At 40.7% G+C, this 126024-nt stretch overlaps 1 protein-coding gene across 2 annotated transcripts; it reads left to right on the top strand.

Annotated features, from left to right (window-relative positions):
- Positions 1-4437: 4437 nt before the first annotated feature.
- On the top strand, positions 4438-77993 carry PRRX1 (paired related homeobox 1). 2 transcript variants are annotated; one of them, XM_021682643.2, is made up of 5 exons: positions 4438-4680; positions 60140-60315; positions 64731-64912; positions 68671-68742; positions 74629-74708. In XM_021682643.2, exons 1-4 carry the CDS (start codon positions 4440-4442, stop codon positions 68723-68725), a joined length of 654 nt encoding a protein of 217 aa, XP_021538318.1. In that variant the 5' UTR covers positions 4438-4439; the 3' UTR covers positions 68726-68742; positions 74629-74708. The 2 variants fall into 2 exon arrangements, with proteins under 2 accessions (XP_021538318.1, XP_021538317.1); XM_021682642.2 differs by lacking the exon at positions 68671-68742 and having other exon boundaries at positions 74629-77993.
- Positions 77994-126024: the final 48031 nt, after the last annotated feature.

Here is a 126024-nt window from a genome sequence, read left to right as displayed (position 1 = left end):
CAGGGGGGAGAGGCCTGGCGCCTGGACAGCAAGGAGAGGCCAGGCCACGACCTTGGGCACTCTGAGAAGGCCTTTTCTGCCCGCCTCTGTGTGCCCGAAATAGAGCACGGGCGCTGATTCTGAGGGTCCCAGAGAGCCTTCTCCCGCCTGGCCAGCTAGCCCGCACAAACCCATTCTTTTCACTGTTTACTGAGTGAACGGGGCTCTCCATTCGATCTTGAATCTCCCTGTGGGGTTATCCCGATGGCTTTTAATTACAATCCAGCAAATCCAGAATCTCAGCAAATTACAAATGTTGTGTAAACACAATCAGGGTGTGGATCCAACCCACTAGTAATTGTTAATAGAAACAAAAAGGAAAAGAAAAAAAATAACCTAAAAAAGTCTAAAAAGGCAAAAAAAAAAAATTCTGCAGGGCCTATGCCTTGGGGATTTGCTTTCTTGGGGGCCCTCCCAGCGCATCCTCCAGCCCACCCTGCCGCCGCGACTCCCCGCGGTGATTCTGGCTGAGGCTGGGGGACTCTGGGACTTGGCCGCTGCAGCGGAGGCCTACGGGGTGCCTGCCTGGCGGAGTGCTAAAGAGCCCTGCGAGCCTGCCTTCCGCTGTCCCGCGGCCTCCGCAGGATTCCAGAAAAAGGGCTCCGGATCGGGGAAAGGGGGTCCTGCCGCCTGCCTCCAGACCCTGTCCCAACACTGGCGTCTCCCTTTTCCCGGACGCCCTCTTAGTTTGACCCTGAGTTCCACTTTCTGGGCTTGGAAGACATTCTGCCCGCCCCTCCCTCCCCAGGGTCCTCAAAGGCCACCCCAACCGCTGGAGCTGGACTCCCAGCCTCGGGCCTCTAGAGCGGCGGCAGGAGGTGCGCTGCTGGGGCTGAACTAGCCCCACACAGTCAGAGGTATTTGAACTCTCAGTCCCGGAGACATTTTGGGGAAGTGTGCATAGAAAATTTTATATAATTTAATCTATATACACACATATACATATTTGGTCGACAAATGTTAAGCAAATGTGTCCGATGTTTTTGTTGAAGCCGTTAGCATCCTAGTTAATATTGGTAGGACTGGTTGATATTATTACAGGAATGACAAGTGGATAATGTTAAGGGAGCGCCTGATCCCTCCCGAGAACACGGCGGAATATAAGTGGAGACGTCCGACTGTGTTTCCGAGGAGGGCCCATCTCTGATCTCTCTTCCCTGTCGCTACCTCCTGGTCCCTAACCAGACTGACTGACGGCATGCCGGGGACAAGGCAGCTTTCTCCCAAGGGCGATCTTCTTCGACTGATTGAGATCGCTGGGTCTCCAGGGGAAGAAGCATGTCCAGGGGGTGTCCGAAGCCCCTGACCTCTTACCCAGACCTTTGTCACAAAGGGCAGTTCGGTCAGTGTCGGGACAAAAAGAAACGTTAAATTCAACGGTAAATGAGGGTAGAGAAGCAGGAAGAGGCTAGGGCCTGGTCCAGGACTGAGCAGGCTCCGGGAGATTGGAGGAGGCTGACCCGGCTGCGGGGACAAACCCAGCGGTGCCTCGCTCGGCGTGCGGGGAAAGGAGGGCCCCTCGGCCTTCTCACCCCAGCTCATCCAGCAGGACGCCTGGGGAAGACCTCTCTGTGCGATTAAGTGACGTCCATTGGAGCGAGCGGGTGGCACTGCCACGTGTGGCGCTCAGCTGAGGCTCGCGGAGGCTGCGGTGTTGGAAATCCCCCCGGAAGGCATCTGCCTCAGCGCTCGCACTCGGTGCGGGCCCACCCGGGTGCGCGGCCGCCTCCCACCAGCATCCCGCTAGCCCTGCCGCGCGGCTCGCACCCGCCCAGACGCGGACAGATGTTTACTGCTTAGAGCCCGGGCCGCTGGGGAGACGGAGCGACGGGCGCGGCGCACGGCTCGGCGCTGGCGGGGCTTTGGGCTCCCGGTCGGGGGTGCGAGCGGGCAGGAGGGGAGGGCGAGGGGATGGAAATGGGGGTGGGGGGAGTGGGTGGACTAATGATGAAAAAGTCTCCTCCATCCCGGCTCCTTAATTAAATGCATGGAAAGAACCGAGGCGAGCACATCTGGTTTCAATCTGCAGCCCTTTGATGGCATCAAATGTTCTTTTCCCAGATCAGGGCTGGGAGTTCTGGGCTAACTATGGCCGTTTGGAGCCCAGAAACCATTTACACACACTCGGACCCTTTCTCTCCAGTCGAGCCTCTTGGCTATAGAAGGGAAAAAGGGGGGAAAAGTCTAGTAATCAAGCCAATGGGAAAGTATGTATGTGTGTGTATATATGTTTGAAGAACATAAAATGCCACAAATAAGCACTTAATATTTTACTTACTCGTCATATAGTAACTCATTTCTAATGAGACTATTAAAGCTGTTACCAAATTCCAACAGGTCATGAAAAAATCCCTCAGCACCTCTCTGTTCCTTGTCAAGTTAGGGCTCAGCAGACGGACGGCAGAGCATTATCCGTAGACTTGGGGGTTCCTCTATCCCTCCCTGTCCTTCCTCCTACGCCCCCTCCCCAGCCCTCCCAGGCACCCGGGTAGGACCGTGAACTGCGCAGGACCCTAGCCCGGCCCCTCGCTCCAGGAATGCCCCTGCCTCCTTCTCATCTGGGCAACGCGACCCTCCCGGCTTAGCGTTGTCGCCTAGGGAAGCGACCTTGGCCGCACGGAAGAGGTTACGAAATTGGCCAGAGTGGGGGGAGGAGGGAGCAATTATGCTACAGTCCTAGAGTCCTTTCCTCCAGCTAAATAAATATGTAAATTTCCTACTGCCCTGGCCCCGGGATTCCTAGCGGCGCGAGAGGCTCAAATCGATTCGGCGCCTTCTAGATCTCCCTTAACCTGCCTTTGGTTCGCGGAAGAGCGTGGGAGAGCCTCCCATTATTATCGCTCCTGTTATTTTATTACATTATTTAATAGGCTGTCTCTACGGAGCCAAACATAGCCTTAATTTGCTTGCTCTCTCCTTCGTTCTCTCTCAGACACTCCCCACCCCCCCCCCCCCAAAACTGTTAGAACTGCAGGAAACGCTGAAAAAAAAAAAGGCAGAGAGAGAAGAAAATTTGATTGAGATAGTTGTGGATTTTTTCCAACAAGTTTCCCCGCAGCTGTTATCAAAACATGCAAATGAGATTTTCCAACAGGATCTTAAACAAATCTGGAGGAGTTAATGCCCAAGCAATATAATCAGCCCGTTTGAAGTGACTGTGGGTTTCAGTTTGTCTTTTCTCCCCGTGATACTATTGCAGGGGAATGATAATTAGACCTTTACTTAAAAAATCCAAAGGGGCTCTCTCGCTTTCTCTTCCCTCCCTTTTCGCTCCCTCCTCCCTCTCTCGCTCCCTCCCTCTCTCTTTCTCTCTGGCTCAGATGTTGGCAAAGGGGGTTTTCTTAATCAGACTGTTTTTTGGTCCGAGGGAAAGGAGGAAGAAGGAGATTGTGATGGAGAAAGGGGGTCTGTAAAACGTCAGGCACCGCACAAAGGCTTTGCCACGTAATTACAGGCTCCTATTAAGTGGAGATCTGCCCTCCCAGGGGTCTCCAATTTTCTTGTATTCCCTACAAAGCCTCCTCTGCATGCCAGTTTGTGCCTTTTGAAGTGCCAGAGAGCTTCTTGATCCAACTGAGAAGGAAAAAGGAGCTCAGCAAGAAGAGGGGGAGAGCGAGAAGGGAAAGGGGGGAACCCCACCACCACCCTCCTTCGGACTCTTGAAGCCCTTTTTTTTCCTTCTTACGAAAAGTAAAGTGAGAATCCTGCTCTCCAATACATCTGCAAGACATCACCCTCTCCTCCTGAAACTTTAGTCACTCCTGAGAATCCACAGGAGTGCAGAGAGGGGGAACACGTTTTCTTGAAGATGTTTTAAAGCTGGAACAAGCCTTCTTCTGTTGGTGCTTGAACTCTTGCCTGGGAATAACTTTTTTAACCTTGAAAAAAAAAACCCACTTTGATTCTTCTCTCCCACCCCTTCTTCTCTCTTCTTCTGTTTGCCTAACTCCCCCGCCCTGCTGGCCTCCCCTTTCCTTTCTCCCCCTTATTATTATTTTTAGTGTGTGCTTGTGGACGCTTTTGGAGAGCTGGAAGGAATTTTTTTTTTTTTTTTTTTTTTGCTCCTGACTTGAACATAGGGTGACTTTTTCATTTTATTTTTTGGTGTGGATTATATCCTTGGACCGCGCCGGACTTGGCCTCAGGAAAGCAACGGAGGCTTTCGAAGGCTGTTGGTGCAAAACGCTCTGCTCTGCAGAAGGGGGTCCCCCGCCCTCTTTCCAATTTTTTTTGTCCTTCCCCTCCTTCTCTCTCTCTCTCTCTCTCTCTCCCCCCCCTCTCTCTCTCTCCCCTCCCCCCTCTCTCTTCCCCACTCGGCTCCTCTCCCCCCCTCGCGCCCACAGCGTTTGGTGTTGATTCGAGCGGGAAGAGGGGGGTGGGTGGGATCGGAGGGGGAGACCATGACCTCCAGCTACGGGCACGTTCTGGAGCGGCAACCGGCGCTGGGCGGCCGCTTGGACAGCCCAGGCAACCTCGACACCCTGCAGGCGAAAAAGAACTTCTCCGTCAGTCACCTGCTAGACCTGGAGGAAGCCGGGGACATGGTGGCGGCGCAGGCGGACGAGAGCGTGGGCGAGGCCGGCCGAAGCCTACTGGAGTCGCCGGGACTCACCAGCGGCAGCGACACCCCACAGCAGGACAGTGAGTGAGGGACGAATGCCCGCGGGAGTGTGTGTCCGGGACCGGGGGCCAGGGTACCCGCTGGGCGCCTGGAGCCCGCCCGGACCAGGGGAGAAAGTCGGGGGCCAGGAGAGGTGGTGGCAGTGGCCGGAGGAAGGGCCAGTCACAGACAGGGAGGAAAGGATGATGAAAGGAGGGATCTGCCCGGGCGGGCAGAGCCCGGGCGGGCGCTGCAGGGGAGGCCCCGAGGCCCTGAAATCGGGGTTGGGGACTCTGTCCTCCGCGGACTCTCGCCGAAGCCGACTGGGCTGCCCCTCAGTCCCCGGCGAGCACGGCTGTCAGGTCTTCCTGCATGAGGGACAACCGGGCTGGCAGGGAAAAGGTCGCAGAGGGTGTAAAGTCGGGGAGCCTTCCGTGTTTGGGAAGGCAGCGGATTAAAAATGCCGAATTGGGTCGGGAGGGCTTCTCCCGCGTCGCGAGTGTGGGTTCGGGGGCAGGCGGGCGTAGAGGCGGAGGGCACCGCGCACAGTAGCCAGACCCGCGCGACTCCCGCGGCACACCGAGCGCGGGCTCCGAAGGCCGGGGCTTGCGGGAGGGGCCGCGGTGGAGCGTCCAGCCCCAGCAGCCAAGCTGCTCTCTGTCTTCTGCTGTTGCCGCCCTCCACCTGCAGATGGGTTTGAGACCCCCGGCAGAATCAAAGGCCTGTGCCTCGGGAAGACGCGGGCGAAGCAAAGGGAGTGTCCTTTGGGGTGAAACCCGAGCTCCCGCCCCGCTCCGTCCCGCACAAGAGAGATGCGCGGGGGAAGTGCGGGCTCCAATGCCGAGCCTGGTGTCACATTCGACGAGCTCTCCCTATTGGCCCTCAGACCTCCGGAAAAGTCCATGCAGTCTCCCTTTCCCATCCTTCCCGACTGATATCGCGCCCCCATGGAAATCTCCCCTGGCGTTATTAACCGTACCTTAAAAGGTGACTCCCAAGTGTATCCATACGTTCTGGAGTCTGTAACAGACCTGTCACCGGAATCATCCCAGGTGACATGGGGCTTGATATTTTCTCCTTGAGATTTCAAGAGTCTGAACTTGGCTGGAAGTTTTTAAAACGAGGCAAATTCTTTTCCATTTCATTATTTGTAGACTGTTATTTTGTTCAAATTTGGAACCTCTGGAAACAGGAGACCCCGCCGGCATGCCATCATTTGAAAAAAAAAAAAATTGCCAATATCAGACTCTCAGGAAATAGATAGACAAAGCAAACAGGACCCAGAAACAGCTGGATGCAAGACCCTGGCAAAGCCGTGGGAACCCAGCATGCCTCAATGAAACAGGCGGCAAGGAGAGCCCCTCTCTCTGGCAGGCCACCTGCCCCTTGCCCAGTTTCCTGGGTCCAGACCTAGAATCCCCTCAGGGTGTTTTTGTTTTTGTTTTTGTTTTTGTTTTTAGCCAAAATCGACCTGGGGTCAATCCACCCTAGGTATTCCCAGAGGCAGAAGGCGATGGGGAATTTAGACTGAGAGTAATCTGCCCTGGTCTGTCACTAGAGAAAGGCGGCCAGTTCTGAGGAATGAAGACCTGGTGTCCCCAAGTCCCAGGTAATGGCTGGGCACAGACGCAGAGGCTTCCTTGTTGAAGATATTGGTGCTTGGGGGGGGGGGGGGGGGGCGTTGTTCATACTGCAGCATGAGTTAATTGTTTGCGTAGACACTTTGAACTCCAGGAAAGTGCACAGCAAAATAACATGATTGCTTTTAAACATTTTACTAGGGAAAATTTAAATATGTAAAGCATAGGGAGAATAGCGTTCGGAATCTCCAAGTGCCTAGCACCCAGCTTCACTGATTTCTGCACCTTCTGCTGGTCTTGTTTCGCCATGGTTAATTATTAATTGCAACATTTATCACTGTTCGGAAAACTGGAGGCTGCACCCACAACAGAAAACAGGGTCGTGAAGAAACTGCTGCGTAAAGGACCAGGGTGGGGCGGGAGAGACCAGCCAGTGTTGCTTTACCCCTAAAACAAGCAGAGGGATGTGAAAAGCAGGCCCAAGGCCGGTGGCCACAGCAAGCCCCGGCGGCCAGTGCCGCCCCATGGGCACAGCATACTACAGGGCTGGAGGGACGCCGACCGTTCCTGCCCTTTGGCTCCAAGGAGACGCCACCAGAAGGGAGCTCGGGGTTCGTGGTGGCCTTTTAGTGCGAATGGAAGGAGACTGGACTATGGAGGCCGGCTGAGAAGCACCCTCGAAGCTGAGGCGGAGGTGGCCCACAGTGGCGGGGAGGCGGCCCAGGGTTGACTCCTGTGAGACCCAGGCCTGGTGTGGCTGAGGTTGCACAGTGCACGTGGTGTCCGCCCTGGTGCTCAAGGACAAAAAAAGGGCAGCGGGTGAAGTTGGGGACCGTGTGTCCCGAGGGAAGGGGATGAAATCTCCGGGTACCTGCCCGCTGCATTCTGGAGCACACACATCTCCAAGTTGCAAGGAGTAAGGAGGCCTAGTGGGGAGTGGGCCCAGAAAGGAAATTAAGGTAGAATACCAGCCAGGAAGAGGATGCTTAAGGAAGGATGGTCGACAGTTCAGAAGGAGGTAGCAGAAATGCAAACTGAGGTGATGGGGACAGAGTGACCGACACTTGGGTTTCTGAAAGTAGCAGAGAAACACGCTAGGCCTTGCTTTCTTGAGATGGCTGGGGCCTATTCTAACAAATAGTTGTTGCTTTTAGAAGCAATGTTCCCTAAACCTCCTCACTCATCTCTGAGATGACAATAGGAAGGACTGGTAAGTGGGGCGATAGTGTCCAGGAGGACCCTTGTCCTTAGTCCTCGGGCCCCCATCAAGGGTTGCGGAGGGAGCTGTTTTGAGCTACTTGAGTGAGGACCGGTGGGCCCTGCTAGGCTTCCAGTCTGCAGTGGACCGTGAGGCTCAGACTATGAATCGGAGAGGGGAGGAGAGGAGAGAAGAGGAGTTTTCCGGCATCAGGACTAACGCGGAGCTCGGAGCCTGAAAGGGGCACCAAGAATCAGGTGCCCCTTGCAGCCTGCTGGGAGTCTACCCCAGAGGGGAAAACCATAATCTCCTTTGGAAGAGATGGGAAACACATAAAAGACATGGTTTACTCTTCCAGCTATATGGAAACATGTCCTCCCTAAATTTTCTTTTCAGCTGAAATTAATAAAACAGGTTCCATCTACACTAATCCTGCAAATTTTCCAATTACCACCTGGGCTGACCTTAGCATGGTCGAAAGCGAGAGCTTCTTGCTAATCTCCCTCACTCCTCATCACAATTCTGTTTCCCCTTTGGCTGATGTTCGTTCACTTTGCTCTCTGTAGAATGATCCCTTTTCCCTTTTACTGATTTTCCCAGCCCAGTAAATGTCTCAGACTTCTGGGTTCAGATGCCTTAAGTGTTTAAAAGAAATGGTTCTTTAACAGTTAGGAATCCGGTGGCTAATGGGGGAGTGTGGAGTGTGAAGGGGGGGTAGAACAGGGTAAGCCAGGGAGAGGAAAGAGGAACAGGTCATAAAAATAGGCAGACCTACTCCTAGGAGGACAGTGCATCCCGCTGTCATTTCTCAATCTGAACTTCAGCAAACTCTTAAAAAAAAAAAAAAAAACGCCTGCCTTCCACGTTCCCAACCTCTAAATTAGTGAAACCAGATTGTCCTAATAAGACCTTTTGTTGGAAACACATGTAGTCATAAAAAGGTAGACGGAAAGTCAGTTAGACACGCGTGCACACACGCACACACTCCCAAGCCGGTACTAAGTGTGCACCGGGGCGCAGCTGGGCCCCGGGGCCTCGGCGGGTTGCAAATGCAGAACAGTGGCGCGGGAAATCGATTTGTCACAAAGGGAGAGGTGTAAACGCGGTGCGATGGAATTGCCCGCCCAATCCTCCCTCCACACTCTTCTGGCCCAGCTCCGCCAACTCCCCCACCCCCACCACCACCCCAGAGGTAAGCCCGGGGGAGCGGGAACATTCTCTAGGGTGCTCCCTAGTTGGAATACACCTCAGAATATCAATTTCCCTGGAGCTTCAGCTTTTGTAACACCTAGGGCGCCAGGAATTTCTGCAGCACAACCTTGGGGCCCCAGAGTCGGTGCTGGTACTCTGAATTTGGGCCTCAATTATCTTGATTCAAAGGGGAGCCAACGAAATATATCATTTTAAGGGTAGCCTGGAAGTTTTTTCTCTTTATAGGAGGCAGTGAAATCCAGGATCAAGGTAGGTCACTGAGTCCCCATGGTCGCATGTCAAGTTCAGAGAAGAGGTGGTAAATCTTGTTTATCTTACAGGCAGGGGCAGGGCGCTGGATGGCCTCCTCTTCATATTTTGGAAAAAATGGACTGTCTGGTGACTCCCACCCTCCTGGGGTAGAAGGGCAGCTTGGAGTGTGAAGGTCAGGGATCTGGGTCCGTATTAGTCGCAGGCCCCAGGCAGCCAATACTCTCTGGGGCTCCAGATCGCCCAGCTCTAGAGGACGTGAGCCCCTGCCTCCGCCCACCCCCCTTCATTTCTCGGACGGAGCCCTTTCCGAGACTCGGGAGCGCCCTGCCGTACCTTAGGTGTCATGTAGCCGTGCATTTTGGCACAGCGGCTTTAACAGTTCCCCACATGCTTAGGTCAGAACATAGGAGCATCAGGCGGGCAGCCGTGGATCACACGGAGCCCGGCAGTTCCTTCCTCTTCCCAGGGGCGTCATTTTAGATTTTACAGCAGGAGTGAATAAATCATCTCCAAACCAACAAGATGTCACACACACACCCTTCCCCTGCGAAAAAACTCCAGCAGCTTCAGAACCAAGGATACCTTCCTACTCCTCTGGCTCCGATTCGCTCTGATCCGAGTTTTGAATGGCCCTCCCCGCCGGCAGCCACCTCCGAGGCCCTTTTTCACTTTTAAATGGTTATCTGTAGATTTTCAACTAGAGGTCCATTTGACTTTTATTTTAAAAGATGTGTTTCTTTTACAATTCCTCTCCTATAATACCCTGTTTACCTGCCCCCTCCTTCAGCAGGGCGCGCCAAAGGAGCAGGCCACTAGCTCCAGGAGAACTCTGCTCCCTCACAGGGGCGCCAGGGGACTCAGGGACAGGGGTGTTGCAAGTCTGTGCTCGCCTCGTGTGCACGGCGATCCCCGCGTGTCTCCTGTTCCTGGTGGGGTCAGCTTTCAACGGTTCTGAGAAAATCTATTTTTTATTCTTTGAGAGATGGAGTTAGAAGAAGCCATAGGAATCACTTTTTTTTTTTTAATTGGGGGAGTAGTATTTATAGAGAAGGAGATAAAGCTTGCGTTTTTCTTTTTCTTTTTTTTTTTTTCTTTTTTTTTTGGCAAGGGGTGGAAGAGTTTCTTGGGGAAGAGCTCTACCCCGAAGAAAAAGTAAAACTTGGGTGCTCAGCATCCTTTATTCAAACCAATTCGTAAGGTGAATCAAGAGGATTCTTGGAGTGTTCCTCTGAGCTAGAGATTAGATATTTACAGGAAATACTGGGATAAGGGGCTAACTTCCCGTGTCCACTCGGTGTCCAAACATTTACAGAACTACCTGTGAGTCCACGCCATTGTAATCTGATTAGGTGCTCTGCTTCGAATTCTGTTTTAATTTGATGCAGGGCCCAGTACCACCCCCATAGGTTTGGTGTCCTTTAACTTTCTTTTCAACAATACAAAGAGGATGTCTATGTCGACAGCATTAATTTTAATCCACAAGAATTTGGATTCTTGTAAATTCAAATAGCTTGATGAGCAGGCTAACAACACTCATTAAAAACGATCTCAAATAGAAAAACATTAATGGACAAACTGCCACAACCTCCTTTTCTCTAAATGCTGTTTCTTATTAAGTCAATAAATGCGGAGATACATTGCCAAGATATCTGAGGAGACAGTCTTTGGTGTTTGGGGGTTAGCGGGTTTGTTTTCCACCTGTAGAACTTTTTGAGTAAGATGTCTCCACCCTGGTCCTAATATTAGAAGATTCTTGGCGTGGTCATTTGTCTAATTTAGTGAGGCAGCCTTACAGAAGGAGCTGTACAGAAAATTGTGAATTATCGATTTTAGATTTAGACTTTACAAAAATCACTACATTTCACTTGTCCTGGAGCCACTTTTCTTGAAAAAAAAAATCTGGGAAGACGAGTACAAGGACAGTAGTCACTTTAAGGGCAAGGTGGGGAACAAAAACACAAACAGTGGTTGGGGAGGAAATTTTATGAGAGAAAATAAAGAAAACTTGTCAGAACAAATCAATCGCACACACAACTTCTCAGAAGAGTCCAAGGACAATCAGAATCTTAAGGATTCTGCTGCTCCTGCAAGTTCTCAGATATAGGAATAAAGTCATGACCAGAATTCAGTCCTCAGGTAATGGATATCCCAGCCCCTTTGCTGCACCATGGAATGAGAGAGCTCTAATTCCCAAGAACTTTGAGGCTTATTTTTGCTACTACTGATTTCCCCAGACTTAGCTTCAAATGAGGAATGAATTTGAAAAATGTGTATTAATTCGAATCCCCAAGATTCGAGTTATTATAAAGAACAAGGACAGGTCCTCTGGTTCCTATTTTGTCTGCTTGGAGCTATTTGCAAGCGTTTGGAAATGGTCTTCAGGGGCGGGCAAGGAGAGACTATACCGAAACTTCTGTGCAGAAATAGAGATCGCACTCGGTCTGAATAGCAGGCTCTCATGGAATCTCACCATTTTTAGGGGGTGGAGGAGGGAGGGAGTAGGGAAGAGTTAATACAGAAATTCAGTGAAGAAGAAAATTTTAACTTTTAAAGCAGAACTCGACAGTATCTTAGATTTTAATGTCCTCCATCCCGACTGGAACAAAGATGCAAACACCCCTTCCCCACCTCAGCCCTTGTCCTCCCAGATCCAAGGGCATTGAGGTGCAACTCTGGGCAGGGTGGAATGTACCCGCGAGCTTTGCCAGACGTGCCTCTGCTTGCCTTCTCCTACCGAAAGGGGGCGTATTCCTCCTAGGCCTGGGAGGGACCTACCCTGCCTTCAGAAAACTTGGGACTCTGTCAGGAGAGCGACACGCTGGAAGACCCTTCTATACAAGTAGCAAAAGATAGGAAATATCCATGTCATGAAGACACTCCAGGGACTGCATAAATATATGCTAGACACGCATTTTAACAGAAACATGGAATTAGCTTGCAGGCTTGCTTTTGAAATGAGGGTGCTCAGGATTCCAGGGCGAGCAGGAATGGGGAGGGGCGCTCACCCTGTACTCCCTAGTGGGACTAGATTACCCTGGGTCAGTGGGTGCTAGGGATGGTGCCTGGGAAGGAGAGCGTTTGTCTCTGTGGAGGTGGGCGAGACATTTCTGCATGTAAACTCCGGGTGCTTGAAGAAGGAGGGGTAGATTGGAGAGCTAGAGTGCAGCATGTTAGGAACGGCTGCAGACACCCACCCTCATCGGACCCCAATCTTCACATAGGGCAGACCCTGGCCATCCTAGAGGTAGGCCCTGGGCTTAGGGATACCCTCTTTCCTTCAAAGGAAGGACAATAGCTACCCCAAGTCTTGTGTGGGCTAAGACAGTGGCTTCCACTCATCCTCCCTTTTTTGGGCAAGAGTTTCAAGTGATTTACAGGACATATGAGGAAAATTCTTAACCCCCTTCTGTAAATCTTGGGATTTTCTACTTCTCTCCCTACCACACCCTGAATTTGGAGGTCAACAAGGCAAGGCAACAGTGGGAGCAACAAACTGGCAGAATGAATACTTTGTCTTCTTCGTAGAGTTGGTGGTTAATACATACCTTCCAAGATCATCTGAGCTTGGGTGTTCACTAGAAACAGAAGTGCCAGGCCAGAGCTGCAAGGGAAATTGCATTCCCACAAACGTTTGTCTGAGAGCAAGAACATTCACCCCATTCACTTAATTTCTCATCATCAGTCATGTCATTATATTTTAAAGGACCTCACAGTGCTGGAAGGTGGTGTAGTTATAAATAAGCATAAAAACAGATGGGCGCTCTCCCAGTACTCTAAATATATATGGGGAGGCCAAATCTTTTCAAAGAAGATTCGGATATATAACTTAAAGGCCAAGGGGCCCGACTCAATCAGAATTTGAGCCAGGATATGCTAAGTTTAATCAGCTTGACTATGAGGCAAAGTGAAAGGCCTAGCCAGCACTTTGGATATATATAGAGACAACCCCATTTGCTCAAGTTTCCATTGTGTTTATCCACACAAATTCATGCTAGTGTGCAAAGGGCTTGGAGGATTTGGCCTGGGCCTGGAGGAATCAGTGTCCAGCCTCCTGCCTTTGTCAACCATCCTTGTCTTCTCTGCATGCCCTGTGCCCCGACTGGCTGTCCCAGAGATGTGTGCTGCCGAGAAAACTGGTGCCTAGAGGTCATGGACGCCTCCTAAATGCTGTTTTCTAGAATCCTCAGAAAAGGAGACAGCCGTTGAGCTCAATGATATATAACACAACCAAGCATTTTCATGTATTTTTCTTCTCTGATAATTCGTTTTATAATAGCCCACTTAAGAGACTTCTTGGGAGTAGAGGTTTGGGGAGCTGGTTACTGTTCTGTTTCTTTTTCAGGTAACTCATGAATACATATAAGTTGAAAGTTCCAATGGAAATAGGTATTGAATCTAATGCTTTATACCTGGGCATTAACTTACTGTCATTAATCCAGAGTGGGAGGTAACACTCAGGAGTTACGTACATTGTGACTTTCTTTTCATTTTCTGCCAGGTCTACTTCCCTAAATACTGGTGTGGATCACAGTAGTCCTATACCACTGGGATAGCTGTTAAACTGTTGCCTTGGCTCAGTGAATGCTTAAGTGATAGAATCACCTCCCCATCTTTAGTGGATCCCCTTTCAAATCCAGCAGAAGCGCTGGGTCCCCTCCGCTCCCCTTCCCACTTTATACCATTTGCCTAGGAGATCTCCTCCAGGCTCACCATTTCAGCAACCATCTGCATACTGAAGATTCCCAGGTTTCGGCTTCACAGCAGAACTTCAGGTCCATATGTGCAGCTACCGATGCAACATTTCCATGTGAACGTGACAGAAGTGCTTCAGACTCAAAAACAAAACATGGCACTGATGAGCTCCCTTTCCCCAATCTGATCCGCTTACAGCTTTTCCTGTTTTTCTGTATCACAACATGGGGATGCAAAACTCCGAAATTTCAGACTCATCCTGACTCCTTCCTTTCTACCTCTGTCCAGTCCATGTCCAAATCTCAACAAGTTTACCTTCTAAAATCACCTGAATCCATCTCCTCTTAAAAATCTGTGATATTTTACCTGCACTGTGTACCAGCCTCCTAACTAACTGGGTCTCCCTGAATCCATGTTTGTCCTCCTATCTGTAGGTGGTGCACAGCGTGGATATAATAGATACTCAAGGAAAATTTGCTGAATGAATAGAAGGCATGCTAGTGCATTCTTTTACAAACACATTTTTTAAAAATCATGGCTCTCTTCTTTAGGACTCACAATTGCTTTTTATTCTTTAAAAAAAATTTTTTTTAATTCAACTTAATTAACATATACTATATTATTAGTTTCGGAGGTAGAATTTAATGATTCATCAGTTGCACAACACCCAATGCTCATTTCATCAAATGCCCTTATTAATGCCCATCACCCAGTTACCCTATCCCCCTACGCACCTCCCCTCCAGCAGCCCTCCGTTTGTTCCCTAGAGTTAACAGTCTCTCATGATTTGCCTCCCTCTCAGGACCAAATTATTTGTCCTGTTTTGTTTTGTTTTGTTTTTAATCACCTTTTATAGTCTATATTTCCATTCATGTCCCAGCAACCTGCCATTCACACAGAGAACAGAACTGTTCCCCTACTTTTCCCTAGTATGCTAGTTAGGCTAGGACATTTCCCCATGTCCTCTAGTCCCCTTTCTGCTTCTCTGACTTCTCATAGGAAATTTCGTGCTCTGTACCTCTTTTTTGCCAACCCACCCATGCTACCTTTCAAGGTTCTGCTGCTTGTTCAGCTTCATTTTAGACCAAGAAAACCCCTTCCCTCGATGCTTTTACTATAGAAATAATCAGCGCTTTTACAAGTATTGCTTAATTATTTTCTAAATATATTATGGTTGTTAATATAACCTTGAGGATTTTCTTAAGATTAGAGATTTTGGGGGGAGGGAGTAGGGGAGAGGCATATTCCACAGTGTATATAGTAAAGCTGCAGTAAGCAAATTAAATAGATCTTCTTCTTCTTCTTTTTATTTTTTTGTATAGTGTGGTTCTGCTGTTTTTGCAATTTCTAGCTGCGAGTAATTTTTTTTTTTAAATATAAGCATAATGCCAAAGTGCAATACATGCTCATTTTAGAAAATGTATTATTTTACATTAAAAAGTTTAAATGGGAAAGTAAAGTCACCCATATTTCACTACCCCGAAATAGACGCAGTTTGTAGTTTGGTGTTAAAATATTTCCTTTTTATTTTTTACACAATTTTTATATTAACATTCTCCATTACCAATTTTTCTTAAATCAATGGAGGAATTTTCCATCCCATTTTCAAAGGTAGAGTTTCACCCCAAATTAAGAAAATACACAAACATGTAGCCCACTTGCTCTTATCAGAAAAATTAAACAAACACACAAACAACAAATAACACCTCCCCAAGGATTGTGGGAGCTGTGACGTCACGGCCGTTTCCCAGAGTTCTCGGGTTCCGGTGGGTCCACTCCCAGCAGTAAAGACCTTCAGAGTAAACAGTTTCTTTTTCTTTTCTGCTTGTTCTAGCTGGGAACCTTCCCTAGACATGAGCACATGTCTCCTTTTGAAATTGGAAAAGCCTGCATAATACTTAAAGGACATTCCGGGACCACAGTTGGAGAGCTACTGCTCCAAAAATTAGTTTTAGTAAGGAAGAGCTCCATAAAACTGTTAAGGAGAAAATGTCTTAAGGGACTGTACATTTTCTGTTATTGTAGATCTCTGGCTCTTGACTTTTCGTTTTATAAGTTTTTTTTTTTTTCAATGTTTTAAAACTCATACAATGCTTTTGTAAAAAAAGGAGGAGGAAAAAGACATTTATTTCTCTGTACCTTGTAAGATGATGATCAGGTAGACTAGTGACAGCACACAGTAGTGTATTTTGATAGGAGAAGCAGTTACAAAAATAAAAAAAAATAATGCATTTATCCATATACGAAAGGCTACAGTGCCACAGCCCTTATTTAAAGTGATAATTGCAGAGAAAATATAAATTGTTATTATGAAGTGTATTTAAAAATCGTTCCCAGGCAAGTTGATGTTAAAATATTTGCCTGATGAATGCAAATATTTTCTTTAGGGAAAGTATTATCAAGTGATGTAAAATTGTGTGGAACAAAATTTTTAAATTATGAATTCAATATATCTTAGTAATTGATCTCCCTCTCATGGGAAAGGGGGAACAGAGAGAGTAATCATGATTTTCAAGGATTAAAAAAACACACTTGCCCAATAAAAGTTTCTGCAGTTCCCTGCATTGCCTATTTCTGAGGATTCTGAGGGAAGAAAGGAGAACCACCCAGAGAGCTCTTTGCCTATAACCAGATGTGCTGTTCAGCAGCTCTACTCAAGTTTGAGGGAAGACCACAGGATGAATCCTCAACACATTTAAGAAATAAAATGTAATTTAGTTCATTAATCATGAAACTGAAATCTGCAGTTTTGCTACACATATTTCAAAGGCTGAATCCCTTCTGACAAGAGAAACAGAACATAATATCACTGCACACTTGACTGTTATGAGTCTGTTCTTAGTTTCCCTCCGGGAAGAAGAGATTTTTCTGGCCGTGATCATTTTTACTCAGAATATATGGAGTACTATTTAAATTTATGCCTTTCTTATCCCCCTTTACCCCAACATTCTCCTTCCTCAGGGTGGTAAGAATATCTTTTTTTCGGCTCTGTTTTGGATTTTTTTGGTTTGGAGAATCAGGGCTACCTTGAACAGCTAGGAAATTCCAGCTGTATCTGGACAAGCCTTAAAGTCAATCATTTTAACTGAATTACTATATATACTCAGACTGCTGGAGGATTTAATTCTTTTCCCTGATTACTTGTATAAATTAATGTCTTACTTTGTCTTAAAGAATTAATAACATTAATAATATGAGTAATAAAGTGACATAAAATATTAAACTGCTTCACAAACTCCAAGAACATAGACCAATGCCATTATGTTTTATAAAACCAGTTCTAAGAAGTAGGTTGGGGTAGCATAATTATTTTCATTTTACAGAGAAGAAAACTGGCTTGGAAAGTTTTAGGGAGCTACTGTTAAATGACTTGAATATTTCCTTCCTGATCCCTTTTTGTTTATTTATTTTTTCATTCTATCCCATCATCTTTGATGTCAACCAAATTCTTGTGGATGCATTATAGTCTAGTGATACAATGCTGAGTTAGGAATAGGGAGACCAGCATGTCACTTCACAGCACATTACCATGCTGCACAAATCTCTTTTATTTCCTTTGGCTCACAGTCTTTGTTATAAAGTGGGCATGTAACTGCTATACCTGTCTTCCTCATGGGAATGCAGCAGACCAAAAAGGTACTGCATTTGCAAACATACTTGAGGAATAAAGGGCCAAATTTATTATTATACCATAGGAATCAAGTGGAGACTTTTCTAAATTATGTGATCAAGCAAAAATTTAAAGCTAAGAATGTGTTTCCATAAATTTATCCTCAGCCGTCAAAAAGTAAGAATCTTTAATTTAGATTTAAGGGCATCAGGGTTTCAAAGCATTTTACTTTGTATTTAGAGAATTTTGTTCTAACTTATGATTCTACAATTTCCTTACTGGTTGACTTTAGATAAATCTCTGGGTCTCGATTTCCTCACCTAAAAACCTGACACGTTAATAGCTATTACACAGGTTTGTTGCTTGGAATAATGAGATAACATGAACAAAGACTCCAACACCCTACTTCCCTGTTCCATTGAAAGCATGCAAGTAAATGTTTGCTCTTTTCCTCTCCCATTTCCATAACATCTCTGACAAATGTCACTTACTCCAGGCTCGGATATATATTCAATGTGGTTTCCCAGTCGATGTTGGAGGCCATTTTAATGTCACTAAAACTAGGAATATTCCCATACTCTAAAAGTCACGCTCTTACAGCATGTCACTTACCAAGTGACTAAGTAGACAGATGTTTTTGATCTACAGTCAGGAACTGACGCCTTATGATTTCTAGTGACGCGCAGAAGTCACACAAGGAGTGCCTGGCAGAGCTGGGAGTCTGGCTCAGAAGTTCCCGACTGTGGTCCCCTCCTTCAGGCCACCCTTCTCCTCGTTAGCATGAACCAGTAATCTGAATCTCCTTCAACTCTGAGATGGCACCAACCTTTCCTATTTCCACTTGCTTCATGCATCACCGCGACCGTGCTGTGACTGAAGAAGACAAATGCCCTTCTCCAATTTTGACACTGAATTTAATGGAGAATATATGACATAAGCTTAGGACATCAGATGTCAAGACTTCTTATCCCAGACCTCACCCAGCCACTAAGTTTCCCGGAGACCACCATGTTGCATTTTCTCTGTAGTGTAATGTCTCTGACATTGCACCGGCTTACCGCTCCTCTGAGACTTCTTTGGGGTTTAATTTTTTAGACATGAATAATACTTGCCCTGCTAGCTGTGATCATACATAAAGTTGCCATTCTTGTGCCAACTTGGGTTTCCTAGCCAGTTGAAGAAGATAAACATTCTGTTCCCCAGTTTGGTATGTGACCTGCTTTCATATGTATTGCTTTGAAATTTGATAAACCTAGAAGACATACAGACTGCATTTCTATAACATAAAGCATGCAAGACTCTTTATTTTGTTCCCAAGCAATTGATGATTTCTTTGGTAACAGATGAGCATCACCTGTGGTACATGTGGAGAAAATGGGTCACTGTGGGTGAGGCGATTGGATGAGTTTGTTGCATGACTTCTGTGTGGGTCTAGAGAAGTAATTTACCATGTGTTTTATGCAAAGAGAAGCAAAACATCTAAGCATGCTCAGTGGGTATTAGTTGGATATTAGGAACACCGACCTGTCAGCAATGCCAGTTCTGACATATGGAAAAGTATGTATGTGTTTGCTAAAAATGCTGTGTGTGCTTTACAGGATTATGTAGTCTCTAACTGGGGTGTGGAGAGCTGGATTACCGTTCTCCTTCAGAGAGCATAGAATCCTTCGTCATGTAGGAAAACTTGTCTTTGGTCCTTGTTTATTCATTTCCTCCTTCTATGTGTCCCCTATGTGCAGTTCATTTCTAACGACTTAGAGGCAAGAGATAAAGAGAAATAACAGATCATCTGATTTTTTCTCTACTGTGCTTACAGTCGAATCCTGTAGATCTTAAAAGTGTGATGCCTGGTTTGTCTTCATCAGAATGAACTGAAATGTCTTGAAATGCAGATTCCAGGACCCCATCCATACCCAGGGAAACGGAATCCCCCAAACACGTGCATTTTTATCCCAGATGATTTTCATATACCATCAAGTTCGCAAATGTAGTTGTAGACTGCGTTCTTTCATAGTGATTGGCATCGAATGATGTATTTTTGTGTGCCGTCCCCTGTGTCCTGTGTGGTCCATTGTTATTAAACTCTCCCCTTATAAGCGTTGGTTTTATCTCTTCAGCCAGGTGTATAAAGTTTTGAAGACAGGGGCAGACAGGCAGATATTTTATACTTCAGAGCACTGATGGTGCTTTTCATATTGTAAATGACTTAATAAGCAGTTATTGAGTAAAGAATGCATGAAGCATTCTAGGTTCCTGGCACTGTTTTAAGTGCTTCACATGAAAAAAAAAAAAAAGGAAAAGACATTCAAGGTGATTACTAAAGGTTGTAAAAATCCTAACTATGACTAATTTTAGGTGATTGTTTTCTTAGCTCTTATTCTGGAAGAAAAAACATGTGCCAAACAGGGCAGTCTATCACACAGATACTATTATTTGCAATTTAACTTCAGTTTTAAGTATGTTTTTAGATGAAAAGTATGCCACGTTTAGGAAGTTATAATTCAGTATTTTGTATTTCTTTTTTTTTTAAAGTCCTTCCTTCCTGTCTATGGTTGATAAAGTACAGTTTTTCTATTTATGCAATTTTGCTTACTTATTTTATACACAGTCTGAAAAGGCCAGGTTTTTTGTGTTTTTTTTTTTTTTGCCAGCATATAGAATTTTATTAAAAACCATTCAATGAGTAGGATGGATCTCGGTGTTTTCTAAACAAAACCCTGAAGCATGAGTTTATGAGGTTCTGCATAACTTCATCAACTCATACTCTAGAGGAAAAACGTTGGGTGTCACATGGTAACTGAATAGACTATTCATCAGCATGCAGGAGGCACCCCTGAGGGCCTGCAGAAACTCTTGGGTGGAATTTTCAGATGGATAAGGTCCTGAATTACCAAGTGGAAGCCAAGGCCAGACTCCACCTTGGGTTGCATCAGTTATAGACCAGCGGTTCTAAACATTAGCACACATCAGAATCACCTGGAGGGTTGTGAAAACACAGATTGCTGGACTCCACTCCTAGAATTTTAATTCAGGAGCCTTTGGGTGGGGCCACCAAGTTTTGATTTACCGTCGTTTTCAAATACTGGCTGTGAGAAGGTTTTATTTGAAATTTCAGTGTAACTTTTCTAACTTTGCCATGTTTGAAGACAAATTTATCCCATTAATGGGGTACTAGGCTTGGCACATACTCAAGTTACATCTGAAATATCTCCTTTTAAGGTATGCTCCAAGGCTTTTGTCCTAAATGGATTTTCTGTTAAATATTAAGCTTTTTTCCTAATGAAGTATATGTAATTCATAGATTGTTGTCCAAAGAGTGTGTGCAGGGGGAAGGGAGGAAGGATAGAAATAGCCTCTTAAGTGACAGGCCATTTAACTCATTAAACATCATTTGGAAAAGCAGGGCTAATGGACTTTAGAAAGCTCAGAGGAAGAGAACAAGAATGGAGGGCCCTTGCAGAGATGAGAAGGGCCAAAAACCAAGGGGAAAGGCTTTTCTGGAGCCGTCTCCGCAGCAGAGACCACTGCTGAGTAACAGGCCTCGAAGCCCATCTGGGATCCTTTGGTGACATGAACTTTGCTCTAGTGGTTTATGACATCACTGGAACCCCCTTGGTGGAATTACAACTTCATAATTCACAGTTAGCTGTTGTTTATTTTATATTTAATCATTTGTGGAGCACACTGGCAGCATACCCAGGGGAACTGTGTGGTTATGCTCCTGCAAATCTTCTTGTTGCATAATTAAGTACGTCAGAAGTAATTCACCAAGTGTCATAACATCCCGTATTTCAGACTTGCAGATGCTGGCCTTGGTTGTGATTGTCCTGAAAGTTATCCCATCTGACTCACCTTCTCAATGAGTTTTCCTTTTGGAGGAAAAGTTACCACAGACAGCTGGGCTTCCGGGTTTAAATGCAGTTTTCTGAGTAGCAAGCACAATGCTTCCATAGAAAGACAATCCCCTATGTGATATTGATTTCTATAATATAACTGTAAAATGTGGTTTTATTTCTATTATCCCATAAGGATATAAAATGAATCAATCAAATAACAAAGAAGGCTTCTGGCTTAGCCTAGGGAATGGGGATTAGGCCCTGTATTTCTTGGTGTTTGGCCCTTGGCTGCTCAGAAATGACCCCACTTATCTAGTGCCTTTGAGTCTTTCAGGGAGAGAAGGGAGAAAGGGAAGGAAATTAAAACTTCCTCAATCTTTCCTAAAGGAAAGAAATGAAGATTTATTGAGCACCCAACATGACCAGGTCATGTGCTGGGTGATTTATACTACTTACGTTGTTTGAATTCTCACAGGAATGTTGAGTGGTAAATATTGTCACCCTCCAATCTACAAATAGGGCTTTGAGACTCTGAGGAGGCTTAGCAACTTGCCTGAAGCCTCAAAATTGGTCTTGATGAAACCAGCACTTGTCCTGATGCCTCGGGTACTGCGTATTCCATGATCCTCTCATTTACTTCCACTGGCTAGAAAATTGGAAGGAGACGGTTGAGCTGAGTGGCTTTTCTGCCGCATTTATTCAGTGGGACACAGAACTCTAGTAAATGTAGTCCTGGACTGTGTATTGGGATTGCAAAAGAAAAAATGCAAATAATCCATCAGGAAATGATATCTTTGTAAAGAAAATGCCCTGATGGCACTGGATACTTAAGTGACAGTTGAGCAGCAAAATGGAGGTTAATTATGGGGCTCAGTGAACTTGAATGAAAGAGTGAATCAGAAGATAGTGTTAGAGAAGAAACTAGGTGAGCCAGAGAGCTTTTCTGAAGGTGAAGAATTGATTTTGATCATGGTTCTGACCTTGAACACCCCAACAAGACCCTCTAAACTATAACCTTATGAGACTGGAAGAACAGCAATGTTTTTTGGACAAGTCTGTTGAAGATTAAATCAGGTATATGTGGATCTTCCTTACCTTACCTCACAGGTGGTACAAAGCTTCTCAATTGCATCAGTTCTGATACTGGATAAGAATATTGAAAAAAAAAAAAAGATCCAAAATTTCTGCTTAAATTCCCTCCCTCTATGGGAAGAAGTTGTGTGTGTGTGTGTGTGTGTGTGTGTGTGTTTGTTTTTTAAGTTAAGAATAGGATTTTATTTGAGAGATTCAGACAGTCTGATTTGGTTGTTTGGGGCTGGATATTCATTTTCCAAATGCAATGTCATAAGGGGTTATTAGGTTCCCTGAGAGCCTCCAAAAGGCTGGTAAATGTATGAGACAGATGAACTATAGTGATGATGGAGGCAGAGTGTTGCTTCTGGAAGAAAGTGACTTAGTGGCTCAATGGTAAGAAGGAATGGGATGTCTTGGCCTCTTTATTGGTGTAGGACCAGTGCTGGGCAAAACTGAGAAGTAGATGAATTTAATCTCATTAAACTGAGAAGTAGATGAATTTAATCTCTGCACGCAGCCTTCTGCAACACCCACCCCTGGCCACCAGTGTCTGAATTTGGTGTTGATCCTGTGTGCTCTCATGTAACACTGTACAGCTTCTTTAAGAATGCCACTGAGGTCTGGGTGCCTGTCACCCTACTCACCCCTCTTCTCTAGAGTTCCCAGTAAAAAAGGAGGGTAAACACACAGAGCAATAGATGAGTGGGAAATAAGGTGCTGAATTGTCATCATTTGGGCAAACAGGCGATAAGCCCTGGGCACTCCAAGTCCCCATTTTCTGGGATTTGCTGATAAAACAAAGTTGGAGACTTAGGTTTAAATCTGTAATGATGGGGCGCCTGGGTGGCTCAGTTGGTTAAGCGACTGCCTTCGGCTCAGGTCATGATCCTGGAGTCCCTGGATCGAGTCCCTGGATCGAGTCCCTGGATCGAGCTCCCTGCTCGGCAGGGAGCCTGCTTCTGCTTCTGACCCTCCCCCCTCTCATGTGCTCTCTCTCTCTCATTCTCTGTCTCAAATTAAAAAAAAATCTTTAAATCTGTAATGATTGCAGATTACAGATTACTCTTTCTTTCTCTCACTCACTTTCTCATACATTCAGCAAATTTGCCTCGAGTACTTGCTGTGCGCCAGTCATTATTCTAGGCTCTGGGGATTCAACAGTGAAAAACACCACTTGCTTTTTCTCATCCACCTTACTTTCTCCTGAGAAAGAAAGGCAATAAACAAGTAAATAAACAAACAACTAGATAAATAATGCAATTATAAATAATGATAAGTCCTATAAAGGAAATAAACCAGGCTTATTTGAGCAGGGATAGGAATGAAACGAAGGCTCTAACTATGTGGAGATCAGAGTAAAGACTGTTGGAGCATTTTATCTACCAGGTAAAATCAGGCAGCAGAAGTGGACACGTACAAAGGCCAGTAGGCATGAACAAACCTGGGAACAGAATGAAGGACAGTGGGGCTGGAGGATAGCAAGTGACGGGAGCTTGTCGGTGAGGTCAGAGAGCTATGCAGAGGTCAGGTGATAGGGACCTTGTAGATCATAGTGAGGAGTTGGGTTTACAGCCTAAGAATGGTGGCAGTGGAAAGCCATGCGAGGGATTTAAACCGGGGAGTTTTGTGATCTGACTCATGTAGTGAAAAGAACAATCTACTATATTGAGAATGTATGTAGATTGGAAGAGAAAGGAGATGTGGCTAAAAGGTTCTTGCAATGGGCCCGGTGAGGGATTATGGTGTTTTGAATGGCTTTATGGGTGAGGCGCTGAGCAGTGGTGGTGGGCGCCCATCTGGGCTCGCTAGAGGGGACCAGGAGGCTGATGAGCCAGTTAGCTTTGTACATGCAACGGGCCTTGCCTGGTGGACTCACCCAGGGCACTTACTTTTCTTAGCCTCGTCTTTTCTACGTTTCTGTACCCAGGTTTTCTCTCAAACCTGTAAGCCTTTCCATGGTGGGCTCCCTGGAAGCAGTTGACAAAGGGGAGGGAGTGGTTGGGTGCAGTAGGGTGTGAAATGGGAGCAATTTTTTCTTGAGTTTGTTATTTGAAAAGTTAGAGCCTGTAATTCAGGTACTGCCTATAATTTTCTCAGAAAGGAAGGGTTCTGTTTTAAGTTCTGCAAAAGCAGCCTCTTTGTAATTTAGCAAAACATCAGAAGGTAGGATTGCTAACAACTACAATCCAGAGATGTGAAGGCTTGTGCAGCCGAAGTGCCTCGAGAAGTGATTTGTATTTCCTGGGTCAGAGTTCCTCCCCTTTAGTGCGTCTGCATTAATGCCACCAAAGGTCAGAAATCAGTCAGGTCTTTTCTCCAAACAACAGACAATAATCATAGTTCCGATGAGCTGCAATCAGAGCATGTTACCTACCACCAGTCATTCAGCTAACAAATATTTATTGTATTCAGCACTGTGCCAAGCACTCCGGAGGATGCTAAAGAAGCCTAGGGCATGTGCTCTTGCCAAAAGAGCCAATCATCTAATTGGTGAGGTGAATCTAACCCTGACTGGCACATGGCTCACCTCAGTGTAATTTTAACATGTCCAATCCTGAAATCATCAATCCGGCAAACTGCTCCTCCTCTTTTCCCTATTATTCAAGGGTACCTCAAGCCTTGGGGGGGGGGCGGGCTGCAGAACCAGCTCAAAGTCTCAACAGCAATGCCACCCCCTTCCTGTCTCTTGGTCTATGCGCCTGTTTCTCAGGGCAGACATTTTGTGTCACGGGGGCTGGATGAGATCTTTCCTCATTGTTCCTTACAGATGGAACTTTCTCTGACCCAGAGGAGGAATTTCAAACCTGTAAGAAACCACTAGTTGGAAAACTGTCAGGAGAAATTTTGAACAGATCCATCTTGCTGTTAAAGAAGATTTTGAACCCCAGATAGTTTAAGCATTTTGCAGCTTGTCTCACCCTGAGAGTTGAGAAATGCCTTCTGGCTCATCTTCCTGAGCATTCTGTCTGCCAACGCTTCTCATGCGATTTCAAGTAATTTGGCAAATGACAAGTTATAGCCAGCATAAACTAATAATTATGCAATTGATTAAGCAGACCATGAAGAAAAGTTTAGTATTTGAACGGAAAAACTGGTCTTCATATAAACCGAACCTTGGAACAAGACGATAGGCCCCCGACTTCCACACTAGAACTGAGAGGCCATCGGTTTCTTAATTTCTTCACACAGGGAATTGAGTCAATATTTTTGCTGAGGCTGAAATATTGGCTTTACAACAGGGTTTATTTGAGGTTTTATTAGGCTTATCTCTTCTGAGCTTCCACTAATGTCTTCATAATGTTCTGGGGGAAAAAAAAAAAAAAAGCAGAGAAAATTGACTCAGGATAGACCAGTTTACACACCGGATGTGGCTGAAACCACCAGCCTTGCATACCTCCTGTACCAGAGGACACACAGGACAATGCGAGGTGGGGAAGGCCTGCAGCCTGGGAAGGCCGGTGGGAGTCTGCTCAGGCGTGGGAAGTGCTATCAAAGGGTGATTCAAGTCTGGACGAGCAGCTGAGTAGGGAACAACTCAGCAGCCCTCAAAAGCCTGACTCCCAGCCAGGGGGTTTATGAAGGTAATCTGCAAGACGCATTCAGAGGGAAGATGATTTGGGAATTACAGTACTTTCACTCAGTCTAGGAAGTTTAAAAGATATTTGTTTCAATAGATGAAGAATAAAGAATTTGGAATCAGAAAATCTAGATTTCAGGTCTGCCTTTATTTCTGCCCTTGTGCACTGCTCTTGGCCTCCATGACATGTCTATAAAATGGAACGATAATGTGTGCTTATTTGTGATTATCGTGGAGTTTTGGGGATACAGCATGGAAGGAAGGATGCATGGTTCCAGATCTGATCAATATTACTGTAAACCTCTAGTATAACAAGTGAGTAATACATTGCCAGGGATTCAGAAGGTGGATTTTTCACATCTACCAGGGACACATGCGGAAAGATTTCATGGAAGATGCAGCATTTGAACAGGACTTCAGTGTACTAGAATTTTTTTTTTTTACAAGTCAGAGCATTGTGCGTTAAGAACAACGTAAAAACTAAGCAAGCACATTTGAAATGGACGTGTACCTGTTCAATCCCACAAGAACTGCTCCAAGCAGAAGGGCGAGGCCTCTGAGTTTCCTTGCCAGTAGCTGACATTGCTTCACTCCGTTGTAGTTAAAAATATCGACTCTCCGCCTCCAGGCTGTCAAACTGGCACTTTTCACCAGCATTAAACTCATTTAAAAATGATTTGAAACAACATTACATTAAAAAAAAGAAAAAAAAAAACCTGGTAGATTTTTTAGTTAAGGGTACAAAAAACAAGTTGCTGTTTGTGTCCCAGAGATTTTTTTAAAAACATCGTCTGCTGACGGGAGAATGGCAGCTTGGAAAACATGCTGGCTCAGAGGACCAAAAAAGCCTAAGAGGGTGAAAGTAGGCAACTTGGCATTTCATATCCCAGCTTTTCTTTAAGAGGACCTATGGTGGCTTTGGAGAGGAGGGAAGCAGAAGGGGAAGGAAGAGAAGTGGAGAAAAGAATTTCTCATTCAAATAATCCCATGGTTTTCAGCAAGGTCGAAAGTCTGAGAGTTCGGCGGTGCCTTGGGGAGCAGGACTAAGGAAAATGTGATTTGCCAAGGTCAGCAATTTCTGACACTCATTCAAATTCTAGCCTTAGGGGGGTAGCTGTTTGATGAGAGCCGAGGAAGAGGAGGCATGAATAGATGACATTTAACATCGGTAGGAGACAGGCGGCTGCAGCAGCTTGCGCACTCGATTCCATGGGAGGCATTTCCAGAACAAACAGAGTCACCTCTTAATTGCCTGCATATGGATTTCCCACTTGGTGGATACTTTTTAAAATCTGCCATTGACGTTTCTAAGGCGCACACTCTGGAGTTACTTCATTCTCAGAGAGACTACACTTTGAGAATCCAGGGTCATCTGGAAACTCAACCTAGGTGAAAGTTATTGGAAGTGTATACCTCCTAGGTAAATGAAAGCAAGGAGACCATATAATTTTCCAAGCATAAATATAGGCACCACCTTTTGTTTTGGAGAGTGAACTAGCATTCATCAAGTATCTTGTAAATGGTTATGCCTTGCTTCTTTCCATTAGTTAGAATAATCAAGAACTGATTGGCCACCTCCCCATCTACACCCCAAATCCAAGTCATTTAAGTTCTCCTGCTAATGACAGCCTGTTTTAAGAGTAGCACAAAATTAAACAGAAAGCATGATTTCTATTATATTAAGGGCTTTTTTTTTTTTTTTAAGTTCACCTTGACCATTTGGGGATTGTGTTTCTGTTTTTGTTTTTACAACTCAAGATACTGAGTGAAGAACAGTATCAACACTAAACAGGCAACTTTCAAACCCCATATGTGGAAGCTGGTTCTTAAATAATGAGAAACTTTTGGCATCAAGCATTTCCAGTCCACTGAAGTTGTATTTGGTGAACAAATACATTGGATGTATTGACATTACATGTGGGCTCTTGGTCTACAAATTTCCCTCTGCAGCATCTTACGGGAAATTTCTTGGGATGCTCAGCAGCACCCCATGACTTTGGTGAATTCTTTCTGTCCTTTTCTGAGGGAGCAGCGGGACCCCCGGGCCAAGAACATGGGCTCCGTGGGGAAGCTTATTTCCCTCACTTGCTTGTTCTTTGCAGTTGCTCTGGAGCCTCACTGTCTTTTCTCTGAAAAGAGGATCACACTACAGGGCTGTCGTGAGCATAATGTATTGAACGCGGTTAGCCCTGTCCCTGGCATGTAGCAAATACTTACCGAATGGAAGTTATTTTATAATAAGTATTTGGTTCTTATTTTACAACTGAGCAGACACTGTGGAGTCCTTTATCACTCAGCCATAAAACCTGTGTGGATATTTCCTTGAAATATTCGTAAACATCTGGAAATAATTTAGTCTGAGGACACTTTAGGTAACTAAAGGGACTCATTCTTAAAATGAATATATAGTCTCAGGAGACTCTGGGGTCAAAGAGCAAGTGACCAAATACTTTTACTCAACCCAGAAAGTTTTGTGGTGAGAGAAAGGGGGAAAGAAAGAGGGGGAAAGAGAAGAGGTGGGAGAGAAATAGATTTTGCTTAAACTAAGCATTAAGAATATTTCGAGTGAGAAGCAGCATGGTGTTTACTATATCATATCAAAGTCAAAGCATCTAGGCTATACCTCCGTGTGTTCATTGAGTGACTTCTAAGTCTGTTGTCACACCTCTCTAAAAATTTGTATTGTTATTTTTATTTTACCTATTAACCAAGAGATCTTGGGAAGCAAAACCTAGAACCCCCTACTAACTTTGAACCCAGAGAACAATATCAGACGACTTGAGAAAGCACTAACACTAAGGTACGATGTGGGTCAGGAAAATGTAATGTTACATAGTGTTAATAAACATCTCTGGAAATGGTCTATACTTTTGGCAAAATTAAGGTGTCTGTTTTTTTCCTATTTTTCTGAAAAATTGCTTTTATTTAACCAATCCCTTTGAACAAGCAATTAGATTTTAAATTTGATCTTAACAATAACCAGGTATGTTACAAGGTTTCCAACTTTTAGCCCTTCAAAATTAATTTCAGATTTATGCTTAAGGTTATCTAGTCTTTACAAATTTATTTACCCAGTTAAGTTTTATTTAAAAAAATCTGGGTACCTTTATTTATTTAGCCAAGTAAGGATATTAAATAAACTTCCTACAATTTTCTGTGTATATTATTTTAGAAAAGAAAGGGCATTATAGCACTAACATAACAAAATGACTGTAATCTCAAAATAAAACAAATGGGTGCATTTAACTTAAGAAGAACCCACTATGTCATTCTTACCCCTGCCCCAGCCATTTTATTTTGGAGTCTTGAAAATTTTGTCTTTGTTCTGAGAATTGCTGACTGGGACTCTCTGACTGAGGTATTTTTTGCTTCCTATACTTCACTAATAATTGCTGATTTCACTAATGAAACTCATTTGATGATTTTATGGTGACCCAAGTTCAAGTAAAATTTGTATTATTCTTTAGCTATACATCTTTTGGTTCCTAGTTCCATGACAATCAAATTATCATCAGTGTACATTAACAACCAACTACACAGTTAAAACCAGATAAAAAATAACCTGAGCTAAAATTAGACATTTGAGACATAAATTATTGATTTGAAGTTGTACCGAATCCATCAGGATATATTTTTTCCTAATCCACTGGTGCCCAATTTCATATTCCTCAATTTCTTAGGGGCAGTAAAGGAAACCTTTACTAATTTTCAGTATTTCAAGACACCTAATAATAAAATATGTTTATACTCTCTACAAATAACAACAACAAAAAAAAAACTTTAAGATTTTTTGATTGTATCAATTTGAATTTAGAATGACTCTGTGGATCTGTACAGTTCTTAGAACATAGTAGGGACTCATCAAAGAGCTAAATGAATGCAAGAATGAATGATGATATTCTTGGCTGTCACAGGCTAAATTTTACCTTGGACAATTTTAAATTTACTTAATGCAAATAACAAAATATAGTTTACTTGGTAGAAGAAGTTGTAAAACATGGAATCTATGGGGAGGAGGCAGTCCATGGAGCTGAAAAGATTGAGAGCATTTATATATTTTTGTAAGATATGAGTGGAAATAAGACTGTACTTTGAGGGAGGTTTGTGCACTTACTCTTTATGTTTGTGACCAGAAGTCTATGCCGAGAGGGATATGGGTTTTGTTGTTGTTGTTGTTGTTGTTGTTTTGTTGCTTTAACTTTTAGTATATAGTTCCAGGGTCCTGATATTTATCAGCTTAAAAAAAACATTTTCATTTCTTAGGTATTTTTCTTGCTTTAGGACACCAGGTGGCGATATGGGGTGAAGTGTGGGGAGCTTGGGGCACTGAGATTGGATCATGTCACATGAAAGGGGAAGCATGTGGATAGAGATCTGGAGAGCAGATTGATCAGCGTGTGTTTGAGAGATAGACAAATAGATCAAAAAAGGGAAAACTTTTTAAAGATTTGGTTACTTTTTGGCTGAGAAAGATGAGATTGACATTCATCATCTGTATGAAACACTTTTCTCATGAGATTCCAGACAGTATTCCACTTAGAAAATTCAGGAGCTACCAGAAAGTCTCTAGCTCCTGCTAGTCATTTTTTTTTTCCTTAGTGTTTTGTTATGTATAAGATGCTCCCTCCTCGCTTCCCTTCCATTTGTTCAGTGGGAGAGGACCTACAATGTTCCATGCACAACACTAGAAATATTGGGTCATATAAGGTCTGGTCCCTGACCCCTACAAGCTCATAGTTTAAAAGAAGTAAACATGTAAATCCTAAATCAGCAGTATGTTTTGGGTTCTAGAATGGAGTCAGGATCAGGGCAGGATAAAGAAGGGTTGCAAAGGATGGAGTTGTCATCCAGTGGCCAAGGAAAAACTTCATGGAAAATATGAACTTTGAGCTAGATAGTGAAAGATGAATAGATGTCCATCACTTAGAATAGATCAGAAGAGGGAGATTATTGTAGTAGTCAATTTTGCCACCATGAACAGTTCAAGTGTGTGTGTGTATGAGAAAAGTTGGTTGGGTCTTAGCATTTATTCATAATCATACTTGGCGGGGGGGGGGAGGGGCACCTGGGTGGCTCAGTCGGTTAAGTGTCTCCGTTCGGCTAAGGTCATGATCCCAGGAGCCTGGGATCAAGCCCTAAGTCGGGCTCCCTGTGCCGCGGGAAGCCTGCTTCTCCCTCTCCCTCTGCCCCTCCCCCTGCTTGAGCTCTGTCTCTCTCTAGCATGCTATCTCTCTCTCTTTTTCTCAAATAAATAAATAAAATCATTAAAAAAATAGTCATACTCAAAAGCACAATTAGTAGTTACTATTAGTAGACCAGTTGTTGAATTTGAAAATGGGAGAGAATACCTGTTTGGCAAAACTTGACTTCCCCATCATCCCTCATATATGAGAATTTGTGTGATGAGAGTAATTATAATATAAGCTGAGCTTTAAATATTCAAATGTTTTTATGGGTCAGGATGGATATACATGGGCTACCTAGATTACGTGCCAGAGAGGTCTTAGAAGTATGATTCCAGGAAGAGTACAGATAAAATAAAACTTAGAAAACAGATGGAAATTTCAGAAAACCTAAGAGCCTAGAGAGAGAATAACAAGTTGGTCTGATGCAGGTAGGGCTGTTGGCATCAAAACAAAGGACTGCATGAACTGCTCAGAGGCAGTCCACTAGAAAAGGTTTGATTGCTGGGAGAAGGTTTTGTCTAGGCAGACAAAATGAGTCTAGTGAAGATAATGTGATAAAAAGGTGTTTGCTTGACAAAATTTGGGGATGGATAATAGCACAAATCTGGGTTTTGGGTGCCTATGGAGAAAGTAGGGTAAGCTTTCAAGCGAGAGATGAGTTTTAGTCACCACTCTTTCTTCAGTGCCAATCCACACCTGTAAAATTGTTCTTCAAAAAGTGTTGAATGAATAGTGAAATAAAGCAGGTGGGTTGGGCACCAGCCAGCAAGCAAAGTTTGGGTCAAAATGTTTATCAGCCAACCTAGGAGTGAAATATAAAGTGCTCTCTTTTAGTGACTGCTGATGGATTTAATCAGGTCAAACATATGGATAGTGCATACCCTCCCCAATGTCTATCACACACTGGGGAGGGGATGTGCTGTGGTGAGCCCTGTGAATTGTGCAAGACTGTTGAATCACAGACCTGTACCTCTGAAACAAATAATACATTATATGTTAAAAAAAAAAAGAAGAAGAAGAAGATAGCAGGAAGGGAAGAATGAAGGGGCAGAAATCAGAGGGGGAGATGAACCATGAGAGATGATGGACTCTGAGAAACAAACTGAGGGTTCTAGAGGGGAGGGGAGTGGAGGGATGGGTTAGCCTGGTGATGGGTATTACAGAGGGCACATTCTGCATGGAGCACTGGGTGTTATACGCAAACAATGAGTCATGGAACACTACATCAAAACTAATGATGTAATGTATGGTGATTAACATAACATAATAAAAAAAAACATATGAATAGTGAAAACCAACTTGTTTTTATCGAGTTGCCCCTCAAATGGATTCTGACATCACTGAGAAGAAATTTCCTTCCTTCCTTCCTTCCTCTCATCTTCCCTCTCTCTTTTCTTTTTTTCTTTTTCATGTTTTTGTTTTTATTTCAGGTACATTGAATTATATTTCCCTCAGCTTCCTTCTTTCCCTTTCTTTTTCCCTCTCCTTTCTTCTATTCCTCCCTCACGCCTCCATTTCTCCCTCCCCCTTCCTCCTCTTCCCTCCCCCTCCCTCCCCCTCTTGTCCCTCCCCTGTTTTTGTGTGAGTGACAAGTATAGTATTGAAAATAAATAAAGTAAAGGAGCATAGTGCCAAGAGTTTAATGTAAAGTGGGAAAACTTTAATCCTTGTGCCCTGGGTGGTTCACAGAATTCCAGCAGCAGGCTTCAGGGGACTATGGGACCCTCCGTTGGGGTGGGGGGCACAGTGCCTTATTGTAACACTTAAGCCTGCCTTATCGCAACATTTATTCAAGAAATATTTAATGTACAACTGTGTGCATGGTACTATGTTAAGCACTCTGAGGGGTATAAAGTTCTTTGTTCTTTAGGAAACAAGAGTTGGTTGATGGGTCTAGAATCTGGACTCTACATTAGATATATAAACAAATATATACAATATCAAGTGGAAAGGGAGTATATGAGAGAGGAACAGATTATAGGATATGGTAGTTATCTTTATCTTGGCAGTTCAGAATTGAAGTGAGATCTATTCAGGAAACACAGCTCCAGGAAATACATTTCTATACATTTCCAGGAAAGAATATGTATTTATATTAACAATTGCCCATGATCAGGAAGTCCTTCCAATAACTGACATTAATCCCTGACAATAAGAACTAATTTCTTATTTTTCCATAGTTTTAACACTTTTGATTAAATTATTATTTTGAAAGGTTTAACTCAAGAAAAGAGCCTTAACAACCTCAATAAGTGAGGGTTAGTAAATGTGCTGGAATATCCTTCCTTGATTCACTACTGAACTGTATGTTAGAATGTGGCTAACTCTTTAGAATGTAATTAAAGGATAACCTTGCATTGTTATTGAGTATGACCTTGTATTATAATAAGCATTATAACCTTACATCATTGTTAAGTTGCTGGATTACATGGATTTGATAAAAAAACTAAAACTTTTATTTCAGACCACTAATATTCTCTTATTATTTAATAGTCAGATTTGGCCTAGATGAAGAATCATTTTTTTCAAGATAAGAAATGGTAGTCCACAACAAGTAATGAGGATTGAAATGGGTCCAACAGAGAATCTTTGTGGAACTAAGTGAAAGAAACCCTTAACTCCCACTCCCCCCCCCGCCTCGTGTGCTCTCTCTCTCTCTCTCTCTCTCTCTCTCTCACACGCACACACACCCCTACCTCTCTTACATTTTTCTGCATCTGGGGATTTTGAAATTTTTATATCATCAAGAAGGCTTACCTTCTGCAGAAAGCCCTTGACCCTGAGGTACCTTGGGAAATTTTAGGAGCTGGCCTAATCCTATATATATTCCAGGCAAATTTTGACAGCCTTATTGCTTTTCATCATTAAGTGATTCTGGAACTTTTCCTAAATAGTCGGGCATATTAACACCAGCATCTTGATTCAGTTCCAACCCAACCTTCAATTTATTCCACTTCGGCTAGTCACAGCATTCTTCCCCACTTCTTCTGTGACCTGAGCCATTCCCGGAGACCGATGTGTGTGCTGTTAATGTATGTGGAGTTCTCAGGAGACAGAAGCTACAGAAAAGCCAAATACCATGGTTTTGTTATTATTACTAATCACAGGGCTCTGCCTCAGAGGAATGAAGGTGAGAAGAGATGAATTAGCATTGATAAATGACTTGCAAAATAGAATATGTTGTAGAAAGGTTCTAAATATTACTATAAGGAGTGGAGACAGCATGCAAATGTGATTAAGGAGGTGGGGTCAGAGGGCAAATGCTGGAATATGGGTGCACTTAGGGTCAGTGTGACCGAATTCTGCAATGATGTAATTTCCTGCACATACCAATCTCAGACGCAGGCTTTCAGGAAACAGGATATTTGATACGGCAGTTCTGCCTTACTTATGAAGGGACCAGGAAAGAATAACAGTTGACTTTCTTGCTGGGCTGCGATCCCCTTCATCCCCCATCCCCCACACCCACTAAACTCAACAATTACCATCATAAATAATTTGAACGTTTGTGTTGCTGGGTAAAACTTGCTCAGCCAGACTCTTAAAAGGAAAAGGAATAAGAAGTTTGATAGGATGGATATTATGAGGGAGGATGGGTAATAGGGTTGATGGGTCAATTTATTACTTGCAATTTCTTACAAACTGAATTAAGTTGAGAAACTCAGATCTTGAATTGTACTAATTTCAAGATGAGACAACAGATCAAGGAAAATGTATTCTCTCAGAAATCTGATCTTACTGAAGGCTAGATGTCGTGGCGAAGCTATGCTTCTATATAGTATTAAACCCAGGTGCACTTTTGCCCACAAAGTAAAATAGTTGGGAGCAATAATCCCATCTTATTTACAAATATTTGATTCCTAATTTTCATGTTTTCTGCTTGCGAGGAGTGGGAATAGTATCGTTTACCACACGGAGGTTCCATAAGGCAAATACAGGGGGTTTTTTTTAAGAATTTATTTATTTATTTGTCAGAGAGAGAGGGTAAGCAGGGGGAGAGAGGGCAGAGGGAGAAGCAGGTTCCCCGCCGAACAGGGAGCCCGATGCGGGACTCGATTCCAGGACCCTGGGATCATGACCTGAGCTGAAGGCAGACGCTTAACTGACTGAATCACCCAGGCGTCCCCAAAACACAGTTTTAGTTTTCTAAAGCACTTTTCAGTTTTCTTGGAGGAAGGGTATTACCACGAAGGACTTTATTCCATAAACTTTGGTTTCCATGTGCAGATGGGTCCCAAATCCAAATTTCAGTACCACAAAGTTTCGATTTCTCACTTGGGTTTGTTATAGTAAAGGTCAACGCATGAAACACAGGAGGAAGGTTGGCTCAGTTTTTAAAATGAACTTAGCAAAAAATAGTGACTTGAGAATCTTTGAATTCAAAACTGAAAGAGTTTATAAGCTGTCGAATCAAATCTCTGGGATCTGGAATTCCTTCTCTGGTATTCCTGGCAGACAGAATCAGGCTTGCTTGAAGATCTTCACAGATAAGGAGTACATCATTTCATAGAGCAGCTGTTCTCTTTGTAGGGTGCAAATTATTTTTATAAAGTTTATATGAAAATTTTGTGTATGTATATGCTTGTGTGCATGTATAATACATATGCCCTGTAAGAGGTAGATTTTTTATGTAACTGCATTTTCTCTTTCAAAAGCTAGTCACATGGGCTAAGACGTGTGAACATACTTACAGGGAAAATAAGAAAATTGGAATAGTACTTAAATTCTGGGAAATGTGCCTGTAGTATTTACCAGTGTTTTAAGAAAGCATATTTATGCTTTTAGAAACAAGCACATCTTTTTATTGATTCAGGGACTTCTACTATTTCACAATGAAAGCAGATTATAAATAAAACTTAACTGATTTTCTTTTTTTCCTTTTCCTGTAGTAACCAAATGCTTCAGCCACTGGGGTCTAATGAATAACAGCTGTGCTTCAAGTGTTTCTATAGATAAAAATTAAAGTAGGGTAACATCTAAGGATTTTTGTGGTTGTTGTTGAAGTAATAATGGGTATAGGAATAAAAAGGTAGATAAAGGCATCAGCTCTTCTACTTTATCCTTCAGGCTCTTCATGCAATAAATTAGGAAACTGGCAGAGCCTGAGAATCCATTGCATTGGCAGAGAGGCTGAGGCGCTCTGACCTGGCATGCAGTTGCAAGAACCTGCAATAGAAGGGTCTAGTTCACCCACAGGGATGTCTCTGGAGACCTGGATTTTACAAGATATCTGATATGAGACTGGCTAAACGCATTAACTGCACCAGGTGGACTGGCAGAGCTGAGAAGGGGCCAGAGAGAGTGTCCTTCCAAACCTGTTCTTTGCAGAACGAAGAAACTGAGGTGATTTGCACAAGATCAGCTAGCTAGTTGCAGAACTGGGACTGGAACGTGAGCTCCTGTTCAACCCCCACTATGTCCCACGGATGGCTTCCCATAGCTGCATTATGGTTGTAACCACTCGGAATGAGATGCTATATCAGTATTATACACCTATGCATCCAATCTCTTGCCCCCATCCTCTCCCTTCTTTTAGCAAAACCTTTATGGAACATATTTGATGCTAGTGTCATCTGTCTGTCCATATGCAGTTGGTGGAGGGTGTGAGTGTCCTTGGGTGAAAAGGTCACTTTTTCATGCTGGGAATGTGGACATGCGTGAGAGTCTCAGCCACAGTTGGATGGAGGAGAGTGTTTTCTTTTTCTGAGTCAGGACCAGAAGCTGCCAGTTGTGCCTGAGTTCTTTTCACTTGGACGTACCAGCTCCCAACCAATGATAGTTGCTGTTAGTTCACATCACCTCAGACTCATTTCTCTGGTCAACAAGAAGTCCATAAAACAAACAAACAAAACAAGAAATCCATCAGAGGTATGAACTTGCATCTTTCCCCTCAACTGTCCTGACCCCATCTTCTCTTTTCACTTCTTTTTCTGGGTATACTTTTTTCTTTTTTTCACTCTATTCTCTGGGACTGTCACTGAAACCTCAGTTGAACCCAGCCCAGGCTTAGACTGACTTAGGATGATTTTTCTGGGAACTTTTAGATGTGCAGTGTGGAGAAATAAAACGTAGACATGCTGTCCTCTAGACTTCAGCATAAAAGGCGTTGCACTTTAGTTTGCTCCTTTGGCAATGGTGTGCACGTCCAAAAATCCAGTGCGAAAGAAAAACAGAGAAGATCAACACCTCACACCTGGACCAGTCACTCATTCATGGTCCAAGGTAGGCAGGAGCAGAGGGGAGAGTGACACATGACAAGTCCCAGGGCCATATGGCAGTAAGACAAGCCTGGCATGCTTTTGTCTGTGGCTATTTAGAGACTCTGTGGGTATTAGTCCCACAATGCAGGCATGGTGGTAAATGCATCATTCGCCATGAGCAGCAGTGACATGTCCATATTAGAGAAAAAGAGGCGACCTTGAATCTCAATATCATATCTTAAGCCTTTGGTTGCTTGTCCCCTAGTGTGCCGTTCTCAGAGAGGAATGAACCTCGGTATTGCTAGCTATGAAAAGATAACACCAGGTGCGGCTGGCAGTCCGGAAGGGAGGTGGTTAAGATTTTCCAAGCCATTTGAAATTCTTTATAAGTAGAAATACTTCCCCCAATGACTCTTACGAATCCAATTTTCCGGTTTAAAAGGGGCAAAGAATACATTTTGCCATTTGTGCTAGAGATTACTATCTCTATTTACATGCAAATTACTTTAAAAGCTAGGAAAACCTATAAAATTTTAAATGTCCCACACCAGGGGGCTTAAACTAAGAGTCTTTGTCAAATAAAATGAATTCTCCAAGATGGGCTCTGAGCTACTTTCTTTGCAGCTAAGCACAGCCTCTCTTAGAGGAAGGAAACAGTAAAGTTCTCACAGAGAGAAAACGTTTACCACTCAGTAAAAATCCCTGGGCTTCCCCCGTATGAAAGCTTTAATTTAGCTCAGCCCACTCCTCTACGAGTTAATTTAGAGCACCAATAAAAGGGGATTATTTTGGGGCTGAGAATCTGCCTGGCACATTCTTTGAACCTAATAGAGCTAAATAAAGCTATCCAAACTCTTGTGATTTTTAAAGGAGCTCACCCACAAATGATAACCCTGTGATAGTTTTTATGCACATAGCAGACTAAATGTGGAGGAACATGCTCTAATCTGGAGAGATTAGGAGCTTCATATATGAATAGACCCACTTCTTAAACACACATTAACTGGGAAAGATACAGAATGTGAACATTCAAGTGTGCATGAGCCCTCACAGGCACGCGCGTGTACACACACACACACTGGGCAAATCCACTGGGCAAATCACTTAATCTCTTAGACCCTCGGTTACTTTATTGTAAAATGGGAACAGTTTGTCTCCCATGAAGGGTTATCGTATTGGATATAAACAAGTTTGTACATTCACTTCACCTTACAAGGATAATATTTAATTTCGATTTTTTCCTTGCCTGTAACTTTTCTATTTTTGTATCTATTTTTTCCCGTTTATTTGTCTCTCATAGTAAATGTAAGACAAGCTCATCATACATAATGAGAGTAGACTATAGAAAAGACAATAAGGGGAAAATATCCATTATTGCATTGCTCAGAGGTGAACACTCTTAACATTTTGATTTATTTCCTTCCAGTCTTTTTTTTTTTTTTTTGCCAAATACTGTTTTGTATAGTTAAGAATATAACATATGTGTAACTTGTATTCATATATATGGACACATGTATACATATATGTATATTCACATGTGTTCTTCCATATCATTAAAAAGCCTTTATAAACATAACTTTTCATATCGCATATCCCCCCTCCTCATCTCTATAAACATCGCCAACATCATCATTTATTGAACACTGTACCAAACTGTATATAAGTAGTTTACATATATTATATATTATTTCATTCTCATGAAATATTGATGTTTGTATACGGAGACAAATGTAGCCAATAAAGACGAAATATCGGAGAGAATAATAATATTAATCTGTAAGCCTCTGAGAGAAACTCCAGGACCATTTAAACTAATTTAACTGGCAGCAAGGTGACAGTGACACTGGTAATACCCTCGTACTTTGGAAAGTTAAAGCCAAAGAGGGGTGTATCCACGTGTTTCTTAGGAAGGATCTCTTGCCGGTTAGGGGTTCCTGGGTGGCTCAGTCGGTTAAGTGGTCAGCTCTTAATTTTGGCTCAAGTCATGACCTCGGGGTCCTGGGATTGAGTCCCCTGTCGGGCTCCATGCTCAGCGCAGAGTCTGCCTGAGATGCTCTCTCTCTTTCTCCCTCTGCCCCTACCCCACTCCCACTCTCTCTCTCTCTCTAAAACAAATAAATAAAATATTTTTTTAAAAAAAGATCTCTTGCCACTTATATAAGCACTTGAGAATAATTTTTTCTTTTAATTTTAAAGTCTGGAGAACAAAGCATCTTTTTGTTTTTCTGTTTCTGGGGGATGAAATCATTTAAAGATGGGTTGGTGCCTCAGTGAAATGCAAAAAGTCTTCTTCCAAGGATACATAGGCACCATTCAGTGTTTGGGAGGGTGTTTTAGCATCACAGTAGAGGCCTTTTGCTTATTAAAATCCACTATTTTTCTGACCATTGAGCCTCTAAATGAAGCAGCTGAGAGGAATAACACCATATTATTTCTTTACTTTTCAAAACTCAATCTTGTAATTTCCATTTTTATCAACAGAACACATTCAGAACAGAATTGGAGCAGAGTCGATGCTGACTTGACTTGGCCAACAATTCTTAAGTACTGACTTCCACAACTATCCCAGATTTCTGGGGAAAGCTGGCTGGTCTACCAGCCTCTGCCAAGGTGAAGGGAGAGAGAGTGCTAGAGGTGGGAGAATTAGCCTGCACAGGGGAGCAGTGTGGGCGAGGAAGAGTGGGGGGCGGGGGTCCGTGAAGAAGGGGCTCCTGGCCATTAATTTTCTAATCCTCCCTTCAGAGAGGCCCACTGGCCCCCAAGACTCTTGTTCCCCTGTGAGCGGTGCTGATGGTCTGTAATCTTTTGTCAGAGTAATTGACGGTGAAGTCTGCACTTTTGCAGCTAATGATAAATAGGGCTTTTAAAGGTTGTAATTTCTTGTTTAACCAATGCCAGTTGCAAATACTTTGTGCCGAGGAGTAATTCCTCTCTGCCAAATAAAATACAGTGGAAGTCTGTGGCGTGTTTTCCAGCGTATTGTTAGACACAGCTTCCCTGACAGAGCACTTTCTGTGCAGGAGATAAATGTTCAGGCCGTCTGGCTGCCAATTTCAGTACAGAAAGGACTTTTCTTGTGGAAAAAGCTTTTCTGTTTCCCCGGCAAACATTAATAAGGTTTTGTATTTTTTTTTCACTTTTAATTTTTATTCTTTCACAAAACTCTTTCAGAGAGGTAAATGTTGGGTTCCTTGAAATGAGAAGGATTCTTTGAGTTTTTCAGTGTGTCCCACTCCTTTCTCTGTTCCATTCTGGAGCTCTGGTTTGCACACAGCTCCTCCAGAGAAATGGCAAGGAGGAGACTCAGTTTGCAGACAACTGTAGTAGGAGCAGTGGTACTGAGGAAGAGAATCTCAGGGAGTCTGTCCATCGCAAGACTGAGGGAAAACTATGGTAAAAGGGGCTGGAGAGTGGCAGAGAAGAGAGAAATAAGGGTTCCTGTGGGCTCAAAAGGAGACAGCCTTGCTTAGATTTGAATTGGGATTACTGCCTTTAAAAATGAAACAAAGTGACACAAAAACACGATGAGAAATACCAGTTTGCCTCCAAGTACAAATGGATGCGTTTCTGGGGCTTTCACACATATGTAATTATATTTTAAATGTACCAGTGGAGTTAGCAATTTAAAGATATCCTAAGGCCAATTTTTGTCATATCTGATACTGTGTTTTTGGAAATATTCCTTTTTTTATGAATCAAGTGGCTTCAAGTGAAGCTCCTCAGGATCCTGGGAAGTGCAGCAGGTCTCAGGTGGAAGGTTGGAGGGCAGGAGGTGCTTCCAGCAGAGACAGAGTCTTTGGTGGCTTGTGTTCTGCAGGTTTCTAACATAGAGGGTGCATGGACTTTCAGATAGATATTTAGCCTATTTGGAAAGTCCTTCAGAGCGCTCCCATGCGCTAAAAAGTTATACTTCTTCATGTCTTGAATTTGTACTTTGCATCTTTAGTAATTAGATACATAGATACTTCACAGGTTGAAAGAAAGATGGGCAGGAGAGTTAAAAACAGGCCCAGGTTGGGGAGAGTGGGAGATGACAGACAGAGGTATTATGGTGGAAGTTTAAGACTCAGAGAAGCCTCAGGCATCTTGACCACGAGAAGTAGCAGGATGAGCCACATTATTTGTGCTGACCTTCCAAATCTATAAAGCACTGATGTTTGTCTCGTGCGCAGCCAAAACCAAGCTCCATACAGTTAGCAGGATGCTGTCTGAAAGGCAAAAATATCCCTGTCACCCACTGCCCTGCTGAAAAATCCATTACTGACTCCCTTGCACTAAAAAATGAAGTCCAAAGGCGTGTTGTAAGAGCCCCACCACCACCTGGCCCTGCTTCCCCTACAGCTTTATCTTTCTTCTCTCCTCAGAGCTCCCAAATGCTCAGCTGTGGCAACACGGGAGGGTCAAGATCATATCACTTACCAGCCCTATATTCTTGAGACGTCTACTTCTGTGAACCTCTAAAATTAGGACAATGACATGCTCCTACATGGCACTGTAACAAGGAATGAATGAGTGAAGTGCTTTCATCACTCTGCTCCATCCATTCCAGACTCTCCCCGCTGATCAAAATGTGTATTTTTCCTTCAGAACTCAGTGCAATTACTTCCTCTTTTTCTGTGACTCTTTTCTCATGTGTGAAGATACAGTGGATTCCTCCTTTGTGCCACAACTTTCCAGTCTATGCCTCCATTATTTTAGTTAGTTCATTTAAAAAAATTACTTGTTTATATATCTGTTTTTCTCACTAAACTGTGAGTTCCTCGTGGGGGTGGAGGCCACTGACCTTTCATCCCCACCAGCCAGTAGGGGTGCAGTAAACATACATTACGTTGAACAGAAAGAAAACACCAGGTAGGAAATCTGAATTGATTCATCATTGCAACTTCATTTCAGTTCCAGGGTTTAAAAGCTCCAATAAGCCTTGGGCATGAACTCATTTTAGTTTGTGACCATCTGATCATTCCATCTCTACTCAGGCCAAAAGCTTTGCTTGCTTTGTTCAAGAATTACACATATTTCAGACAGCCCTCCCCATCCCCCCACCCCCCACCACACCCACTCCCCCGCCTATGAAGTTGGCATGTGTGTGAGGTGTGTGTGAGGGAAAAGCAGACTCACATTTCTGCTAACAAATGTAATGTTCATCACAAAAGACTAAAAAGAGAATTACTCAACTTAATTTCCTAATTTCTTAACCAGTTCCTTAGATTGAGGTGCTTGCCCAGGTTCACATCAGAAGATACGAAATTTTGATTTGTTTTCTCATGTTTCCAGTGTTCTATCACAGGAGCACCCTCTGAAGGGTAAACACTCAAAATTTTAAATTTTATTTCGATAGCACTTAAGGCAAAGACAGTATAATATGGTTCTTCCATAAATGGCAATCGTAGAGTGTTTCAAACAACTTGGGGATTCCAGAAAGCTGAGGTTGTGGCAGTTCAGTGATTTATGATGCTGTGTGTAATGGATGGGTACTAGATCTATGCAATTATCTTGTTCCCATTGGCCTTGTGCATAATCGGATTTATGCTCCCACGATTCAGGGAGGGATCTGTAACTAGATGATCAGGAGAAGAATAGAAATAGCTTGCAGGCTGTAACTTCAATTCTCAATGTGTTGCCAAATCAAATGCTTAGAAGTATTTCTCTGAATGAAACACCTCTTCTAAAAATCATATGATTATAACCCAACCATATCAAGAATTTGGTCTCTTTATCTATTTCAATTTCTGGGTTAAAATGATACCCAACACATTCTCTCAAATTCCTATCCACTTTTTAAAAGTTCTTCCACTTTTTAATAGTTTAGGAAGCAGATTTCATAACCTCTGGATCCTTACAGGACCTCTGGTTCTATGAGAGGCAAGCGGAGTGAAGCGTTTCAGAATTGGGCTCCATAGCCAAACTGCCAGAAGTCAAGGAGCCTCAGCTCTGTGCCCTTGGTCAGGCTGCTCATCCTCTCTTGGCCTCAGCCTCTTCATCTGCAGCATGGGGATAATAATAACATGACCTCTTAGGGGAATCAAATATGAAATATTCCACGTAATGCACTTAACAATGGCTCCTGGCAAACAGCAAGTACTCAGTAATTGTTATCAAGGAATGTTTATTAAGTACTTACTTGGAAAACCATATTCATCCAACATTAGATCCTAGAAAGTATGTAAAAGAGGTACAAAATATTGTCTCTGTCTTCACAGACTTTACAATGATAATGCCTTACTTATATGCCTCATATTGTTAGAAAAGTCATCTTATTTGAACCTCACTTACAATCCTTTCAGACATTTCGGACTTTTGTTTCCTTTCACCTTTCAGTAAAAAAAACTGGAGCCTAGGAAGGATGAGGGAGTTTGCTGAAAGATAATGAGCGACAGAGACAGGACTGGCACTTGGAGCTCTGCCTTCTTAGTACCATTTCCAGTACACACCAGGGTCTCCGTTTAGTAGCTCTTGAGACTCAAACACATAGAAAACAAAGAAGGCAATATGACAGTGCACATAAATGTGCTAAACTGTATGAATCAAGCACTTCATGCAATTAGGGTGAAGAAAAGAAAATGATATGATCTGGAGAAGCTGAGAAAAGGAAAAAAAATGTTTTTTAAATTTTAAAGATTTATTTATTTATTTGAGAGAGGGTGAGAGAGAGAGAACATGAATGTGAGGGGCAGAGGGAGAGAGAACCTCAAGCAGACTCTGCGCTGAGTGCAGAGCCCAACATGGGGCTCGATCCCACAACCCTGAGATCACAACCTGAGCCGAAACCAAGAGTCAGATGTCCAACCGACTGAACCACCCAGGCACCCCAAAATTAAAATTTTAATTAAAGGTTAAAAATAAGGTACACATCTACTGATCATTTTTTATTCTGAATGTTACCAGATGTTAATTTCCCCTATATATGAAATTAAATAAATGTTACTTTGCTTAGTTTTGCTAACCACTATTAAATTATTAATATGTTTTTTGTTAAAACTGTATTGTGCTCTTTTCTTTTACTATAAAGAGATTTGAAATATAGGTGAAATAGCATACATGAGGTGTTTTATGATGTTTGGAAGAAAGGCACCATATAAATGCAAACTTTCAGCTCAAAAGTTATGAACACAATTACATTGTCTCTCTCTAATGGAACTCTGTTCTCTCCGACTGCACTGAAAATAGAGTGGGAAACATAGATTTCTAGTTATTTTCCTGAGGTTCAACAATCTCTAGGCTGTGGTTAACTTTTGGCTTGAGACCACAAAAACACACTCCAAATATTCATCATCTCCAAAGGTTATGTAGGGTGCACGAGGTGTAATTGATTCATTGGTCATCGGTCACTGCGGTCTTTGTACAGGACTGTATGTATGCAAACATGCCTTCTCAGCTGTACTGTATTCTTAAAGGAACCTTGAGCGGCAGGAAAGACTTCAGAAAGCCAGTGACATACATCTTCCTGTCTTTTGTTTTAAGCTCCCACAAGGGATGATCTTGGAGAAACTCACCTTTAAGATAGTCTTTGTTGAAACAAATAAAATGGTAAACAGATTTGCATCAACAGATCTTCACCCTGTGTATAATAGACAAACTTTTCTTAAGCCTAAATGTTGGACTTTCTCACTTAGTCTGGGGAATATATTGTTTTTCTGGATGCTCTATTTTTGGAAGAGGCATCAACTTGGAATCTAACTAACAGGCCTAGATTCTGTTGTTACTGGATCCTTTGTAACATTATTTTTCCAGCCTGTCAAAAAACTGCTTTCTAGAGGGACCAATAAAACTTACCTAGTAGCTTTGGTCTGGACTTTGAAACATATATTGCAAATGGTTCCAAAGGCTCACATGTTACTTGGGTCTGAGTGGGATGGTGTCACTTTGTAAGCTCTCAGAGTCTAATGGAAGAGTATCCTTAGGGATTCACCTTTAATGCACTCTCACTCTTTTTTTTTTTTTTTGCCACTTTTCCTCCTCCATGTCTGCATTATGCATCAATTTATGACTGCACTGATGTGGTACTTGGTAGTACCAACCAGCACAACTTGGCAATTGACTTCACTTGGAATGGTACACACTCTGCCTTGCTTTATTTAAATTTTAAACATATGAAATATCTATTTAAAATACTGTGGAGTTTTTTGTTTTTTGTTTTTTGGTTTTTGGTTTTTTTTGCTTGCAGCTGACTCCAGCTGGTACTGATCACATGAGCCATTGTCTGGGAGCTTCTACCTACAAACTGATATGTCAAAGTGAGTTACCAGATAGAATTGGCATGACACTAGGTAATGATGATAGGCAGCAGCAGTGTTAGTGGGCTCTACAGAAAGCCCAAACAAGTAAGATCTTTCACAATGCCACAGGTTTGTCTTTTTCCCTGTGGGCAATTGGGTCTGCTTCTAGTTCTCACGTTTATAGCCCTGTTACAGTTCAACCCAGGATTCTCTGAGCTGAGTCACACATCTACCCATACAGACACCCACACATAGCACATACACACACATGCACACTGACATTTTATGAGAAATATGTCCTCCATCTTTCAGGGTCAAATTATTTTAAAATTCCAGAACTTTGCAAAGCTGTTTTTCATTTTTGCTGCCTTCTCAATTGTTTGCATAACTGCCATATCTGATCATTTTCTTTAAAAATTACTTGAAAGAAAATAAGCATCCATACCATTGAAATAACTCTGATAGCCACAGAAATCATCAGTAACGTTATTTAAAACATCATGAACATTACTCATTTGACTATAGAAATCTGTAACCATGGAATTATATAAACTGTAGTTAATCCATTGTTAAATTAATAGATTATAAAAGTGGAGATAATTAATAAATAAATATGTTGTTATTTACTCTGCAGGAGTATAGATTTATCCATTGGTCAAGTATTTGAAGAGGAATTTGTAAGTTAAAATCAGGAAGAGATGTTTGAAACAGTCTAATGCAGTGCCCCATTTGACAGCAATAGAAATGGAAACCCATTTGGCAAAGTTACCTGTGTTTTTTTTTAAGATTTATTTATTTATTTTAGATAGCGAGAGCATGAGCAGGAGGTGTAGAGGGAGAGGAAGAGAGAATCTCAAGCAGACTCCATGCTGAGTGCAGACCCTGACTTAGGGCTTGACGTGGGGCTTGATCTCAAGATCCTGAGATCATGACCTGAGCTGAAACCAAGAGTCACATGTTTAACAGAATGCTCCACTCAGGCACCCCCGGCAAAGTTACATTCTTTTTTTTAAAAGATTTTATTTAGTCACTTGACAGACAGAGACACAGTGAGAGAGGGAACACAAGCAGGGCGAGTGGGAGAGGGAGAAGCAGGCTTCCCGCTGAGCAGGGAACCCGATGCGGGGCTCGATCCCAGGGCCCTGGGATCATGACCTGAGCCAAAGGCAGATGCTTAACGACTGAGCCACCCATGTGCCCCCAAAGTTACATTCCTAAGATTACATCACTGGGGTAAAAAAAAATTACTTGACTTTTTAGGGACAGAAAGGATGAAAATCCACATTGTCTGACTTCTAATCTGCTGGAGCCCTCCCCCAACCATTATATAAAGTTGTCTTAATGATAAAATTCTATGAAAAAACTTTTTAAAATATTGAATTGTGGAAAATGTGGGAAAGGGTATAAAATCACTATTGTATAAATCTGGTCTGGGGCTATGACAAATTAGAGAAAATCTTTGATATTAAAAAAATGGGCTCTCTCCAGTCAAGAAATCATCTAATATTATTTGGTAACCACGAATCCACAGTGGCCAGCAAAGCTAGAGCCCCTTTGGCCTTGGGAAGAGCTGGGACTGGTTCTGAAACTGAAGTCTCAGGGAAGGAAAATCGTAATCATAATAAGTCAGTCCCGGATTAACAGATCTTACTAAAGGAAGAATTTTACTGATGCTGTCAAAGGAGGTATGATCACTATCCCTAGAAAACCTTAGTATAGATATAACCAAGTGAATAAAGCAAAGGAGCCCAGTAAGGGTCTGCAAAACATGTCTGAATAGCAAAAAAGGAGCAGATTTCCTTGTAAATAACTCCCTCTTTGGACAAACCATAAGAGACTCTTAATCTCAGGAAACAAACTGAGGGTTGTTGGAGAAGAGGGGCGTGGGGGGAATGGGGTGGCTGGGTGATGGACATTGGGGAGGGTACATGCTATGGTGAGCACTGTGAATTGTATAAAACTGATGAATCACAGACCTGTACCCCTGAAACAAATAATACATTATATGTTAATTAAAAAAATAACTCCTTCTTTGGCTAGATAAAAAATTATAAATATGTAATTTAGGATGTTCCCACTTTTGCCTAAATCCACTATCATATATATATATACTTTCCTTTAACCAACTTAAGGCAAATATTTTGTTTATAAAATCTGATTTTCCAAAATCTCTTCTCCCACCTACCCTCCTAATCAGTATATGTTTTATAGGGGTCCCCTGAATTCATAAAATCTTCCTGTTTATCCCTAAGATACTTTATTTTAAAGGTGCTGGCTTTGAAGTAAGTTAAGCAGGTCATTAAACTCTGTGCCATTTGAATTGGAATCCCAGAAGAATAGAGAAGAAGAAGAAAGTTGGCAAAAGAAAGTTCTATCAGTGATTGGGGAATGGCTCTATGGTGGAATGACAGACCAGCCTACCCCTGTTTGTCCTTCCTCTTGCTTCAACATATTGCTCTCAAAGTCTTTTAAGGGAAGTAATTTACAAATTTGAAAAAATCTAAAACTAGGAGACATCTGAAAAAAATAAATAAAAAGACTCATGGAACTGGAAGGAAGAATGCTTGCATTGGCCCTGACGGCACATTGGAAACAGATGCCGAGGAAGAGAACCATTTAGGTGGAAACTTAGAAGCCATTGTTCTTACCCTTGGTTATCCTCCTCTGGTTTTCTTTTTCTTTCTTTTCTTTTCTTTTCTGTTTTTTTGTTTTTTTTTTTTAAAGTAGACTCCAAGTGTAGCATGGAGCCCAATGCTGGGCTTGAACTCACAACCCTGAGATCAGATCCGAGCTGAGCTCAAGAATCAGAAGCTCAGCTGACTGAACCACCCAGGCGCCCCTGATTATCTTTTCTTTCAGTCAACAAAATTTGTTTTTAGGTCTTTCCTCTATCCTGGCTTCTGCCTGTTATGAGTTGAGCTGTACGAATTCTTCCTGCCAACTTTCAGATGATGGGGAGTTGGTAGTGGTGGCCATGACATGAGTCACAGTGACACATAGATTACTCATAGGTTTCCACTCCAGGCAGACAGAATCACTTATTGACAAGGAGTTCTTTAGGGCTGTTCAACAACAGGGGACATGATTCAGTGGAATAAGATTATTCCACATGGATTTTTGAGTGTTTTGCCCAAAACGTTTTTTTTTCCCCCCTCATATGACCTTAGTGCATCAGCTTCCTTAGTAGTTAAAATAGTCACACATCCTTGGAGAGGAAATCACTATATAATTAAGGTTTAGGTGTGGTTGGCAGGCAGTCATGTCACTGTATGCTAGAGAATGAAGTAGCCGGCTTTTGCCCAAGCTCCTTTGCCAGTGAAAAGGAACAGAAAACATAGTGACTAGAAATGACTAATTAGAAGAAAATACAACCTGAAGCTAAACATAATTTTTGGCACATAGAGATGACTGCACCAGGACATGTCTAAAATGGTCAGTGATTCCGTATGTGTCATCATTATCAAAGCCAAACATTTATTGGGTGCTGCTAAGAAGTATGGGGCTCCATTCTACAGGCTTTGCTCACCTGCCTTCGAGGCTTGCCTTCAATTTGGGGAGATAATTACTGATGCAAAGTCTTGCACAGAGAAAGTACATGAAAAGCCTGGATAACACATACTCCTGGAATTTACATGTCTTATAAACAATGCAGAAAACCTTCATTTCAGGAAAATTTCTGTGCCAAGACTTTCCAGAAACTCATCCTGGAAGGGGCTGTCAGGTTTGGTGGCTGAATGTGATTGACCAGGGTGTGCCAAAAAGGCATTTTCTTTTTTCTTTCTTTTTTTTCTTAGATTTTATTTATTTATTTGAGAGAGAGAGAGCATGAGCAGGGGGAGAGGCAGAGGAAGAGGGAGAAGCAGACTCCCCACCAAACAGGGAGCCCGAGATCATGACTGGAGCTGAAGGCAGATGCTTAACTGACTGAGCCACCCAGGCACTCCCCAAAATAGGCATTTCCACCAAGCACCATTAACATATTCATTCTGCATTCCAAGAAAAGTGCCTCAAGTGTGCCAAGAACTAATGCTGGATGCTGGGACACACAGTTAACAAGTCAGAAGATGTTCCTCATGGAGCTCATATTCTAGTGCGATGGTCAGAAGCAATAATCACATTTGGTCAGAAGTGTTGTTAGAAGGCAGATGGTTCAGATGCTGGACGGAAGATCATGAGGGGAAGGCTGCTTCTGGTTGGTGATCAGAGAAGGTCCTTGGAAATCGCTGACAGGTAAACTGAGGCTTGGGGGAGGACAAGGAGCCATCGATATAAAGAGTCAATGGATACAGGTAAGGCCTAGGATGTGTTGTTGGGCAGAACCAAGACTAAAGAAGAACAGAAATGAAAGCAAGGAAAATGTCAGCACTGTCTGTAGCACAACTAGAGTAGGGTGGGCCACAGTGAGGCTGAGAGAGGGATGCTGGACTTCAATAGGGCAGAGAAAGCCTCTGCAGACTGTCTTCTGACCTCCCTCCCAAGCTGCTGTCCCCACCCTCCTCCCTGGCCCATTATTGGCTCTGATGGCTGCCACCCTTACTGGAGTGTCTTTTTTTACTGTCACTTTACTTTTCAAGTATTTGTGACTTCTGTCCCCACACCAGTTATAAAGTTCTTGAAGGCAGACTACACGTCATGTTTCTCTGTATTTCTCAGAGTGCCTACTTGCCCAGCATGCCACACATGCTCAGTAACAATTTGTTCAAATGAATGAATAAGGTGATAGGTCAGGATTGAGTGTGACCATTGTTAGTGATGCCACTTTGGGGAGTAGCCTAAGCTGGTTGATACAGACACTGTTTTCAGCAAGGCTACAGTCAGCTAACCCATGGTTAAGAAGTCAAGGAAAAGAAATAGCAGGTATTCTCATTGCTGTTTGCTAAATTTAAAGTCTTATAGAAACCTTCAGGTTTCCTCTTTCTTTCAACTGTGCTTATAGGTGAACAAATTCTTTTAAATAAAGAGTCACATCGATTCCAGCTTGGAGACTGATCTCTGTAGAGTGCTCTGGGTATGGAGGAACAGGTCAATCACCGGGTCTTTCTCCAGGCATGGGTAATGAGAGTATAGTCCTCATCCAATATATCATCTAGCCAAAGGTGTTCTAAAACAAAGACAAAACAAAACAATGCAAAACCAAAAACACAACAACAACAACAAAAGGACAAGATTCAGACATTGCCTTAAACAGTCAATTATTGAAAGTTTTCCATTGGGCTAGGTACGGAAAATATAAAACAATCCTCAAAACCCACAATGCTGGATTTGGAAGAGATCTTAGTCACCTAGTTCAACTTGTGATTTTGCCAGTAAGGACCCTGAGGCCTAACATCACCGATTTGACCAGTAATCCTGCTGGGTTAGAATCTGAACTTCCTGATCGCCCATCCGAAGCCCTGTCTAAAATTGTTCCGTAATAGAATTTAAAACAAAATAGAAGGAAATGTGTATGCTTAATTGTGACAATTTCAAAAACATGCATTGTTTATATCTTACATTTTACAACCCATTTTACAGACAAGATTGAAATTCAGAGATGTGGCCTATTCCTCCAAAAAATACTAAGCTTTAAATCACTGTTTACATTTTGGCTTTTCTTATTCCTAAAAGAGAATTTTAGGGGTTTCTGAGTGGCTCGGTCTGTTAAGCGTCCGACTCCTGGTTTCGGCTCAGGTCTTGATCTCAGTGTCCTGGGAATGAACCCTGTGTCCGGCTCCACGCTCAGCGGGGAGTCTGCTTGAGATTCTCTCTCTCCCTCTCCCTCTGCCCCCACTCGGGTGCATGCTCTCACTCATTCTCTGAATAAATAAATAAATCTTAAAAAAGAGAGAGAGAATTTTAATTTCCTTTCACTTAAACATCATTTAAAAACCAAGCTTCTTGGGCGCCTGGGTGGCTCAGTTGGTTAAGCGACTGCCTTTGGCTCAGGTCATGATCCTGGAGTCCCTGGATCGAGTCCCGCATCGGGCTCCCTGCTTGGCGGGGAGTCTGCTTCTCCCTCTGACCCTCCCAACCCTCCCCCCTCTCATGTGCTCTCTCTCTCAGTCTCTCTCTCTCAAATAAATGAATAAAATCTTTAAAAAAAATAAAAATAAAAACCAAGCTTCTTATGTTGACCATGTTAGCATATTTCGGGTCTTCACATAGGTCTGATGTCAAAGACAGGAGCAACAGTTGCAAGGGGCTTTATTTTTCTCTTCAGGCCCCTCTTTTACTCTATATGGTGTCATTACAGAATTACCTTGGCTCCATCTCTTATTGCAATGAAAACTGAATTCTCTGTTCCCTGTGGCTTTCTGTGCTGTAGGCTTCTGGCCCTATAGTTAAAACTTAAGATGGAAAAAAAAAAAAGGAGAAAAAAAGGAGAGAAAAAACAACTTGAGATGAAAAAGTTGAGCAAGTGAAAGTCATGCCTCTCTTCTCAGGTATTTAAGTGCCTTCATAATAGCCTCTCAATTGTCTTTTATCCAACAAAGAGTCTTGTTGCATCACTGTTATCCTTCCAAGAGCTGAGCTTCCTCATTAACTATGTGCATCCCTTTCATTGCTCTCTGTTTTCAGTTTTGCTTTTTTAAACCTGATTTTTCCCCCAGATTTTTCTTTAGAACATTAAAGTTTATTACCAAAAAAAAGAAAAAGAATCATTAAAAAATACGACTTAGGGTGGTTACCTCCCATAAAGACACCAATTTCTGCGGCTAATGTCAAGATTGATGTTGTGTCTCTTACAAACTGACAACAGTCTCACTACAAAGGAGAGACACCACCAGCAGAAGGCAGGAGCTTACGGCTCATCTAGAGCTCTGTTTGTAATCCTACTTGAATACCAGTACTTTCATAGGGACCACACACCTGGAATATGGCAAGTTTAGAAAGCTTTTAAAATCTCAGTCAGAACTCACTCTTTTCCCAGAACTTTGCCTTTCTTGGTTTTCTTTTTATCCCTTTGGCATTTACCAAAGTGCTCAGACATTCAGAAAAAAAAAAGTCACTGAATAAATATTGAGTAATGTGACCCAAGATTTGTGTTTTCAGACATGTGGCAACCAAATTAGTCAACCCAAGGCACACAGGCTGGGAAATCATTGAATTTTCATAGCCTGGCTTTAGCCCTTGGCCTTCTTCCTTTTTCATGGTTTTTTTTTTTTTTAATTCATTTCTAGTGAGATTACTTGTTAAAGGTGCCAATGGCTTACCTGTCTTTGAGTCTAGAATCTGCCTGCTTTCTGAATGTTACCCCAAAATCTGAATTGAGAAAAGAAAATTGTCTTGTTAGAAAGCCAGGAGTTGACTAGCAGCAAAAAATGTCCCAAATGGGGCTTTTCAGACAAATGTCTGTGCATGATTTCTATAGTACAATTTTGGATCAACCACCATATCTCAGATCTCGACTTTTAAAGCTTTTGTTCATTTGTCAAGCTTCTTAGATCTCAGTCCTGCAGTCCATCAAACCAACGAAGCCGTATCACATATGTGAGTGGTTTTCTCACTTTCTCTGCAGTTATGCTGTGATAGAAATCTTACTGATTAAATACCAACAAACAGTGAACAGAAGGAAAAAAAGAAACAACAGCAGTGGTTTTGAGCAGTCTGTCTCTGGGGAGAAACCATAACAGCAGTGGTGGTTGTGAAACCCGCCACTTGCCAAATGCCTACTGTGTGCCAGGCTGTATGCCTGCTGTGTGCTCATCACATTGTCAAATGACCATAGGAAGTAGGTCGTCTTACTTCCGTTTTACTGTTTTGCAAACTGAGGCTCAGAGAAGGAAGGTGCCTTACCCAAGGCCACACAGCCAGTAAGCAGCAGGGCCTGTGGGAGAGTGCAGGTCATCCCGTTCGGTTCCCAAGCCAGTTCACTTTCCACTCCCCCCTCCACTGTGCCCATTTCCCAATGGCAGTTTAGTTGGGTCTGATGGGAACATTCTCATTTTCCGGGTTGGGTTTTTTGTTTGTTTGTTTGTTTTTTGACATTTGAAAATGAAACTAGGTAAATAAGGGATTCATCCATAGAGAAATTGGGGGTAGGTTACATATCTGAAGCCAGAATTTTATTTTATTTTTCATCCAAGAGAAGGTATTTGTTCAGCAATTGAACTCCTATAATAATAATTCCAATATATAAATATTCTACATCTGATCCCTAATTTGTATTTATTGAACATTGAATGCAAGCATACACTTTGTACTCCGAGGTTACCGTGGAAAATAGACTCAGAGTCACATGGAAGATGCCAGCATGGGGGAAATTATGCAAATAGAGAGTGAGGGTTCCAGCATGGGACTGCATGAGGAGGCTCGCTTTATATTGGGTCTCCTCAGGGGTTCCAATCAGGAATGCTTTCAGATAAACGTCTTAAGAGAGTTAAAGCAGATAAGGTGATTCAGAGTTTTGACTCTCTGGAATAGTATCTATCCTGGAGAGGTGCAAGGAAATACGTGAGACGAAGATTCCAAAGCAGTGCAGGTCTCATGAGGATACCTCAAACTCTTCGGGGTTCTGTCTTTCCAAGGAGAGTCAGCTATACTGAGAGAGCTCAACATTGAGCTATCTCCACATAAAACCACTGTAGCTTTACATGGAACTACTGACTCAACTTGGGTGTCAAAACTATTACAAATAATATTTCACGCTTTTAAGAGCATTTTATTCTCCAAAGGACGTGTGTCCCCAAAATTACATTTGAGGTGTTCTCATGCTATTTTCTAAGGCTTAAGACTGATACTTGACTAAAAATAAATAGTGTTATTTGCCAAGTTGACAGTAAAGAAATATGCACATCAAGGGCCATTATGTGAAGTTCAAGGTCTAGCAGCTGCAATGTGAGGATGCACCCGCACAGCTGGGCATCAGCGTTGGCAGAGACCTGGTCAGTCTTGAGAGTTGCTGGGATTCAGTGGTGGAGGATCCCAGGTATGCTGTTGAGAAGGTGCAGATGTGCTGCTAAACTTGGCTTTGGTCATTGTGATGTGCTAAGCTCGGTCCACACTGCAACAGTTATCCCAGTTAAATGACCCATGTGCCATTTATCAGAGCACATATTAAAAGGATGCTGTCCTAATTGCAATTGGAGCTTAGTGTAGCCAAAGAAACTCAAATGAATGCCACAGATGTATCTTGCTGCTTTTCATAGGCCTTGCAATAAAAGCTAAACAGTTTTTAGTGGCTTTTGCAATTATACTTCCCTTCAATTTTCCAAAGGTTGCAGGGCCCGAACCACACAAATCCCATTAAAGTAAGTAGTTGTGCAATGTAAGTTCCTTTGAAAACATTCTTCAATGCCCATAAAATGATCAGCGGGCTGCTCTTTAGATCCGCTGGCCTGCCATGTTTTCAACCAAAAGGAAGAAGGCAAGCTTTGATGTGGTGGTTGGTCTCTGCTACTGAAGCTGGCGTTTTATCTTCTTGCATCAGATTTCTTTCCAAATTGATGTGACTCAGGCATACGAAACACATTTTTCTTCAGATTTTATTCCTAAAATATGTTTTTGCTGTACCTTTAAATTATATTTGGCTGACCTATTTGGAATCTCCAAGGCTTCTCCCACCAGATGCAGAGCAGAAGAGGGTCGGGGTCTTTGGGAGTTAACTGAAGCCTGCCTAGCAAGTGCGAGGCCGTAGTGAGCTGGGGTCACTGCGTGCTACCTGGTCTTCCTGTTTAAGGATGGCCCTCCTCACATTGTCTTCTCCACCCACTCTTCAGTGCAGCTTTGGCAGCCAGATGTGGAATCCACAGTGAATTCCAGCCCGGAGCCAAGGACAGAGCTATTGTTCCCTTTAACTTGTATTTGAACGCACACGGGGCATCACACGTAGGACTTGGGCTTTCTTACCTGGAGCAATGTTCATATGTGTTCTCATCCCGATCCATTACAAATGCCATTCTCTTGGGGCGCCTGGGTGGCTCAGTTGGTTAAGCGACTGCCTTCGGCTCAGGTCATGATCCTGGAGTCCCGGGATCGAGTCCCGCATCGGGCTCCCTGCTCGGCGAGGAGCCTGCTTCTCTCTCTGACCCTCCCCCCTCTCATGTACTCTCTCTCATTCTCGCTCTCTCAAATAAATAAATAAAATCTTTAAAAAAAAAACAAAACAAATGCCATTCTCTTTAGCATCTCTTTCTCACCGGTGTTTCTGCTTGTTTAAACCCCTCCTTTATCTTGGAGCTGCTTTTCTACTAAGGAATAAAAATGAAGGACAAATTTCTGCATTTACAAAGGAATCAGAACCACACAGCTTCTCCCATCTCTACATCTGATGACTAACCTATTTGAAAAAGAAACGGTGAAAGTTATTTCCTCCACAGGTAAAGTTATCCAGAAACAAATGATACTGTTAACCTATTTATTTGCTATGGACTGTTAAAAAGAATAATTGGAATTCAGAAATTATTCAGCCCTTTAAAACTTCAGATGAATCACCAAAGTTCTAATTTTCTGGGACTGCTTCTATGCCACAATACTACCATGATTGTTTCAAGATTTTATTGTCATGTAATTTATCAAGAGACCCTAAATCATTTCTACAGGAATATAGGAGTGCTTCGAGGTGACAAAACATTGACACAGATAGAACTGATCCATAATTTTTTTAAAGTATTTGATTACATACTAAAATATATGTAGGGATTAGGAGAATGGAGAGATCAGTATGGATGGAAGTTATCGGCAAAGTCTTACAGGAGGTCAATTTAGGATGCGTCATAGAAAACAGAGATTTTGAACTGTGTCCTAAGAAAGTGAAGGAGTAAATATGGATGTGGAGAGAAGATGGAAGATGGGGTTTGCTACTGTGCAAAAATCACCCTGCACATATTTAATTGATGAAGCAGAGACTTATGGAGGCCATTGAAAAAGGAACTTCAAGAACATCTGGATCAAAGTAGCTATTCCAGATGAGAATGTTTACATTTTTTAATGACTCTTCTGGTAGGAATGACAACATGTGATACACATGGACCCTCTATCTTAGACCCTCTTTATATAAATCATATGGAAAGACCTGCATTTCCCATAAGATTTCCCCAGGGTCATGGTTTTTTATTTGTATCTCAGATGTTTCATACGCATGACTATTGTCATTTGCACTTGAGACTGGAGTGGAATTAAGAGTGTTGGCTTCTCGCTCTGGCTCAGGCACAGCTGGTATTGTGATTTGGGGGCAGTCACTTCATTCTTCGAGGCTTCATTTACCTCATCTATAAAATAAGAGGGTGAAATTAGACAATTTCTCTGGCTTCATTTGGTGCCAATGTTTTATGACTCATGATTCCAAGTGAAAATACACCTGCTCACAAGGCCATTTTGCTGGTTTTTATTAGAAATCGTGGCCATAACTGTATACTTGCAATTTACTCAATCATCCACAACATACATAAAAATACATAATCATTCATAAAATCCATAAACACCTTGGATTAGAAATATTACAATTTTGATAAAAATGCATTCAGTCCTCTGTGGTTATTTTGCAGCTTGGTGACTCCTACCCACTTCAGAATTCCAAAGCATGAGATACTCCCCGACGTCCATCTGGACATCAGTATCCTTGGGCAGCATATGTTAAAACCAACCTTCTCTGTAACTGGTTTTACGGAAAGATGACCCTCCTCCAATGATAAAAACACACTGCTTTCTCTCCCCTCTCTTCAGCCAGCATCCAGAATCTGCTAAAAAGTGCTTATCACGGGCCCTTCCAATGCCCCACATTTGTAAATCTCTGAGATGTTGACGTCTCTTCTCATGCTGCCCAGGAGACTGTGTTGGGTCCCATCTTCTGTGTTCTTGGAGGAAAACAGGGAGCACGCAGTTTGTGGTTATGAGCAAAGACAGCCAAGCCCAGGGGCTGCCACTCAAGCTGTCTCTGTTGCCCGCTCATTGTCTCGTTCCATTATACTTGCACTTAGGAGGACATTTGCCAGATCCAGACTCCTTGGACCCCTGTTATTTGTGTGTCTTTTCTCACCTTCAACATGATCTGGACTGGTGTTTTCCTTTGTTAAAAACAACAAGAACATTCACTGGGAAGCTTTTGCTGGCCTCATTTCAGGTCATCATAGCTATTTATTCTGTGTCATAAACTATAATTCTCCATTTCCCTTACTCCCACGTCAGGGGAGCTGGTGGTTTATGGTGGACAGTCGGTGGAATTTGAGTGAAAGGTGGAAGATTTCAAAGAACTACCAAGAGATTATGTAGCAGGTTATAGGACTAAGAACAAAACATAAAATACTCTTGTTCTTGATCACAGTTTGGCAGTACAAAAAGAAAAGGTTCATAAAACAGCATAAAGGATTTAGAATTTGTGGCTATACCTGAGAAAGACTTTTCTCTCAGGGAAGCAAATGAATCATAGGATTGGCTTAATAAGAGATTTCCTTTATGTGAATAAACATAAAAGCCTAGGATCTGTCTAATTGGTCTCAGTCCTGGGCAGGTATGGAAGCTACAGATTTTTTCCAGAACTCTGTTTAATAGGAGCATGAAATATATGTTGTGGTGCTGTCAAAAAGGCCTAGATGACCTAGAGAGACCTGAAGTACAAGACAGATAAAACTGTAGAAGAAAAGATTTGGGAAAGAGAATGAAAACAACAGGAAAGCCTCCAAATACTTAAATACGAAGAAGAACACAGATGTGAGGCCACTGCTGAGCGCTGTTTGACCCCAGGTGTTTGGATTCCAGTGTGGATGTAATTGTAAAGGAATTTTGCTGATAGGTGAATAGTGGTATAATCAGGATGTTGGCTGGGATATTCCAGGCCTTGATCAATCCCAGAAATCATGATAATTAAATTGGCTCCATTCTCAGGATGCTGCAGACCTGACATTCTTATTGAAAGTGTCACAGCAACTTCTTCAACACAAGGCTCCTGGTGGAGATACCACAAATAGAAAAAAAAAAAAAAAAAAACAGGGAGGTGGTCAACTGTGAACATGACCCTAAAACTGAAAGAATAAGTGTCAGCACCTTCTTAGTGGGAGGAATGGGATTGAGATTGTATGGATTTTTTCAACAAGAACAGTTTTCTAAAGACAAGAAAAGTTGCACATTCAACAAGTGCTTATATATCTGGGTGCTTTATTTTTATTTTCTTTATTCTTTTTTTTAATTTTATTATGTTATGTTAATTACCATACATCGTTAGTTTTTGATGTAGTGTTCCATGATTCATTGTTTGCCTATAACACCCAGTGCTCCATGCTATCTGAGTGCTTTAAATATCCAGAGGAAATGCGCAGTCTCTGTTCTAAGCTTCTGTTCTGGGAAGGCAGCACTCATGACGAAGGGATCTCTGATCAAAACCACTTGGAGGCCTCAGTTGTCAGGCACTGAGAGATCTGGGCCAGGAGCTCCTGGATATAAGCTACACTTTGAATCCACACCCAAATTTAGAACATGCCCTCAATTTGTGATAATAATAATATTACAGCTCAGAGAGGTATCACTTTTCTTTAGGACTTCATGATTCATGCTAGTTGCTTTTTTTCTTTTTAAGTAGACTCCATGTCCTGCCTGGAGCCCAACATGGGGCTTGATCTCAGGAGCCCGAGATCAAGACCTGAGCCAAAATCAGGAGTCGGAGGCTTCACCGACTGAGCCACCCAGGCGCCCCTGGTTGCTTTCTTGAGTGTGTTGTGTGTTTATAGTCAGAGAGGAACAGGAGAGCTCACATGTTGGAAAAAATGGCTGAGAGCTACTCTCTATTGCGTGTGGAGCAAGGGGCCAAACCCCGATTTCCCTCTATCCTCACTCTCATTCCTCCTGTTTTTCTTTGGGCTGAGAGTCTGAGGGGAGGGCCGTTGGAAGTGTAAGTCCAGTTCACCAGGCCAAGCATGTGTCTTGGGCCTCCGCACCTCTGTGCTATAAATCTCTGGGCACCACATGCCTCTGCAGTGGCCAGGCCTCACAGGGATGTCTTGCTGGTGACGGTGGCCCAGCTGGTGTTCTGCTCAGCTTCACACATCCATCATTCCGGCCTGCGCTGATGCGGGTGGCAGGACTGGAGCGAGCTACTCTCTTATTTCCTTGGGCAGGCTGGATGAGCAGCTTGCCAAGATGTCTTTGGGGGAACTGAGAGGAAAACGAGGGGGGGGATCTTGACAGGTGAAACCTTGGGGGTCACGATTCCCCAAAGTTTCTGGGTGAAACTGTTTTAGAGATCTTTCAGTTTGGTTCCCTGTACTTCTGTTCTCATCGGGCGAGTCCCAGGCCAATGCTGGCTTGGGTGGATGGTGTGGGAGCACCATCCCTGATCTAGGCTGAGGCTTTGGAAGCTGGCCTTAGCAAGAGCACAGAGCCTTGAGCAAATGCAGTTAGGAATGACTTGGTGTTTCCAGGAGAACACGTGGTAAAACAGGACTCCCTCTCATCAGTTTGACTAACTCCTGCATTTGTGTTTACGTGGGTATGTTGAGGAGAAGGAACCAGGGAATAGTTGGTTTCCCTGGTTATGAAACTGTACAAATGAACATAATATAACATAAGACAAAGAAGGTCCAAGGCAATCTACTCTTCTTCCCCCATTCTACAAAAGTCCAGAGAACATGGGTAGGAGTAAGATTTTCCTTTAGTCATCTTTGACAAAACAGGCTTCAAGGAGCATGCAAGAAATGTCTCCCTGTCAGTTCAGGTCTGGTCCCAGATTTAGAAGTAGCAGCCAGACCTCAGAACTGCTGGGGGTCCTTGGCCGGTGGACTCAAGAGCACCGATGCCTGTCCTCATCTGCACATTGAATGTGACATTTGGCTCTAACACTAGAGATGGAAGAATGTGAGCAAAGGAAACAATCTCTTACTGTAGATATTCAGCAGAGGAGTGTAAACGGGGACCCAGACGTGACTTTAGCTCCTTAGCATCCATTTCTTCTGCTCCAGATGATCAGCTGAACTCCGAGGAAAAGAAAAAGAGAAAGCAGCGGAGGAACAGGACGACATTCAACAGCAGCCAGCTGCAGGCTCTGGAGCGCGTCTTTGAGCGGACACACTACCCAGACGCCTTCGTGAGAGAGGACCTTGCCCGCCGGGTGAACCTCACCGAGGCCAGAGTGCAGGTAACCAAAGTATTGCTTCAGGGGCACGCGTCGCAGACTGTTCAAAAATGCCAGTCGTTGATTTCCCACAGGAGCTGCTACTAAGAAAGATTACAAAGGGGCAGCATGAGGACAGAATCAGATCCTAACTGTGTTTCTTTGGGCAGCATAGTATTTGTGTTTTTATTTTTAAAGATTTTATTTATTTATTTGTGAGAGAGAGAATGAGCACAGCAGGGGGAGCAGCAGGCAGGGGGAAAAGGACGCAGAGGGAGAAGCAGGCTCCCCGCTGAGCAGGGAGCCCGACGTGGGGCTCCATCCCAGGACCCTGGGATCATGACCCGAGCAGAACCCAGATGCTTAACCGACTGAGCCACCCAGGTGGCCCAGCATGGTATTTTTACAAATCAACTTTAAGCTTTTAGGGGGCAGAATATGCCCTGCTGCGAGCTCACTCCTCATAGCTGCCTGCCCTTGCAGATTCCAGTTACAGACATTGTAATTCTGAGCATTTGACTCTACACCTCCCACCCCAGCTTTCGATTTGAGCTTTAGGGTGGCCAAGGAGATGAATTCTCTGCTCCCTACCTCAGATTTCCTTCCCCAATTTTGGGAGCTCCAAACCTGCAAGAGATTTATTATAAAGACACATGGTTGTGGACACTGGTGGGAGTGTAAATGAGCACAGCAAAGCCCTCGCATTTAAGAACAGAGTTATGAGCATCTTCAAGTGGATGATTTTGTGTTTCTGTGAAGCGATGAAGGGCAAGGGCATGCAGGACAGTGTAGCGAGAGAACAGCACTCCTTTCTAACATTAATGCCGTGACACATCAACTGCAATCCAGACATCTTGAAATAATACAACCTGGGATTAGTAATAATGATGATAATCACCTAATAACTAGCACTACTTGAACCCTTATATGCCAAATGCTGTTCTAAGTCCTTTACATGAACTAATCTGTTTCATCGTCGTACCAGTTCAGTGAGGTGGATAGAATTCTTCACCTTGCAGATGTGGAAACTGAGGCACAGAGAGTTTCCAGTATTTTACCCAGAGTCACAGAGCCAGCAAGCGGCTCAGCTGGGATTTGAATGCAGATACGCAAAGTTCGCAAAGTTCGTGCTTGTAAGCCCTAGAGTAGACTTTGAATGAGTAATTCTCCTGGCTAAGTGCTTCCTCACGGGGTGCCTTGCTCTCTCTGCTGGAAGTAAAGACCCATTGTCTTCCCTAGAGCTGGTGGTGGGCTGCCGTTTTGATAAGGGTGGGTGTGGGTTAGGCCAATCTGTCTTGTTTTCTTGAGGAAATTATTGTTTGTATATTTGTGCTCAGTCTGGACTTGAGGGATTTCTTTCTGCAAGTGACAGATCTCTTGACCGACAGGGAGTTTAGCTAGACCCAAAGGGCATTGAGGTGAGAACTGTGTCCATGCCATGAGGTGCGGTATACTATGAGGGACACTTGTTGAGTTGATGGAGAGGGTCCTGGGGGTCCCTTCAGCCTGATGAGAAAGTTTTCCAGAGTTCTCCCCATAGGGAAGCAGTGACTTCACCTAGAAGGGCTCCCCCCAGGAGAGAACAAGAGGTCAGCAACAAAAGGGAAAATTGCCTAGACCCCTACCCCACGTGGGTTAGGCGAGGCCCTTGGCACTGCTTGGCAACCCCTCACAGCTCAGGTGAGAGTGACCCGCAGGATCTGCAGGGACAAGGCTCAGTTGTGCTGTCTCGATTCTGCCTTCCAAAGCACAACCCTGAGGTTTGCTTTCCCACATCCTCTTCCCCCATGCTGCTAACCACAGCTCTCCAAACAGGCTCTGTATTTCCACTCTTAAATCCCTTCCTCTCCCTTCAAACTCCGCATATCTTCTATGCCCCAGGCTTGGCCTGCTGCAGTGTAATGAGTAATTTTAGACCAACAACCCACAGTACCTTGAAGCACCACTTTGGCATGGTGATCTGAATTGTAAATAAGGACACATGGATGGGACAATGCTAGACATTTTTTTTTTTTAATGTGAAAGAGCAGTTTGTGAGCTGGTCTTTCCCCCCTTACAATAGACAAATGCTTTTTTACACGTTGAAACTATTTTCTCTTCCTCCTTTCTCACCCTACTATGTTCTAATCCCTGTCGGGGCTGTGGACATTTCATATGTGTGTGGACAGAATTCTCCCTCCACCACGTTATTCTTCCTCCATGAAGTTTACCCTTCCCCAGTCTGCACCGTTCCCTTCTGACCCTGGCCTTCTTTATGGCATTTATCACAACACAACACCTATTATATTGAGTTGTATGTGAGCCAACTTCCCCAACTAATTTGTGAACCCTCTTGGATGGAGGCCATATCTTATCATTTTTGCAAAATTCATTTTTTTCCCTCTTTCTTTTTCCTCTTATTTTTCTCCCCCTCAAACATCTATCAAACACCTATTATACTCTTGGAACCATTTCAGTTTGCTGGGGATGAGTAAGACACTGGCCCTCTCCTTAAGGGTGCTGTAGACTGGAGACAGAGAAGATAAATATGCATGCCATACTGTTATGACATAAGATGATTCCCATACTTAAGGAATATATGAGAATTCATGATAGACCAGAGGAAGGAATGATCAAATCTGCCTGGGGAAAAGGGGGCAGAAATACACACATATTAAATACACCCATTCTGTGCCAACTCTCATGACAGCCCTGTGAATATTATTGTCTCCGTATGTTTTGGAGACAAAGGATCAGAGGCACTAAATAACTATTCAATGACAAAATTTCAAAGTAGTGGAACCAGTATTTTGATCCAACTCCATTAGACTTTAAAGTCACATTCTTTCTACTACAACCGCTTACAAAAGAGATGATATTAAAGTCAAATCTTGAAAAAGCAAGTCTTTGGACACCTGGACAAAGAGGGGGAGACTATCACAGACAGAGGGAGCCTTTGGTGTGGGAAATAACTGGATGCATCTGAGAGTCTCAAGCCCAGGGTAGGAACTGCAATGATGGAGGGCCAATGCATGAGGTCCAAGTGATGCAGGATGTGGCCGGGTTGGTGGACCAAGAGCTAATTCCTGAACAGCCTTTGTTCTATGGTAAGAAGTTTTGATTTTATTCTGTGAGCGATGGAGAACCAGTGGATAATATAAAGCAGGGCACTGATAGACCCCTTTGCATTTAAAATGATCAAAGAAATAGTAATGCCAAGGACATGTGAGAAACAAAAGAGCTGGGCGTGTGCGGAGCCAGAAAGTGAGGACCGGATTCTCCTTCCCTGATTTCTGCCTGTCCCTTGCACAGGCACGATACACAGGGCACCAGCCATGTGGTATTTTACACCAATGTTGCTCCCAGAAGCTGTAACACTGTCCCACTCCACACCACACAATGTCTTTCTCCCGTGCCTTGCCCTGTGTTTTCCATAATTGCACCTAAAAGACTTGTTTTGCAGTTTTTCAAATTTACCTGCCTGTCTTCTCTTAATAGACTGTGAGCTGCTTATGAGCAGAGAATTAGTCTCATGTCTCTACTCCCAGCAGTTAGCACAGACTCTGGAACTCGGCAGGGACCCCATAAAGATTTCTTGAACGAGTAAACGATTGAAGGCAATTCCGTGGCACTCTGGAGGACTTGTATGGTCATGAGCCAGCTGTCCTCAAGCACAGAAACTTAGCCATTGATTATCTGAGTGAACTTCAACAGATGACTTAATCTCATCGAACATGTTTCTTCAACTCTGAAATAGAAAAAGTAAAACCTAATGTACAGAATGGGCACGACAAGTAGAAGTAATGTATACATTGTGCTTATGGACATTTCTAGCCCTTAGCAGCACTTGATAAATGTGTTATGAGCTGTAGCGGATGCTGTCGCTAGCTGCTTCTTGCTGTAACTTCCTCCCTCTTCCCCTGGTGCTCCTCGCACCTCCCAAATAAACCACTTGCTTCGTAAATTCTTGCCACAGGCATCGGTGATGAGATGGAGAATTTTCTTTAAATGTCCAATAACTATTTCAAAAGCAGATGATATTTTCACATTTTGGAGAATTTTGAAAAAGACTTTTAAAAATGTCACTGTATCCATGGCAGACATCTAATGAGGTTTTTCTCTTCTCCTTGATTACAAAACAACCGGGATTGTAACCCACATTTTGCTCCCTTGTGGGCTGGTCATGGATCTCATCTCTGGGGGGCATGATGGAAGTCCCTCAGGGTCCTGTTGTAATAGTCTTCTCTGATAACAGGGTAGCTCGCTAACGTGGCCCAACAGGGAAGGACTGTGGCATCTTTGTATTGTTCTGGGAAGAATTCTGTACCCGTCCTGTTTCTTCCTTGGGGAGGCGTTATGTGGTAACATCGACCAGGACGTTATTCGTTATTCGTGTAACCTCTTCTTCTTTGTTTCCCTCTCCCTCCCTGTGTCCCACTCTCCTCCCGACACTCTTCCAGGTGTGGTTTCAGAACCGAAGAGCCAAATTCCGCAGGAATGAGAGAGCCATGCTGGCCAATAAAAACGCTTCCCTCCTCAAATCCTACTCAGGGGACGTGACTGCTGTGGAGCAGCCCATCGTACCTCGTCCTGCTCCACGACCCACCGATTATCTCTCCTGGGGGACAGCCTCTCCGTACAGGTGAATGACTGGCCCAACCCCCCGCCCCTTGCTCCACTTCCACACGTTTCTCAGCGGTCGGTCACGTTTCAGAGCTGCTGGTGTGGCTGGCTGACATTTCTTACTGGGTTAACCTCTTCAGAGACATTCAACTTGCTGACACCCCCAGATTTTCATGGGAGATTACTAGTTGCCCCAGGAGCAGGGTTTGGGGCAGAAGAGAGAGGGACAGGCCATCAGAAATCTTCTCTTGGACTCAGGAACTCTTGCAAAGGTTTCAAAGATGGGGAAGAATCTAAAAGAAAAGATCATTAAGCTATGCCCAGAGTCCCTCTTGCAAACATTCAGGAACAAAACTTGACTCCAATTCCAAATTTAAGATGTGTTTCATTACGCTCAAGTAGAAATTTAACTTGTAAGGCTCCAAGTGTAGGCTCAAAGACAAACTTTATGGTAAAACTGATTTTGAATTAAAAGAAGAAAAGGAAGAAAAGGAAAAGGAAGGGAGGAAGGAAGGAGAGAGAGAGAGAGACAGAGAGGGAAGGAAGGGAAATCCACGACCATTCTGATCACGCTCATGGCCACAGTCCCTTGTTAGCAGGTAGGGATGTCTTATGATCCAAAATACTTCCTGTTCTATTGCAAATTCTTATCTACGTATCTGAAGTTCTTTGGGGGTCAGTTTGTCTGAGTGGGGTTTTTAAAATATTAAAAACAATGTATAATTTACACTAAACTTTTATATTAAAAAGGTGAAAAAATTTCAAGAAGCAAATAACAGAGTACTATTTCAATTTCTTGGAGAGGCTTTTTAAATCTCCATTTATTAGGCTGTTCAGATAATACAGGTTAATGCCCAAGGGAAGTTGAGACCCAAGTGCCTAAAACATCATCATTGTTCCAAAGTGCCTTTCTTTGAACCAACCTAAACCTGAGTACTCTTAGAAACCGGGTCAAGGCTGTGTGCTCTCTGGCCAATTGCCAGAGGAAGTATTCACAAATTCACTTATTATGCTTTTATTTGCCTTTTTATTGTTAAGGTTAATTAACGCTTTAAGTAGAGGTCTTAAACTAGTTATAGGAGATTATTTCCCAGCGAAAGCTGAACTCCTGATATGAAATGCCACATTTGTGAAATGCAAATACTTTTCAAAAGTTGATGGTTTTAATCAAAGCATAAGACCTCACCTAAATGTTCTTTCTGTTCCAAATCAATTCCTTGAAAGAAATGCCATAAATGTATTTGGAATTTTTTTTAATCCCCCGTTGTGAAATTAGTCTGAATTATGTTGGTCTTAGCACTTAGAGACCCCATACCTGGGAAATTGGAAATTTCTTCATCTCTCAGATATAGTAAGCCTTGCTGACTTCAAAAGATTAGCCCTATCTGTATGTCTGATATAAAATTTAGACTCTTTTCCCATAGGACTTACTAAAACACATTTTGAAGACCATTGTGAAATCATATATTCTTTAATATTTTAAATAAGTAAAAGACTGCTTTGTTTCTCTGATAAATATTGATAGCTCACAGACTCATTAAATGGCTTGGGAAATGGATGTGGTTCAAAGCTTGATGTTTCAAGGTCTCTGGTTTGAATTTGGTCACGACCAGGAAGTATTATTCCTTTTCCTGCCTGGGTCCCAGTTAGGAACTTTTCACACCAGCTCTAAACCATCCAGATGGCTGCCATGTAGTCCTTACCAGTGGGAGTCTGAGGGCAGTACACTACCTACCTACCCTACGTGGGTAGGGCTCAAATCCTCCCTAAATTAATATTGGATCAGATTGCCTGCACCTCAACGAAAGGTCAAGCCCTAATGCCTACATCATACATATTTTGTATATGGGCATCTAACTGAAATTATTAACATGCAATTTATGTGTGCCTTTTTTGGAAATGTTCTATTTTATTTTACTAGATACATTTTTTAAAAACATTCGTAATTGCATCATCTTAACATAACTAGTTTGGTTATTTTTGCAGTTAGAGTTCAGTATTTTATATAGTGTAGCCTTAGTGTACATATTTTGTATTCTGCTGTTTTCATTTAAAAATCATATAAACTAGTGCTTTTTACTCATTTCAAGGTATACCTTTATATGATTTTTTTCTCTTAGATACTGAGTTTGTAAAAAAAATTAAAAATCGCATAGAATCTGATTGTTCATATTCTGTATGAAGAATAAATTAATCTCCAGATAGCAGTAGAAGAATGATGGTTTAAAATAGTAATTTAATCAGTATCAATGTTTTTGACCCAATGTTGACTGCAGTGTTCATATTTTGGTTAATTTCTAAAAGCGGCAAAGCTATTCTGTTACTCAGAGATTTTTCTGCTATGTTTAGAACCAAAATACATTATGGTTTCACATTTTGAAGCTTGGTAGGAAACATGTCTTGTTTAGGAAACATAAAAGAGAAACAAGTGATGAAAAGCAAAGGAAATGATAGACCTTTTGTGTTATTAAAAATTAACTGGCTATTTCTGTTGGTACATTTATGTCAAGTTAGTTATCTCACATGTGACATTCATTAAAAGGCATTTCTTTTGGTTAATCCTTGGAACGCTCCTGTGTGCTAGCTCTGTCCTTGCTTTGGTTCCAAAGAAGAAACTGAACACTTGCTCAAGTTTAAGCCTTCAGCCAGCAGAATAAGACCCAGTGCTCGTGATCCCTGTGTCTGTCCAGCATATTAGGCCACATCACCATATTTTCATTCAAATTAAGCCTTACATTACATTGGACATAGTAAAAAGGGTAAGACCAGGAAACTGTGTAAACATGTCCTTTTGATTCAGTGTCTATCTCAGATCAGTGAAGCACGCCTGCGGCCAAGATCCACCTTCTGGGGTGTGTGAGCATCCCCTTGGGATGACTGATGTGGCTTGGTCATGCAATCCAGGGACAGTGAGCAGACAGTTTTGCCAGAGAGGACGCCTTGCTGACTTCCACAACTCTCCCCTGAAAGAGGAGAGGAGGAAACCAAGACTCAAAGCAATTGTTTGCATGTGGTCAGAATTATGGGATGGAATAGAGCCAACACATTTTTTTCTGGGTGTCTTTTATACCCAGAGTGGTGGCTGTATAATTTATCGTCCAAGCTGGGACACTTTTGAGAGTGAAAGGGGAGTGCTATTAATAATGACACCAGAACAACAGGCGTCACAGGAGACATATGGTTCACCCTATCTATAGCACGACATGGCCCCGTCCGTTCCCTTGAGCATGTTACAGATGATGGTGTCAGGCAGGCAACTGAGTCACCAGGAGGCGCAAAGAGTTCTCTAACACAGACAGTACTGTCCTAGCAGGTGTCGTCTTTATCTACCCATAGCCAGCGGAGGGAAGCTTGTTTTGGCACATTTGCCCACTGCTTAGCTCAGAACTGTTTTCCGTAGGCAAAGGAGGGCACGCACAGCACCAGAGGTATTAAGACTAACAAATATTGTGGTGCTTTGCCTCTTGGGGAGCAGCGATCAACCACATCCCAGACTTTTAATGGTTATTCTAGGTTTTAAGTAGTCAAGAAGCCTCTCCCCAGAGACATCCTCTCCTATGGGAGCTAGAGAACGACCTGGATCTGCAGTGCCAGTTCCAGAGGGAGGACTGGGCTTCAAAGAAAACTAGTGACAGGCAAGAGAGCGGCCAGCCGTCCCTGTCCACGGCTCCCCTCCCCATCCTTCTCCTCCTCCCCCATTTGATCGTGGTCACGGTGCTGCCTGACATCCGCTGAACGCATTTGGCTCATTTCTCCCTTTCACGCTTTCAAAAATAGATCCTCGTCCCTCCCAAGATGTTGTTTACACGAGGGGCTTCATAACGGATTCTAACGGAAGACACTGAAAAGGTAACTTGTCAGAGGGGGAAGAGGGTGGCTGCTGGGGGTAGGGTTTAAGTGGGAATGAAGTGTGTTCAAGAAAGTGGGTCTTGCAGTTTTAGCAATGCCCCTAGGGAAGTCTTCAAGTGGGGAATACTATGGGAAACCAGAGCTCCAGGCATATATGTCCATAAAGTTAAGGGTAGTCGGATAGCCTAGAGCAGGGCTCCTCCAAGACTACTGAGCGTGTGAATCACCTGGGATCGGGTTGCAATGCAGACGCATTCTGTAAGTCTGGAGCAGGACTCAGGGTCTGCATCTCTAACTTGCTTGCCTGTGATGCTGATGCTACTGACACTCAGTATTCGGTGACCGTAGGATATGGGGCAGGGGTCGGGAGAACTGTGTGCTTGTCCTGGCACCTGCTGCTCCCCAGGCCAGTTGGATCATCAGGCTCTTATGTAGCCTTGCATCTAAGGTCAGCTAGCAATGTTTCCCTACTACATAGCTCACAGGGGCACTTGATTCCAGGTAGTCCATGTGCATTTCAAAAAAGAGACACAAAAGTCCTTGAGACAAGAGAAAGATACAAGCCTCCGTGTATAAAAACATTTCTAGAAAGAAAAGTTGAATATGGCAGAGGCTCACTGAAAGAGCAGTGCAAACTGAAGGCTCATGCAGGAAATATGGTCCGCGTTGGATCTGCTTTAAGAGCTAAATACGCGTTTAAAAAATCAACTTCTGAATTTCAGAAACAGAAGTTAGAAATGCTTATTTAAATCACAAAAGATCACTTCCAAAAGGATTTATGGGGTCTCTCTTTAGAAGTAAATTTCCATAGGAAAGCTGGCGTGGAGTTGTCTCAGATGAAGCAGGTATACCTCTGTTCCCGCACTGACAAATGCACAAGCAGAAAGATGGTCTCCAACCTCCACACATCACAGACAGAGTCACAAAAGCCTCACGCTCTACAGCCTTTGGAAAAATCCCAAGCTGGTGAAACCTTAGGATCTCAGGATGACACACAGACTTCTCGAGCTGACAGATTTGTCTTTGGGGGGGAATTTTCAACAGCTTGTCATCATTTGTCCAAGAGGGCCAAAGAGAAAACAAAGAGCTGAAAACTGAGGCAGGCATTATTTTTCCCCCAGCGCTCCTCAATTGTTTGGTGATTTGTGGGGCGTACACTACGGGTGATTCGACAGCAGAGGGGCAGATGCCCATAAGTTTCCTGGCTTTAGAATCATACCGTATATAGAATTTTCCATGCTTCCTTGGTGTTTGGCAGTCTTGTGAACACGTTCCTCCTCCCGACAACCTTTCGGGGTAGGTTGAAATGATCAAAAATGATTTGTCCCCAGTGCAAATGGAACTCGAACCCTGCCGTGGTTAGCATTCTGCTGTCTGTGGCTGAGCTTCATCTGTTAGGAATCTCCAAATAAGGAGATGGAAAAATTTCAAGCTTACTTAAATTTGTCAGCTCTGTACAAGTCCTGGTGCAGAGCTGCTGAATCAACAGATGGGAATACAAGCATTTCTTTTTCATCTCCAGTTCCTCAATGCACTTTATTTGGCAATGCAGTTTCTTGGTCACAGACACAAAGAACTGACATTCTTAAAAACTTGAGAGAAATGATGCTTTCGCCAAATCCTGTAAACTCAGTCCCTGTACTCAGCTCGTGTCTGTGTCCTGTTAGAAGAGCAGGTGGTTCTTAGAAGGCAGGACCAATGGGCAGGATCTCTCAGTGTTGGTAAGCAGGCTCTTGGCATTATCATGTGCTTAATCGATACAAATCACTTAGTTTCTGTCTCACTTTCTGATCCGGGGAAGCTTGATCCTGTGTAGGAATGAGTGGGCACTTTACATTTTGAATGGTCCTATAAAATTGGTCGAAAACAGCTAATTAACCCTCCTTGGTTTCGTCTTGTTAGAAAACGTTTCAAGGTTCTCTCTCTTTTCCTAACATAGACCTTTATAAGTTTTGGTGGCATGGAAAACAGGTGGTCACAAAAAATCTTTCACACTGGCAGCCAGTCAAGGCTCTCTTGCATCTGTTGTCTCTCTGGGAAGCGAGTCCTCTCCAACTTACTTTTCATGCTGTTTTTAAAGCATGACTAAGCTGCTCTAGAGTACCCACTCAATAATTCTGTCTTCTCTGACCTGTCACAAGTCTTGCTTGTCCCTGGTATGTCAACAGACTGCCCACTGCATTCCTCTATGGCTCTTTTAGTGCAAGTTGAGAAACTAGACTTGCAATTCTTTAGTATGTGCACAAAATATCACTATGGTCTCTACTTGCAGGGTTATATATTCTAAACATTGGTTAACAGGCTATGAAGTTAAGACTGGCTCTGTTCTTTTATCCTACTTCTTAGAGCTACACAATGCGCTGGAGTAAGTTGGATCCATTTTTGAAAGTTTATAACTTTCCTAAACATTTATCAAGGGCAAATTAAGCTCCTAGGGAATTGCAAAACTTATTCATTAATATCAGCTGCTTTTTTAATCTTCATGCCCCACTAACTTGAGGGCCACCTACGAGGCATTATCTCAGTGTCACTAATGCAGTGGTGTCCTTTTAATGACACCACAGTACAATTGGACAAGGGTACTTTCTTGACTCTAGAAACTCAGGCTTCCTTTTAAGGGAAAGTGTCCTAGTGAAAACCCAATTTCCTGTGCAATGTATAACTCTAATTTGCACTGATTTGGTTTTGAAGATGGAAAACGGATTATTTTCTGGCCTGCATTCTCTCTAGAGAATCTCAGTCTTTCCAAGAGATGTGCTACCATATGAAGTCTTAAGATTAAAATATCAGATGAAGTTTGTAAACTGTGAAGCAACTATAGCATGAGTGGCTGTAAAATAGATAAAATAGATAATATTGAAGTCACAGCTATAGCAGACATTTCTAGAAAACAGTGATAACGTCTTCAGTAAACAAAAATAATCCCGCAAGGTTCAAGTCCCCTTTGTCTACTATGGAAAATGGACTACACCTTTGATCATCAAAAAAGGAGAGAATCTCTATTAACTAAGACTTTGCTTGCCTAGGGCCTCAAAGGCTGGAAAATGGATCCCTTAGAAAATTAGATCAAGTACCTGAAAGAGCAATACTCCATGACAATCTACAATTTACCATCAGAGAATTTTTTCTTTATGCTCTCTCATAGTTTTAGCCTTCTGTTTCCAGAAGCCATCCAATTTTATTCTGTGTTTAACAAATAATACAGATAACTCACCATTTCAGCTTCTCTCTTATGCACTTTAAATGGTACTATGTACCATCTTCAGGATTTAATTCTGTCACTGGTTGAGAAAGGCTGATTTGATTCACTTCATGATCTATAACTTAGGAACATTTCCCAAACCCAACTGTCTCTTTTCTTAACTACTTACATCTTTGATTTCACTGAAACCTTAGGTTTCAATATATCCTAGCAATTTCTTAAGTGTAGGATTTACGGGTTTGCATATATTTCTGGTAGTGTCTTGAATGGAAGCAAGTAATTCATATAGAAATTAAATGAGGATATGTATATGGGTTTTGAAAATAAATCAAAATTTTTCATATATAACCAAAAACAAAACAAACAAACAAAAAACTTGTCCCTGGGTTGTTCTGATCATTTATGTCACTCCTAATTGAAACCTATCTTAACTGGGGATTCTTTCTGCCCTTTTGGTAGACAGTGGTAAAAGTGATAGTCTGTTGTATAAGTCTAACTTATACTAATATTTGTTCATTTTTTACTATTAAAAGATATTTTTGATGGATCAAGAATATGTAGTCATCCCCTACTTTTGTCTTGTCCCTTCGATTTTGCTCATTCTATTAAGAGAGCAAAATTAATAGGAAGGACTAATTCCTAAAGATAAAAACATATTGGTAAACATTTTTTAGAGATTTTATTTATTTATTTGAGAGAAAGAGTGATGAGAGAGAGTGAGAGCTCAAGGGGGGGGGAGGGGCAGAGGGAGAGGGAGAAGCAGACTCCCTGCTGAGCAGGGAACCCAACATGGGGCTCGATCCCAGGATCCCGGGATCATGACCTGAGTCAGGACTCTGAGATCATGACCTGAGCCGAAGGCAGACACTTAACTGATGAGCCACCCAGGTGTCCCTGGTAAAATATTTTTAAAAAATCATTACTCACAGCAGGATGACAGAGATCATTGATATTGAGCAGGAATTCATTTAATCATACTAGATATTTCTCAGTTATCTATTCATTAAAAGCTTTCTTGAGTGTCAGATATGTGCCAGATATGATGTTAGCTCTACCTGGGGATATAGTGGTGAACGAGGTCAGATGTGGTATCTGATCTATGAGCTTATAGTTGAAGAATTGAAATAAGTGCGAAAAGGGAAATTACAGCGTGCTCCAGGAGAACCTAACTTTGTGTAGATGGTTAAGAGCATCTACTCAGAAAAGGGTAAGAGTGAACCAGGCAAAAATGAAATGGAAGAATGTAGGATTCTTTTGGAACCCTACTGAGTCTTCCTCCCTCTGCCTTAACACACACACACACACACACACACACACACCAGTGCTATAAGGATTTTAAATTAAGGATGTGTATTTCTGGAGAGACCTAGTGATCTGGGACTAATTATATTTCATTAACCTAATTTTCCTGGGTTAATTGCTAGTAAGTGAGCTGAAATAGGCTATTGTGAGTCTTGACTATAAGTCTCGACTATATGGTCTCCCAAATAAGGATTCATGACACAGTCTCTCTATTTGTAGAGTAGCTTTAGTTTTTTGTCTTTCTGGTCTGTCACTTGATCCCCAGAACCACAAACTCCTGTGTGGCCGGTAAAATTGCACTGGAATGCAGGGCAATAGTGGAGCGTGTGTCATTCTATTTATAAGTCTATCTCATTTCAGGCCTCAGTTGAAAGGGATTTTGCTAATCTTAGAAACAACTAGAAACATTTTCATTTAATTAAAATGAGTTCCCTTTTAACTGTTTAGTAGATAGTAATGAATAACTTGCCTCCAAGTCTAAGAGACCACTACTTTTTCCCTTAAAAGAAATTCATGGATTCGATTAACAGAAAACCACCAAATGCACATTTCTGTCCAGCTGCATTTCTAGGTCTTAATTACCCTCTCTGACAACGAGAATCAACTTCAGGTTTTTCTCAGGAATAAGGACAAAGAGAAACAGTTACCTCTGAGGTCAGGAATCCTGAAACTGGCTGGAGCCTTTGCTTGTTTATCTAGGGGATTTAAACATTTCCCAAATAACCGACCCAAAAGGCATCCTGAGCTACGCAAGTCCTTTGAGAAGAAGCTATAAAATCAAGGCCAGTTGGGATAGGAAGCTCCGGATTTGGCCATACTTAGTGCTACCAACCATTGAATCAAGAATGGGTTGCTCACCTGGTTCTCAAGTACGCTATTTAGCATGGTATCCACTGATGACCTAAAATGTGTTAGATTTAAAGTCAGCTACTTAAAGTGAAGAGGGCAAAATGCCCTTTCCTTTTCAAATGCCTGCTTCTCTTGCTCGCTGCTCCCACAGGCTGGTGATGGAGGCAGAGAGAGGGATTAAATACTGTTTCAGTTGGTCGGCCGATGAAATATCCTTCTATTCAACATAAGCAGCTTTCTCCTCTCACCCCAGAGATAAATTATCACACACCATGTCCAACATGGCAAATACCTCTCCCTGCCCTATTCCACTCTCCCCTGCCTTTCCCCTGCCCTTCTGAACACTGCCATCCTTTTCCAAGTGCCTTAGACCGGTGGAAACCTGGGGCTGAAAGGGACCTCAGAGGTCATCCATCCAGCCCACCTGGCCCCGCCTGCCCCGTGCTGAGAGGTGCATCCATCTGGGGCACAGACTTGCAGCTTTGTGAAACTAATGTCTGTTATTCTCCCCGCTCTCTCCTTTGTCCCTACAGCGCCATGGCTACTTACTCTGCCACATGTGCCAACAATAGCCCTGCACAGGGCATCAACATGGCCAACAGCATTGCCAACCTGAGACTGAAGGCCAAGGAATATAGTTTACAGAGGAACCAGGTGCCAACAGTCAACTGAGGAAAAAAATATAATTAAACAGGCCTAAGAAGAAATCAAAAACCATAAGACACCTATCCTGCTCTGTCATTTCTTCATCTGCTGGAAAAAAATAAATAAAAACAAACAAACAAACAAAAAACCTGAACTAAAATATTGGGACCATGGCAGAGAAAAGCAGGAGAGGAGCAAAATGAAAATTAGTTAACCAATGTTTCTCCTCCCTCTGAGATACCACCACCACTTGTTTCTGCGTGTGTTAATTTTGTTTTTCCTTCTACTCATGCGCTTTGCTTTAATATACTCCAAGCTTCTTCAGTTAGGTTCAGCCCACCCACTCCCATGATCGTATGGGTTTACAAAAAAAAAAAAAAAAAAAAAAAAAAACTACAGCAGCCAAAGAAACCATATATATAGTCAGAATCATTGTCTAGCGTCTCCTCAGTGACCTGTTTGAACCTCAGTGCCTTGCCCTATCCTTCTTCCCAGTTCTCTGTATAGAAACTCTAGGAACTTCTGAAAAGCCAAAGTCTTTCTGAAGAATCTGTGCCAGATATGATTTCCTGTCTCATTGTCTCCGTGTCTGTCAGTCATGGTAAGGTTTTTCCATCAGCTACTGTTAAGAAAGCAATTATGTACAACATCTGGTCACTGGTTTGTCTGATCCAATGTGATTGGCTGTGTCTGGCTAATTCTAAGCTCTAAGCTGTAGATCTAAGCTCTCCATATAAGCTATAGATTTAAGCTCTAAGCTGTAGATGATAATATCACCATCACCACCACCCCTCACCCCCATCCAAGCAATCAGCCATCTTAAGTTAAAGATATTTGTTGTTTTTGAATGATTTGCTGTCACGAGCTTGACACTCGAGAGAGGGAGAGACATTTCTTCAGGAAAACAAAGACTGAGTTGTGAAAGGCATGGCCTATATCTCTTTAGTGCCTTAAGGATAGTCAGATGCACACTTATATATATACTGTATATATTTATATATTTTATATATATATATATATAAAATATTCTTGCAAGCTTGAGTTTGCAGTTTCTCAAACACTACAAAAAAAACAATTTTACACCATCACCACTGTCCTTAATCTCTCCAGTGATGAGATGTTTTTAAGGATCTTGTTTCCTTTCTTTCTCAACATAAAATTCTCATTAAGGCCAGAGAGCGATTGATAGGGCATTTGTTTAAGAACAGGTCTCATTTTCACATTTGGGCTTTAAATAAATTAGAACCTATTTGAGGCTATAAAAATGTTCTTGAGTTTGGAGGCTGAGCTCTGGTGGAATGGGAATATATCCCAATACATCATGGGAATTACATTTAGAGGAGTGAAAGCCATGTCGTCATCTGCCCCTTCTCCACTCAACAGGAATCTGAAAGACGTGTGTTTAAATGGAATCCTTAAAGTCTTGTCTAAATTCCAAAAATTTAAAAGGCAACTGTGGGCTAGTCTTTTACTAATATTTTGAAATAAAGTTTAGTGCCTAGGGCTGTGAGCTGGGACTGACCTGTCTTTGTTTCTTTCTTTTTGTCTCCAGCTGTGCTTTTATAACTTGTCAGGTGGACTAGACCAAACCACACCACCATGCTGTGCCTCAGTTTACCTTTTTGTAAAAGGGGTTTAACAATACTTACCTACCTCACAGGGGTGTTGTGAGGCTCTATTCATTTGCTCCTTCATTCTTTCCTGTATTCTCTGTTTGTGCAGCACTTTGTAGCCATGGGAGGAAAGGGACTATAAAAGTAGACAATGTTAATGGAAGGTTACGGTACCTGGAAGCCTTGTTTTCTAGCAAGGAAATGCTACCTTGCTGTAAATACTTATAGCCTTGTATTTGGAAATGAGAAATAGGTTTATATTTACAGACCTCTCAAAAATCACATCACTTGACCAAAGAATAATTTAAGATACACAGAACAGACATATTTTTGACATATTTTTATCCTGACCAGGTTGGTTCTAATAACTTTAGTTATCAGTAATTAAAAAGCTTTAGATTGGTTTTGGCCAAATATGCCAACTCTGAGTGACAGGCATGGACTATTGAGTTTAAGATGCACTTTCAGCACATTTGTTACCCTCTTGGCCTATCAAGTTGAACTAATGGTGGTATTTTTTCAGCCAAACAGCCACCAGTCTGAAAATGTATTTTAAATGTTGAATCTGTACTTCTTTTAATAACAAGAAGAAAGCCCACCTTACGCATTTTGCTTTCATCCACTGATTTCCTCTTCTTTTAGCATACTATTAAAATATTTCTTACTGATGTTTCATGTAGGCTGGCTGAACACCACATATTACTTGCTTCCTAAGGAGTCCCTTGACTAATTCTTTTGTCCCACTAGCTCCTGTGGGCTATCAAGATTCAAAGGAACAGTGTAGTCTAACAGATGAAAACGTTCTTTGTGAAATGAGTGCGATCCAAGAAATTGGCCAACTTTTGGAGTTTAGACTTTGGGGAGAATAGCTAAAAGTGAGTTTGGGTTATAGTGCAAGGAACAGAAATCATACATGACGAGATGCTGCTAGGAAAGGGGAATTTTTGAAGAGGGAAGAAAGGAATAGAAGGTCATGTGAAACAGTCATTTGAAGCTTGCACCCTGACATCCGTTTTCAGGGGTGAACAGAAAAGCCTGAACCCCAAACCCAAACACTATGTGAAACTGGGCAGTTTTACCATCAATGCCTGGGAAGCAAGAGAGTAGCCAGCGCTGGTCAGCCATAGAAATTTTCATTGCTAGTGAATCAACACCACAAACATTTATTATCTAAGCACCTGATCAAAAAGTATACACATGAGACAAGCACTCAGTATTGTTCATTTATTATTGATTTTTTTTTAAAGTAGAAGTTTGATATATGATTTAGAGGAGTAGCCTTTTGGCTTCCAAGCCAGGTCTCAACAGAGGACCTCAGGCCAACAAAGTTCCAAGGCATACCCCCTGTTCCTCACCATCATTATACCCAGATGCAGATGAATACATGCAAACTATCTGTCTGTGTCCCCAGTCCTTCCCCAAACAAGATGCTGATTTGTAGGATACTTGGCAGGTTAAGTCAAACCAGAAGAGGTGATTGAATAAAAAAGGGAATGACACGTAGGGTATAAAGATCTCGTAAGAAATGAAATATGTAAATTATATCTTGCTTTATGATGTAAAATATACATTGTTTGCGCTAGAATAGAAATGATTCCTTTTCAATAAAAAGAAGGATACTACTATGCAGTCTTTTGTTATATACATTTGAGTCTGCTGATTCTTTTCTCTTTGAACTTCAAAAATAGATCTGCTAGGACCTAAGGGTACATGCAGGAAAGAGTGAAGGTAAGAGGGATTTGTGAATAGAACTTTTATTGGAGTGTGATAGTATTGCCTAAAGATGAAAATAATCTATACCTCAAAAGCAAAGACAATGGTGTGAGGGAGAGGGAGCATTTATTGGTAAAATGGGTAAAGTGAAACTTTTATGAGAACTTAGTTATTTTTTACCCACTTCTTTAGAATCCACAACATCAGCTGTATATGACAAAACAGACAAAATATAAAGCACAGGCTTTTATTTTAGAATAAAGAAATAGAGTAAAATTCAAGTACCTATTGTGTTTAGCGCTGGGTGTGTGGTAATGGTGGCGGGGGAGGGGGCGGGCATAGAAAACCAAATTGGGAGACATGGGTTCTGTTTTCATACAGATTAAGATCTGATTTAAAAGGGAACTCTATGATGAAACAATGTATGCAACAGTTCAAGACAATAAATGAATGTGTCAAACAAATTGAGTGGACAGGAGTCCAGAAGAGGAAGAAAGAAACACTGAGCTGAAGTGGGAGAGGGTTTTGCGGAAGAACTGGGACTGTTTAATCAGCTGGGACTGGGAGGAGAGGGGGTGCTGCCTTCAAGTCAGAGAGTGGAAAAGGGATGAAGGTGGGGACACAGAAAGGAGGAATTTATGTTCCGGGACCATGGCAATATGGGCCCAGATGGAATGGAGGGTTTATTTTGAAGCCTCGTGGAAGAAAACACTGGAGATTGAGCCTTCATCTTGCAGAGTATGGTGTGTCAGGACAAAAGAGTTTGGAATTTTGCTCAGGCCATAGAAATCCATTGAAAGTTATTAAGCAAGGAAAAAAAAAAGAGGTCATGCAAAAAATACTACTTTAGCAGGATTATTATGGTAAAAGAATGAAGATAAGCCAGAGGAGAACTGAAACTAGAAGCACAAGAGCAGTTAGAAAGGGGACAAAAGGCAAAGGTTGAATAAGAAACATCTTGCAAGGAAAGAATTAACAAAACTTTATGGCAGGAAAAAGAGAATAGAGTCTAAGATAACACTGGTTTGAAACCTGGGAACTAGGAAAATGAATCACAGGCAAAACTGACAAAAATCAACAGAAACAGGGGAGACCCAGTGACAAAAGACAGTAAAAGCAGTTTTAGGTGTGTTAACTGAATTTGAAAACAAATGTAAGTTAAGATCTGAAAGCTTGGCTTGAAACCAAAGTAAAAAATGGAGATAGAACTTTGGGATTCAGGGCGCCGGGGTGGCTCAGTCGTTAAGCGTCTGCCAGGGTCCTGGGATAGAGCCCCGCATCAGGCTCCTTGCTCAGCGGGAAGCCTGCTTCTCCCTCTCACACTCCCCTTGCTTGTGTTCCCTCTCTCGCTGTCTCTCTCTCTGTGTCAAATAAATAAACAAAATCTTTAAAAAAAAAGAACTTTGGGATTCATCTTTAAGGAGGTGGTACCTTGAGGTACAAAAATGAATGAGTTCTTCGAGAGGAGAGAGCATCTTGTGCTTCCATCGGAAGTGTAGTGGACCCTTGAACAACAAATTTTTGAACTATGCAGGTTGACTTCTGGCTTCTGGTCAAGAGTAGGTATTAGTAGTTAAGTTTTGGGGCAGTTGAAAGTTTTACATGGATTTTTGACTGCACTGGGGACAGTGCCCCTCACCCCATGTTGTTCAGAGGGTCAACTGTAGTTTTCAGCCCAGGGAGGAAGATTAGACTTTGTAGAACATCTACACTTAGAGGTGAGAGCTACAGAAGGCAATTTACAAGGAACTGTTTGAGAAATAGGAGGATCAGGTTGTTTGTTATCCCAGAGTTAAGAAAAGAGGAGTCTTCAAAGAGAAGGGAATGTTTAGTATACTCAAATACTGAGAGCAGACCAGCTTAATCCGGGATGTAGGAAAGGCCATTGGACGCATGATTTTCTCGAGTATAGTTTACTACAGTGCTGGAGGAAGAAGGCACATTTTGACAAGTCATGGTAAGAATGAGTGCTATAAAAAAAAATGGAAATGGAAGCATTGGCTTATAGAGCACTTGCTTGAGACACGTCGGCATTGAAAGTTTAATAAGGATTCTTTTAGCTACAAGTGGCAGAGACCTACTAACTGGTTCAAATCACAAGGGATTTTATTTAAAACCCACTAAGGTTGCCCACTGAACCCAAAGAAGTATTGCTGGAGCCAGAGCAACTCCTGGGATCCCAGATGCTGGAATAAGGCCCATACCGTTAGACCAGACAAGGTCCATACACCCTGCCCTGGAGCCCACCAGCACTCTTCTGACTGTGTCCCTCCTCTGGGCAACAAGTTTGCAGGGCCAACTCGATGTGCTCACCTGGAACCTGCACTCCTCATTGTAAAACATCCATCAAGCACTTGGGATTTAGAATTCCCTGTCCCAATAATCTGGAGCCCACTTTCAGGGCCCACATGGGCCTCTCTTCCTGGGACCACTGTTTGTGGGGGTCAGGGTGTATAGATGGATCTTGGATGTACACAATGCAGTTGCCACCTTTGTATGGGGAGGTCTACTTTTGGCACAGGATGGGCTGATGTGAAAATGGAAGTGGGCAGGTCACAGGTTGGGGTTCTAGGGTCTGACCATCCCTACACTGCCATATTCTGGAAAGGAACTTCAAAGAGTTTGAGAATTCTACAGGTTCACCTGAATTTCCAGGTCATTATGAAAGTATATTCATTACAATAAGAGTGTAGGACATAATTTGTTGAATAGTTTGTTAGTTTGATTGATAACAGAAATGTATGGATGTAAACATGTGGACTTTCATTTGTACTCTTCCCTGGACAATGCCCAGTGGATGAGCGCCATACACCTCTTTTAAGATCTGGCTTGGTTACTTTTTGGTTCACTTTCTGGAGATTCCATTAAACAGAAATCAATATCAGAAATCTTCTTGAGATGTAATTCTTGAATGTGGATCCATCCTGGCCCCATCTTTTTTTCTCTCAGAAACAGGACTCAGAGCTCTGCTCACCCCTAAGCCTCAGTTTAAAGGCTTCATTTAGTCTTCTTGCTTGGGACAGGCTGACAGAAGAGTTTTGAAGAGTTAACCTGCCCCCTCTCCTCAGCAGCATCTCAGTATATGGTGCTTTACAGTGGATAGGATCTTGACACTTTGCATCAGGCTTGTGGGGAGAAGGGACAACAGAGAGGTTTGGGAAAGGGCTGAGAAAGACTTCCAGTTATTTCTCTAGCTCCTTTTAAGCCCCTATACTTTACACTGTGTCTCACACCTTCTGACTGTGCTTGAAAATAGGGAAATCTTACGTTTTGCAGAGTTTGCTATTGTCTGACCCTTGGGAGTCTTGAAGGTCTGGCATTGGGTAGAAATCCTCCCTGTTCTACCAAGTACCTTAGGTCACCTGGTTTTAGATTTCAAGGCCTATAATAAACAATGCTCCACTTTTACCTATCAATTTCTATATTGTCAGATACATTTCAGTTTCAAATGGCAGAAACCCAACGCAAATTAGGCTGCGATGGCTTAATTAGGGGATTTGTTAGGTGGATGCGGGGTAGGTCAAAGAATGAAAGGAGGAGCTATAAGGAACTACGGTAGCTCTGAAAACCTCAGGCACTAGAACTGAGACTTGACATCACCAGAACTCTCTGTCTGCCTCTCATCTCTGCAGGTAAGTTTTCTCCATGTAGCAGGGAAAATGCCTACTACCTCCATCCATTTCACTTTGGGAAAAAGATCAGAGAAACAAGCCCTTGTTACAAAAATCCTGGGGGAAGACTCTACTGTTCTGATTTGTTTTGTGGACAGCCATGACCTAGGCACTGTGTCCTGCTGGTGGAGGGGTCCTGAGCATCCAGAGCAGGGTGCCTGCCTATATCAGGCACCACTTGGGCACCAACAAAATTTCTCTTGTCCCAATCTCTAATTCTAGGCACTACTGCAGCAGTCAGTCTCCAGCATATTTCAATTTGGGGGGCCATATTTTAAAAATGGTAAAGCAACAGTCAACCTTGGACCTTGAAAAGTGACTACAGGAAGCAAAGCTACAACCCTTGCTGACCAGGAACCATCTTGGAGTGTTATATGACAGAAAAATAAAGTTCTATTATGTTTAGCCATTATACAACTAGGTCTATTTGTTACTGCAACCTAGCCCAACCTAATACACCTCCCTCTTTCTTCTCTCTTTCCCTCTTTGTTCCCTCCCTCCCTCCAGCCTTTCTTTCTTCCCTCCTTCCTTCTTTCCTTCCTTCCTTCCTTCACATCCTTCCTTCCTTCCTTCTTCCTTTTCTTCCTTTCTTCTATACTACCTGCATTTCAAGATGCTTATTGTATCTCATAGACTTATAACTCTCAATGACCACATATTCTAATTCTCCCACACTGGACATTATATGGTTATCCATATAATGGACCTTGTGCCTTTTGGATTACCCCTACTAAGGTAATTAAACATAATAGTAAATTAATACACTAAATAACACTTCAGTAAATTAATGCCTAACACTCTGGACTTCCTGGAAAATATCTCTCAAAATGTGATTCTAGTTATAAAAAAGTAGCATTCCTGAAAAGGAGATAGCCAGGTCATCTACAAATTGAAGGCATCTGAAAACTATTTCTTAAAGTCATATATTTATTTGCTTAGTGTCACTCAGTTAAGAAGAGGTAAATTAAGGCTAGCAAAACTGGACAGCTAGAGAAACTCACACATGTGCACATGAACAAAAATTTTCATTACAGAATGATTTGTAATAAAATATTGGAAACAAATGAAATGTCCATCAATGGGAAAATAAATAAACTGTGATATATTCATATAATGGAATACTATTCAGAAATAAAAAAATGAATGAAAGAACCATGGCTACACATATCCACTTGGATATCTTTCAGAAACATAATTTTGAGGGGAAAAAATAAGTTACAGAAGGCTGTATGACGTTATTTATATGAAGCTTAAAAATGCACTCTAAAATATATATTGTTTGTAAACATGAATGTATGTGGCAAAAATATAAAAAGATGCATAGGAATGAAAAACAATTTCAGAATAATAATTTCAGAAAAAGCAACTTCTGAGTAAGGAGGTAGGGGATAGGATTGGAAAGGGCACCCTGGGTGCTTCAAACACATCTGAAATATCTATTTCTTAAAAAAAATATGAGAAACAAATATGACAAGTATTAAAGTTTGACAAAAGCTGTGTGGTAAGTACAGCATGTTCATGATATTGATCTCTCTACTTTTCTGTGCATATTATATTTCAAAATTTGTTAAATGTGGGAAGAAAAGAATGTGTATGTATATCTTACCACCTCCACAGGGGAGATGGGAGATTGAGGTGGGTGTGCATGTGTAATCCTAGATTTTGCTGTAGCCAAGTGGAGAGGAAAGCTGTTATAATACATTTTTTAGAAGACTAAAAAAAAATCCTGCATATAACTTAACTCACCCAATCAAGCTTCTAGACATAGAATCATCAATGTCTCTGAAAGATTTCTACCAAAAATATCTCCCTCAGTTTACTATTGTACCTAATTTTGTATCTCCAGAGTATGGGTTTCCAGGAGTCTCCTATGATCTGGGCTGTATGAGGTGACCCATACCTTGAAGTTATTATTAGCTATTTTTTTAAATAATTTCTGCATGATCTTGAAAGAATAGGACATAGTTTTGAGACATGGAATGGGGGAAAAAGAGAAATATGTGTGTGAGGTATGAGAGTCCTGTTGCAGAATAGCAAACTGACAAGAACTCTACAGAGGGGAATTTAAGGGGATAACATGATGTAATGAGACGAGCATGGACCTTGTTTCCAGTCCCTGCTTAGTTACTTATTTGCAGTGTAATCTTGGGAAGTTGCTTATGCCCTATGTGTATTTTTTCTTCTTTTGTAAAATGATAACCTATCTCATAGATTGGTGGGGGGATTAAATAAGACAACAAACATAAAGCATTAACATCCTACTTGAAACATGTTGTGGATTTCCTTGTCATTCTATACTATCAAGGGACAACTCAGATACAGTGAAGAGTCCTGGGATGTATGTCAGGAGGCCCAAAGCAGAAGGAATTCAAAGATGAGGGAAGTGTGGCAGCAAGAGAAGGAGGAGGAAAAATGCAGAAAGGAAAAGAGGGAACATGTAGTATAGAATGTTTGTGACTGCCCTGCTCTTCCCAGAAGTTTACACAAGATGTTTTTCCCTTTGCCTAGATACTCTTAAAATTGAGATGTCTTGGGGTGCCTGGGTGGCTCAGTTGGTTAAGCGTCTGCCTTTGGCTCAGGTCATGATCCCAGGATCCTGAGATTGGGCCCCACATTGGGCTCCCTGCTCAGTAGGGAGACTGCTTCTCCCTCTCCCTCTGCCTGCTGCTCCCCCTGTTTGTGTGCTCTCTCTCTGTCAAATAAATAAAATCTTAAAAAAAAATTGAGGTGTCTTTACAGGCAGTAACTTCTTTGGCATTGGCTGTAGCAACTTCTTTCTAGATATGTCTCCTGAGGCAAGAGAAAGAAAATAAAAAATAAACTATTGAGACTATATCAAAATAAAAAGCTTCTGCACAACAAAGGAAACAATCAATAAAACTAAAAGGTACCCTAGGGAATGGGAGAAGATGTTTTCAAATGACATATCTGATAAAGGGTTAGTATTCAAAATATAAAAAGAACTTACACAACTCAACACCCAAGAAACAAATAACCCAATTAAAAAATGGAGGGAAGACAGAATAGACATTTCTCCAAAGACATACAGATGGCCAACAGATACATGAAAAGATATTCAACATCACTGATCATCTCACACCTGTCAGAATGGCTAAAATCAACAACACAAAGAACAACAGGTGTTGGTGGGGATGTGGAGAAAGGGGAACCCTCTTACATTGTTGATGGGAAAGCAAACTGGTGCAGCCACTCTGAAAAACAGTATGGAGATTGTGTAAGTTAAAAATAGAACCACCCTACAATCCAGCAATTGTACCACTAGGTATTTACTCAAATAATATTACTCAAAGGGATACGTGTACCTGAGGTTTATAGCAACATTATTTACAATAACCAAATTATGGAAACAGCTCAGGTGTCCATCAATTGAATGGATGAAGAAGACGTGGTGTATATAGAGGATAGGATGTGCTGATTATGTTCCTTTAAATATATAATATATATAATATTTTTATATATTATAATCATATATATAATATTCCATTGTATATACATAATGGAATATACACACACCTATATTATATATATATATATATATATATATAATGGAATATTACTCAGCCAGAAAAAGAATGAAATCTTATCATTTACAATGACATGAATAGAGCTAGAGAATATTATGCTAAGTGAAATAAGTCTGTCAGAGAAAGACAAATACTATATGATTTCACTAATACTGGAATTTAAGAAACAAAACAAATGCACAAAGGGGGAAAAAGGAGAGAGAGAGGCAAACTAAGAGACAAACTCTTAATTATAGTGAACATACTGATGGTTACCAGAAGGGAGGTGAGTGGGGGGATGGGTTAGATAGATGGTAGGGATTAAGGGGTGCATTTGTTGTGATGAGCACAGGGTGATATAAGGAAGTGTTGAATCACTTATTGTACACATGAAATTAATATTATATTGTGTGTTAATTAACTGAAATTTAAATAAAAACTTTTTAAAAATTGAGGGGTCTTTTTGTGTGTGGTTTTTGTTTTTGTTTTTTGTTTTTTAGTTTTTAGTTTTTTTGCCTTGAATACAAAAATGGCACTCAAAAGTTTAGAAGCCCTTTCCCCCACTCCGATGGGTGACACAGAACAATGACAGGGATTTCAATGAATTCCTCTTTTTTTCTTTGGTTACACAAAAGAGCCCAGACACAAAGCAGTAGGGCACAGAGCTAATTTTTGAGCAAAGACAAAGCCTTGTGTTTTACTTCAGTTCCTTCTCCCTACTGTTTTTTGACTGTGCAATGCCCCTTCTCATCAGGGATGAGGTGTTTGATGCCATTCTGCTAGAGAACTTCCCTCAGCCTGGATGGCACTCTCTATTTCTCCTGATTCCCAACCTCACCCTTCCTGGCTCCAAGTGAGTTTCAGTCTTTTTAGAATTTACTGTTTTGGGGTCAGTGAGGGAAAAAGCAGTCACCATGGAGGTCTAAGAGTGATTGTGGAATGTCCCTCTCCAAGCATCAAAATACTGAAGTCTGGGCTGGTTCCCATATGACCTGCTCTATCACTGGGTACCTAACTCAGGACCTGCCCTCACAGGGAGAGAATGTGCCTCTTTCCCCATCTCACCCCAACACCAAATAAATTGCTAGTGGTCAGATTGGATTGAATATCCTACAAATATATGCTGTTGACAGGAGATGCATAAAACACAAGGATATTTCAAAGAGAATATAAATCCGATGAATATTAAACCAAAGAAACTTGGTTTTTCCATATTAAGAAGAAATAACATAGATGCTAGGGCAAAAAGCACCATTAGGGATAAGGAGGATCATTACATAATGATGAAACGAACAACTCAACATGAAGCCATAGCAATTTTAAATAACATTTAAAAACATTTAATGACATAGCTTTAAAATTTATAGAATATAAAATGACAGAACTACAAAAAGAAATTTAAAAATCCACAATCACAATTGGAAATTTTAACATACTTCTCTCAGTAAATGATAAAGATTAAAAACCAGAAAGCTCATAGTAGAGTTGAACAAGACAGCTAACAAGCTTGATCTTTATGGATATTGATAATATAAAGTAATTTTTAAATATCAAAGAACTCATTATATAGACCACCTTTTTATCAGAAATTGATTAAATTGATTAAACAGTATCATTAACCAAAGAAATATGATGGGGAAACATCATGGACCATGTATGAAAGTCAAAGACAGCAGAAGGTATTCCAGAAGTGTAGGTTCAGGAAGATATTTCAAAGTTTTAAGGAAGGGAAATAACAGATATTATACCTATATGTGTATAGGGGATAATACCCTACAGGCACTCTAAGATCTTGTTGATCTGGCTCTTGAAGACATCAGAGCAAATGACCTTTGTCTTTATTTCGCTGTATGAGTTCATGGGCTGAACTCATGTTGACCTATGGAGGCTGAGGGAGATGTCTGAATGTACTATGTGGAACTGTACCTAGTAATAATATAGCCTATTGTATAATATAATAATAAGTTTAATGATCTCAGGCGTATATTCAGACTAACCTATGCTCAAGCCTGCTCTGGCCTATATAGATTAAGGGAACAGAGCAGCTGGGCTTCATGAAGGCTGATGTGACCCTCATTTACTAAGATGTTCTCATCCATAATTGTACAGGATCTTAAGGTGTGGAAATTTGCCTTTCCATCTGTCCTGGAAAATGTGCTACGTAGCCTGACAACACTAACTTCCTGAAGGTTCCTTTCAAAAAGTATCCTTTTCAAAAAGTGAATCCAGCTTGATTTACTGAAGCAATGTCTGTGTTTGGTCTTTCAGCCAATCCAAACTCCCTGCTAAAATTTATTGTTTTGCTCTACTTTGCTTCCCAGAAAACTACTGAATGGATGCTTTTTTTTTTAATGTTATGTTAATCACCATACATTACATCATTAGTTTTTGAGGTAGTGTTCCATGATTCATTGTTTGCGCATAACACCCAGTGCTCCATGTAGTACGTGCCCTCTTTAATACCCATCACCAGGCTAACCCATCCCCCCACCTCCCTCCCCTCTGGAACCCTCAGTTTGTTTCTCCGAGTCCATAGTCTCTCATGGTTCATCTCTTCCTCTGATTTCCCCCCCTTCATTTTTCCCTCCCTGCTATCTTCTTCCTCTTCTTCTTCTTTTTTTTTTTTAACATATAATGTATTATTTCAGAGGTACAAGTCTGTGATTCAACAGTCTTACACAATTCACAGTGCTCACCATAGCACATACCCTCCACAGTGTCTATCACCCAGCCACCCCATCCCTCCCACCCCCCACCACTCCAGCAAAGCTTTTTGAGAAAAAGAATAAAGTGAATATGGCCACAAGAGGATAGGATGTGTTGATTATGCTCCTTTAAATTCGTAGGATTAGTGAACTGGTAGATTAGAATATACTAAGTATTTGTTCACTTTCCTTTTTGAAGACCTTTTAAAAATTGAGAAACTTATTATGGCAGGGCTTCTGTACTCTTCTAATTGATTGCTTTATCCTCAGACTGATAGTTACAAAGTTGAAGATGTCCAAAAGGATTTTTAAGTTTCTCATTTCTCAATAACAACAACGAAACAGAGAAATCTGATATAGATAATGATATAGTACAGTTGGATATGATTTTTGACTGGCTGAATAACCATATCTAAAGATTATATTTATTAGCTTACCTCAGAACTTGGTAGTAGATCCACTTTTGCTTAATGTATTTTTTAAGATTTTATTTATTTGACAAAGAGAGAGAGAGAGCACAAGCAGGTGGAGGAGTAGGCAAAGGGAGGGGGAGAAGTAGGCTCTCCACTGAGCAGAGAGCCTGACATGTGGCTCAATCCCAGGACCCTGGGATCATGACCTGAGCCGAAGGCAGATGCTTAACAGACTGAGCCACCCAGGCACCCCAGCTTAATGTTTTAGTCAGTTACTTGTACAGAGGTAAAAAATTTTATGCTTTTCAAAAACTCAAATGACCCAAACCTTGAAAGAATAGCTAATGCACTTGAATCACAGAATTAATTTCTAAATGGTCCATTTTATATATATTTTAGATAATAGGTCAGTGGGCTCCTAATTCCAATAGAACAAAATCTATGTAAAGGAACATCTTTCACCAGTCTAGTTTTCACTACACACCCCCCAGAATGGCTAAAATTAAAGAGATTGTCAATACCAACTATTGGTGAGGATGTGGAGCAACTGGAAATCTTATACATTGTTGGTGGACATGAAAAATGATATAATTATTTTGTAGAACAGTGTGTTAGTTTCTTATCAAGTTGAAAATACAGGACTGTGTGACCAAGAAATTCCACTCTTAGATATTTATCCAAGAGAAAAGGAAACATTTGTGTATGTAAAAACCTATACGCAAGTGTTTATGGCCATTTGATTCATAATAGCCCCAAATGGAAACAACTTAAATGCCCAAAACAGGCGAATGAATAAATACATGTGTGGTATATTCATACAATCAAACACTACTTGGCAGGGAGAAGGACAGACTATTGATTCATGCAACAACATGGATGACTCTTAAAATCATGTTGAGTGTAAGAAGATATAGATAAAAGAGTATATACATCTGCTTCCATTACATGAAATTCTAGAAAAGACAAATCCAATCTGTAGGAGTATAAATTCAGTAGGTTGCCTGGGGATGGCATTGGGAGGATTGACTGCAGAGGTTATGAGGGGATCTTTCCTGAGGTGATGGAATTGTTCTCTCTTTTTTTTTTTTTTGAGAGAGAGAGAGAATGGGAGACAGAGAGCATGAGAGGGAAGAGGGCAGAGGGAGAAGCAGACCCCCTGCCGAGCAGGGAGCCCGATGCAGGACTCGATCCCGGGACTCCAGGATCATGACTTGAGCCGAAGGCAGTCGCTTAACCAACTGAGCCACCCAGGCGCCCTGTTCTCTCTATCTTAACTGGGATGATAGCTACATGACTGCACACATTTGTTGAAGCTCATCAAATCACACACATAAAATATGTATATTTTCTTGTATGTAAACCATGCTTCAATAAAGTTGATTTAAAAATAGTATGATTGTAGAACTCTAAGCAAAAGTTGGAGACACCAGTAAAGTATGTAGTAGCAGAAACAGAAGCTCCTTGAATAACCGTGATGAAGGGTTTGAGTTGTAGGAAGTGGGACCTAGGAACAATTGTTGATCAATGGCCTGAGCTACAAAGTAATGAACAAACTTTTGGTGTGTGTTGATTAATTGATTGAACATCCATACCCAAAACAAACTTCCCACTATTATGTCAGAGAATATTTTATGTTGAGAATTGCCCTCAAGACCTAAAGAATTAGTATCTGCAAATAAGCAATGATAACAATTATAACAATCTTTATTATTTATTATATTTATACTTCTCTTGATGAATAATATATCTTTTGTTCATATTGAAATTTCCTGAAACTTAAGCACAATCTCTTATTGGAAGGCAGTAATGTTGGTACCAAATACAAACTGAATATGATTTTCAGTATGAGATAATAAGCTTATATTTCGCATGAATATGAATCATCCTTTCAAATAAGGTCTCATTTTGTATCACAGACTGACAATTATAAGGAAAATCTACTATCTTACTCAAAAAATTAGAATTCAAAAAGATAAAAGACATCATACAATGGAATATGAAAGCCAGGAGACACTTTAGGTAAAATCACCGACTGATCCCTACTGATTTTGCTAAAATTTTCTCTGCTAAGAGACAGTCAGGTTGGGCACCTGGGTGGCTCAGTCGTTAAGCGTCTGCCTTCAGCTCAGGTCATGGTCCCGGGGTCCCGGGATCGAGCCCCGCATCGGGCTCCCTGCTCCTCGGGGAGCCTGCTTCTCCCTCTCCCACTCCCCCTGCTTGTGTTCCCTCTCTCGCTGTGTCTCTCTGTCAAATAAATAAAATCTTTAAAAAAAAAAGAGAGAGAGACAGGTTGGTTCCAGGAGCAAGCCCCAAACAAGAAGTGTTCTCTTATACTATCTCCAGATGGAGGCTCACCAATCTGAGTGATGTTTATTGTTGTAAGTGATTTCTATATTTCATTCTAAGTTTGAGTCAGATAGCTACATGAGGATAATTTTTAAATACAGTTTTTACACTACTCTGTTGTATTTTCACTGCTTGAGTGGCATGGCCCCAAAATAAGCAAGGTGCCGGCTTCTGGTAGCTAGCTGTTCTTTGGGTACACCAGGAGGACATGCCAGCTCTCAAGTTTCTTTGAGTTTCCAAGCCTTTTATGGCAAAATGAAACTCAGAAAGGAAAAAGAAACCAACATATTTTGCTGGCTGGGCAGTCCTATCACACAGATTTCAGGATAAAGCCATTAGTGTTGATGAATTTCCCTAATTATGCTTCAGACCCTGACACACCATTTTGAGAGTGGCTCCACATTGTGCTGGCGAGTTTGAACTCTAAAAATTGTCCAATTGCTAAACCAAACATGCTCCAGGTTTTCCAAGGAAAATAATTTGTTTTCCGATTTCCTGTGCTCCATCAGGGTACAAAACATAAAATAAGCCAAAATTCCTCCACAGTGGGCTTGCAGTCTTAAGAAGACCATTATTTTCTGCACAGAAAGTCAAATATTTTTTCCAGAACCAGTTTTCTTGCTGACCACATTGAGTATTGAGAAATCAGGGAGAGCCTTCTTGGGAAAGACTGAACCGAAGGAAGAATTTGGCTTTAGAAAACAGGAAGTGGGTTTCTATTGCTGTGCATAGCCAAGAGAGAATAGGACTTCTAGAACTCATTGTCAAAGGTGTGTGAATAATCTCTAAAGACAGTGACTACTTCTCAGTCTTATCTAAACCAAGGCAAGTTTTATCCATTACACCTCCTTTAAGGACAAAGCTCCAGGATAATACTGATGGACTTTCTTGCATTTTCTCTCTTTTCAAGGAAAAGGAGATCAAGTTGGGAAAGATCAGTTCAACACTTCTAAGAAGTCTTTAGTACAAACATATTTCACCCATTAGGGTAATGTTTTCCTCAGGCTTGTCCAGAAATAAATCCCAACCTTCTCCTCTTCAGATCCCAAAGACACAGCTGATTTGTTTTCAGTTGGGGCAATGAAATGTTGAAATGGGAAACACATGTCCATTTGGTCTGGAGAGGACAGGCTAGGAAGCTCCTTGTTTATGAGGCCCCCACTCAGCAATAATCTGACGGCCACAGAAAGACTGAACAAGCAACTAGCAATTAACTTCTAAATAATAGCTCTTCCTGGGAAGACAGTGGATTTTAAGTCCATGTAGAACCCTCATTATCTAATATGAGGCTTAAAGGGTTCATTATTTAAAAACAGGAAGTGCTTTTAAAAACCTTACTTAATTATTGCCCTTCTCTTTCTTGGAACACAAATAATTTGACTAAGTACTCCACCCAGATGCTTGTGATCCTAGATCCCTGCCTGTCACAGGTAGTGTTCCACATGGAAATTTCTTCCAGTGTATTGTTTACCTTTATAGTCTTTTCTAAATGCGTCCCAAGGAAAATTGGCTGAGAAGTCGGGAAAATGGAAAGAAAAGTATTATCTCCCAAGAGAATTAAACTTAATAAGCAACGCAGAGAAGTTGCTGAGTCAAAGGAATCTCAGGAAATGGGGACCTGTGGAGGGGAAGTATAAGGGCAGCATCCTCAGTACGAGGATGGGAGCACACAGGAGAGATCAGTCTGATCAGCCTTCCTTGTGGCTGCTACCACCTTATCAGTGTGCTTATGGCCCCATGTGCTGCTAGTAGAGACTCATTCCTGTAAGTAAAACAAATATCAGTAAGTTTAATCACGTGGAATATTTTATACAAATTCTATGAATAGTGTTTCCAGAAATAACAAGCTTGGGGGTGAAATGGTGAAATAAGTCCTTTAATTGATAATGCTGACATATGATTCTATGTACTGCTATTGTCCTTGTTAGAAGAGCTAAATGTTACACTATTTAAATAGTACCCAACAATGTTTTCTGGTGTTTCCTACTCTTTGACTGTTTGTTATAGACTATAGTTCTTTCTGGTACTACCAAACTTAATATCTCTTATTTGTTAACAATAAACATTGGTAAATTAATATCAATAATAAATATATTTGTTAAACACTTTTTAGATATCCACGATGAGTAAAGAGTGTAAAGAATGTTGGAAGTATTTTAAGAATAACTGATGACTATCAGAATTCCCAGGAATTCTGATTTCTTGTTCCCAAATCCCTAAGATTAATACCTGTTGGGAATTTAGACCACTAGCCTTGGATAAATTTAGGAAGAAATCTCATTCTAGAATGGAATCCTGGGGCTCTGGTGTTCAATGCCCTAGCAAAGAATGGTGAAAATGTTATGAATTTGGGAACTGGAAAAGCTGGATATGATATAAGCCTTCCTGCAGAGACTTGCCCTCCAGGCCGTCCAGGGCAAGCCACTTGGAAAAACAGATATACTAATACTTTACTGGAATGTAGATAAGATCAAGTAAAATTAGGACTTTCACTTTGTACTTTTAAAAGAACTTTAGATAAATAAAGGGTGTAAATTCAGGCAATTGTCTCCAATTATCTTTGCTAAAATTTTACATGCACATGTATAAAGCTGGGAAGAGCAAAAATGGGTGGAAAGATGATTGGAAATTGGTAGAAAAAGCTCTGTGGCTAGTTCCAGGTTTTCTGCCCATAGTAAAGAGTCTTCTCCAAGTATAAAGTAGGGTCAGGAAAGGATGTGGTGAATGGCTGATGGACTCTGAGATCCTGATGATTTCTGGGGACTGCCTCTAACCAGGCTCCAGATTAAGCTTTCTTTTTCAGTACTGGAAAATCTTGTACCAGATGAATGAGAAAGCACAAAAAAGGGATCAGCCAGAACAGAAAATCAAAGGTCAGATGTGACCCAAGAATTCTACCCAAATAGTTAAGGGCATTAGGACACCTTAGCCATCCAGTTTTTCCACTGCTTCCAAAATTCCGTCACGTAAACACCATTTTATGCTTTCTACAACATCTGCATACCATCCGTACTCTTATTTACTTAATATTTTTCTTTAATTCGATCCATTTTTTAACTTAGCCTTGTCCCAAACAATAATAAACATGAAGTTATTGATTGATGTGCAAATTGTATTTCCCTAAAGCATATTTGCATAACTATTACATATATCATAACACATTGGTACATAACCATTACACTAAACAAATGTCCATCTGTGCACCATCTAAAATCAGCTTGTCTACCACTGAACCACACTTTGGGAAAGAGTTATAAAGACTATTTTCACCGAGTTTACTAACAAAGCCTGGAGGAAAGCATCTTATCTTAAATGAGTAAAGGAAAACTATCGTGCTGGCACGCAGGACCCCATGCTCAGAAGGGCCCCACCCTTGGCTTAATGCTCTATCACCTTCTTGAAATTCTTAATTTTTAAACAAGAAGCCCCATATTTTTGTTTTGCACCAGGTGTTGCAAATCATATAGCCAGTCCCAAAGGAATAGAGGAATATGAAAGGGTTGGCATCAGAACATGGCTCAGCTGTGACCTTAAAATTTGCTTTTCATCAACCATTTTTTGCAATGAATCATTAAGTAGTTACTAGAAAAACCACCACCCTAAAACTGTGCAACACATCCATGGAAGATAAAAAAAGAAATGTTTATTATGTTTATTATCTTGCATTAGAGCTTATAGTCAGGTAGGGGAGTTAAGATGATATTCATTAATCAATTTGATAATCTAAGATTAAGAGCTAAACTCTATGTTGTAGATAATAGTCACAGTAGTATTTTGGAAAAGAAAGGCATCTCTGAGGGCAGGAGCAGTTGGAGAAGATGTGAAAGGGAAAGGTTTGAACCTTTTGACATCTCACAAATCTATTTTTAGAAATGTCTATGCCGAGTCTCTAAAATTTATAAAACTCAGGTCAAGAGTATCAACGGAGGCTCACATAGCATGCATTTAGATATTTTAAAGTTATAAAGCAAGGTAACAGTGTGTTAAATAATACATGTTGTACTATCCTACATTGAGTATCCTACCTTTATAACAATCTGGCAGGCTAGCTTCTAAATTACATTTCCTGGACTCTTGTGAGTCCCACTCTTAAGCGCAGTGAGGTGGGGAGAGCTGGCTCCCAGCCCCAGGTTGCAGCCTGCTCCCCTTCTGTTACTACATCTAGCTCCAGCCACAGTGTGAAGAGCCTCATACGCACCATGTGGACTCTAGTGCATGCATCCAAGCTTGTCCACATGCTCACCAATAACCTCTCTTTCCCCTCATCTCAGTGTAGGGGAGCTCACATTAATAGCATGTTTTGCCTTTGGAAGGATAGATTTTGGGGAAAGGAATTTGCAAGCTCTCCAGTAGGTTTGCGGGCCATTTGGACAGGGGATTTTGGACCCTGGGAAAGCAGACTGTAGTCTGCAAAGGATAATGGTAGGATGATGGGGCGGGGGTGGGCATGGGCTCTGGGTGAGCATGTCCTCTTGCCCATGGACTTCTTGGTTCACGGAAGGTGTGTAGTTGGAGGCAAACTGAAGCCTGGTCCTCTACTGCACAGGACCTCAAAAAGGTACAGGCAATATACCTTATGTTCTACCCTCCTCCTAATTTGTCATTTTCCCTAAAAAGCATTTTTAAGTATCTCTTTGTCTTTATATATGCCACTCTCTGCCTTTCTTTTTCACCTGGAGCACCTATGCCTACTCTGCTGAAGTATAAGACCTTGTTCAAATGCCATCTCATTTTTGAAGCTTTGCAAACTCTTTTAGGCAGAGATAGGTCATTTCCATTTTGCATTCCTTTGGCATTTTGTTTATGTCCCTATGCTAGATTTTATTACTTTGCATTTTAATTACTGTCTTCCCCTGTTAGACTGTAAGTGCTTTGCATATGTTTGGTATCTTGTACCAAAACAGTGATTGGTGACATGTAGTTCTCCCTCTGTATTTACTGAGGGAATGAATGAATGAAAGATACTCTTGTGGCCCCAAATGTGCCATGTTACCTAAGAGTTTATTTATCTTGGAGCATTACCAGTCTCTATGAATCAGTGTAAGCTCTACATGGCACCAACTTGGTGAAAACTGGAAACACTCAGTCATCCAAATGTTTGGTGCCATGTGGATAAATCCTCAGATGATTGACTGAATTTTTCAGTTTTCATTGGAATGATTGGCATTGTGTGTATATGGTCTTGTGTTATCAGTCCTTGTACCCCCACCACAGTGTGTTCTAAAAGCTACTATTACAGACTCAAATGCTCAGCAGGCTGGTAATGGGATGCAGCATTCCTCATCACATGCTGCTCTTGTGAAAGCTGACAAGTTCAGTGCCAAAGGTGATTCCAGTCCATCAGTCCTCATTGTCATTAGTAAGTAGCATTTATTAGGCACTCACATGTGCAAAGCACATTTTCAAATGAAAGACATCATGACAAATATTAGCTGATGAGATTTTTTTTAAGCCATGGAATCAACTTTCCTGCCGCCTACCAAGCTATTTTATGAGAATTCTGCCAAAAAGGAGTTCAAAGCATATACTACATTTTGGTTATTGAAATCTCACTCACTGCATGGAAATCCTTTGTTTCCCCAATTTCCTGTCCCTTGTTATGTCTTTTCCTTGTCTTTATCCAAAACTCCATTTACTGATCATGCTTTTGTTTGTTATATTCTGCCACTTAGCATGGATAGCTGAGATAGAGTGAAAACACAATGTACTGAGAATCAGCAGCCCAGGTTCCCACCTTGCCTTTATCATTTGGTGATTTGAAGAAAATCATTAAATTTCAATACCTGACCTACAGAGTTGCTGTGAGAATGAATGAGATAATGCATGAGAAAAACACTTTGAAAACTCTTCTGGAATACATAAATAGTAGGGTTGTACTGTTATTTGCCTTAAGTGCACCTTTCCATTTGATTTGAGGTGTTGTTTCTCTTCCAAAACAATCTTACATGGTGTCTGAGCAATTGTGCTTTAGGGTGTCCACATGTGACAACAAAATAATGTAAAGTCAATTAAGAGCTTAATAAACAGCAATGATGGTGATTGTGAGGGTAAACAACAGGATAATCTTTCAAGCACAGATGGGAAGTTTGAGACCCAGCCTTTTCCATAGGTTTCCAAGGAGATTCCAGGACTTCTGATGCAAATTCCAAAGCTCAATGTAGTGTGCTCTTTCCACAAATTCCAGCAGTGTGCTCTGCCCTCCCCCAACGATAGCTTTCCCTTAGGGGGTTTATAACATGAGACCTAATTTTTCATGTGCTTTTATGTGGCTTTCATGATGGAAGAGCTGCAGAGCTTCAAAGAACCAGCTCAAACCAGTGCATCTGAGTGGTGCTATCCCACACACTGGCCATGGGGTCTCTCCGATGAAGTGTAGGCCAAGCACTCTATCCCGTATGGTGCTCTGATAAAAGGTGGCCTGCCAGCAAATATAGAATTGTTCTTCCTTGAAGCAGTGACATGGGTACATGCACCCTAGTGACTTTTTCTGAACAAGCATATTTGGCCAGCCATTTTCCTCAGCTTCCAGAGAAATTTGAGAAGACAGACATTTATAAAGCCCTACATCAGGGGAAGGATACAATCACCTATAACAGAATTGACAGGTAAGATTCAGAAAAGATACTTTTTAGATTAGAACTGGTCAATGGAAGGCCAGTTTGCTGAAAGACACAGCTATTTTAATTGCACAACAATACCACACGGTGGCTCCAGAAAGAACTGCATAAGAGGACAAAGTGTCTAAAAACAGTTTCCTTCCAGCAGCACCTTTCTCCAAGGCTTAGTGAGAATCTCACAAAAACAAGTGCAGTTAAAAATAGAAAATGTGCTGAATATTCAAAACAGCTTCTTAAATATTTCAAAGAAATATTTTAAACTGTTATATTTTAGGAAGCCTTCTCTGATAGTTCCCAGGTGGATAGGAGACTCACAGCCCCCAGTGTGTCTGGTAATTGCCCACTTTACCTGTCTTGCTGGCCCAGTAGGTGGTAAATCCTCTGAAGGGCAGGCAAATGTGCTGGAAAGAACTCCTGTGAGCCACCTGCCTTGTCCCAGGTTTAGAGGGATGACCTTAGGAAAATCATATACTTATTAGACTCAGTTCCCCAATCAGAAAAGTGGAGATCAAAAAAAAAAAAAGAAAAGTGGAGATCAAAATAACCACTTCAGAGAGTCATTGCCAGGAAGTTAAGTTCAAGGGTAAACATTGCCTAGTATAGAGCAGATACTTAATCAACATTTGTTGAATGAATAGAAGATAAGATATGTCTGCAGAACATCTGCATGTATTTTTCTTTTTTTAAATTTTTTTATTAACATATAAGGTGTTATTTGTTTCACGGGTACATGTCTGTGATTCATCAGTCTTACACAATTCACAGTGCTCACCATAGCACATACCCTCCCCAATGTCCATCACCAGCCACCCCATCCCTCCCACCCTCCTCCATTCCAGCAACCCTCAGTTTGTTTCGAGATTAAGTTTCTCATGGTTTGTCTCCCTCTCTGGTTTCATCTTGTTTCATTTTTCCCTCCCTTCCCCTATGATCCTCTGTCTTGTTTCTCAAATTCTTCGTATCAGTGAGAATATATAATACTTATCTTTCTCTGATTGACTTATTTCGCTTAGCATGATACCCTCTAGTTCCATCCATGTCCTTGCAAATGGCAAGATTTCATTTTTTTGATGGCTGCATAATATTCCATTGTATATATCTACCACATCTTCTTTATCCATTCATCTGTTGATGGACATCTAGGCTGTTTCCATAGTTTGGCTATTCTGGACATTCCTGTTATAAACATTGGGGTGCACGTGCCCCTTCGGATCACTACATTGGTATCTTTGGGGTAAATACGCAGTAGTGCCATTGCTGGATCGTATGGTAGCTCTATTTTCAACTTTTTGAGGAACCTCCATACTGTTTTCCAGAGTGGCTGCACCAGCTTGCATTCCCACCAACAGTGTAGGAGGGTTCCCCTTTCTCCGCATCCCCGCCAACATCTGTCATTTCCTGATTTGTTAATTTTAACCATTCTGACTGGTGTGAGGTGGTATCTCATTGAGGTTTTGATTTGGATTTCCCTGATGCCGAGTGATGTTGAGCACTTTTTCATGTGTCTGTTGGCCATCTTTGCAGAAATGTCTGTTCATGTCTTCTGCCCTTTACTTGATTGGATTATTTGTTCTTTGGGTGTTGAGTTCGATAAATTCTTTATATATTTTGGATACTAGCCCTTTATCTCATATGTCATTTGCAAATATCTTCTCCCATTCTGTTGGTTGTCCTTTGGTTTTGTTGACTATTTCCTTTGCTGTGCAAAAGCTTTTTATCTTGATGAAGTCCCAATAGTTCATTTTTGCCTTTGTTTCCCTTGCCTTTGGAGACATGTCTAGTAAGAAGTTGCTGCTGCCGAGGTCACAGAGGTGGCTGCCTGTGTTCTCCTCAAGGATTTCGATGGATTCCTGTCTAACATTGAGGTCTTTCATCCATTTTGAGTCTATTTTTGTGTGTGGTATAAGGAAATGGTCCAGATTCATTCTTCTGCATGTAGTTGTCCAATTTTCTCAACACCATTTGTTAAAGAGACTGTCTTTTTTCCGTTGGACATTCTTTCCTGCTTTGTCAAAGATGAGTTGACCATAGAGTTGAGGGTCCATTTCTGGGCTCTCTATTCTGTTCCATTGATCTATGTGTCTGTTTTTGTGCCAGTACCATGCTGTCTTGATGATGACAGCTTTGTAATAGAGCTGGAAGTCTGGAATTGTGATGCCGCCAGCTTTGCTTTTCTTTTTCAACATTCCTCTGGCTATTTGGGGTCTTTTCTGGTTCCATACAAATTTTAGGATTATTTGCTCCATTTCTTTGAAAAAAGTTGATGGTATTTTGATAGAGATTGCATTAAATGTATAGATTGCTCTAGGTAGCATAGACTTTTTCACAATATTTGTTCTTGAATCCATGAGCATGGAAAATTTTTCCATTTCTTTGTGTCTTCCTCAATTTCTTTCATGAGTATTCTATAATTTTCTGAGTACAGATCCTTTGCCTCTTTGCTTAGATTTATTCCTAGGTATCTTATGGTTTTGGGTGCAATTATAAATGGGATTGACTCCTTAATTTCTCTTTCTTTGTCTTGTTGGTGTATAGAAATACAACAGATTTCTGTGCATTGATTTTATATCCTGCCACTTTACTGAATTCCTGTATGAGTTCTAGCAGTTTTGGGGTGGAGTCTTTTGGGTTTTCCACATAAAGTATCGTATCATCTGCAAACAGTGAGAGTTTCACTTCTTCTTTGCCAATTCGGATGCCTTTTATTTCTTTTTGTTGTCTGACTGCTGAGGCTAAGACTTCTAGTACTATAGCAGTGGTGATAGTGGACATCCCTGTCATGTTCCTGACCTTAGGGGAAAAGCTCTCAGTTTTTCCCCATTGAGTATGATATTTGCTGTGGGTTTTTCATAGATGGCTTTTATGATATTGAGGTATGTACCCTCTATCCCTACACTGCAAATAGTTTTAATCAAAAAAGGATGCGGTACTTTGTCAAATGGTTTTTCTGCATCTATTGAGAAGATCATATGGTTCTTGTTCTTTCTTTTATTAATGTATTGTATCACATTGATTGAGCCAACCTTGCAACCCAGGAATAAGTCCCAGTTGGTTGTGGTGTATAATCCTTTTAATGTACTGTTGGATCCTATTGGCTAGTATTTTCATGAGAATTTTTGCATCCATGTTCATCAGGGATATTGGTCTGTAGTTCTCCTTTTTCATGGGGTCTTTGTCTGGTTTTGGGATCAAAGTAATGCTGGCCTCTTAAACGAGTTTGGGAGTTTTCCTTCCATTTCTATTTTTTGGAACAGTTTCAGAAGAATAGGTATTAATTCTTCTTGAAATGTTTGGTAGAATTCCCCTGGGAAGCCATCTGGCCCTGGGCTCTTGTTTGTTGGGAGATTTTTGATGACTGCTTCAATTTCCGTACTGGTTATGGGTCTGTTCAGGTTTTCTATTTCTTCCTGGTTCAGTTGTGGTAGTTTATACGTCTCTAGGAATGCATCCATTACTTCCAGATTGTCTAATTTGCTGGCATATAGTTATTCATAATATGTTCTTATAATTGTTTGTATTTCTTTGGCGTTGGTTGTGATCTCTCCTCTTTCATTCATGATTTCATTTATTTGGGTCCTTTTTCTTTTCTTTTTGATAAGTCTGGCCAGGGGTTTATCAATCTTGTTAATTCTTTCAAAGAACCAGCTCCTAGTTTCGTTGATCTGTTTTACTGTCCTTTTGGTTTCTATTTCATTGATTTCTGCTCTGATTATTATTTCTCTTCTCCTGCTGGATTTAGGCTTTATTTGCTGTTCTTTTTCCAGCTCCTTTAGGTGTAGGGTTAGGTTGTGTATTTGAGACCTTTCTTGTTTCTTGAGAAAGGCTTGTATTGCTATATATTTTCCTCTTAGGACTGCTTTGCTGTATCCCAAAGATTTTGAACAGTTGTGTTTTCATTTTCATTTGTTTCCATGAATTTTTTAATTCTTCTTTAATTTCCTGGTTGACCCATTCATTCTTCAGTAGGATGCTCTTTAGCCTTCATGTATTTGAGTTCTTTCTGACTTTCCTCTTGTGATTGAGTTCTAGTTTCAAAGCATTGTGGTCTGAAAATATGTAGGGAATGATCCCAATCTTTTGGTACCAGTTGAGACCTGATTTGTGACTTAGGATGTGATCTATTCTGAAGAATGTTCCATGGGCACTAGAGAAGAATGTGTATTCTGTTGTTTTGGGATGGAATGTTCTGAATATATCTGTGAAGTCCATTTGGTCCAGTGTGTCATTTAAAGTCTTTATTTCCTTGTTGATCTTTTGCTGAGATGATCTGTCCATTTCAGTGAGGGGGGTGTTAAAGTCCCCCACTATTATTGTATTATTGTTGATGTTTTTCTTTGATTTAGTTATTAATTGGCTATATAATTGGCTGCCCCCATGTTAGGGGCATAGATAGTTAAAATTGTTAGATCATCTTGTTGGATAGACCCTTTAAGTAGGATATAGTGTCCTTCCTCATCTCTTATTATAGTCTTTGGTTTAAAATCTAAATTGTCTGATATAAGGATTGACACCCCAGCTTTCTTTTGATGTCCATTAGTATGGTAAATGGTTTTTCACCCCCTCACTTTCAATCTGGGGGTGTCTTTGGGTCTAAAATGAGTCTCTTGCAGACAGCATATCGATGGGTCTTGTTTTTTTATCTAAACTGATACCCTGTGTCTTTTGATTGGGGCATTTAGCCCATTTACATTCAGGGTAACTATTGAAAGATATGAATTTAGTGCCAATGTATTGCCTGTAAGGTGACTGTTACTGTATATTGTCTCTGTTCCTTTCTGATCTATGTTACTTTTAGGCTCTCTCTTTGCTTAGAGGACCCCTTTCAATATTTCTTGTAGGGCTGGTTTTGTGTTTGTAAATTCCTTTCATTTTTGTTTGTCCTTGAAGCTTTTTAATTTCTCCTTCTATTTTCAGTGACAGCCTAGCTGGATATGGTATTCTTGGCTGCATATTTTTCTCATTTAGTGCTCTGAATATATCATGCCAGTGCTTTCTGGCCTGCCAGGTCTTTGTGGATAAGTCTGTTGCCAATCTAATGTTTCTACCATTGTAGGTTACAGACCTCTTGTCCCAAGCTGCTTTTAGGATATTCTCTTTGTCTCTGAGACTTGTGAGTTTTACTATTCGATGTCGGAGTGTTGACCTATTTTTATTGATTTGAGGGGGGTTCTCTGTGCCTCCTGGATTTTGATGTCTGTTTCCTTCCCCAAATTAGGGAAGTTCTCTGCTATAATATCCTCCAATATACCTTCTGCCCCTCTCTCTTTCTTATTCTGGGATCCCAATTATCCTAATGTTGTTTCACTTTATGGTATCACTTCTCTCAAATTCTCCCCTCATGATTCAGTAGTTGTTTATCTCTCTTATTCTCAGCTTCTTTATTATCCATCATTTGGTCTTCCTTATCACTAATTCTCTCTTCTGCCTCATTTATCCTAGCAGTTAAAGCCTCCATTTTTTATTGCACTTCATTAATAACCTTTTTGATTTTGACTTGGTTAGATTTTAGTTCTTGTATTTCTCCAAAAAGGGATTCTCTAGTATCTTCTATGCTTTTTTCAAGCCCAGCTAGTATCTTTGTAATTGTTATTCTGAACTCCAGTTCCAACATCTTACTAATGTCTGTATTGATTAGGTCCCTGGCAGTCAGTACTGCCTCTTGTTCTTTTTTTTTTTTTGAGGTGAGTTTTTCTGTCTTGTCATTTGTCCAGAGGAGAATAGATAAATGAAAGAACAAAATGCTAAAAGGGTAACAACAACCCCAGAAAAATATACACTAAAATCAGAAGAGACCCAAAACTGGGGGGTTGGGGTGGAAGAAAGAGGGAAAAAAAAAGAATATGATCAGGCTGGTGAATAGAACAGAGCCACACACTAGATTTTTGGTGTATTTTGGTCTGTTAGAAGAAATTGCCTCCCAAAATTTTAAAGAAAGAAAAACTTATATATATATATAAATAAGGGCAAGGACGATGAAGGGATGGAATATGACTGTAAAGATGAAAATTAAAAAAGATTTTAAAGAAGGAATTGTTAAGATAAAAAGTTGGTTGAAAAAAGAATGAATAAAAATTAAAAAAAAAAAGAATGTGATCAGGCGGGAGACAAGGACAATGTCATACACTAGATTTAGGGTATATTTTGGTCTGTTAGAAGAAACTGTATCCTAAAATTTTAAAGAAAGAAAAACATATATACATATATACAAAAAATAAGGTTAAATACAATGAAGGGATAGAATATGACTGTAAAAATGAAAATTAAAGAAGATTTTAAAAACAAAATTGATAAGATGTTGGTTGCAAAAGGAAAGAAGAAAAACTCAACTAAAAAAAAGAAAAAAATTTTTAAAAATTTAAAAATTAACTTTGAAAGACTAAAGAATCATGGGGGAAAACCATGAATTCTATGTGCTATATTCCCCTAGCTCTGGAGTTCTGCTGTTCTCATCAATTGGTAAACTTGGTCTTGGCTGGATGTTCTTGCTGATCTTCTGGGCGAGGGGCCTGTTGCAGAGATTGTCAAATGTCTTTGCCTTAGGTGGAATTGCACAACCCTTGCCAGGGACCAGCCTAAGTAATCTGCTTGGGTTTGTTCTTGGGAGCTTTTGTTTCCTGAAAACTTTCCGTACAGCTTTGGAGGACAAGAATGAAAATGGCGACCTCCCAAAATCCGGTCTTGGAGGAGTCAAGAGCTTAGGGCCCCACTCCTCAGTGAGCCCCCAGAGAAAAACAGTCAATGACTCCTATCTACCTGGTCTCTAGCTGCACTCCGTGCTCACCTGGCCTGTGACTAAGCATTTCTATCTCTGGCACACAACCCCGTTTGGAGTCTCCAAACCCAGCAGATTCCTGTGGTGTGCTCCCATGCCACTCCTCCTGGGGAAGGAAGGGGAATCTCCTGAGATCTGCTGCTTGTTGGGTCCCTGCTCAAAGAGCAGTGGCCCAACTGTTCCACAGATCATGGTTTATGGCAACCCTGAGCTGAGAGCCCACTCCTGGGCTCACTCTTTGCTGCTGGCTTCCCTGCTCCAATACCTGGAAGCTCTGCCACATTCAGACAACCCTGATCTTTCTGTGACCCTGAGGGTCCTGAGACTACACTGTCCCAGCGAGGGTTCTACCCCCCACTTAGCCACTGGAGCAACGTCCCTGAGCGGAGCCAACTACTGAAAGTTCCAATTTTGTGCTCCACTGCTCTATCACTTGCTGGTAGCTGGCTGACGGAGGCTCCCTCCCCCCACAGTCTATCTTCCTGAATATCACCTCAGATTCACTTCTCTGCACATCCTACCTTCCAGAAAGTGGTTGCTTTTCTGTTCATAGAATTGCTGCTATTCTTTTCTTTTATCTCCTGTTGAGTTTGTAGGTATTCAGAATGGTTTGATAACTACCTAGCTGAATTCCTGGGACTAGACATAATTTAGGTCTCCTAATCCTCTGCCATCTTGCTCTTTGCCAAATGTGCATGTATTTTTCATTTTTAAATCTGTGACTACAGTAGTTTTTTAAAGATGCAATTTAAAGAGAGGTATGAGGATAAAATCCTTTTTATACCCTTTTTGTCCTTTCTTTTGTTCTTCTTTCATAACACCTCTTCAGGAAGAATCTCCTTATACTGTGCTTAAATAATTTTCCTAACCTGTGTTTTTGCTCTTTCTTCTTACTACATATATCAATACGCTCATAGATTTATGATTTAAAAACATTCTCTTGACCTGCAACTCCATTAACCTGATCTTTTACTTTTCTCCATTTTACTATCAAAATTCTCTAATTAACTTTCTTCTCCCAAATCTTTACTGTGAAGACATACTACAAACTTCAAAACTGCTTTATTATTCACTATACTACAGAAACTATACTCCTCAATATCTCCAATGATCAGATTTCATGGACTTTCAAAATATTATTATATTATTTTTTAACATTGGTAGGAATAAAAATTCTATGTTCTAGATTCAGAGTCACAGCTTATTAGTTTTATGATACCAAGTGAGTCCACTAAAGGTCTTTAGACCTAAATTTCTAAGACATATATACTTACCAACTTGTGAAAATAAAGTGAGATAAGGGTATATGAACATTCTTTGAAAATTGTGAAGTATTGTATGCATATTCACAAGAATAAAATCTGGAAAGAACAAAAATACATGGAGGTTAAATAACATGCTACAAGACAATTAATGAATCAACCAAGAAATCAAAGAGGAAATCAAAACTTACATGGAGAAAAAGAAAATGAAGAACACAATGGTCCAAAATCTTTGGGATGCAGCAAAATCTGATTCTAAGAGGGGGAGTTTAGAGCAATATATGCCTACCTCAGGAAGCAAGAAAAATCTCAAATAAACAACCTAACTTTATACTTAAAAGAGCCAGAGCCAGACTGAGAGTACTCAAATAAACAAAATCAGAAATGAAAGAGGGGAAATAATTGACACCACAGAAATACAAAGGACTGTAAGAGAATATTATGAAAAAGTATATGTCAACAAATTAGACAACCTACAAGAAATGGATAAATTCCTAGAAACATATAACCTTCAAAACTGAATCAGGAAGAAATAGAAAATTTGAACACACTGATTACCAGCAATGAAAATGAATCAGTAATCAGAAAAGTCCCAACAAACAAAAGTCCAGGACCAAAGAGCTTCACAGGTGAATTCTATCAAACATTTAAAGTAGAGTTAATACCTATTCTACTCAAACTATTCCAAAAAATAGAAGAGGAAGGAAAGCTTCCAAATTCATTCTATGAAGCCAGCATTACCCTGAACAAAACCAGATAAAGACATTATCAAAAAAAAAAAGAGAGAGAGAGAGAGGGAGAGAACTATAGGCCTCTATCTCTGATGAACAGAGATATAAAAATCCTCAACAAAATATTAGCAAAAGAAAAAATCTAACAATACATTAAAAAATCATTCACTGTGATCAAGTGGGATTCATGATACATCACATCAATAAGAGAAACAATAAAAACCATATGATCATCTCAATAGATGCAGAAAACGCATTTGGCAAAGTGAAACATCCATCCATGATAAAAGCCCTCAACAAAATAGGTTTAAAGGGAACATACCTCAACATAATAAAGGCCATTTATGAAAAACCCACAGTGAACATCATACTCCATAGGGAAAAACTGAGAGCTTTTTCCCTAAGGTCAGGAACAAGACCAGGTTGTCCACTCTGACCACTTTTACTCAACATAGTACTGAAAGTCCTAGCCACAGCAGTCAGACAACAAAAAGAAATAAATTGCATAGAAATTGGTAAGGAAGAAGTAAAACTTTCACTATTTGCAAATGACATGATACTATATATATAGAAAACCCTAAAGACTCTACCAAAAGACTACTAAGACTGATAAATGAATTCATTAAGGTTGCAAGATACAAAATCAAAACACAAAAACCTATTGTATTTCTATACAATAATAATGAAGCAGCAGAAAGAGAAATTAAGAAAACAATCCCACTTACAATTGCACCAAAAATAATAAAATACCTAGGAATAAACTTAACCAAGGAGGTGAAAGACCTGTACTCTGAAAAATATAAAACATTAATGAAAGAAATTGAAAACAACACAAACAAATGGAAAGCTATACCATGCTCATGGACTGGAAGAAGCAATATTGTTAAAATGTCCATACTACCCAAAGAATCTACAGAGTTAATGCAATTCCTATCAAATCACCAACAACATTCTTCACAGAACTAGAAGAAAAATGTTAACATGTGTATAGAACCACAAAAGACCCTCAGAAGCCAAAGCAATCTTGAAAGAAGAACAAAGCTGGAGGGGCACCTGGGTTGCTCAGTCAGTTGAACACCCGACTCTTGATTTTGGCTCAGGTCATGATCTCAGGAGCCCACCTTGGGTTCCATGCTTCTCTCCATCTCTCTCCCTCCCTGTGCCCCTCCCCTCAGTTCATGCATGCTCTCTCTCTAAAATAAATGAATCTTTAAAAAAAAAGAAGAACAAAGCTGGAGGTACCACACTCCTAGATATCAGGATGTACTTCAAAGTTGTAATAATCAAAACAGTATGGTACTGGCACAAATAGATACATAGATCAATAGAACAGAATAGAGAGCCCAGAAATAAACCCATAATTACATGGTCAATTAATTTTTAGCAAAGGGGGCAAGAATATGCAGTGAGAAAAAGACAGCTTCTTTAATAAATGGTGTTGGGAAAACTGGACAGCTACATATAAAAGAATGAAACTGGACCACTTTCTTATACCATACACAAAAGTAAACTCAAAATGGATTAAAGATCTAAATGTGAGACCTAAAACCATAAAAATCCTAGAATAAAGCACAGGCAGTAATTTCTCTGACATCAACCATAGCAACATTTTTCTGGGTATGTCTCCTGAGGCAAGGGAAATAAAGGGAAAAATAAACTTTTGGGACTACATCAAATAAAAAGCTTCTGCACAACCAAGGAAACAATCAACAAAACTAAAAGGCAACCTAGTAAATGGAAGAAGTGCCCATCAATAGATAAATGAATAAAGAAGATATGGTGTACACACACACACACACACACACACACACACACACACACACACACAGTGGAATATTACTCAGCCATGAAAAAGAATAAAATCTTGCCATTTGCAACAACAGGATGGATGTAGAGGGTATAAGGCTAAGGGAAATAATTCCATCAGAGAAAGACAAATATCATATGATCTCACTCATATGTGGAATTTAAGAAGCAAAACAAATGAACAAAGAAAAAAAGAGACAAACCAAAAAACAGACTCTTAACTATAGGGAACAAACTGATGGTTACCAGAGGGGAGGTGGGGGGAGGATGGGTGAAATAGGTGAAGGGGATTAAGAGCACACTTATCATGAGCAGCACTCAGTGTTGTATGGAAATGTTGAGTCACTATTTTATAGACCTGAAACTAAAATAATACTGTTAACTACACTGGAATTAAAATAAAAATTTAGGGGCACCTGGGTGACACAGTCATTAAGTATCTGCCTTCGGCTCAGGTCATGTCCCAGGGTCCTGGGATAGGGCCTGCATCGGGCTCCCTGCTCAGTGGGAAGCCTGCTTCTTCCTCTCCCTCTGCCACTCCCCCTGCTTGTGCTCCCTCTCTCTCTGTCTCTGTCAAATAAATAAATAAAATCTTTTTAAAAAAATAAAAATTTAAAAAGAATTATTGTTCCTATTACTATTATCAGGGATGCAAGATTAATTAGAAAGAGATTCTGCTCTAGAATATCCTATTGTCTCCTGTTGAAGAAAGATCTATGCAAGATAATTTAGAAGCAGGCAGATAGGTGCCCAAAGAGCCAGTATAAAAGTTTTTGGACTCCTTCAGGCTCCATGCTGGTATGGATCCTACTTAAGATTCTCTCTCTCCATCTCTTTCTCTGCCCATCCAACCACCTCTAAAAAAAAAAAAAAAAGGAGTGAAATTTTACCATTTGCAACATGGATGGAGCTAGAGAATATAACGCGAAGCAAAATAAGTCAGTCAGAAAAGAGAAATACCATATGATTTCACTCATCTGTGAAATTTAAGAAACAAAACAAATCAGCATAGGGGAAAAAAAGAGAGAGAGAGGCAAACCAAGAAACACACTCTTAACTATAGAGAACAAACTGATGGTTACTAGAGGGGAGGTAGGTGGGGGGCGATAGGTGAAATAGGTGATGAAGATTAAGGAGTGCACTTGTTGTTATGAGCACTGAGGGCTATATGGAAGTGTTGGATCACTAAATTGTACACCTGAAACTGATATTACACTGTATGCTAACTAACTGGAATTTAAATAAAAACTTAAAAAAAATTTTAGAAAAAGTTTTTTGGAAAGCCTAGGATGTAACATAACTGTGACTTTTTATGGCACATTAATCTATTTAAGAAAAAGAAAGCATTTTTTAATTTACTAAATAGAAAATTAAATGAAGAGAAACTTTAGTAGTTTATTATAGTTTAACTCAAGAGACTTGACCCCAGGGTAAGGCCCTCTGGAAGAGAGTTTTTACCCTCTTCTACTTCTATTTTGTAGCTGTCATGGCTGTTTGTCACCCAGCCAGAATGGAATCCCTAATGTCAGAGATATGCTGGCCACTGAGAAAAGAGGAGTATCTGGTGCTCTGAAAAGCTGCTTAATCCTGAGGCTTGGGGGAGCCACCCATTCTCCACACAGCTCTGATGGCTATAAATATACATGGGTGGGGCTGCATCATAATCTGGGAAATGAGTACATATTCCTGGCATGCTCAGAGACAAGGGATACATAAGTACTTCTACATACCTAATACATGTACACACATAAATAAATGCCTATCTGCTAGATTAGAAAGGTGGATCATAGCTTGTGGAAATGTTTTGGAATTTAAGAGAGAAAACAGTTTTTGGTTACAATAAAAAGCATAGTTACATATTAAAAATATGTTATTTATGTATTTATAGACTGTGTTTATATATTAGCAATACAGTGTGCTAATTAAAATAGACCACCGAAGCATCAATATTTAACAACAATTTTAAACTTAGTTTTTGTTATCATCTGATTTTGAAAATGATCTGTTAAAAATAGTTTATTATTCTGAGTAGTCCTCTCCTTTGCCCTTGAGTTAAATTATTCAAATTTTTATCATGTCTTCCACAGTGGCCAATTTTATTTTGAAGAGCAGCTCTACTTTCTACAGAAAAATGAAGGAGATATAATCAAAAGGGCACTGGATAGAGCAGGATGTCCAAGTTTCCATCCTGATGCTTGCCATGTCAGGGCTATTTTTGAACTGGATTAAACTGTCCTGCCCCCTGGACTTTAGGATCCTCATCTATTGAATGAGGACTGCTCAACCTCTAGGTTCCTGCCAGCTCTGTGATTCTCTGAGAACACTTTACTTTCCCTCTCTCTTTTTCTTCTACTTTCATTGCCTTGATTCTTTCAGATAAGGATTTTGCCAACCGTGTTCATTAACTTGTTTTTTTCTGAACATTTATGATGCTCAGCTTTTTGAGCAGTAAAAGCCATATCAGATTCCCCCCTCTGCCCATGTTATTGAGGTACAATTTAACACCATTTAAAGAACAGAGGGTTTGGAGTCAAGTAGACCAGGGTTTGGCCTGCTCCCTATTTACTAGCTGCATGACTTTGGGCAAGTCACAAACTTCTTGTTTACCTGAAGAAGAGGGTTGAGAATGTCTTCCTTTTAGATTTGTTCTAAAAATGACTTGATTTGTCAACTTATGCTGACATAATCCAGCTTTCTCTTGTTGGGCTTTTTGCCTTCAAACAAACTTCCTTCAATCAAAAATATTGAGTGTTTCCTATATGCAAGCATGCTTCTAGATTGTTGGGTACATGGATGGAGTTTATGTTCCAGAGACAGAGGGTAAAAAATATGCATAACAAAGTAAATGTTATAGTACATTAGAAAGTAATAATTGCTATGGAAAATAGAAAACAGGGTAAGGGGGCGCCTGGGTGGCTCAGTTGGTTAAGCGACTGCCTTCGGCTCAGGTCATGATCCTGGAGTCCCGGGATCGAGTCCCGCATCGGGCTCCCTGCTCGGCAGGGAGTCTGCTTCTCCCTCTGACCCTCCTCCCTCTCATGCTCTCTGTCTCTCATTCTCTCTCTCTCAAATAAATAAATAAAATCTTTAAAAAAAAAAAAAGAAAACAGGGTAAGGAGAGTCAGAAATGGCTGGGGAGGAAGAAGGTTGTAATGCTGACTAGTAAGAGTAGGTGAGATTTGGAGGAGATGAAGGACTTAGTGAAATACCTGGGGGAACTGCATCCTGACCAGAGTGAATGATTAAACCAGAGGCCTACAGGGGCAGCATAACCAGCATGTTTGAGGAGCAGCTAGGCGGCAGTGCCTCCAGAACAGAATAAACATGATAGAGGGTGCTAGAAAATGACATTAGGGGCCAGATCATATAGGGTCTCATGGGTTATTGTAGAAACTGTAGTTTTACTTTAGTGACAGGGAGAAATTTTGAAGTTTTTAACAGAAGACTGCCCACATTTAATTTTATTTTTAAAAATAGATCATTCCAACAGTTGTGATAAGGATAAACAAGGGTTTCTCAACTTCAGCACTGACATTTCCAGTCAGATGATTGTTGTGGGGGCTGTCCTGTGCATTTATAGTGTTCAGAGAAACCCTTATCTCTACGCATTAGATGCTAGTAGCATCACCTTCCCCCATTGTGACAATCAGAAATGATCTGCAAATATTACCAAATGTCCCTAAGGGGCGCAAAATTGCCACCCAGTTGAGAGCCACTTGGATAGTTAATTGAGGGGCAAGAACAGAAATAGGGAGATCTTTCAAAAGTCTCCTGCAATAATCCAGCCTAGGGATCATGATGGCTCAGACTAGAATGGTAGCAGGAGACATAATGAGTAGCAGTTTGATTCTGGATAGATTTTGAAAGTAGAGACATACAGAATTACTGATGGATTAGTTATAGGATGTGAGAAAAAGAGACAAATCAAGAATGGTTAAAAAATCTGGCCTGCACAAATGGCAGGATGGAATTGCCATTAACAGAGACCTATAATGCTATGGAGGAAACAGATTTGGGGAGAGCAGCAAAGAAAATCAAGAGTTTAGTTTGTGACAGGATGGTTTAGTAGACATGCAAGTAAGGATGTCAGGTTAAGTGAGTAGACACACAAACCTGCAGCCTGAGAGGAAATTCTGGGCTGAAGATATAAATGTGGTAGTCATTGGCCTACAAATTATATTTGAAGTCATGCGACTGGGTGAGATCACCAAAAAAAATGAGTGTAGTTAAAGAAAAAAAGACAAAGGACTGAACTCTAGAGCTCTGAAACATTGAGAGTAAGGGAGACCATGAGAAACCAACAAAAAAAGATGAAAGAAGCAATAACAGGAGAAAATACAGAAAAGTTAATGTTGTGAAAGATGGATAAAGAAAATATGTCAAGGAGAAGGGATCAATAGTGTCAAATATTGTTGATGCTGCAAGGAAGAGGAAGCCTGAAAATTGACCACTGAGCTTAGCAATGGGGAAGCCATTTGTGACCTTGTTTTTAATAGGGAGAAGGTAATAGCTTGATTAAAATGAGTTTCAGACCTGAGAGAAATCAGAAGCACCAAGTATAAACAACACTGCTGCAGAGGGAAGCAAAGGAATGGTACGAGTGTTGAAAGATGAAGCAGTATTTTTGTTTTTGGTCTTATGATGGGAGAAACAATGAGGTATTTGTATGCTGATTGGAATTGTCCTGTACAAAGGGGAAAATTGATGTTGTGGGAGTGAGAGGGGAGAACTCCTCAGAGTAATGTCCTGAGGCAGGTAAGAGGGAATGGAATCTGCTCTGTGCGCATGGATAGCTTGGCTTATGTAGGAGCCAGGAGAGATTTTATGTTTAGTAACAGGTGGAAGGCAGAGTATGTGCCCGCAGATGCTGATGGGTAAGTTGATGTGATGATGGGAGTCTAAAATTTCTCTTCTATTTGCTTCAGTTTTCTCAGTAAATCAGGACACAAGGTCATCAGCTGAGAATGGGGATTAGGACGGAGGTGTTAGACATCTGAGGAGAGAAGAGAAAGTGTGTAAGATAGTCATCTACAATAGTAGTACAGTAAATGGACTAGGTGTGGATTCTTTGATTTTTCTGGCAGCATTAAGGCCTACGTGAGGTTTGTGGTTATGGACTTAAGGTCAAAGCAGACAGAGTGGCTTGTGTTTTTTTCCAGCCATGTTCAGCTGCATGAGTGCAGGTATGGAATAAATACAGGCATGGAGTAGATGGAATAATTTAACTATGGGCTGTGGCTTTGACACAGTGAGAAAGCAAGGTTATTAAGAATGTATATAATGGAGAGATTCTAATGATTAGCTATAAATTTATTCTATGTAAAGGAAGGGAAGAGACATCAAAAGAGTGAGATCCAGTGAGAAAAGGGTAGGGTTATTAATTGTAGTGAGGTTGAAAAATTACTGAAGTTGGATTGACAATGAGAGTGAGTGGGAAAAAATAGAATAAGAATGATAAAGATGGAAATGTTGCAGTTATTGGTAGTGACAAAGTCCAGGGAATGACCATGGGAGGATGTGGCTGAGGTCAGGGAGGACAATGTCATTGGAGAAGAGAAGTCAAGGACCTGGGAGGTCAGATGTGTGAGCTTAGAGAAGGGGAGGATTGGAATAACATGCATAATAGGCCCTCAATAAGTTGATCTTAGTCTTTCTGAGCCTTTATTTTATCATCTATAAAATGAAGATATTAACCTCTTCCTGCCTACAATTGTGAAGATCAAATGGGACAATATATTAGAAAGCATCTTGTAAACAATGCACCAATGGACAAACATAAAGATTTTATTACATTTGTTTTTGTTCACGGTGTGGGAAAGGAATCTGGTGAAGAGCTGAAGATTTTAGATTTTAAAGGATTAACAACAGGAGCTATTTTAGGATCCTAAATGAGAAAGCGACATAATCAAACACAATCAGTGAGATTATCTAATTTACACTGAGTGGAGATAAATTTGTAATTATTTACTAATTATCTTTCTTCTCTTGGTTCTCCAGTACAGCATATGCACTATCCCCAAACATACAGATTGGATCATCTTAATTTCCTCATGCTAGTATTCCCATTGTTTACATGATAACATCTACATTCCTATGCCTATTGTCCAATAGCCACCAAAAGCCGATATAATTTTGCCTTTCTACCTCCCTATCCTGCTCATAAGCTGTGCAACCTATTCCCTTCTATGATTTCAGAATATCACATGACCTTCCATGCTTCTGTGCCTTTGTCCATACTCTTTTCTCAATCTATAGTGCTATATCTCACATTGGATTCTATTGATAACATTATTTGATTCCATATGCTACCTACCCAATAAGGCTTTTTGTAAAAGTTCATCTTTCCATAGTGCTTTTATTATGCCATTGTCCTTGAATATATTTTTGCTTGTAATTATTAAACAATTATTAATTGTTTGTATATATATGTCCCACTGGACTGTAAGCTCCTTTAGGGCAGGAATCATCTCCTATTTATCTTAGCAGAAATGAACAATGAATTCCATCTCTATAAGCCATTTTCCATTATTTGTTTGTGCTCAATATATATTTGTTAACTGAATAAATGGATAGAAGAATGATTAAAGGTTCTGTATGTACAAGGCACCATGCTGAATGCTGTGTTAAATATTTTTTAAAAACCTAATAAGTATATGCTCAATAAAACTTGATTTGTTTCAATATTCCTATTTCAAAGTGCTTCCCTCCTGAATTGGAAACTGCTAGCAGAATTAGAACAAATGAAGTTTAACATGTCAACTAAGTAAAAGGAGGCAGCCATAGAGTAATGGAAAGAGAACTAAACTGGGATCAGAAGCTCTGATTTCTAGGACCAGCTCATATGCTAGCTTTATGACTTTAGCCACCTGGAAACATCTCTGAACATCAATGTCCTCATCTGTAAAATGAGGTATTTGGATTATGTGATCTCCAAAGTCCTTCCCAATGTTAACACTTTATGATTCTAAAATGCTATGAAATCATCAGAATTGCTGTCAAACCCAAAATCAGATTTTGCCAAGGAGAACCACTTGAGAATTTCTGGATGGCTAATAACCTTGACTGGACAATGTAACTGTTCACAGGAGAGAAAAACAAATTATAATCCTTTTTTCCATTGTCTAAGGCAAGATGATTGGTTCCGCAAATTATGCACTGTTCTGAGCTCAAAGTCCCAACAAACATTATGCCTCAGCTCTGTTTTAGAAGGCATGAATAAATGCACATCTTCTTCAATCTAGGTGGAAAATATGACATACTTCGGGTTAAACTCCAACCAATGTGCAGAGAATCACTTCTGGAACCATGAGAAACTAAAAAAAACAAAAACAAAAACAAAAACCAACTCTGCACAACTTCAACCAAATTGGAATTGATATTTGTTGCAGAGCCTGGAGACTTGCTTCTTGGCAGAAGGAGATTTCTCCCAGTTGGTTTCAAACGTCTAATGATATAAAACAACAGCTGGCCTTGTAATTCCTAATAGACTGCATCTGCCCCTGATATTTGAGAGTGACCATGACGGCACTCCCAGTAGGGATCTCAGCAAACCTCAGAAGATAGCCTTGTTCTTTTTAAAAATCATATATTGTCTTATTCACACATGTCTATGATTGAAGGATCTGGGATAAACAGGGGAGACATACAGAGAAAACAAGAGTAAGGTTTTATTTGCTTAGGGCAAAAAATAAATGTCTTACAATCCAACTCTTTTAGTCCATGACTTTGTGTTTTTTTCCATTGCCACAAAAAAGGTAGCATGGTATAATTGAAAAACTGTAGGCTTGGGAGGCAGGTGGCCCTGGGCTTAACTAGTAGCTCCTAAAATTTATTCATAAGTGATTTTATAAAAGTTACTTAATTTCTCTCCATCTCTTTATTCATCTGCAAAATAGGAGCCCTTACTTCTACCACACAAAGTTGTGAAGGTGTTTTGCTGGGTAAAATGCAGTGATACTTTATATGTACTAGATTCGCAATTTGATTATAAAAGTTCTGCAATGTGATAATGGTAGTGAGGATTACAATTTTAAAGTTTATTTATTTTTTTAGTAATCTCTACACCCAACAAGGGGCTGGACCCTGAGATGAAGTCACATGCTCTACCAACTCAGCCAGCCAGGCACCCCTGATATTTTAAACAACTTAAAGGTGTTGTTTTAAAGTTGAGGATAGAATTTTTAGTCTTATATACAGAAAAGCTAAGCAGTATTGTTGTCAAGTGATTGTCAGGAGTAGGGAAGAGATTGGTTTCCATCACCTCTTAGAAAAGAGAGTTAGCAGGGCTGGCTTCATGGGTGAGTTTCCTGTGCAGTTGCAAAGGGCCTTGTACTTAGAAAAGCTTCATGCTTGGTTTAATGCTCTGCTGTCAACACCTTAAAATTCTTAGTAATTTTTAAACAAGGAGTCCTGCACTTTCATTTTGCACTGGCCCCTGCAAATTACATGATCAGTCCTGAGACTTAGGAAGGAAATTCAGTGCTATATACATGCATGCTCAAATTTATGGAAAAGAATGTGCACACGTGGAGACATTACTCTACCTTATAATAGTAATAGGTATTAGCATTCATGCTTTGGTTTCAAAGGATGAAATTAATTCTGAGTTGGTTGTGAAGAGTCTAGATGGAATAGATCCACATTTACATATGTTAGCATAGTAATGATTAGACGATAAATCAAAGGGTGGCAAAAGAATTCATATACAAAAGTTTTCAAATCCCAGCTCTGCTTATTAACTGTGTAACTTTGGGGAAGTTATTAAATCTAACTATGCCTCAGACTATCATCTATAAAATGGGTAGTAGCAATTTTATTGGGTTGTTGTGAGGATTCAATAATTTATTACATGTAAATTAGTAAGAACACTGACACAGGGTGAGTGTTCAGTAAGTATTACCTATTATTATCATCTACAAAGTAGAACTTAACAAAGTTCCACTTTAATTTGGAAAGAATATGTCCCTACTACTTCAAGGGACTCGAAAATCTTTTGGGCTAAAATAATAAAATTAACTTTGAATTGTATTAATATGGTGTTTTACAGGTCATACCCACCTGAGAAGGATGTTCACATATTTTTTAATAAATGAAGGGAAGTATCAGTAGATGGCTTAACAACTTGAGAATAAACATTTAGATGTAAGTCTTTCATTTGTATATGTCTGCATGTAATTACCTATTTGTTCAGCAGTTATTTATTGAATGTTTTTCATATGCCATGTTCTGTGCAAGAGTTATGATAAGTTGGTGAAGATGTTTTCTCTCTCTCTCAAAAAAAAAAAACCTCATCATCTAATAGAGGATACAAAACAGTAATCATATTATAATTACAGAATGAAAAGCTCTGTGGGAGGGATAAGAACCAGGTGGAATGGAATCAGAGCAAAGAGCCCCTAATTCATTCTTGAGGCAGTAGGGGATCAGAAAGGCCTTCAGAGATGAGGGGAGATCTAAGATGAGTCCTAATAGGTCATGGGAGTGACCTGTGAGAGAAGATGGTGGGAACCATGAGCAAAGTCCCAGAATTGTTTATAAAAATTGCACAAATTTCAGTATTACTAGAATGTAGAGTGTAACATGTAAGAATAGTGAGATAAAATACTGAATTAGAGAGGGGCTAAATTATTGACTTTGTAAGTCATGTTAAGGAGTGTAGCCCTTATCCTGAGAACATATTGAGTCATTAAAATTTTAAGCAGTGAGGAATGTGATTTAGTTATATTTTAGAAAATTACTTGAACTACAGTATGAGTAATAGATCGGAAGGAGAAAATTATTGTAGGCAGATAGAAGGTTGTGATATAATTCAAGTGAGAGATGATAAAGGCTTGAACTAAGGTAATGGCAATTGTAATTGTAATAAGTGGACTGAGTCAGCAGATACCAAAGAGGTAGAATCATCAGGACACTGAGGAATAGAGAGGGGAAAGAAGCAGGATGATCACCAAATTTTGGGCTTGGCTAATTATATGGTTGGTAATAAATCACTGATAGCAGTGCTTAAAAGGATGATTAGGATTGCCAAGGGTGAAAGCTTAGAAAGTAATGAATTAATGAATTTAATTTGAGATTCATGAGTTTGAGGTGTCTTTAGAACATAAAATAGAAATGTTTAAATAGGCAGTTAGATACATAATTTGAGATTTGGGTAAAAGATTTTGGTTTAGGAAACTATTTGAGAATCATTAGCATAGAGATGAAATGTGAAGCTATTAAAGGAAGAGAATATGTTTAGAGTAAGAAAGAATTCTGATTTGGAAAAGAAGTCTCTAGAGTAGATGGAAGAAAGAGTTCACAACACCAAGATGCAGGCAACAAGATAAAAGCAAAACCAGGAGATGCTGTGTCAAAGAATATAAGGAAAGAGTTTCAAGAACTAGAGAGTATCTGAAAACTTCTCTAACTTGAGGGAAAAAAAATATATACCCAGATCTAGGAAGCCCAAAGAATACTATATAAGATTAATTCAAAGAGACTCACAGTAAGACACATTGTAATTATTGTCAAACATTAAAGACAAGGAGAGAATCTTTAATATAGCAAGAGAAAAGCAACTTGTTACATACAAGGGAACCCCTAATACATTCAGCAGATTTTTCAGCAGAAGCTTTGCAAGCCAGAAGAGTGGGATGATATTTTCAAAATGCTGAAAGAAAACAACTGTCAACTACTAGGCAAAGTTGTTCAGAATTAAAGGAGAGATAAAGAGTTCTGTAGATAACCTGAAGAAAAACATCACTACTAGACTGGCCTTACAAGAAATGTTAAGGAGAGTTTTTCAACCTGAAACAAAAGGACACTAATTAGCAATATATAAACATCAAAAGCATAAAATTCACTGGTAAAAATAAATATATAGTTAAATTCAAAACACTCTAATATTGTAGATGGGTAAATAATTTATAACTCTAGTACTATTAAACACTAGTATTATTAAACTCTAGTATTAGTTATTAAAAATAATTACAGCTACAATAATGGATACAATGTAAAACAATGTAAACTGACATCAAAACATAAAATGTTGGGGCGCCTGGGTGGCTCAGTCAGTTGGGTGTCTGCCTTTGGCTCAGGTCATGATCTCAGGGTCCTGAGATCGAGTACCGCATCAGGCTCCTTGCTCAGTGGGAGCCTGCTTCTCCCTCTGCTTGTGTTCCCTCTCTCTCTCTCTGACAAATAAATAAATAAAAGCTTAAAAAAAACCCATAAAATGTTGGGAGTGGCATAAAACTATATACATTTGAAGTTACTATCAACTTAAGGTAGGCCGTAATAAATATATTTTATGTAAGACTTATTGTAACCACAAAGCAGAAAACATATAGTAGACATACAAAAGATCAAGAGAGAGGATTCAAAGCATACACTACAGAAAATCATCAAGTACAGAAGAAGAAAGCAAGAGAGAAACAAAGGAACAAGGAATTATAAAACAGAGAGAAAATAATAAAATGGCAAGAGTAAATCCATATCTATCAATAGTTAATTTAATTGTGAATGGACCAAATTCTCCAATCCAAAGACCTAGAGTGCCTGAATGGATTTAAAAAAAAAAAAAAAGGCCCAACTCGATGCTGCCCACGAAAGGCTCACTTCAACTTTAAGAAAATATATAGACTGAAAATAAAGGGATAGAAAAAGATATTCCATGTAAATGAAAATAAAAAGAAAGCAGGTGTAGCTATACTTACATCAGATATACTTATATCAGACAAAATAGATTTTAAACGAAAAATTGTCACAAGAGACAAATAAGGTCAAATTTGATAGAAAGAAAATAACAAAGGTCAGAATAGAAACAAATGAAATAGAAACTAAAAAGACAATAGAAGAGATCAATGATACTAAGAGTTAGTTTTTAGAAAGCTAAACAGAATTGACCGATTGTTAGCTAGACTAAGAAAGGAGAGAAGATGCAAATCAATAAAATTAGAAATGAAAGAGGATTCCTGATGGACATTGGGGAGGGTATGTGCTATGGTGAGCACTGTGAATTGTGCAAGACTGTTGAATCACAGACCTGTACCTCTGAAACAAATAATACATTATATTTAAAAAAAAAAAAAGAAGAAGATAGTAGGAAGGGAAAAATGAAGGGGGGGAATTCGGAGGGGGAGACAAACCATGAGAGACTATGGACTCTGAGAAACAAACTGAGCATTCTAGAGGGGAAGGGGGTGGGGGGATGGGTTACCCTGGTGATGGGTATTAAAGAGGGCACGTATTGAATGGAGCCCTGGGTGTTATACGCAAACAATGAATCATAAAACACTACATCAAAAACCAATGATGTAATGTATGGTGATTAACATAACATAATAAAATTTAAAAAAGAAAGAGAGTAACAAAAAAAAGAAATGAAAGAGGAAACAAATGATATTATGAGTGACACCACACAAATACAAAGGGTCATAAGAGACTACTATGAACAATTATACACCAGCAAATAGATAACCTAGAAGAAATGGATAAATTCCTGGAAACATACAACTTACAAAGACTGAGTCATGAAGAAAGAGAAAACCTGAATAGACCAACTACTTTTAAGGAAATTGAATCAGGAATGAAAAACTGCCTAGCAAAGAAAAGTCCAGGACTAGATGGCTTCCTGGTGAATTCTTCCAAACATTTAAAGAAGAATCAGGGGGCACTGGGTGGCTCAGTTGGTTAACCATCTGCCTTCGGCTCAGGTCATGATCCCAGGGTTCTGGGATCGAGCCCCACATCTGCCTCCCTGTTCAGCAGAGAGCCTGCTTCTCCTTCTCCCTCTGCCTGCCACTCTGCCTACTTATGCTCTCTAGCTCTCTGTCAAACAAATAAATAAAATCTTAAAAAAAAAAAAGAAGAATCAGTATCAGTCTTTCTCAAATTCTTCCAAAAAAAAAAAAAAAAAAAAAAAAAAAAAACACTTCCAAACTCATTTTATGAAGCCACCATGATCCTGATAACAAAACCAGACAGGACATTTTCAAGTTAAGAAAATTATAAGCCAATATCCCTCATGAACATAGATGTAAAGATCCTCAACAAAATATTAGTGAACTGAATTCAATAGTACATTGAAAGGATCATACACCATGATCAAGTGGGATTTATTCTAGGGATGCAAAGATGGTTCAACATTCACAAATCAATAAATATTATACATTCCATTAATAGAATGAAAGATAATATAATTTGGTATTGGCATAAAAACAGACACATAGATCAATGGAACAGAAATAAATCCATGGTCAACTAATATATGATCAACATATCATATATATATGTTGACATATTTTTTTCAACTAATTTTTGACAAAGGAGGCAAGAATATACAAGAGAGAAAGGATAGTGTCTTCAATAAATGATGTTGGGAAAACTGAATAGCCACATGCAAAAAAAATAAAACTGGATCCCTATCTTACACCATACACAAAAATCAAAATGGATTAAAGACTTGAATATTAAGACATAAAAGCATAAAACTCCTAGAAATAAACAGCGGAAATAATCTCCTTAAAATTCTTCTTGGAAATGAGTTTTTGGATTTCACGCCAAAAGTTAAGACAACAAAAGCAAAATAAGCAAACTATACTACATCAAATTTAAAAATTTCTGCACAGAAAAAGAAATTATCAACAAAATGCAAAGGCAACCTATAGAATGGAAGAAAATATTTGCAAACCACATCTCCAATAAGGAGTTAATATCCATGGAACTCCTACAACTTAATAGCAAAACAAAAACAAACCACAAATAGCCCAAATTAAAAACGGACCAAAGACCTGAATAGATATTTTCCTAAAGAAGACATACAAATGGCCAACAAGTACATGAAAAGATACTGAACATCACTAATGACCAGGAAAATGAAAATCAAAATTATGGTGAGATATCACCTCATACCTGTTAGGATGTCTATTATCAAAAGATAAGAGATAACAAATGCTGGTGAGGACCTAGATAAAAGGAACCCTTGTGCACTCTGGTGGGAATATAAATTGGTGCAGCCACTGTGGAAAGCAGTATGGAGGTTTCTCAGGAAAGTAAAGATAGAACTACCATATGATCCAGCAATCCCACTTGAGGGTACACATCCAAAGGAAACAAAATCACTATCTGGAAGAGATATCTGTATTCTCATATTTATTGTAGCATTATCCGTAATAGCCAAGGTATAGTATCTAAGTATCTGTCAACAGGTGAATGAATAAAGAAAATGTGGTGTGTGTATATACACAATGGAATGATATTCAGCCTTTAAAAAAGGAAATCCTGCCATTCACAGCAGCATGGATGAAACTGGATGGTATTATGCTAAGTGAAATGAGCCAGACAGATAATGACAAATACTGTTTGGTATCACTTATATGTGGAATCTAAAAAAACAAAGTTGAACTCATAAAAACAGAGAGTAGAAAGGTTGTTGCTAGGGGCCAGGGTGGGAGATATAGAGAGAGCCTTGTTAAAGGGTACAAACTTTGAATTTTAAGATGAATCAAGTTTGAGGATCTAATAATGTATAACATGGTGATTAGAGTTGATAACACTGTGTTGTTTAATTGAAATTTGCTAAGGGTAGAACTTGGGCTTTCACACACACACACGTAAATATGTGAAGTAATGGATGTGTTAAGTGACTTGATGGTGGAAATCCTTTCACAATGTATATGTAAACCAAATCATCATGTTGTACACTTTTAGTACCTTACAATTTTATTTGTTAATTATACCTCAATAAAGCTGAAAAAAAGGATATATTCACATGAAGCTAAACTATCTCCTCACATGTAAACTTCTAACTGCAAGGATGAAAACATACATGATTTTACAATGGAAAAATCTGACTCTTACCCTTTTAATCAAGTGCTCAAATTTGCCATCACCAATAAATAGTAAGACAATTTGATTTTATATGCCACCTGATGTAACATAATATGAAGTGAATAGCATTCCCTATAAAGTACTCTTACTGAATATGTTTGACCTGAAGCTAATTATTCCTTTAAACCAGACTTTCAGTTTACAGCAATATAGGAGATAAAAGCAGCAAGCTAACTGACATCCAGATGGAAGCAATCAGTCAGGCAAATTCAGATTGTAGAAGTTCTACAAGACAACTGGCCCAGTCTTTTCAAAATTTGATGTTGTTAAAAAAAAAAAGAAGGTATTGAGACTGTTCTTGAGAGAGACTAAAAAGATACACAACCAAATATGATGAGTAAACTTTAATTGGATTTTTTTTCATAAAAAACCCAGCTAATTAAGATACTTTGTGGACAACTGAAGGGTATTTAAATATGGACTGATACTATGTTATATTAGAGGTTTATGGTTAATTTTATCTCAGGTAATAATAGTATTATGGTTATAAAGAAAAATTTCCTTATTTTTAAGAGATATAGCGATATCTTAATTTTTAAGAGTATCACAATGTGTGCGCATCTTTGAAGTGGAAAAATGTTAATAGCTGTTCCATCTAGATCTTTGATACATGGAATATATTTTATTATTCTTTCAACCGATTCTGTACATTAAAAAAAATTTTTATAACACAGTGTTTGGTGGGGAAGAGAACATAATCTATTGCACAATTTGCTATCTAGAAAATTGTCCTAAGGAATTAGTGACAAATTCATGACCAATAGTGATAGAATAGTCCCAATAAAATAAGTGCATAACAATTATGGATAAATATGCTCTGTATTCTCAAAGAACAAAATTAATCCCAACAGGATTTTTTGTCAGGTTGAATTTTAAATTTATGTAGAGCAGCAAAAGGCAAAGAACAGCTAATTCATTTCTGAAAAGGGAAAACAGGAGAAGAGATTTGTGGCTCTAAATATAAAGATTAGAAAGCTATTTTAAAGTTAAAAAGATATGGTGTAGGGATGGACTCACTGACCGATAGCACAAATTAGCTCACAAACTAATTTTGATATATGATAGAGGTGGCATGACAAGGTACACAAGAAAGGAGAAATTATCTAATAAATGGAGCTGGGATGTCTATAATTCATACAAGAGAAAAGTGAAACTGTAGCCCTATATCAAACCAAATCTAGAATCAGTTTCAAACATAGTGAGAACCCAAACTTGAAAAATATTGTGAAGGGGAAGAAAGAGAAAGGTCACTTAGCTGGAGGAGAACATTAGGTTGAGAGATTTGTTATTGTTTTTAAGATAGGAGAACCTTGAATTTTAGAAAAACATCCAGCAGAGAGGAAGACACAGAAAAGGGGAGTATTCCTAAGAAAGCAGATGACAATTGGGTAAGCAGCAAGGTAGCTCGCATAGAGCAGATGTCCAGTAATTATTGAATGAATGGATTAACTAAGACAAGAGAATGGATTAGTTTAGCTGGGAAGTTCAGAAATTGGTTCAGTTAAGAGTAGGCTTTTTTTTTCACTGACAGGTGTGAGAGGGGAGTTAACAGATGCAGCTACTACTAAGTGTTCTTGGCTTTATGACTTCTCACTTCAGGCTTCAGCAGCAGGAGGAAAGGACCTGCTGTAGCTAAAAATCAAACATAAACTTCTTAAACTCAAAGGCATGGGAAACAGTGTGTAGATATGAAAATATGTGCTACAACCAGACAGAGAGTTTTCTAAGTGATGTCATTTGCTTCCTTGTTTGTTATGGTTGTTTTTCTAACCCTTCCTGAAGGGGACCTTCCTGAGGCCTGGATGTCAAGAGATCAAAAATGACATGCACGTGTGGCAAGAGCCAGTGGCAGAAGGAAGCTAATTCTAAAATTAAACTGTCTAGGATCATATCCTGGAACTAACACATACTAGCTATGAAAACCTCCTGCAAGTTCCTTAGCTTCTGAAGCTTTGGCTTCCCCTTTTATTAAGTAAGGATTCTATTAGTTCAGGTTCTTTGTTGCAAGTTATAGAAACGTACTCTGGCTAACTTGAACTCATTGGGAGAATATAGGGCAGTCTGTGAATCAAAGGGAAAGCTGCAGAACCAGGCTTAGGAAGATCAGAAACCAGGGTAGCTCCAGACATCATCCATGTAGCAGGAAAGGATGGTTGGTTCTCCTAGCATCCTGGCCCCTCAATGCTTAATATTTAGTTTTCAGCCTTTGTCGGTGTGCTTAGATTAAACTCTAGAAAATGGAGATCCCAAATAGCCTAATTTATTAATACAACACTGTATGTTGACTACACTGGAATAAATACAATAAAATAGCCTGATTTAGATTCATTGCTTGTCTTCCAGCTAGAGGAGCCCAGAGCATTTTTCACATGGTTTCATCAGACTGTGGAAAAGTACTATTAGAAAAAGGATGGAGTTACTATATGAAAACAAAAACAAATTTACATATACTTCATGCCTTTGGCTATCCAGATACCTACATCTTCATTTCTATACATTAACTTTCAATAATGCTTTAGTCAACATACTGTAAATATTCCACAGTGAAAATATATTCAACTTCTCTCCAAAGATGAGTAACCCCAAACTGCATCCACCTCCAAGTCCAGGATCTCTGAGTAATATGTGTTTATTCTCTCACTCTGTTGTCAATCTATCTCAAGAGTCTACAACCTGTAGATAAAGCAAAATCACACAACAAAAAAAAATCATGGCCTTCTATTATAAAGCAGTACATTTACATTAGTGCTCGTATTCTTATGTCTCAGAAGCCCCACTGGATAGATATGGAAAGCAAGGTCCAGAGTGTCCATGTAATTTGTCCAAAGCCACCATTGACTAAGTAATTAAGCCAACAACTGAATCCGGGTTTGTCCAACTCCAAAGCCATCTCTTTCCCTTCCATCACAGAAGGATTAGAACAACATGAGGTAAATGTTCTCAGAGAATTTTAATGGGAAACAAAGCTCGGGTCTGAGGAGAGTTTTAGCTTATGGGAAGCAGAGGGTGGAAAGTTTAAGGTTGTAGATATGAGTAGGGGATGAGAAGCATATTTATTTAATGGAGAGTAGGATAAATAGGACTTTCCTGTTTTTAAAACTATTTCACAGTAATGTTAACACTCTATACTTTGTAAGGGGCTTACATAGCTGTTTCCTCAACCATTTTTGCATCAATAGGTAGTTGTTTGGATTATTTTATTAGTAAAGGCTTTGATTGACATAAGTGAACAGGTCACTTGGA

This window comes from Neomonachus schauinslandi, chromosome 6, assembly GCF_002201575.2.
Source record: "Neomonachus schauinslandi chromosome 6, ASM220157v2, whole genome shotgun sequence".
NCBI lineage: Eukaryota > Metazoa > Chordata > Mammalia > Carnivora > Phocidae > Neomonachus > Neomonachus schauinslandi.
Note: the sequence above shows the minus strand (reverse complement) of the source record. Positions and strands in the feature narration are given on the sequence as shown.

Excerpts from the sequence above, each read along its gene's own strand:
- PRRX1 (XM_021682642.2), top strand. The coding sequence starts at position 4,440 with ATGACCTCCAGCTACGGGCACGTTCTGGAGCGGCAACCGGCGCTGGGC. Across the intron at positions 4,681-60,139 it reads CGACACCCCACAGCAGGACA|ATGATCAGCTGAACTCCGAG; the intron begins GTGAGTGAGGGA and ends CTTCTGCTCCAG. Across the intron at positions 64,913-74,628 it reads GGGACAGCCTCTCCGTACAG|CGCCATGGCTACTTACTCTG; the intron begins GTGAATGACTGG and ends TTGTCCCTACAG.